The sequence below is a fragment of the Camelus bactrianus genome, chromosome 27 (genome assembly GCF_048773025.1).
Source record: "Camelus bactrianus isolate YW-2024 breed Bactrian camel chromosome 27, ASM4877302v1, whole genome shotgun sequence".
NCBI classification, from domain to species: Eukaryota; Metazoa; Chordata; class Mammalia; order Artiodactyla; family Camelidae; genus Camelus; species Camelus bactrianus.
Window position 1 is genome coordinate 11,869,930 of NC_133565.1, and position 112,755 is coordinate 11,982,684.

The following is a 112,755-nucleotide window of genomic DNA, read 5'->3' on the forward strand; positions in this document are numbered from 1 at the left end:
TAGTAAATGTATACAACTGTGCAAACATCACCACCATATAATGTTAAAACAATTCCATCACTCCATAAGGCTCTCTCATGCCCATTTGCAACCAATCCCTGCTCCCATTCCCAGCCCAAGGCAACTTCTGATCATCTTTCTGTTTCTTCAGCTTTACCTTTTCTAGAAATTTTATATAAATGGAATTCTACCATGTACAGTTTCTTTCTGTATGGCTCCTTCCACTTGAGCACAATGCTTTGACATTCATCCATGTCACATGTACCAGCATTTTGATACTTTTTATTTTTTAGCATTCTGCTGGACAGATATACCAGTTGGCGGAGATTTGCGTTCTTTCCAGTTTTTGCTATCATGAATAACGCTGTATAAACATTCACACATGAGTCTTGGTGGGGATCTATGCTTTTATTTTCTTGTGGGTGGAAACCTAGGAGCAGAATTGCTGGGTTATATGATAAGCACATGTTTAACTTTTCAAGAAAGTTCCAAACTGCTTTCCAAAGTGGTTGCACCAGTTTACACACTCACCAGAAAATTTTCCACATCCTGGACAACACTTTATATGAATCAGCCTTTGTGATTGTAGTCATTCTAGTGGGTGTGAAATAGTACCTCTTTGTGGTTTTCATTTGAATTTCCCTAGTAACCAATGATGTTGACTCTCCTCTGTTAATGATCCATTTGAATATTTGTTGAAAGGGCTATTCAAATATTTGGCCCATTTCAAGTTGGATTGTCTGTCCTCTTATTGACTCATAAGAGTTTTTTGTATGTTCTGAATATGTCCTTTATTAGATATATAATTTGCAAATATTGTCTCCAGTCTGTAGCTTGACATTTCATTTTACTAATGGTAAATTTTGATAAAATTTTGATGATGTTTAATTTATTGTGTTCTTTTATGAATTGTGCTTTTGGTGTAATCATATCAAAGAAATTTTTACCCATACTGGGGGCAGAATTTTTTTCTCCTATGTTTTCTTCTAGAAGTTTTATACTTTTCATTCTTTCATTTAGGTCTATGATTCATTCTGAGTTAATTTTTGAATATGGTACGAGGTGAGAGTGTAAGCTCATATTTTGCCTTTGAATATCCAATTGTCTCAGCATCATTAGTTGAAAAGACTATGCTTTCCCTATTGAATTGCTCTGGCACTTTTGCTGAAAATCAGTTGACCATAAAAATGTGAATTTATTTCTGGACTGTCTGTTCTGATCCATCAATTCATAAATCTGTCCTTATATTAGTACCAAACTGTCTTGATTACTTTAAACTTTATCATAACATTTAAGATCAGGTAGTATACAAAAGAACAAACAGAAGAACCACTTTTGAAAAAATTGTTTTGGCCATCACAGATCCTTTGCATTTCCATATAAATTTTAGAATAATCTTGTTAATTCTACAAAAAAAAAAAAAGCTTCATCAATTCCATAGATTAATTTGGGAGAGAATGGACATCTTAAGAAGATTGAATCTTCTAATCCATGAACATGATCTATGTCTCCATTTATTTAGTTCTTGTTTAATTTCTTTTAGCAATGCTTTGTAGTTTTCAGCATGCAAGTCTTGTACGCTTTTTATTAAATTTATCCTAAATATTTTATTCTGTGTGAATTTTAAAATCAGCTTCCTAATTTCCACAAAATAATGCCAAGATAATTTTAATTATAGTTGCATTGCATCTGTACATGGATTTAAAGATAATTGATGTCTTAAAAATGAGTCAACTAATCTATAAAGATGGAATAAATCTCTATTTAGGTCTTTAATTTCTCCCAGAAATGTTTTGTAATTTCTTATCACACTTATCACCAAGTATCTGTTGCTTTTTTAATGCTATGAAAAATAACATTTAAAATTTTTTCATTTTCTAGCTTCTTCTTGCTAACATATTCAAAGAACATTGATTTTTATACATTAGCTTTGTTTCCAACAGTCTTGCTAAATTACTCACTAATTCTAATAGTTGACTTACAGGTTCATTTGGATTCTCTTTATATAGCAGGGTATATAATTTTCTCACCTGTGATAATAATAGTTTTATTTCTTCCTTTCTCATGTTTGTACTTTCTATTTCTTTGTCTTGCCTTATTTCACTGGCTAGGACCTTCAGGAAAACATTGAATGGAAATAATGAGAGTGAAATTCTTTGTCTTAATCATACTCTTGAAGGAATGCTCCTGGTCTCATGCCGCCTAGAACAGTTTCGTCTATAGCCTATGACCAGTCAGCTAAGTCATTCACCACTGCCCATGTGCCCATTGTGTGTGGATATTTTCTCTCTCCACTTAAAGTGGATGCCGTAACACCTAAGAATCTACCCACGGAGAGATATTCCCCTACCCTACATCACTGCCTTCTGTTTTCTGATCACATACCAACAGCACAAGTCCACCCATTGCAAATCAAGCTCAGGTCGTTTTCCCCTTTGTGCTGGACATAGGGAGCATTCCATCGGGTCACAGGTGTGTGAGCTGAGGGAGAAGCCACAGGGCAGCACTGGAGAAAAACACAGGGGCGAGAGACAGGTGTTCTGTCAGCTTATTTGTGGTGTCTGGATCTGCTTACGCTTGGTCCTGGGTGTACCACTTCCACTGTTGTGTGATTTGATGTAGTTCTACCTACTCTTAGGGCTATGTTTCAGGTCAACATTATGAAAATCAAGGAAGATCTGAATCTCTTTGCTAAAAAGGGCCTCACTGTGAACTTGGAAAACTGGCCCTCCCCAAATAATATCTTAGTAAAACTGTTAGACATTAAAAATTAAGAAAAATCTGGGCTCCATGCTAAAAGGCAAAATTTCTTACAAAGGATGGAAAGTCCAGTTGCCATCAGATTTCTTAAAGGCAACAAAAGTAAAAACAGAGTGGAGCAACATATACGTGAAATCAAAGATAAAAATGTAAACCAAGGAATTTTTTTTTAAGCCAACCAAGCTGTCTTTAGAATATCAAGGCTTTAGGAAAACAGTTTTAAACATGAACAAATGCAGGGAATACTATATGCCTGACCTCTTCCTGAGGAAGTTACTAAGAGTCTTTATTAAACCAAGATATAACTGAGGAAACATCAGTAAATGACTGATTATAAGCTTTAGATGTATTTAATTATAGATCTAACCCTAAAACAAGCTGCTGGCTAGGTGTAAGAATAGCACATAAAAATATGTTATTGCAAAGTAGAACTAACACCATTTAAAACTGTTTCTCTTTTATTTAAAAAAATTTGTTGTTTTTTATATTGAAGTATAGTTAGTTACAGTGTGTCAATCAATTTCTGATGTACAACATAATGTCGCAGTCATACATACATATACATATATTCGTTTTCAGATTCTTTTTCATTAAAGGTTATTACAAGATACTGAAATTTTTAATGGAGGTAGTGGGGATTGAACTCAGGACCTCATGCATGCTAAGCATGTGCTCTACCACTGAGCTATACCCTCCCCCCATTTTTAAAATAAGGAGAGAAGGGAGAGAGAACAGGGAAAGTAGAATATGCCTATTGATTGTGGCACAGACAACAGGGAGAGTTAAAAGGACGTTGCATAACTGTTGAACCAACTAGTAGAAATCTCAATAAAGGATACCAAGAAGAATATATAAGGTATTAGTGTAAAGCTTTCTCTATGGTAATTTCCATTTCTTTAATAACAAAAGAAATAAACTTATAAAGGATATAGAAAAGAGTATAAAGGAAAAGGGGACAACAATAATCATAAATATATATACATGTATATTACACATACACATAAATATATGTGTGTGCACACGTGTTTGTGTGTGTGTTTGTAGGTTTATTTCTGTAAAAAGAAACTTAAGAAAGATTAAAAAAATAAAAGTGGCTACTTGTTGGTAGTGGGTGGAAAAGGGGTTGAAGGGATGGAAATTGGAGTGTACCATCTCTGAATATATCTTTTATGTAGTTTTGATATTTGAAACATAATGTCTTACATATTCAAAACTAAAATTAAACTCACGTAGATGAAAGAATCAAGCCCTAAATATCCTACCAACAGAAGCAACATACCTAACTATGTATCAAACTAATAAGAATTAATTCGAGAAACTTTTGGACCTAATATTCTGAACATCTGTCATGGAATTTAGTCTAAGAACTAAAAGAACTGCAAAGAAATCTTGAACATAGTAGATGTGTTGTTGACAGTTGTATTGGTAATTTATGTGTATTGTAGGGTAGAGTTATGGTCAATATATTGGGTTCTCACTGTGAGAGAAGAGAGAAATAAATATGGAATGAGAGGAGATGCGCAAGAACCCAGCAGGGTTGGACATGAAATATCACTATGAATATACATATATATTCCACAAGTATGGCCATCAAAGCAATGACAAGTTTGATGCAATGACTCGTGCCCAGAGTTACTAAAAGGAATAAGGTTTCTGAGAAATGCCTGAGTCTGAGCCTGGGGCACAATAAGCCTGAACATCACATTGTGCCAAAGAGCAAGGAAATGCTCAGACTGACAGGGACATGTCAAAAGGATATACAGTTGGTTTTAGGGGCCCCAACTGGCCAAATTTGGGACGATTTGAGCACCGCAAATAAACATGATGCATTATGCCATCTTGAATAAAAAGGGAAGCCATGAATCCATATTCATAGGGATGGAAAGTGGTGGGTAGGAGGAACACTTCTTTTTTAGTGAAGAACACAACTAATCAATGTAGGAAGGATGAAAGAAAGATTATCATTCTGCAGCCACCAATGTAAAGTGGATTCAGACAATGGTCACCCATGGATGCTACAACTAATGGGTAAAATATTGACATATTTACTCTTAAATACGTTCTTAAAGTATCACCACTCAGTTTATTAAGTACAACATATATATGGTGAGAAATCACATATATTTCTTATATAATGAGAAATCTAGCAGACACTACACTAACTGGGTAATAAAACTGACCATCACCAATAATACAACAATCTACCCTCTGTGCCTCCTTACATAATGCAATGAGTACACAACATCACCTATATGTTATTTCCAAAAATATATAATGTGAACCTCATCAGGAGAAAGCAATCAGATGAAGCAGATTGTGGGGACTTCTATAAAACTACTTACTGCCCTGGAATCTTTAAAAAAAAAAAAGTCATAAAATAAAGGACATATTTCACAGAACTAGAAAAAATCATAATAAAATTCATATGGAACCATTAAAGACCTAGAATTGCCAAAGCATTACTGAAGAGAAAGAAAGAGGCTGGAGGAATAACTCTCCCAGACTTCAGACAATACTATAGAGCTACAGTCATCAAGACAGCATGGTATTGGTACCAAAACAGACATATAAACCAATGGAACAGAATAGAGAGCCCAGAAATGAACCCACAAACTTTTGGTCAACTCATCTTTGACAAAGGAGGCAAGAATATACATTGGAATAAAGACAGTCTCTTCAGCAAATGGTGTTGGGAAAACTGGACAGCAGCATGTAAAACAATGAAGCTAGAACACTCCCTTACACCATATACAAAAATCAACTCAAAATGGATTAAAGACTTAAACATAAGACAAGATACAATAAACCTCCTAGAGGAAAACAAGGCAAAACATTATCTGACATACATTTCAAAAATTTTCTCCTAGAAGAAATAAAAGCAAGAATAAACAAATGGGACCTAATGAAACTTACAAGCTTCTGCACAGCAAAGGAAACCAGAAATAAAACAAGAAGAAAACCTACGGAATGGGAGAAAATTTTTGCAAGTGAAACCGACAAAGGCTTGATCTCCAGAATATATAAGCAGCTCATACGACTCAATAAGAAAAAAATAAACAACCCAATCCAAAAATGGGCAGAAGACCTAAACAAGCAATTCTCCAAGGAAAACATACAAATGATCAAAAAGCACATGAAAAAATGCTCAATATCACTAATTATCAGAGAAATGCAAATCAAAACTACACTGAGGTATCACCTCACACCAGTCAGAATGGCCGTCATTCAAAAATCCACAAATGACAAATGCTGGAGAGGCTGTGGAGAAAGGGGAACCCTCCTACACTGCTGGTGGGAATGCAGTTTGGTGCAGCCACTATGGAAAACAGTGTGGAGATTCCTCAAAAGACTAGGAATAGACTTACCATATGACCCAGGAATCCCACTCCTGGGCTTGTATCCAGAAGGAACCCTACTTCAGGATGACACCTGCACCCCAATGTTCATAGCAGCACTATTTACAATAGCCAAAACATGGAAACAGCCTAAATGTCCATCAACAGGTGACTGGATAAAGAAGATGTGGTATATTTATACAATGGAATACTACTCAGCCATAAAAACCGACAACATAATGCCATTTGCAGCAACATGGATGCTCCTGGAGAATGTCATTCTAAGTGAAGTAAGCCAGAAAGAGAAAGAAAAATACCATATAAGATCGCTCATATGTGGAATCTAAAAAACAAAAACAAAAACAAACAAACAAAAACAAAGCGTAAATAAAGGACAGAAATAGACTCACAGACAGAGAATACAGACTTGTGGTTACCAGTGGGGTGGAGGGTGGGAAGGGATAGACTGGGATTTCAAAATTGTAGAATAGACTACACTGTATAGCACAGGGAAATATACACAAAATGTTATGATAACTCACAGAGAAAAAAATGTGACAATGATTGTGTATATGTCCATGAATAACTGAAAAATTGTGCTGAACACTGGAATTTGACACAACATTGTAAAATGATTATAAATCAATAAAAAATGTTAAAAAAAAGTCATAAAATAAAGTTCTGGAGACATTTCTAGATAAATGGGGACTAAAGAAACATGACAACTAAAGGTGTGCACTATTTAATTGGATCTTGGATTTTAAAAATCTATTAAGAATATTCTCGGAACAATTAAGGAAACTTGAATATAGACTGTATTTTAGATGATATTATCAAATGAGTGCTAAATATCGTATGGTATTGAGGTAATATACAAGAATGCCCTTGTCTTTCGGAATAACATACAACAGTAGTGTTAGGAAGTCTGTGATTTGTGTCAAATGATTTCATAGAGATGATAAATGATTGGGAAAATAGAGCAAAATATGAACTATTGTGAAATCTAGGTGAAGAAAACACGTGTGTTCATTGCACTAGTCTTTAAACTTCTCTTTCGGGCTAAATAATGATTAGGAAATGGGGAGTAAAACAACTACATCATGTTTCATATGAGAAATATTTGACATGAAAGAGCAATAAGAGGAAAGCTACCGAGAGCTAGTTAGTATGTTTCAGAAGTTTTCCCTCACATAGTAGGAAAAAACTTTGAGATGAGAGATTACAATCACTCAAGTAATAACATATGTGATTGTTCGCACTTGATGCCTACAGTGAGATGTGCCACAAAAACACAGAAATGAAGGAAAATCAGATGGTCCTTTTGAGGTTACATTTTCGGATTAGCCACATGGATGAGAGCAGAGGCTGGTGTAACTCACTTTTGAAAAAAGAGAATTAGCTTCCATAACTGCAAGGTATAACCGAAACCTGACATTTCTGAAGAAGGAGACCAGTCCCCCGTGGTAACACTGGCTGGAGTCAGACTAGGAAATGCTGGGTACAACCTTCCTGGGAGACGTTGGCCAGCGAGCTTCAAGTAGACCCTTTCCGTGGTCAAGATGATTCTTAACGGAAGTTGGATGTATCATATAGTATGTTTAGTTTATTGCCATCAAAATTCATTTCTTCCAACTTCCATTGTCTAGATTTCAAGCTTCCTAAACAGCTTCTGTTAGTGGGGGCCGTGTGTGTCTTCTTATGGGGAAAAACACTGGTCTTAGGCACTTCCGATTTCCCAGTCCTTGTAATAGTTCTCTCTCAATTTAAATCAATAAACAGGCATTCTGATTTTATAATCCCATCTCCAAAGCTGGGTTAATGTGAGTTTTATTGGCGGGCTGCGAATAGGTTTCCCAGCCTGCAACCGTGAAGGCCAGACCTCAACTGTGGTAAATTCATCAAGTTTGGCTTGTTTGTGCCTTCATTCCTGTTGTAGAAGCTGTTGGTGACCTGGCCCTGACCAGTGGAGTGCATGTCAGTCCCAGCCCCCAGTGCCAGCACCTGCCTTTCTTTCCTTTGGGCTTTCTCTGACTAGCTGGAGCTTCTGTGGCCCCGCCACAGGGAACCAACAGTGTGAGGACAGTCACTGGGACAGTGCATCTAAAAGCCTCCTGTCCCTTCTGATGGGATAATTGTGAAGTGGGCGTTCCTCCCTGGCTTCCAGAGTTCCGCAGGAGAATTGAGCACTAGTTAGCCGAGGTGGATGCTTGATTGATAACCCGCCCTTGACTGGTTGTCTCCTTTCTCTAACTTACTTGCCTACCAATGTTTTGGGGGATTAGTTCCCAAACAAACTACTTGTATGCAAATCATTTTCTCAAGATCTGTTTCTGGGGGAATCCTAAATTAAGACAATTTCATCCACTTACCCATTCATTCATAAACATTTATTGAGCATTTATATTGTGCCAGACACTGAGCCAAGGCCCTAGCAACAAACTGTCTCTTTGATCATCACATCACCCTTTATAGATGAAGAAATTGAGGCTCAAAGAAGATAAGCAGCTGGCCCCAACTCACATAATTAGGACTGAGTGCTGCGAGGGAGTGGTGGCAGATCAGGCTGGCCGAGGCTCTCAGAAGCCCAGTTTTGAACTGAACAATATGGAAAAAAAAGCTTTATTTTCAGGTAACAATCTGAGAATATTGTTCTTATAATACTTTCAGGAAGCAATGAATAAAATGTATGACTGAATGATTAAGACAAAAATTCAATGAAACATAATTTTGAAATTTAAAAAATTTATCATTGTTTTCTGGGAAAGCAGTGACACCACCCTCCCCGGATTTAAATCCTAGCTCTATTAGGCTGTAAGTGTGGGACATGAGCAAGTTACTTATTCTAAGATCAATTTCCTAATTCATAAAACGTATAATACCAAAGATTGTTGTCAGAATTAATCAGATTTATTTAAGCAACCAGCACTTAATGCATGCACAAATGCAACTTGTGGAAATTTGCATTAAGTATTGAAATATAGTTGCAATCAGTATCATGCTTAGTATGAACTAAAAAAAGAAGCAATATAAAGTATTTTATGTCATGAATAATATCTACATTACTATTTTAAAAAATACCTTTGTCTTTTTATACTATAATGATAGTTAACTGTCACAAAAGCAAAAATAAAAACAGCAGCAAAAAGAAGGCAAGCTTTGTCTGAAGCAATTTCAAAAAGTACAATAGTAAATTTTATCATTTTGATAATTTTATATTGTTGTTAGTGTCAAGCAAGAGTAAAAAATACTGCTTATCAATTGCAGAGTGTATTCATGATTCTTCCCTTGCCAGGTATTTTCTTTAGCTAAGATATCCTGAAGAAAAACAGTACTATTGTCTGTACCATTAAAAAAAATTTTTTTTTTGCTTTTTAAAATTTTTTGTATATATGTATATTTTTTATTGATGTATATTCAATTTACAGTCAGAATGGCCATTATTAAAACAGTCCACAAATGATAAGTGCTGGAGAGGGTGTGGAGGAAAGGAAGCCCTCCTACATTGTACCACTTTTAATAACTGAGATTTTACTTAACCAGTGCACTTACTTAGATTTAAAAAATTGTTAGAATTCCTGTTAGAATACCATGTATTAAAAATGGTATTAGACATACAAAGGCAGTGTGAATGATTTCAAAGAACTCAAAATTATACACTTGTCAGAAAATGAAATATCTAAGGGTTGCTTCATTGATTTGAGTGTAACGGTTCTATTCAGAACAGCTCAGATTAGCAGCAGCCGGTGTTCGGTAAAACTCCTCTTTTCCATCTACTCTCCAATTGGGTAAGGCAGGCACAAAGAGACTGAAATGACCACAGTCAAAGCAGGATTTGAAGGCTTCCAGGGTTTTGCTTGAATGGCTTCTTATATAGTCTTGGATAAGTGTGTAATTAGTGAAAATTAGTGGTTGAATAAATCATAGATTTAAGAGGATTTTGTAGGTCATCTTGTTCACTGTCTTAATTTTATACTTCATAATACCAAGGGCCTGAAAGATTAAAAGGCTTATACATTGTTGCTTACTTAGTTGCTGCAGTTCACAAGTTGCAGTTTCTTATAGTAAATTAATTTGCCTGATTTTTCCATTCCCACTGAATTGTACAGGCTCCTTGACACAGCTGAAAAGTGAAATATCCAAAGATTCACTAGTTTACCAGACATTAGCTCATTCATTTGAACACTTTTTAAGGAATTATCAGGGTTTAACCACTGAGATACATATGGGGAACACGAAGCAAGCCAAAAGCATTCTCCTCTCTCAAGGAACTTAAGGGGAGAAGGAATTGTAAGGATAGCACATATACCAACAGTATATGAGAAGTCACGCGATAGGAAGGGGTGACACAGAGGCATGAGCAACAGCCCTGCTAAAAGATTAGAGGGGCTTCTCAGAGGAGGTGCTTGAACTTGTCTAAAAGACAGAACAAACTGCAGGCAAAGGGGTTCCAAAGGACTCTCAAGTGTGTCAGTAAGGCCCCAGCAATGGATCCCTGAGGGGAGTGGAAGAAAGGGCTGGGGCGCAGGGCCCACATTCAGTGGGCATTGTTCTTAGAGTTTGAACATTTTCTAGAAAGCTATAAAGAGCCACTGATAGATTCAAGCAAGTGAGCAGTGAGATCGTATTTGTTTCTTTAAAAAAAAAAAAATCCATGATGAGGAGCTTCAGTAGCAAAGTACTATAAGATGGACCAGCATGGTGTTGGGTGTGGGGGATACAATAATGAATAAGACAATATGGCTCTGTCCTTCTGCTTCAAGTAAGAAACACTAAGGGTCTAACTTAAGGTAGAAGCAGGGAGATTACATAGAAGGAAATGTGTATTTTAATAATAATGACAATAATTGCTAATAATAACAGTGCTTATTACCATTTATTGAAGGCTTCCCATACGCCAGGCATGAAACAGTTCCTATGGGCTATCCCTGCTCACTCTTCACAGCAGACCTGTGAGATCAGCACTATTATTTTTCCTACTTCACTGATGAGGAAACAGAGATTAATTGAGAGTTTAATTGATGTTTCTATATCTGGTAAGTGGCAGAACTGGGATTCACATGGGATAAAAAAGCTCATCGTTACTGGACTTGTACTAAGTGCCTGGCATTAGTTTAAGTGCTTTATGTATATTAACATTTAATCCTCACAACAACCCCATCTTATAGATGAGAAAACCAAATCAAAGAGGAGTTTATGATTTTGCCTCACATTTTTGCACTTGCTAATAAATTGGAAGCCTATACTCTTAACCACTTTGCTATGCTACCTAATTCTAAAACCAGTTCTTTAAGGGATGTATGACCTTGCCTCCTAATTGCCAGGAGAGTGAGGAAGAGGAAGAAATCTAGGATTACTAACATTATGACTGGGGACTGCCACAGACAGAAGAGACATCAATCAAGTCAAGGAAAGTAGGATGAGTTGGTTTCATTCTCCCCTAACCTCAGACGCCTACATCCAACTGCCTCCTTGATTTCTTTTGGGCATTAGAATACAAGCTCAGCTGCAACAAAAGGTATCTAAAGTAACCATGACAGATTACAGAAGGTAGGAGCTGTCTCACACCTAAGTTCAAGCTGGTACACGAGCTCTGATCCATGAAGTCCTCAAGGACCCATCTTATTGCTTTGGGATCCCTCCACCATAGCTCACAATGCCAACACATTCCAATCATCATGAAGGGACAAAGAGAAAGGAGCATCTCACTCCTTTTAGTGTATAATCTGGAAGTTGCTCATGTCATTCCTGCTCACATCCCATGAGCTGGGACTTAGAGACCTGGCCACACTTAGAGAGTTAATTACTTGTCACCATGTATCTGGCTGGATATTCCATTATCATGGATGAAGAGGAGAGTGCATATCAGGGGTCAACTACCAGTCAGTCTGTGCTACAGGTACCCACTATAAACACTCAGCCATCTCAAAACATTCAACATTCACAAAACCTAATTTCCTGCTTGTTCCTCCAAAACCTGCTTCTCCCACAATTATCTACCGCTCAGTTAATGATGGAAAATGGGGCAAATTCACAAGTTCCATTTCAGATGTGTTGAGTTTTAGGTGCCTGTAGGACATCCAGCACAAGTTTCCAATAAGGGGTTGAAGATATGTGTCTGAAGTCAAGATTCAGTGTTCAGTGTTCATCATGTGTTCAAGATTCAGACTTGATTCCTGACTTACAAAAGTGATAGAGGAAGGGTATGTATGAACAGTTCTGTCAGAGATTATGTAATATGGCAGGTGTAGAGAACCAACAGTGGAGAGAATGAGCATTCTGCAAAGAAGACTTGAGGAAGAATGGCCCAAGACACAGGAGGAGAGGATGGAGGATGGAAAATTCCGGGCAGAAGGAACCAAGGGAACAGTTTCCAGCAGATAGTGGTTAGCAGTGGAAGGCTGAACAGGGCAGATACCATGAAAATTGAGAAGCAACTTTTAAATTTGGCCGTTATGCCATTACTGACATTAATACAAGAAATGTATACAGTAAAATGGGGGAAAATGCTAAATTTCAGTAGTTGAAGAGGAATTTGGAAGGAAATGGCAATCTGATAGCCATTCTGAACAGAAAGAACAAAGTTAATAGCGAGAGAATTAATGAACAGGAGAGGGGATGCCAGGGATCAGCAGTCTTGAGGAGACCCCCTCCTCCCTCAGAAATATGTTAACTGTAGAAAGAAAGGATGGCTCATACTTTAAGACATGAGATGAGGGAGTGCAAATCTGGCTAATCTGTAGGAATATGGATGAAAGTATGAAGGAGTTAATGCTTAAAGTGTGTAATACTAAACAATATAGACAATGCTAATATTCCTACTACTACACTAAGCACTAACATTCACTGAGTAGTCATCTGTCAGGCAATGTTCATCTTGGAATTAATTTTGCTTCAACAGAATTTCTTAAATACTGAGAGATACTCATATACTGAAAGCGTAAAGTCTCTTTCAACAGTTGACTCTGTATCATTTTGATGCAACCTAAAAATAGCAACAGTAAGTTTCATCCCACCATAATCTGACTGGTTTTTGTTCTATACTTTCAGTTTAGGTAACAAAAAATTGTGTTTTTGCATTTTGATTACTCTGCGGTGACTCACATGAAGAGGAAATCTGGAGCATCAAGAGTCCTGTTGAAAAACCAACTTCATCAGCAATTTAGGGCAAAATGTTCATTAAATAAAAAAGATTCGGAGTATTAGAAGATACATAGTATTAGTAAGTACTCCCATAATCACTAAAGTGTTGGGTTAGTCTGAAAAAAATGTCCTTCTACTGATGTGACTTCCTCTTGGACTGTGAGTTCTTGAGGGCAAGGATAGGGATTGTTGATCTTTTATCCTTTCCCAAAGCCTGGCCAAGTTCTGGGTAAACAGTACAAGTTCAAAGTCTGTCAAGGGAATTAATGCACTATGCTAAAAAAAAAAAAAAATTTAAACTGTTCCTTTCACTTACACTTGAAATGAGAAACTTAGAAACTACCAGGTCTCATTTTGACTAGAATAGTCTAAAATTTTTACTTACTTAATAGATACTAAACCATTTTTTTGGGTTGAAGAGAAATATGGGTCTGGCTTGCAAAAAAAAATTATTCATAAAAACTGGTGTAAATACAGAGATGGAACACTGTTAGAATTGTAAGGATTCCTGACAATATTAATACTGGTAATTTTTACCAGCAAACATTTTGAAATTTGAAAATGAATTAGGCAAAAAACAGTTCTTGAAACAAGTTTGACACTAGTGTCACACGTTAAGAATACCTATTTAATATTATTGGACTAAAAAGTCTGGGTAATTTCTCCAGATTCCAAGGAGGAATCAGGATCCTCCTTGATTTTAATAAGGAACTGGCATCTAACTGACATTTAACTAACAGCAGGTTTATTTCCCTTAAATCTTTAATTTTTTTGGAACTCAAGAGTCTTTTTTTTTTCCCACGTCTGACACACCAGGTTATTGTAAAACGACATTTCATTTATTTAATTTTTACTTAAGAGGAAGTAGAGCAGCTAAAAGTATCTTCATATGCTAGATACTGTAGTAACATTTTAATTACTCTGACAATACCTTTATTTTTATCCACCTATTTTGGTAATATGTAAAGAAAAATCCTTAAAAGACTGATTTTATTAACTAGTCTTTTCCATAAAACATAACTGCAAATAGTCTCCAAATGAAGATATGTAATCGGGGGAAATGAAAAAAGAAACTGAGTTAAAACTGGACATGACTTAACAGTCACTTATCATCATTTGTCCTAGAATAATTTAAATTCCACTACTTTATTTTTTGTAGTTGGGAAACAGAATATGTATCTGACTACATAAAAAAGATGTTCTAAGAATGACATCTAAATTCACTGCCATGTATGATTGCCGACATAAAAAGTTTGAACAGTAGATGAATGGGACCTCATGTAGTATTCTAGGGGCTTATCAGCAAAGTTGCAAACAGTAAGACTGAATTGTTAGTGGTCTCATTATAGTTTTCTTAGTAAGCGTTGCAGAGCCATAAAAAAAAAAACCCTTTAAAATAAGATGGTGACCTTGGTACTAAATATGAAGACGCGCGGCTTTAAATGGGTTCAGTCGTCATATGGCTTCTATTTAGCCCTTATGCAGCTGGGGTCAACCAAAAGGTCGCTTTCTCTTCATCGACAACCTACCAAACGGTCAAAACTGTAGGCTTTTTACCTTTCTGTAAACTAGTGACACATCACGTGTTGACAGAAGTCCTAAGCAGATGACTTTGGCCCCCTAAGAGCTGGTGTGCACGCTCGGGCCACCTCTGCAATGTTTACAGAAGCAGTTCGGGGCGTACACGGGTTGGGGTCCGAGACCCAGTCCGTGGAGGGTTCCGCCCCACAGTCGGGCTGGCCGCTATCAAAGCCCCCTCGGCGGACTTTCCGAGCCGATTCGTCCCCCAACAAAATCGAGAGCGTCCAAGTTCAGGCACGTTCCCCAGCTGGGTAGACTATGGGGCTCTCCAACACTCCAGAGAGCTCCAGGGGGTTTCTGGAGGGTACTGCCTTCTTTCTGTCCGGCCACAGACAGCGGTGGCTCAAAAGAGGGATTGCCCCTCTTCAGAGTCCCAAAATGGCGACCTACCCTGGTGGGACTGCGAGGAGCCGCGAGCCACTTCCCCTTCCCAACAGCCCCTGCTCTGGCGACGACGGCAAGCAGGAGGGGGCAGGAGTCGGCGATGGGGGGGCGGGCACAGCGCTACGCCCTTCCGCGCGCAAGCCGGCCCCGCCCCGCGTCTCTGCGTCCAGGCCTGGAGCGCTCTCCCGTCCCGGCGGCGCGCGCTGCCTGCCGGGATGCTCGGCCCACCCAGCCAGTCCTCCCAGCTTGCGCCGCGGCCGCGAGATCCGCGTTTTTCCCAAGATGGTGGCGCTGGGCTCGGGGTGACTGCAGGAGACGACAGAGCCTGAATCCGCTTCTCCAGAACCTCGACGCACCGCCCTTCTCTCGCTCGCGCACGCCGTCACCGCGTAGCCTTCCGCCTTCTCAGGCGCCCGCCATCCTCCGCCGCTGCCGCCGAATTGCGCTTCACCTCCGCCGACCCGGCGCTCACGGCCGCGGGCGGCGGCGCCTGCCTCGGCTCCTCATCGGGGCCGCGCTCGGAGCAGCTCACACCTCGCTCCGGCCAGGAGGGCCTCTAGCCCCCCGGCGCGGACAGGCAGCGGCGGAGCGGCGGCGGGCGACGAGCGCGGGGTTTCCTGCGGCCCCTGCGCCCCCTTTCCCGGCCTCGGTCTCCGGAGAAGGAAGCGCGGGTCCCGCATGAGCGCCGGCGGTGGCGGCAGCGACAGGGAACGAGGCGGTGGCGGGCGGAGGCGGTGGGCGAGGGCGACGACGACCAGTGAGGCGGCCGCTGCTGCGAGGGCCGCAGCACAGGCGCGGGGGCGACGACAGGTCAGTGTGGCTGAGGACGGGGCCGGGGCCTGGGCCGGGGAGGCCGGGCGGCACCTCTCATTGCCCCTTCTGCCACTGGAGCCCCCCCCTTCCGGGCGGGCTCCGGCGAGGGCCGAGACGCCCCCTCCCCCGCTGGGGCGAGTGTTTAGGGGTGAGTGGTCCGGAGGGGCCGGTGCCAGAAGTAGGCCGCTGGTAGCAGCGGCTGCTGCCGCCGTAACTGTCAGTCCTGGCCCGGCGCCGGAGGGAGGGTTTTGTCGCCCAAGGGGACGCGAGCGGGCCCGGGGCGGGGCGTGCGGGGCGCCGAAGGTGGCCCTCCTTGAAGCGGAGCTCGCCGAGCTGGCCTGGGCCCCAGGCTGGGAAAGGCTGGCCTTTTCCTTCCAAGGGGAACTCTTTCTCGGTGTTTTCGAGGTTTTGGCCGTCTTGGTGAAGACCTATTCAGACGTGTGCTTTGGTGGGGTGGGCTGGTGGGGGGGGGGCTAATGAAGTGGTAAATCAAGCCCAAGGGTTGTGTTCGCATATTACTCATCGCGATTCTGAAATTAACGTGTGCTGCTGGGCTCGCCGGAGACTCTGTTTAATGCAGATCTGCCAACAGTTGGCTTTTTTTTTTTTTTTTCCCAGTTGAGAAAATGAACTCTTTACTCGTCACGGTATAGAGGTTTTTGTTGGTAAAGTCAGAATTGAATGCTGCAAAAGCTTTAGTTCATAAAATTGTTAAAAATTTTAATATACACGGTGTTTGGTTAATCTTGGAATCCGCGAAAGATAATTCCGAAGTTACCCTCCATCAGTCACGAAGTAATACAGATATGACCCATAATTTCGGATCTTTCCACAACCTGCAATATTGAAAGAAGCAGCAAATTATTCCATATTTTTTGCGAGGGAGGGAAGAGGGTTTGAAATGACCTGAAGTTTAGAAGTACAACTGTAAAAAGTTACTTGTGAAAAGACCCTTTGAATACCCAGTAAATCTTGGGCAATGAATTGGACAAGCGGGGTGAGAAGTGTTTATCTCACACTTTTGACTTAGGAAGTTAAAAAGAAGTGGAAATAACTTTGAAATTGGATCCTGCTTGTAAATCTGAGTTACTCACCACATTTTTAATGGAATGAATACAGTATGAATGATGGTGCCGATAAGTCCAAGGAATGACCAGAAGCCCTTTCAAGAAACTAGGCAATCATAAGAAAACAGAAACAAGGAGCTTCAACAAATAATGTCTCTGTACAAAATTAGAACGTAAGCTCTGAAAGTCTTCTTGTGTCAATATTTATTAACTAGTTTTAGTATGCTGAGTAGTATGTACACAGTCCTCTGACATTGCTGGGTTACTGAGGAGTTTAACTTTACACAGAGATACAAATTACAGTAGTTTGATCCCTTTTTACAGGTTTTGTAAGCTGCTTTTATTTTAGCTTTCTGAAATTTACACTTTTTTCATGGCTTAAAAAATAAGAGTACATACTGGTCAGAAGCAAGAGGATGACACATTCTCAACCCACTTGCCCAGCCCATGTAACAAGATTTATTGGGTACCTGCAGTGTCTTTGACATAAAACATTTACTCAAGTTTTGTTTCTTTAACTATAGATCATTTCTAAATGACCCTCCTCTCTCCTCCCAGAACAGTCCTTTATCCCCCTGAAAGATTTTTTTTGGAATCATTTGCTGTTTGTCTCAATATGAAGTCGGTGGAATAATCCAAAACTGGATCACACCTAAGTTTTTCAACCCAAGCACTTGAAATGGTGTTTATAAAGTGTCTATTTTCTTAAATGATTACTGGTTATGTTCTTCAGTCATGTTGCACCCTTTTATTTATACTTGTATAGGTCAAGATGTAGAAACATTAAGTACGTAAAAAATTAGGTTTCTGGTTTTTAAGAGTGAAGACAAATTTTCAAAAGTGATTTTTTCAAGTAAAATACTTGGGTAAAGTCTTAGATGCTCTTTTCATGATGATTCAGGACACCAGTTTTGGGGTGATTTTGACAGTCCCTGCTCTCTCCCCACTGCTAATGTAAAGTATAAAAGTCAGAGACATTGTGTTACGTATAGTGGAAATAGCTTTGGAACTAGATTCTGCTTTTAATTCTGATCTTTCCCGAGTTGTCTGACCCTTGGCGAGTTATTTATTCTTGAGCTGCAAATTTTGTCATCTGTAAAATGGGATGGTGAGGCTAACTCAGAACTGTAGATTCACGTACATAACATGCCTAACACATAGGCACTTAAAAAGTATTAACCTTTAAAGTCATCCTACCCAGTTTTCCTGAATGGGCTCAAAAACACCTTATATACATACAGTGGACTCTAGCATATTATTCTTCACGTTGTTTTCTTGCTCACTAGTTCACTTTTTAAGGGCAAGGACGACTGGCGTTCACCAGAGTGTGTTACCAGAGTATGGATGACTAGGTTGTTAGTAAGTGGCTGACTAACATTTATTAGGTACTTACTGGGGCTACTGTGAACTCTAGGTTACAAAGAGAAGACTCATGTCTCTGTTTTTTGGAAGCGTATAGTTTAGTGACTTTCTCCACATAACACCATTTTTTTTGTGAAACTCTGTTGCATAATGGAGCCCCATTTTCCTAGTGCCCTTCCAATCCTAGGGCAGTTCTGTGGACTCAACACCCTCCACTCCCAGCTCCTGTTCTGAAGAATACTCTTTAACTCTTTGCTTTATATACCGTCTGGCACATGTTAGACGCTTCATATCTTGATCCCAGTCCACCACCCAGTATCTGGCACATAGTATGTTAGTGTTTGTGTGTGTGGATGTATTGTATAAAATAAATAAATTAATTTTGGCAATTGCCTGTGAATATTTGGATATTTTTCTGGGATAATTATCATTCTGTCTTGTTAAAAATTCAGACGTTTTAAGCCTGAGAAGGACTAACCTTGAGGTCAGTTACTCCTTTCATTTTACACATGAGGAAATTAAAGTGCAGAGCTTTAAAATGATTTTCTAAAAGTCACCAGGTGGCAGAGCCAGGGCCACAATTTGAGCCTCTAGACTGGTTCAGAACTGCATGTGTTCCATCCCACCTGTTGGGAGGAGTTGTTACTTTACTTTGGGATTAACCAATCACCTTCTTGGAGTTACGTGTTTTCTAAGATACTAGTAGAAGGCAGCCTTCACAAGATGCCATCAGTGGGCCTTTTCTGATCATAGCAGTGCAGGAAATGGGGCTTTTTCTTCTGATAAAGCAAATAAAGTAAAATTACAGTTAAGTAGAAATAGTGTTAATCTACAAACTTATATCCTATATCCAAAACATGAGATGTTTGAAATACTTAAAAGATGCTATATAGTTTTTTTTAATGAAATGATTTAAATACATAGTAAATTTCTTTGCTGACTTTTTGTTTTCATTTAATCCCAGAAATGCCACTTACAGTGCTTTGATCCAGCTGTCTTTAATGAGTAAATACCATTATGGATAGTAAGTCAAAAAGAAGATTATTAAGTATAAGGTTTACCTGAACATGAAATAGGGCTAGTACTTTTTGAATGCTGCTGGTTGCTCATAAGATTTAGCTGACAGTTATTACTGTTTGATTCTAAGCTATGTAACTTGTGAACTCCCTAAAATTATATTTAAAATTTTACGTGCTTCAAAGTCTCAACAGGTTCTGTGAACAAAAGCCACTGAGAACCATTGATGTGGAGGAAGAAGCACTAACTTTGGTGTCAGAAGATCATCCTTCTTCTGACACCTTCCTAGCTGGGCACGAGCAGGTCATTTAGCTTTCTGAGCCTTGACTCTGTACCTTCCTTCGGTCAAATAAAGGTGCTGCTTGCTTTGTTTCAGAGGATTATGTTTTTCAAATGGAATCATTCTCGAAAAAGGAGATTAATACTACTGTATAAAGTGACTATAACGATTTAGTGAGTTGCTCTGGAAAACAAGTTGGTTAGTGGTAGACAGGTGATTGGAACCTTGGTATATTTTCATGGTTTTCTCTATTGACACTTTTAACCTTTCCATAGAAGTATTATTTTGGGAAATACTTAGTGTGTGAGTTTATTTTACATTTGGTAACTACATTTGAAATAAATAGTAGATCTTAATAATTAGTAATGCATTATTCAGTATTATTAGTCCAAAGTCAAATCACTTGTGTAATTTGATTTACTTCTGATCTCTCCTGTTAATTTGATAAATGGCGAGTGAATCAGAAGGTTGGCCTGAAAGGAAAAGGGGTTTTGGAGGCTTAGAATCTTAATAGACAAGATTATTCCAGAAGTTCAATTCTAGGAAATCTGCAGGAATCTACTATAAGATGTCGTATGTGGATCATAGAAGACTTCATTAACTAAAAGTCAGCATGTGTGCTGCGGATAAAAACAAAGAGGTGGTATATGAGCCCTGAACACTCATACGAGTAGGGTAAAGTCTTCCTTAAATGAAACTCTTGGCTGGCTAGTGTGGAGACTAATGTGGTGACTCTTACTTAACACTCAGTGTGTTCCAGAAGTTGATCTTCTGTACCCTTTGGGATCAATTGAGATTAGTCAAGCACAGATCCCTTTATGTTACAGAAATAAAACATGAAACGTTTTTTGACCTGTCTCTGTGGTATGCAGGCTTTTAGCTCTTTTTTAGTTCTTAATAGGTGCCCGTTGTACTTAAGTGATTCAGGATGTTCCTTTTACATTTGAGACAAGTACACAAATTTCATAGCTGGGGGCTACATGAAGATGCTACCAGTACATAATCTGTCATTTGATAACTCTTGTCTCCTCGTATCAAAAAGGATGACTTACCCATTTCAGGTTTCTAATAGACTTCTACCTCAGCAGCCTTCCTCTTGAGTGTTGAGAAAGTCGTCTTAGAATTGCCCTTGTGAATTCTAGCCAATATCCTAACTCACCTATTTTTATATTCTTTATGATGCAGAATAAATTTTGAATTTTCCTTCCAAACTAAGTATACAGACAGGACAGAGAATAATATAACGACCATGTATGTACCACTCAGTATGGACAAATGTCACATTTTGTCACTTCCTTGCACCCTTTAACACCCTCTCTAAAATTGATGGGTCTTTATTTTCTTCTGAGATGATAACCTCTAGCACTGCAGGTAACCACTACAGGACTTTCTTCATACTGGTGACAAGTGATTTCCTATCTCTCACGATATGTAAAGCATAATCCTGTTCTTTGGAAGGGAAAGGATGAAATACCCAGCAGTGTTTTCTATATAAAACTAATGGGTCATGGGGAGAAATATGAAATATGGGTTGTTTCCAGCTTATTATCTTGGTACTTTTTCCTAGGAATTCTGTTTATTGTACCTCTGTGCATGTATGTGTCAATGTTGATAACCTTACAATGTACCATGAATAAGAATATTAATTATTTGCCTTTATTAAATAGTTAAAGGTTTCATTTTGGGAATTAAAAAATACATCTTCTGAGCACTTATTGTTTGTGATGTGTACTAATTGATGGATCCTATTTCACAGGAAGATTAACTAGGTAACATTTTTCTAGTTTTTTGAAGTGAGCTGATAATGTGTCGTATTCTGTGTTAGTGATAGAAAACTATGCTGTTTAAGATAATCCAAATCTAGAGGTCCTAAGAAGTGGAAAGCTTCCCTAATAACTTAAGCTGCTTCATTCATATTCTATTTCTTACACGTTTTGCGATGTCTATAACATTGCTGTAGACTGAATGTTTACGTCATCCCCACTCCCCACCTCAAAGTTTATATGTTGAAATCCTAACATCCCCCCTCCCCTGCCGTGTAATGATGGGGCCTTTGGAAGGTGATTAGGTCATGAGAATGGAGCCCTTGTGGTGGGATTAATGCCCTTTAAAAGACTCCAGAGGTCTCCCTCCCTTCTTCTGCCATTTGAGGATCCAGCCAGAAGACAGCCATCTAGGAACCACGAAGCTCGTTCCTGCCAGACATCGAATCTGCCAGTGCCTTGATCTTGGACTTCCTAGGCTCCAGAACTGTGAGAAATAAATTTGTTTGTTACACACCACCCAGTCTATGGTATTTTGTTTTTAGCAGCCTAAATGGACTAGGACACATATTAAACATGTTTAAAGAACAGAGAGGGAAAATAGAAAATTAAATGGATAAAGGTTGGTAGCTAATGTAATGTAGGGGTGCACTGTGCTTGACAGAATGGAAGTGCTTCTTAAAAATTGATTATAATGTTGAAATGAGAACACAAATATAGTATATTAGAAAAACTGAGCTAACTTTAGTCTTTTATATACATAAAACTAGATTTACGCATTTAAAATTATGTATTTTTTAAATTTAATTATTGCCCAGTGTAAATATACTTCAAATTATCTTCAAAATGAAAAAGTAAAAATCTTAGGGTTTCATTTAACTCAGTAAAGAGTCACCTTACTTCCTCCTGCCCGAAATTTGTCTTCCATCTTTTGGGTAGAGGAAAGGTAGGGGGTGAACTTAGAAATAAATGGATCTCAGTTGGAAAATAGGTAAGTCATTTATCTGAACTGAAATAAAACAGTTTATTCCTGGATTGAAGATTCTGTAAGTAAGTATTTGCTGTCTGTCTCATTTTTTTTTTCATGTGCCATTTTAGGTGTTTTGTAAGTGCTGGATGAATGAACTACTTTCTGGTTAGGTCAGGAATTCTTTTAGATATCTGCTGTGGGCTAATGAACTCTTAAGTATGATCAGGAGCAACCCTCTAGGCTTCAGAACTTTAGGTAATTTTACGAAAAGATAGATTAGGGTCAGCCGGGACAGTGAGCCAGAGTCCTGCTGTGGCCCTACTTTACTGCCTATGTTTGTGCTGCCTTTGAAAAGGAATTCCTAGGAGGGGAGGGAAGGAGAGTGTGTGTGTGCGTGCTTGCGTGTGTGTGTGTGCTTGTGTGTGTTCATTTTCCATATTTCTAGCTAACACCAGATTTTGAGAAATTGGGGCTCACCGCTATTTAGCCTACCAGGATTTTCTTTAAAGCAATCAAAATCTAATTCCCTTAAGTGCTATTTTAGCTACCTAGTATGTGTTTAAAATAGCCGTGACTGCAGTAGTATTTATTTCATATTCTAATTCTGATATCTTTCCTTAGTTCTTTTATAAAGGGAGTGGCTTGGATTAGATCATCTCCAAGGTAATTTTCTGCTTGGATACTATTTGCTCAGTTTTTTTTTCCTTTTTAAAATGTATGTATATATTTTAATCACAAAACATTTAAAACATGCAGTAAATGATATAGCAAATGCTCATTTGCCCACCACCCAGAACTATAAATTACGCCAATTTGATCCTTTGAGAAACAGATTCTGTCTTAAATGTTCACTTGTAGCCACCTCACCTCTAAGTCCTGTTACTGTCTCTCTTTACTCAAGGTAATAACTATCCTGAGGTTCTTGGGTTTCATATCCTTGTTTATACTTTTACTGTATGTGTGTATTTGTATCTATAAATGATATATATGGTATTGGATTTTATGTTCTAAAATTTTTACAAAATGGTATTGTATTGCACATACCGTTAATCAACTTGCTTTCTTTTTCACTCAGTATTTTTTGAGATATGCATGTTGTTGCATGTAGCTCTAGTTTATGTAGTTTAACTGCTGTATTGGTGCTCCATTGTATCCTATGTGAGCTGTATGTGTCCCATTATAGATAGATTTTGAGTTTTTTTCTTTTTTGGTATTACAATGCTGCAGTGGTCATTTTTACACATTTGTTAATGCATGTATTTCTTTGGGAAGATTGATGGAAGTGAAGTTGCTGAGAAACAGATTGTGGATATCTTTAACTTTGCTAGATAGTACTAAATTCTCTGAAATGGTTGTGTCAGTATGTACTTTACCTTCTTCCAGCCTCCTAGCCTATACTTGAGATAGTCATATTTAAAAACTTTTGCTAATTTGATCGGTGTGAAATATCTCATTTTAATTTGCATTTCCCTGGTTATTTATTCTGGGTGGTGGATATATGGATATGAATTTTACCATTTTCTGTATGTTTTAAATGTTTCATAAATTTAAAAAATGCAGCATTTATGTTATAAAGGACCTTGGAGTTCTTCTTATCAATCTTCTTTATAATGCAGCCAAGAAAATTATCTGAATAAGAATAAAATATAAGAAAATCCTACTTACTGCCCATTGTGGTATTCCTTTTGGGATATAGAATCTTAATTTTTATGTCAAAATTATGAATCTTTTATGATTTGTGTTGTTTATTGAAGAAATCCCCTTTTTATATTGTCTGCTAATAGTCCCCCCCCCCCATTTAGGTCCATCCGATAGGGAATTAGGAATTAATTTTTTTTTCCATATGAAAAACTAGTTGTCCCAACATTAAGTATTGAATCCTTTCCACGTTAGTTTTTTTCTTTAAAAAAAAAAAAAAAAGTCACCTGTATCATCTGCCAAATGCTTGGGTTTGATTCTAGGTTCTTTATTCTTTTTCTTTCCCTTTTTTTAAGCACCAGTACTATATTGTTTTATTTCAAATAGCTTTAAAATAAGCTTTGAAATCTGAGTCAAAGTCTACCCCTTTATTCATTTTCAGAATTGTCTTGATTCTTCATAGACTTTCATTCTTCCATAATAATTTAAAACCAGTTTATCAAGTTCCAGGAGTATTAATTGGAATTGCATTGAATATATAAATTAACTTGAGAATTGACATAGTTTATCTTGCCATTTATTTAATTCTTTTATATTTTACAGTTTTCTTTTCAGATGCTTTTTACACATACTTTATTAAATTTATTCCTAGATATTTGATTGATATATATGTATATTTGCTTTGTAAATAGGATCTTTTTTATTATATTTGATCGTTGCTAATATTGATTTTGTATTCATTAACTTGGGTGAACTCCCTATCATTTCTAATAGTTTATAATTGTTTTAGATTATTGTGAACAAATTATTCTTTTCCAGTGATCTTTTAAAAGTGCAAGTCTAACCTTGGTACTTTCTGTTTAAATTTTTTCTCTATCTTTCTGTTGCTTTTAGGATAAAATACAATGCTTAATTGGTCTACAAGGTCCCACATGATCTGGATTCTGTACTTCCTCAGCTTTATTTTCCTTCACACTCCCCTTCATTTAGAATCATCTAACAGTATTGGCCTTTTTTCAGTTTTTTGAGATATCCAACCTCCTTGTTCCAAGCCTTTTGCCCAGTGCATTTCAGTTTGCTTGGAACACAGTTAGGCAACAAATTTTACCCACCCTTTAGGGTTCAGCCTGTATGTTACTCAGGGAAGCCTTCCTTGAGAATCTCCTTGTACTCACTAGTATTAGGGCTTTCTTTTTATTATGTGGTTACTGAATTCTGCTTTTCCTGAGTTAGCACTTAACCTCAATTGAAATTAAATAATTTCTTTGCTTTTGAATTGAAAATTACTCAGTGAGAAAAGTTAATGTTTGTTGTCTGTCTAATTTTTTTAATGTGTAGTTTCAGACATTTGTGAGTATTGGAGGAGAATGTTCATATACTGATTGATCAGAATTGCATTTTATTTTCTAGTTAGAGAAATATTATTCCAGTTGATAACTGCTCAAAAGAATTTATAATTAGGCTACATTGAAGTATTTTACTAGACATTAAAGATCAACTGTGGTTGGTCTTTAGAAAAACAGTTCTCTATTTGAACAGTGCAGTCTAGTTCACTTAAAATTACATGTTGTAAAATTTTTAAAAGCGTTTTGAAGTTAAATTAGAAGCCAGTAACTCAGATTTTATTTTATGGGTTTAGATTCTGCATTTGATAGACAGGTGCAATAAAATTAAACTGAAAATATGTGTTCATGATTATTTCAAGGAAAACCCAGCTACCTTTAGTTCTTTTAGTATATTGCATTATAAGTATTTTGTGTGTGTATGTGCTGAATGCTAATACAATTCTAGGTTTAATTTTAGGTTAAGCTTTGTATAAGATTGAACTCAAGTTAGCTATTGTGCAAAAAGAACTCAGAGGAAAATTTCAGAATAATTAGTCAGTGGGGACTATGTATGAGGCACAATTGCTTGTTTTCAGATCATAGAATTGTTGACTAGAATAAGTAATATATCATTAAAGCCTGGAAATTGAAATAATTCTCATAATTTGGAATTTCTAAAGGATCTCCATAGATTATGCTTGAGATCTGTACTGAGTCAGCATAGTTTTTATTTACTTTTGGAAATGTTCACAGAACCCCGAGGGAGCTGAAGGCCAAGGGTCATGTTAGAAAGCGAGTTTGATTCTTTTCCAATACACAGTCTCTGTGATCCCAAAGTTCTACTCCTATGTATAAATGTGCCTCAATTTAAAATATTAGGTTATTCCTATAAATCATAAAACCAGAAATTCTAGCACTTTTATATTTCAGAGAGTCTCTTATATTTAGTGGTTGGTTGGTTGCTCCCTCAATGTTGGTATGTAGAATTATTTTTGAGAATAAAGAAATACAGAAAAAAAAAGATGTATTTTTGAAATATAAAAAGAACTGAAAGTTTCCTCTTTCCTTTTTTAGCCAATTCCAAAACTTAACAGTTGCTAAACTTGTGTGTAGAAGGACATAAAAACGCCTGGCAGATACCAAACAAATACATCTGTATAAGTACAGATACTTGTAGCTTTCTTCCTGTCTGGGGTTTTAAAAAAATCACGCCATATATTTTTTTAAAAGTTCCAATTTTATTGAGATACAATTCACATACCATAAAAGTCCACCCTTTTAAAAAGTGGGTTTTAGTATATTCAGTTGTGTAGCCATCACCATTATCTGATTTTAGGACATTTTCATCATCCCCCAATAGAAACCCTGTACCTGTTAGTAGTCATTCACCATTCTTTCCTTTTTTTTTTTTTTTATCCCTTAGCAACTACTAATCTGCTTGCTTTCTCTGTGGGTTGCCTGTTCTGTATGTTTCATATAAATGGCATCATAAAATGTGTCCCTTTTGTGTATGACTTCTTTTACTTAACTAGTATTTTCAAGACTCATTCGTATTACACTGTATGAATATACACATACTGTTTATTCAGTCATCAGTTGACAACTTTGGATTGTTTTCATTATTTTGGTTATTGTGAATTATGTTGTAAACAGTCATATACAGGCTTCTGTGTGGACATACATATTCATTCTCTTGGAGGCATACCTAGGAGTGAAACTGCGGGGTCATAGCTAACTGTTTAACATTTTGAGGAACTGCCAAACTCTTCCAAAGTGGCAGCACCATTTTAAAATTGCATCCACAGTGTATGAGGATAGCTTCTGTTTTCTTTACTTTCTTGCCAGACTTACTGTCTGTCCTTTATTTTAGCTGTCTTGTAAGTGTGAAGGTATCTCTGTGATTTTTTGGTTTGCATTTGCTAAATGACTAATGATGATTGTCTGTCTTTGGAGATCTAGTCAAATCCTTGAGACTTTTAAATTGTCATTTTTCTTTTTATTGTTGACTTTTAAGTGTTTCTATATGTTCTGGATACAAATCCCTTTTCAGATAATATGATTTCTAAATATTTCCTCCCATTCTGTAAGTTTGTTTTTTTTTTTTTTTCCATTTCATGATTGTTTCCTCTGAAGCACACAAGGTATAAATTTTGGTAAGTCCAGTTTATCTGTTTTTCTTTTGTTGCTTTTGATATTGTTATTTAAGAAACCATTGCCTTACCAAGGGCATAAAGATTTATAACTGTTTTCTTTAAGAGTTTTGTAGTTTTAACTCTTACCTATAGGTCTGTCATCTGTTTTGAGTTGATTTTTACGTATGGTGTTATGTGAGGTAAGGGTCTGACTTTATTCTTTTACCTGTAGATATCTAGTTGTCCCGGCACCATTTGTTGAAAAGACTGTTCTTTCTTATGAATTGTCTTGGCACCCTTGTTGAAAATCAGTTGACCATAAATTTAAGAATTTATTTCTGGACTCTGAGTTTTCTTCCATTGATCTGTATGTCTGTTCTTCAGCCAGTAACACAAATTCTTGATGACTGTAGATTTGCAGTAAGTTTTGAAATTGGGAAATGTGAATACTCAAACCTTGTTCCTTTTTGGGCTATCTGGACTCCTTGAATTTCTGCGTGAATTTTAGGGTTAGCTTGTCAATTTCTGAAAAAGGACAGCTGGGATTTTGATAAGATTTCTGTTGAATCTGTAGATCTGTTTAAGGAGTATTGCTACCTTAATATTATATCTTTCAATCCATGAACATGGAAAGTCTTTCCCTTTATTTAGATCTTTAATTTTGTGTGTGTGTTTTGTAGTTTTCATTGTACAGGTCTTGAGGTTCTTTTGTTCAAAAGAAATATACTTTGTTATATATTCTTAAGAATTTAATTTTTTTAATGTTATTACTAATGGCATTCTTTCTTAATTTTATTTTCAGAGTATTCATTGCATGTGTATGGATTTTTGTTCTGAACTTGTATTCTGTACAACTTGATTTTTTCCTCTTAACAATAAGTTACAGAAATCTTTTCCACTATATGAATGGCTATATGTGCGTCTACCTCACTCACTTAGCAAATGTTTATTGAGCACCTGCTGTGCCATAGGTATTTTTCTAGGTGCTAGTGGGGACAGCAGTGTAGAAAATCCACCAAAACTCCTGTTTTCTTGGAACTTATATTTAGTAAGGGAAAAGACTGTAAACAAGATAATGTAAAAGATACTGTGTTACTTAGTGCTTTTCAGGAGAGAAAATAAAGGAAGTGGGATATAAAGTATTTGGAGGTGGAGGAGCTGAGTGTAAATTTGAGTGGCCAACAAAAATCTCACTGAGATGGTAACTTGAGTAAAGAACTGAAGGAGATAAGAGAGTTAGCCATGTGGATGAAGAGGGGTGGGGGCATTTCAGGCAAAGGGTGTAGTGAATATGGAATCCCTGAAGTGGGAGAGTGCCTGATGTGTTTGAGGAAAAGTGAGGTGGCCTGAGTGGCCTTAGGAAAGTAGATGATGGAAGTCGAGTCAGAGAGCAAATGTAGGGTACAGATCATTTGGTCATAATAAAAAGTTTGCCTTTTACCTCTGAGTGAGATGGCAAGCTGTTAAGGGTTTTGAGCAGAGGAGTGAAGGTCACGTTTCATTTTAGCAAGATCACTCTGGCTGCCATGTTGAGCATAGGCTGAAAGAGGTGAAGGGCAGAATCAGGAGACCAGTTGATAGGCTACTACAGTAATACAGATAGGAGGTGATGCTGGTGAGTTGGACAGGGTGAGCCAGGGAGGTTGATGAGAAGTAGTTGAACTATTGGTATGTGTTCAAGTTATAGTCCGTAGGATTTGGTAATGGTCAGATGTAAGTGTAAAGTAAAGGGATGAGTAAAAGATGACTTTGAGATTTTGGCTAGAGAAACTAAGAGAATGGAGTTGAACAATACAAAACAATACTTTTTAATTACTGCATTAAATGTGTGCATGACACCACAGCCCACATAACTACAGATAATTTTACCATATCAGCCTGGGGCTGGGGAAGAGGAAAAAAAAAAACCTCAAGAAAGGAAAAGAATGTTGAATATGTAACATATGTCCTGACAGAAACTTGAGATGGAAGACTATCAATCTTATGAGTTCTGCCAGTCTTTAGAGCTGAACTAGGAACTAACTCAGAGTTCATAATGTATTATGAAATTCTTTACTGTGGAATTTAGGTGGTTTTCAATTTTTGCTATTACAAATAATGGTATATATTATTTCTGTAAGGTAGATTTCTGTAAATATGATTGTTAGATCATGAGCTGTATCAGCTTAAAAATCTGATAGCTATTGCTAATTACTCTTTAAAAAATCTTTCTGAGCAAGTTTCATTCCCAACACAGTGTACGAGACTGCCGATTTACCTCATTGCTTATTTATTTTATGTATAAATAGTCTTTTCCAATATTTGAATGTTTAAATACAGCTTTATAAAACTGCCAGGATTTTTGGGCTCATTTTCTGTTATGTTCTTTGTTTTTTTACTCTTATTTATAGGCACCCTGTATATCATTAATCATTTATTATAATTTGCAAATTGGTCTCATCTTTTAATTTTATAGTATCTAGTCATGAATTTAAAAATTTTTGGTATAGTTGAATCTGTCTTATGGCTTCTGAGTTTTAGCATGCTTATAAAGATACCAAAATAATCTCGTATTTTCTAGCACTTTTATGAGATTACTTTATAGGTTTAGATTTATAGATTTACATCAGTACATTAGGCATTTTTTTGAATATTGTATGATTTAGGTTTTGATCTGGATTGCATTTGGCATATTTTTGGATATGGTGAAAAATACCTACTTTTTATTTTTTTCTACTTGGGCAGCCAATTCTCTAGACCGCCTAAGGGATCCTTTCCCCACTGATGTAAAATGCCATCTTTTTATATACTAAGTTTTCATAAACTAAGAAAAAATCATTTTTATTGAAGGATAATTTATATCCAAGTAAAGCGCACCCATTTTTTAAGTGTACAGTTTGATGTATTTTGACACATGTGTACACTGTAACTACCACCATAATCAAAATACAGAATATTTGAATTACCCTGCAAAATCCCCTCATGTCCCATTCCTCCCTCTTGGCTCCAGGCAACCACTGATTTGTTTATTAGTTTTGCCTCTTCTAGCATTGCATTTTTGTTGTTGTTGAAGCATAGTCAGTTTACAGTGTGTCAATTTGTGGTGTACAGTATAATGTTTCAGTCATACATATACATACATATGTTTGTTTTCATGTTCTTTTTCACTATAGGTTACTACAAGATACTGAACATAGTTCTCTCTGCTATACAGAAGCAACTTATTTATCTAGCATTGCATTTAAATGGAATCATATAGTCTATATTCTTCTTTGTTTGGCTTTGTTCACTTAGTATGTAGTTGAGATTCCTCCTTTTTGTGTTTATCACTAATTTATTTTTTGGTTAAACATTTAGATTTTTTCCAGTTTTCGGTTGTTGTGAATAAAGGTACTCTTTGCATGTGTGTCTTTGTGTGAATGTATTTTCATTTCACTGGGATAAAGGCCTTAAATTGGAATTACTGGATGTGGTCATTTTATGTTTAAATTTATAAGGAACTGACAAACTTCTCCAAATGGTTATACCATTTTGCTTTCTCACCAGCACTGTATGAGAGTTCCATTTCTTCCAAATTCTTTTCAGCATTTGATACTTTCAGATAAATTGCAGACATTCTGATGAGTGTGTAGTAGTTTCCCATTGCAATTTCTTTTTCTTTAACTGTAGTGAAATACACATAACATAGAATTTATTAGTTTAATGATTTTTAATTATACAGTTCAGTGGCATAAAGTACATTCACATTGTGCAGCCATTACTCATCCATTTTTGAAACTTGTTCATTGTCCTAAACTGAAACTATTACCCATAAACAGTAACCTCCCAATTTCATCCCCCTTTCTCTGGCCCCTTTTAACCACTACTTTACTTTCTGACTCTATGAATTGGACTACTCTCGGTACTCATGTAAGTGGAATCATATGATATGTCCTTTTGCTTCTGACTTAATTCACTTAGCATAATGTCCTCAAGATTCACCCATATTACAGCATATATCACAATTTCCTTCCTTTTTAAGTCTGAATAATATTCCATTATGTGTATATAGCACATTTTAACCATTCATTCATTGATGGACACTTGGGTTGCTTCCTTCCTTGGCTGTTGTGAATAGTGCTGCTATAAACATGGGTGTACAAATAGATCTCATCAAGCCCTGCTTTCAATTCTTTGGGGTATATGCCTGAAGATGGAATTGCCAGGTCATATAGGAATTCCATGTTTAGTTTTTTTTGAAGAACCAACATACCATTTTCCACAGCAGCTGTACCATTTTACCTTCCCATAAAGGTTCCAGTTTCTTCACATCCTTACTAATACCTTGCTAATATCTTATTATTTTTAAAAATTAATTGCCATATAATGAGTGTGAATTATTGTGATTTTAATTTACACTTCCCTGATGAATAATGATGTTGAGGTTTTCATGTATTTTTCTTTTCAGGATACAAGTCCTTTTTTAGACAGATACGTGTTTCTTCTGTATCATTACGGACTTTTTTTTTTATTTTGGTACTTATTAACGAGAGAAGAGTGTTGAAATTTTCAACTGTAATTGTGAACTTGTTATCTTTTCTTTCAGTTCTGTTCATTTTTGCTTTATGTATTTTCAAGTTCTGTTAATTGGTACATTCACATTTAGAACTGTTAGATCTCCTTGGTGAACTGATTCTTTATCAACAGAAATATCTGTTCTCTGGTAATGTTCCTTATCCTAAAGTTGTGTTTGTCTGGTATTAGTATAGTCACTCCTCCTTTCTTATTATTTGAGTTTGCATATTATATCTTTTGCTGTCTGTTTACTTTCAACTTCTCAATATGTTTAATATGTCTTTTAGATGGTGTGTAGTTGCATCTTTTTGCAGTCTTCGCTTTTTGAGTGTTCAGTCCATTTATATTTATTGTAGTTGTCAATATGATTGGGTTTAAGACTACGGAGTTACTATTTGTCTTCTAGTTGTTACATCTATACTTCTTTTTTTTCTTTTCCATTTGGATTGAACATTTTTTTTAGAAGTCTGTTTTATTTACGCTCTTAGCTTATATTTTTATTTTTTCCAGTTGTTGCATTCATATGTATAATATGCACCTTAGTTTACCTTAGACTACCTTCAAAAATACTAGACCTCTTCTTCGCATATAATGTAAGAATTCTAGAGCATTGTAAATTCATTTACCTTCCCTCATCCTTTTTGCTATTGTAGTCTTACATTTTACTTCTATGTAAGTTATACATTCCACAACAGAACTTGTAATGATTTCTTTAGACAGTCAATTGTTTTATAAAGGAATTTAAAAACCAGAAGCAACACTCTTTGATGTTTATGCTCATATTTGCCATTTTCATTTCTTTTCCTTTGTAGATTTTCTTTATGTGGACCCAGCATTCTGTCTGGTGTTATTTTCCTTCTACTTGAAGAATTAAAAAATTTCTAAAGCACCAGGTCTATTGGCCAGAAAACACTTTCAGCTTCTATTTGTAAACATGCCGTTATTTCATTCTTCAACATTTTATTAGGAAAATTTTCAAACTTACAGATGTGAAATGATGTAGAGTGTGATTCTACAGTTAACATTTTGCTGTATTTACTTCGTCTCATGTCTATTAATTTGTCTTATTTTTTATGCTTTTCAAAGTAAGTTGCAGATGTTTTTATCTCATCCTTAACTTCATATTGTCAGCTAAAACTTAGAAATTTAATATTTTTCTACTACTCCACCATAAAAAAGAATAAAATAATGCCACTTACAGCAATATGAATGGACCTAGAGATCGTCATTCTAAGTGAAGTAAGCCAGAAAGAGAAAAAAAAATTTACCATGTATCACTCATATGTGCAATCAAAAAAAAAAGAAGAAAAGAGGACACTAATGAACTCATCTACAAAACAGAGACAGACTCACAGACAGTAAACAGTCTTATGGTTACCAGGGGGAAAGGAGGTGGGAAGAGATAAATTTGGGAGTTTTGAGGGTTGCAAATGCTAGCCACTACATATAAAAATAGATTTTAAAAAACCAAATTTCTTCTGTATGGTACAGGGAACTATATTCAATATCTTGTAATAACCTATAATGGAAAAGAATATGAAAGTGAATATATGTATATATATGCTTGACTGGGACAGTGTGCTGTACACCAGAAACTGACACATTATAACTGACTGTGCTTCAATAAAACAAACAAAAAAGAAATTTCGTATTTTCAACTGAATTTAGTATATTGCATTTAACACAATTTAGTATATTGTAGTGATTATCTGTTGCTGCATAACAAATCACCCCAAACTTAGTGCACCCCGAAACAATAGCAGTTAATTTATTGTGCTTATGAATCTGTACTTTGGGCGGAGATTGACAAGGATAGATTGTCTTGGCTTCAAGCCTGTCAGCTGGAAGGCTTGATGACTGGAGTGACTTGATTGGATGAGTAGAGGCTGGAATCAGCTGAAGGCTTGTTCACATGTCTGGATGTTGATGCTGGGTGTCAGGACTTCAGCTGGAGCTCTGGTCTAGAACACTTAACGTGTTGCTTTTATATATGTTTGCTTGACTTCATTGCCACATGGCTGGCTTCCTCACTGTATAGCGGCTAGATTCCAAGAATGAATATCTCTTGGAATATTCATTCCAAGAGCAATATTCAGAGCAAGGCAGAAGTGCATCATGGCATTTTTGTAACCTTGCGTCAGAAGTCACAGAGCACGTCTTACCACCATACTCCTGATTGAAAGTCACAGAAGCTACTCAGGTTCAAGGGGAAGGCATAGACCCCACCAGCTGATGGGAGAATGCCAGTGTTACTTTGTAAGAAGAGCATGTGGGAAGGGATATATTGTGGTTGGCCATCTTTAGAAAATACGATTTGCCACATATGCCATTCCATGAATTTTGACAAATGCATACACCTTTGCAGCACAGAGTACTATCAAGTTATAGGAACCTATACCCCTTCTTAAGTCTTTTACTTCCCCAGCGTTACTTACACTCCCAAATCAATCATTGTTCTCTGATCACGTCCACCCTAGAATAGTTTGCTGTATATAAATTTCATATAAATAGTATTATAGTAATTATTTGTTTGAAGTTTCTTTTACTCAGCATAGTGCTTTTTTGAGGTTCACCCATGGTACTGCATATGTCAGTAGTTTGTAACTTCATTCTTCTACACCTGAGCTATTTTCAGTTCCTAGCCGTTGTAAAAAAGCTGCAGTGAACAATTGTGTGAACATCTGTGTGTGGCTATATGTGGTTTCTTTTCTGTTGGGTAAATACCTAGGAGTGCAACTTAGGTTATAGGATAGTTGCCAGATCTCTTCCTCAAATTGGTGGGTTTGTTTTATATTCATACCAACAATTTGGAGAGTTCCCAGTTGCTCTACATCCTTGTCAGCATTTGGGGCCGTCAGTCTTTTTGACATAGTCATTCTGGTAGGTGTATAGTGGTTTATCTTCATATTTTGAAGGATATTTTCACTTGGTATATAATTCTAGGTTGACATATTTTTCTTTAAGCATTTTTTTCTGATGAGAAGAAGTCTGATTATACTTACCTTTCTTTCTCTGTACTTAGTCTTTTTTTCCCCTCTGGCTTCTTTTTAAGATTTTTCCCTTTGTCACAGGTTTTCTTTGTGATTATCCTGCTTAGGATTTATCGAGTTTTTGGTTTTGTGTTTTTAGCTGTGTGTTTGTTTTCATCAGACTTGGAAAAGTATCAGCCATTCTTTCTTCACGCGTATTTTTTAAGTCATTTCTCTTCCTCCTATACGCCTACCCTCTTTTCCTGGGATTCCCATTACATGTATAATGTTAGATTATTTGATATTATCTTCATGTTGTTAACAAATTTTTAGGGTTTTTTTTTTTTTTTGTCTCTTTGCTTCAGTTTACTCTGTCTTGTATTTCATTGTTCTTTTTTTCCCCTGCAGTGTCAAATACTTTGAGATATTTCAGTTTGTATTTCTACAAGTTTCATTTGATTTGTGTTCATGTATTCCTTTGAATCCTTGAGCATATTTATAGTAGCTATTTGAAAGTTCTTGTCTACTGATTCCGTCAATTCATTAACTTCAGGGTCTATTGATTGGTTTTCCTATTGGTCATGGGTTGTATTTTCCTGTTTGTGTATTTAGTAATTTCTTCTGGGATACTGAACATTGTAATAGTCTGTTGTTGAGTGACTGGATTTCGTGGCCTTGTAGAATGTTGAACTTTGTTTTGGCAGCAACTTAAGTAACTTGCTGGTCAGTTTGATCCCTTCAAGGCTGTATTAGATGTATCAGGAGAAGGCTTTACTTTAAGGCTAGTAGCTAGTACAAAGATATGAACCTTCTTAGTTCTCTACCAAGTACGTGTCCCCAGTGTCAGCGTATTCTCTTCACTCTGGCTGGGAGGAGCTTAGGAATCTCCCAGTCCTATATAAGCACTGGGGATATTTCAGCTCACAGTGCATCTTTCCTCAGCTTCAGGTAGTTTTTCACTTTACTCACGTGCAGTTCAATATATATTGTAGCAAACTTGAAAGGACCCCCAAGTGGCACACTTAAATACTTACAAGTGTGCACATAGCTTGTTGAACTGTCACAGACAGAGCACATGTGTTTAGCGAGCATTCAGATCAGGAAACAAGACCAGCTCCTCTGAAGCCCCTGTGTTCTCTGTCACTGCCTCTCTTACCCCAGGAGTAACCACTGCCCTGACTTCTAATAGTATAGGTTAGATTTTCCTATTTTTATATAATTAGAATCAATCACATTTTGTTGTATCTGGCTTCTGTCACATAATGTATTTGTGAGATTCATCCACATTGTTATACTTGGTTGCTTATAATTTCTGTGTAGTACAGTTGACCGTTGAACAGTGTGGGGGGTTAGGGGTGCCCACCCCCTGCATAGTTGAAAATTTGCACGTAATCTTATAGGTGGCCCTTCGAACTTTATACATCTACGTCTGTGAATTCAACCAACTGCAGATAGTGTGGTACTGTATTAATGTATTTACTGAAAAAGAATCTACATATAAGTGAACTTGTACAGTTCAAACCTTTTGTTCAAGGGTCAGTTGTATTTCGTTTTTCATTCTGCTGTTGATGGACATTTTAGTCATTTTTGGTTTGGGGCTACTAAGAATATTGCTACTCCAGATATTCCACTAAATGTCTTCTAGTGAATATATGTACTCATTTCTGTTTGTGTCCTTAGTGGAGTTTTTCAGCCATAGGGTATGCATACATTAGTTTTAGTAGATAATGTCGAAGTTTTTTGAAGGGATTGTACTGATTTTAATTATACTGTTTAATGATCTATTCTTTAGTGCCTGGTAGAAGAAGTTTCTTGGAAGAGAGACATAGTTCTTTTAGAAAATGAAATATTCTTGTTTAATCTTACATGTTTAACAAAATTAACTTTTGTTAAATTAACATTGGGTTAAATTTGTGTTAATTTGGAAGTAAAGGATTCTTTTGTTTGTTCATCCGTGATTTGGAGGTAGTTCAAAATCCTTTGTCAGGCCATGGATACTGATTCCTTTTTTTTTTTTCTTCTTTTAAAGAGAAAGTTTTTCAAGAAAACATAGTCCCTGTTACTATGAAAATAAAAATATGGATAAAATGAGCTCTACTCTGAACCAGCTGACAATTAAAAGCACTGAGAAATGCATACAGATAGTTACAATGTAAGGTATAAAATAATAAAGGGTGGAAACTAATGAATTATTTTACAGTATTAGGAACATACAGTACGACACAGAGAAGACTGGTTATTTATAGAAGAGGTTAGAGAGCTCTGTGAGATACAGCCTCTAGAATGAGTAGAGTTTTTTAACAGGGCGTGAAATTTTTTAACACAAGATGAAGGTTAGCAAAGGATAGAGAAGTATTTCTGAGTGAAGTGTCTTGAGAAACAAAAGCACTGAAGTCAGAAATACAGATGGCCAGTATATGTTAGCCTATAATCCAGTGATGGGACTAAATCATCAGGTACCTGGTAATAATGTCATATAGTGGGCAGTAGGGCTTGTATGAATGGGTGGGGTCTGTTGCAAGGGCTTCATGTGCTATGAGGACTTTGAAATTTATCCTTTGGGCACTGGGAAAGCATAGAAGATTTTGAGTATGAGAGTGATATGGCCAAATTTGGGATTTTAGGAAGGCAGCAGAGTTAAAGGGAAATTAGGTGAAAATGAGATTACATCTATAATATGACAGTGTTGGTATGCATGGGGGAGGAAGGATGCAAGAAATATTTCAGAGATAGAATTCACAGGATTTGGGTATAAGAAGTGTTTGGGAAGGAGGATGGCCTTTACGATCTAACAAGATGGGTTTGAATCCTAAGCTTGTATTTACTAGTTAAATTGACCTAAAGCAAGTCACCTAAGAGAAAATGTTCCTCTTTTGTAGGATGTTTATCCTGTGAATTTATTCTGTGAACATTTTTAAGCAATGAAAGTGTGAAAATGAATGATAAATATGTTCTCTAAAAGAGTGGTCTAGTCTGAGAGGAGGCTGGACTGGCAGGTTTTGGCCAGATTGTGCAGTTTCATCTGAAATGTTACTCTGAAAGCAATTAAAAGCCAGCAAAGGAATTATTGGGGGAAGTGTTGGAGTGTGGGGGAATTTCTGAGGTAGAATTAATAGCACTGAGTGAACAGTTTGTTGTACTGGAAAGAGAGGGGGCGTTCTCTTTAGAATATGACTCAGAATTTTCAGTTTGGGTGACTGGACCAATAGTGATACCGTTACCTCACAAGGGTTTTCTCAGTGTGCCTGCTAAACCTTGCTCATGCCTTAACGCTCAGTTTATGTTATCTCATGAAGAACGTTTTTCCTTTTTCCTAGGCTAAGTCAGAATACTGTATGCACTTACCTTATCTTGATTCTTCTTCACAGCACTTAACTGTGAATTGCAGTTATCTAATTTATTGTGGTTTTGAGTATTTGTGCCTATTTCTCCCATCATATGGAGATAAGTGATTGTCTAATTTCTTTTCGTTGTTGTTGGTACCTTTTTTTTTTTTTTTTTTTTTTTTACTCTTTTTTAGAGGAGGGAAGTAATTAGTGTCTGGTTTCTTTATCACTGTTTTCATCCACTTAGTAGGCATTCAAAATCTAGTAGACATTTTTAAAAACTTGAGAGATAATTGACATATAACACTGTATTTGTCTTAGTTAGTAGACATTCTTTGAATGAATGACTATTAAGAATTTGAAGGTTAACAGGTATCAACCCATAACAGTGGTTAGGCTAAATAAAAATAAAGAGGGAGAAAATAAAGAATGGCACCATTTTTTTTCAGTCTGTAACTAGGACAACAAGATTTAGGCACATTCAGGGTGGAGTATTTTGGGAAATAATTGTGTTTGATTCTTAGATGTTAATGAAACATCCAAGTGCAGGTGTACCATTGGTAATTGAAAGTAGCAGGCTTATAACTTAAGAGATAGAAGCTTAATGATGTGGAGTTGGGGATCCTAAGTATAGAGAGGTGCTGTAGGAATGAATGATGACATTGCTCAGAAAATTTCTAGGTTAGGAAAAGGGCTAGTAATAGAAACTTGGAGAGTGGCCATGAATGAGGGGTAGGAGGATGAACTAGCAGAAGACCTACTTGCTGTCAAAGGTAGAACACAAGGACGTACAGCATTATGGAAGCAAGGAGAGGTGAGAAGAGGTTGGCGGTGTAAAATGCTGCAGAAATAAAGTAGATTAAGGAGCCATAGGATTTGGAATGTACAGGAATGATGACTTATGCAAGAAAATACCAGTATATGAAAGGTTTTGTATGTTAGTATCTGAGCTAATGGTTTTCAGGTCTTTCTGGTAGTTGGAGGAGAATGAGGAAATGGCACAGTAAAGAGTTAATGGTGTTGAGAGAATTATGCTGAGAATACTGTATGAAAGCAATATTTAAAAATTTTAGTCTGACTGCAAAATGGACTAAAATGAGAGCCTAAAGACAGGAAAATTTAAGCAAGAAAGTTACTGAAATAGTCGTTAGTTGTGAAATTTACAGATATACAAAACAAGTTTTAGCGAGTAGCTTTCAGATAAATTTGACACCGTAAACATGGCATAAAGGAGAACAGGATTGCTGAGTGGACGCAATAAAAAAGTGATAGAAAAGGTAGTCTGTGAAATTGTTTGACTTATGGTTAGAAGGAGGTGAAGGAAGTAGGCTATTGGAGAGGAGATAAAGGACATAACAGATGCAATAATAAATACATGCATGTTTGTGTGTCGAGAGGGAAGAGAAAGTGAGAGTAGGCAGATGGACTACTTCAAGAATAAATGAAAAATGTTAGAGGGACAAGTGGATGTAGATGGTATAGGCATTTCTTGTGATTAGTTTAACACTTCTTAGATTATTAGATTGAGCCTTCTGTTGAAGAGGGACATCGATATGAATAAAACAAAGGCCCTAGGTCTGGTATAAGAGTGCTGATGGCTAAATTTGCAGAGTGCAGCTAACGTTTCTGATGCTTACAGTTTCTGTTACTTACCCTGTATCCTCATGGATTTGGTATATTTCTTCTGTGATGATGTGTTCCTAGTCTGAGGCAAAGTTTCTCAGTTTGGGGTTTGCACATCACCTGAAATGTATGTTAAAAACTACAGATTCATGAACTCCCATTTTATGTACCGATCACAGTCTCTGGAGGTTCATATCAGGTAAGTACCTGGTTTTACAGCATCCTCAGGTAGTCCTGTGTTAGGACAGAGCTTGAGAGTCAGTCCTTTAGGGTCTTAAAACTTTGTTAACTTGTTAAACAAATACTGATGTGCAGTGTATTCATTTTCTACCATCAACCTGTAGGATGCTGGGAGGGTTTCTTGATTTGGGGGACTTGGTTTCTTCCTATGTAGTAAAAAGAAATGTATTAAGACTTTAGTTCCTGTTCAACTGAGAAATGCTCTCATAGTGTACAAATAAGTTAGAATTTACAGTGATTATTTGCATGCTTTAATCTTCAGAATTTGGTTTTTGATCAGTTAAGTTTTCATACATTAAATGTTTGATTTAAGAAATAATAATCCCACCATGTACTGAGGCCCTGTTGTACTCCAGGCAGCATTGTCCTACATACTTTGAAGACATCTTCTTTAATACAGCAACCTGACACCTAAGATTCACAGGTCAAAAGGAGTCCAAGGCTGCTGCACAGGAAGTAGTGGGCAGTTGCCCATGTATGTACCTAACATGGCAGATGCTCAGCAAAGGGAATTTAATTAAAAGCTCAATTATGGTAGGTATCTGAAGGAATTAGAAGCATGTAGTCAGACAGTTTTCAGATATTTTCAGCCCTTTTGGAGGGAGGGAAGAGTAAGAAATAGCGAGCAGTAAGCTCTGTGGATGAGTGGGAAACGTGGTTCTGCCAGCTGACAGTGCTTAGGCCGCAGGGCCTGCCTAACCATCTTCCCATGCATCCTGGCAACAGCAGGAGGGGTGTTTGTTGCTTGTTTTTGGATATTTATAAATATTACAAATGAATTTGCTTTTATAATAAATTTTAGAAAAAAATTTTATCTTTGAAAGTCATTTATCCAGTTGTCTGTGAAAAAAAATTGAGTGAGGTGTTTTGTATTTTAGGTTAAAAATCTGTAAGAGCCTGATTTTAGAATTCACCAGCTCCTCAGAAGTTTGGCGAAATATGGTATGTTTCTGTTTTATTTTTTGGAATTCAAAATTGCATGTGTATCTTAATGTCCTGGTTAGAATAATGACAAAAGTAGTCAGCAGATTTGGGTGTCTGCCATTTTTAAAGCATTGTGCTAGGTGCTAAATCACTGTGCTACCAAGTAGACCAAGGGATCTAAGTGGGATTCTGAAAGAATTTGGAAGAGGATAGTGTGCCGTAAGAAGTGAAAATAACTGTGTAAGAGGATTGAGGGGCACGTTTGGCTGTTAGGCTATGAGTTAATTATAGCTTCCACTTGTTGGGCTCTTACTGTGTGCCAGACACTGTTGTGAGTAATTTATGTTTGTTCATCCTCATGACAGCCCTCTGAAGTAGATACTACTGTTACCTCAGTTCTACCTGTGAGGAAACTGAGGCTCAGAGAGGTTAAGTAACTTGCCCAAGATTTTCCATCTAGTAAGTGACCAAACAGGGGCTTGAATCCAGACCGGCTGTGGAATCCGTTTGCTCTGGAGGTCTTGTCTTGAAGGAGGTCTTAAAGAGAGGACTTGCCTCAGTACTTTTCAGAATACATGTAACTCTTTAATGAATTAATTCCTCTCAATTAATTAATTAAAAGGTATTTTAACTTTCTCATTAACTTTATGTTTCTAGGTTAGAAAGTTAGACTTGTTTGGATTTTTAAAATCTATGTACACTGTTAGTCTTATGAGAACCCCAGAGGGAGCATTGTTCATCTCAGGGGCGCCTTACCTTTTCCCCATATGACCTCAGGAATGTTGTAGCTTTTTATTAGGAAGCGTGTGCCTATGATAGGAAAATCTGGGAAATTGAGTTATTTCTTCCAGGGATTATAAATCCCACTTACAGGTGTACCTCGGAGGTATTTCAGATTTGGTTCTGGGCCCCTGCAATAAAGCAGATATTGCAATAAAGCTAGTCACATGAATTTCTTGGTTTCTCAGTGCATGTAAAAGTTATGTTTCCACTGTCCTGTAGTCCATTAAGTGTGTCCAAAAACAGTGTACATACTTTAAATACTTCATTGCTAAAAAATGGTAACCATCATCTGAGCCTTCACAAGTTACTATAGTAGTAACATCAAAAATCACTGATCACAGATCACCGTAACAAATATGATAATGATGAAAAAGTTTGAAATATTACAAGAATTACCAAAATGTGACACAGAGACATGAAGTGAGCAGATGCTTCTGGAAAGATGCAGTCAGTAGCCTTACTTGAAGCAGGGTTGCCACAAAACTTCAGTTTCTAGAAAACATAGTATCTGCAAAGCACAATAAAATGAAATGTGCCTGTATTGGAGTCCCCTAAAGTTATACTTAGGCCAACTCTCACCCTTAACTTGAATTTGAAGCCCAAGTTCATAGGCTGCAGAGGTATGGCCTCAAGCATTGATGTTTCATCTTTTCACTTGGGGTTCTCGGATATGTTGCTATTTTATATTGGGTTCTGGATCCATGCTGTTAACCGCCTTCTGTGGTTGTCTGTTGCCACCTGGAAGGTGTTAACTATCAAGGGTCCTTTTTTTCTGCCTCCTAACTTTCTTATCTTTCTTTAGTTAGCTTTTCAGATTTGACCTATATATAGTTTGGTAGGGAAATCATCAAGGGAAAAAATAGTTGCAGGAAATGAGCTCTTGATACTGGGATATTTTAGATGTGTATCTTTGCCAGAACTACAGTGTGATTAGGATGCCTGATAAATGTGCACCATGGCAGTCAGGAAAGTTCAGCTAAGGCCAAGTAAGGGGATCAGGAGATACTAGGTTGAGGGAGGAGGAAATGTTTTCATGTTTTACCATTCTCTGTGAAATTGGACATTAGTGATTTTATGACTAAGAAAGAGTAGAACATGTTTTCATCATACCCAAGGGGTTTTGACTCATGTTAGATCACCCTACTTAAATGTGGAATAGATAGGGCTAGACTTGGTGTTTATATGGGTATGTGTGTGTTGGGGGGATGTGTGTGTTTAACTATTCCAGCAAGCATTTGACTACTTGGAAAACCTGTTTGTCCCATTTGAACTATTGCTATAATTGTGGGGTCTCAATCCATGTTTTAAATCTTTGCTCATTTACATGTATTTAAATCATGAAACTGTGTAGCAAAACTAAATAAAATTACAAAATACTCATTCTGGATTAGAAGTTGGTAGATCTGGGTTTTAGTCCTAGTCCCGGCTTCAACACTAATACTAAAATCTTGGGCAAGTCAATTAATCACTCTAAGGCTGCTTAGTTTTTTGTTTTTTAGTTTTTGTTTGGTTTTGTTTTTTTCACTTCTTTTTCTTGTTTAAAAATTTATTTTTGTAGTATCTGCCCTGATTAGGTAGAGCCAAAGTTGTCATAAGACTTAAGATACTGTTGACCAAAGGGCTTTGTAAACTTTAACACTTCTTAAAAGTACAAGAGATCGTTACCATGTTTTCTCAAGTGAAGAAATCATTTAGGAAAAAAAAATGCTGGGAAACAGTCCTTAAAAGCATATCTGTAATTAACTCTCCTGATGAACGTTGCATTGACACTTAATTGGAACCTTTGAAGATTATTTTTTGAACAATGAATTGGGTTAATATATTAAAGTGTTCTAACTAAAGATTTGTTTAATTTATTAGAGTTATTAAACCTACGCTCAGATCAAGTTAGCAGCTAGACTGGTGTGACAACCTGTTTTTAATCAGTGACTCAAAGCTGTGATCACCCTGATGTCACCGAATGGCCACAGCTTGTAAAAGGTAATTTTGAATGTTATTTTACAGCCTTTAAAAGGCTGTCATTGTAAAATATGTGCTGTAAAAAAAAAAAAATTGAAGAAAATGTATAGTTGGCAAGAATACTGACTGCTAAGAATAGTGGACCTAAGAGTTGACCTGTTTCTCCATTTAATCTTTTTCCTAAAGTATTTCGTGCCTTTCCCCCAGACCTATCTGTATGAATAAACATGAAAGGATTTCTAAAAATTTTCAAGTTTTAAAATAAACATTTTATTGCGAACATTTTATAAAAACTATGAAAAAAGTCAGTATGCTTTAAAAGTGTGCCTTTTATGTGGTTAGAGTTTTGACTAAACACTCCTTTAGAAGTTTTTACAACTTTGGTAATAAAACCAGTACACTTTTCTGTCCAGGAGAGTTAGAGTGGAGATGAAAGGAGTGGCTTGCAGGCTAGAGAAGCTGCACCTAGTATTACTGGAAGTGAGCCTCCATTTTCATTTTCTAGCTCTTGCTGCAGTAATCAGATTAGTGGGTATTTTGTGATCACATTTTCTGTGATCTAAATCAAGGCCTACAATTTATTCTTTATTTTCTAATGTTACTTGCCTATTATTTAATTTGTAAAATTTCTTTTCCAGTTTGTTATTCTGACAAACTTTAGGTTACCCTATGTTAACAGTTCTTCAGTTTTTTCCCCTTTGATTGTGTGTCCTGAAGTTGGTAAAATTACCAAGTATGTTGAATCCTTTCTTTCAAGAGCTTGGTAGTAAAGAATAGACTCTTCAGGGGCTAAATAAAGCTTAGAAACTATTGTTAGATGTTAGATGTTTTAAAATTTTGAGAATTTGAATCCTGACCAACCTTTGGTAAATTATTTAGAGTATTCTGGACAAAATACAATAAGCATAGTGACTAGAGATTTATTCTGGCAGGTACTATTACTTATTACTCACTGCAGGGTAAGTGCTCCCACTAGTTCTGTGTATACTCACTTCTCTCTTGATTGAAAAACAATTTCCGTTTTGAGTAGAAAACAACTTAAACTAACCATGTTCTAGAGACATGGTTTAGGATAGATTGTTTTAAGGGAATACCTCTTTAATCCTTTTTTTACTCTTCTGTTCTTGTTGACTGAATTGGTTTAAATTACTTGGTCTGACCATAAGTGGTTTTTGGTAGCTCATTTTAATATTGTTACTATTAAATGATAGTATAGTATATTTACAGTAATTTGAAGACATTTTGATGCTAATGTTTACATAGCCTCTTGTTTAGGGAACAGACACTGGGAAATAGAATGTAGTCACCATTTAATATGTTTAACCTGTCCCATTTCAGAATCTCAAAACTTTACAGTAGTTACATGTTGTGCTTCTGAGACTCAGACTGGTTTCCCTTCTTGCTTGTGTCTTCCCTTTTTGCAGTAGTGTTTTAATTTCCCTGTCATTGTGTCCTCATTTTTTCCCCCCTCTCTCTTTCCCTGTTAATTTTGAAAGTTGCTGCCTACGTGTTTGAAAGCTTCTAATCTGCCTCTCTTCCCTTAGTGCCAGCAGGTTTATTTTTTGTTTTGCCAGCCTGCTCTGCCTCCTTTACAGTATGACATCTGATGCTGGAGGGTCGCACTTTCAAAAATGAGTCAGCTGGTACATGGGGTTATCATCACTTTTTAGCTCTTCTGTCTGAGAGATACAAGTTTGGAAGCAATCTTGGGGTACTTACCCACAAGGCTGGTGGAGACCAGGTGTGTCACAAAGGTGATTTGCTTGCTCCCTGGGGGAGAGGGTGGAGTGAAATTTTTGCATTTGTGTCACTGCCAAGTCACTGCCACCTCCAGCATGCCCCAATTTTTAGTTCTAATATAATTTTGTGCAAAATTGAAAATGTAAATATACTGCAGAGACGATCCAAAATAAATATTTGAGCTGCTGGACTCTTTTTAATTTTTTTTTTTTTTTTTACATTCTTGTCCTTGGACCACTGCAATGAGGGGTAATTTTGAAAGTCTGATAAAGAAGTGAGTTTTTTTAAAAGCTTAGAAATATGGAACACAGATTTTTTTCCCCCTGGTGGCTCTGATTTTGATTCTTTTGTTAAAGTTGTTCAAAATTTGAAGTCTCAAGTCAGTGATAAATTTAGAAATCAAGTGCTTGTAATTTCATTTTGAAAATTAACCATTTGACCTCTAAAAATATTTTGTGAATTGAAAGTGTGAGAAATCAGTATTATATTGATTCATCTTAATGTATATTGACTGATGCTGGTTATAAAAGTGAATAGAGTAACAGGAATTTATTTTTCAACAGCGTAGTAGGGTAGGCAAAATCAGTTCATGTTCCAAAATGAAAATAAAAGGCATATTTAGAATTTTTAATATAGCTTCAGTATATTTAAAAAATAGTAGAAAATAACTGACAACATTTTATAACTAAAGTTAATTCACAGTTATCCACAGTAAAAGTTTAACACCCCAGGATGGTACAGTTTTTGACACATATGTAGTACCTCCTACCAGTGTGTTTACAGGGAAAGCTAATTTCATTATTGAACCAAGATAATCGTGGTCAGAATGGTAAATCTAATTTACGTGTCTCAAAATTCACTAAGGGTATTAGATTTAAATTTGAATTATTCTAGAGCAGAGGTTGGCAAGCTTTTCTTAAAGGGCCATATAGTAAATACTTTAGATGTGGGCTGCAACCCTCTGTTGGAGTTTCTCAGCCCTGCTCTCAGTAGACGGTATGTAAATGAGTGAGCATGGCTCTGTGCCAGTACAACTTTACCAAAACAGGTGCAGACCCAGGCCTTAGTTTGTCATTCCAGGCAGTAGTTTACTGATGCCTCATCTAAAATTTGGGACTGAATACTAGTGAATACCTTTGATATTGTGGATGACCAATACTTGGCTGTAGAAAGTTTCAGTAGTTGTAAGTTTTTATTATGAATATTTGACTTTGTGAACAATTATGATTTATTATACTGGTTTGTATGTTGGTATATAAATAAGAGTGTTTATAGTTTCCTTTCCTTAAAAAAATGAACTGAGTTTTTATTAGTCTAGCCCTTAAAATAAATGTATTGTATAGCAATCTGATCTGACCACTTTTTTCTCATGTCAGTCTTTGATTACTTTTAAAACTGTTAAAGATTAAATCTCGTTTTCAAATTTGTCTTCCAGAAATAACATGTCTGCCCCTTTGGGGACTGTGGAATATGTTGCTTAACTTTTCTCAATTGCATTTTACAGATCATCAGGAGAATCTCAGTCTGACGACATTGAAGCTAGCCGAATGTAAGTGTGACTTGATTGAGGCTGTGGTGTCTTGTAAGTTGCTCTAGATGCTTTAAGTGGTATCACATGATTTGAAAATACTTTCCAGTTAAAAGAGAGTAATACTTTAAAAAGTAAACTGAGAGATAAGGACACACATGTCTAATATTTTCCATACCAAATAAATACCTCTAAATCTTGGTAATATATTACTAGATTTCTGTCTGGAAAGATAACTGCATACCCCTGGATTCTTAGTATTTTTGCTCACGTAGCAGTTTTGGGGAAATAGAGAGAGGAGGAAAGAGTTCAGTGTAACAGTCATTTATTAAGTGCCTGCTGTGTACAAGGTGCTGTATTGTGGATACAAAGATGCGTAAGATTAGTTTCTGAACTACAGAAATTTACAGTCTACTCAGTGTGAAAGACCCAGAAGCAAATCATTTCAGTCGTTATGGTAAAAGGACACTTGGATGGGACGTGAATGTAATGGAGGACCAGGGCACTCAGGTGCCCATTGCAACAGGAACCAGTCTAGATGGCAGGGAAATAGGGCTGATCAAGGAAGGCTAAGTCAAGTCTTGAAGTGTGACTGGGAGTTAGGTAGCACTTCTAGGCAGAAGCATGAGCAAAATTATAAAGCAGCACAGTGCATGCATGCTATATGAAGGGCCTTGGCCTGTCTCTCATAGGCATTTGGGAATCAGTAAAGAATTTGTTAAGTAGAAGATAGTAACCTTGTTAGACGTATATTTTTAATGACTTTGGCAGGAGGGAGATATGATTGAAGAGAAACCATGTGGTGACCAGGGCTTAAGTATTTCAGTCAGTGAGAGCCTTAACAACAAGGGCAGTGGTATATTAGGAATTCAAGGTAAAGTTTTCTGGATTAAAGAAAAATATTCATTAAGTGAAATAGAGAAGACTTCAGTGCTTAGTTGTGAGATATTAAGAAGTTTAAGATAATATGAGAGATGGTAATTATTGAAGCAAGCTGTTTGAGGTAGTAAGGTTGGAATGAAGAATATACGTGTAGGGAGTTGCTTTTGAATAAGAGCAAAGACCCTCATCTGAAACTAGAAGAAGGCGATAAAGATGGATATGCGATGTTCAATGTGTTGGTAGCTAAGAGTGGGGAAGTCAAAGTCGTTAGTGCCTGGATTATCAATTTTCTCAGTCATTTAGTTCTGCCGCACCACTGTTTCTGTGTCCTTTGAGATGATACTAGGTTCTTGAAAATGTGGTTTGATTATTAAGTAAGTTTGGGAAATGTAGGCTTCTTTCCTGAAAATGGTGTAAATCCTTTAAAATGCTGATGTACGTTGTACATCTCCATGAAATGACTGTAAAATCTGTTTCTTAAATTGATGTGTCCCTGTAACCTTTTCAGTTATTTTTTGGGGTAAAATACAGGTGACAAAATTTACCATCTTTACCATTTTTAAGTGTACTATTTAGTGGTATCAAGTACATCCGGATTTTGTGCAGTCATTACCACCATCATCCTCATAACTCTTCATCTTTCAGAACCAAAACTACACTCATTAAACAGTAACTCCACGTTCACCTTTCTCTCCGGCCCCCTGGCAACCACCATTCTGTCTATGATTTTGACTACTCTTACCTCATTTAAATAGAACCATGCAGTATTTGTCTCTGTGATTGGTTTATTTCACTTACTTTGCTACTTATTTCATTCAGTAGCATGATGTCAGGGTTCATCCACATTGTAGCATGTGTCAGAATTTTCTTCCTTTTTAGGGCTGAATAATCTGTATGTATGTATGTAACATTTATTTTTTTTATCCATTCATCTGTTGATGGACTCTTGGGTTGCTTCACTGTTTGAGCTATTGTGAGTAATGCTGCAGTGTACAAATACCTTTGAGACTCTGCTTTCATTTCTTTGGGTATATACCCAGAAGTAGGATTGCTGGATCATATGCTAATTCTGTTTAATTTTTTGAGGACCCTCCATATTATTTTCTACAGTGGCTATGCCATTTAACATTCTAACCAACAGTGCACAACGGTTACAATTTCTCCACATTTTCATCAACACTTGGAATTACCTTTTTTTTTGTAGTAGCCATCCTAATGGGAATGAGGTGATATTTCATTGTAGTTTTGTGACCATGTAACTTTTTAAGAAACATTTTTTAATGTTTTTGTGGAACACAGAATTTGGTTAGGGGATTTGAAAAGACTGAAAACTTGGAAAGTTATTGGAGTCAATGGATGAAGAAGTGGACCAAATATTATTGAGAGTTTTATGCTACTTGAGTAGCTAGCTCAAGTTAGAGACCTTATCATACTTGCAGTTTAATGACTTTTTAATAGTTGAAGATGCATGTTGTTTCAGGGCTGGATATTAGAGCAGATGGGAAGTGGCGTGTCCATAGAGTGTCAACATGGGTGTAGTTGAATTTATGTGTCATTGGTGATGGTCACTGTTGGAAAGGTTGTGATGCCAGATGAAGGTGTTGTGTTGGTTACAGAAAGCCTGATGGGTCAAATAGATAGTTCAGTGAAACTCTTAAAAGGATAGATGATAATGATCAGAGGTGGATTGGGTGTCTGATATGCCTAAGGTAGTGATTGGCTGAAATAGAGAGGAGATAAGGGACTCCTAAGCAAAGAAAGTCGAGTATTTTGAGGCTAGAGTGTTGGGATAGATCATGCACACGGCCATTAAAGTCACCATGCCAACAATATAACTGGGGCATAACAGGGCCTTTATTATATGGGTATAACTTGCCAGTACAGAGAGGAAAGGTAGAAGATAGATAATATGAGTTTTAAAGTATAAGTTGTGTTTCTGTTGTGTTGTGTTTTGTTTTGTTTGGGAGGATGGGCATTGTTTATTTTTAATATAAGGAACTAGAAGGATAATGGTTTGAGTTGTCTGTGAAACCTTCGCATAAAAGGGTTGCAAAATAAGAAATGCTTTAGAGGGTAGGTCAGCTTTAGAGAAGGCTGAGAGGTTGAGGAACCATTATATAAAGCAGTTGAAGACAGCAGTTGAAGACGGGACAGCCTGTATCATAAATGTGTTTGTAGAAATCTCGGTGGAATAGGTGGGTGAATTAGATGGGTGAATCCAGAGTAAAGAATGGAAAAGGATAGATGAGGCTTACCTTCTGTAGTAAAAACCAGGGATGGCAAGAATGTGAGGCACAACAGGATATTTGTCACAAGATTCCAGGTGAGACTGGTGTTACGTCATGGGTTGAATTTGGCAAGCTGTCATATGTTTAACTTGCCCATGTTAAGGTAGAAGGAAACAGAAAATTAGATCCACCATGTTGTCTTGGCAGAGGTGTCTGAAGTGTTATTCATAGTAGTGAGAATATAGTTCTGAATCTTCATGTCTGCCACAATTTCGCAAATTCCTATACCTATGGAAATCGTGACCAGGCTGTGCTTTTAGTAAGATTTGTTCTACCTTGATCTTGTGGGTCTTGATTTATAAAATAGGTAATGAAGGATTCTTGTTTTTAACCTAAGAATTAGCTAGGGTATTTGATTAATGGCAACATCTTTTATTAAAACATAATTTTTTTCCAGCACTTTGAGATACATTTACATTTGACATCCTTTAACTAGGGAACACCTTGAGTACATTTTAAATAGTAATTTATATAAAATTAAAGAATATACCTGTTTGATTTTTGAAGTTTTTAGTGTTACTTATTATGTAGAGTGCAGAAAAACACAAAGTTTTTAACAGCTGCATGGTAATTTACAGATTAGCCTAGAAATAGAACTAACGCAATAGCCCAGATCTTTGTATTCAATTACATGTACTACCTGTATTGGACTTTGTTTAAATTTATATCTACCATTTAGTAGTCTTTTTGCACATACTAATTTAGACTCTTTAATTTTCTTAGTGATTTCAAAGCCGTTTTTAGTAACTTCAGATTTCTTAGCTTTGATGGTTACTCCTCAACCTTATCTCTAACATTTAGACTACGTTTTCAGGTGTGTAACTAAAATAAAGGAATCAAGGGTAAATGTATCAAGTGATTTATGATTCAGTATTTAGCGAGCCTGTTTTTTCTGAATGTTGGAATGACCCAGGATGCAGTCTTCAGGCAACCATTGCCTGTTCTTTCTTGGTGAGAGCTTTACCACATATACTGTGACCACTTGTTCAGTTTCATCTCCAACTCCGGCATGAGTCTGAATTGTACACTCAGGTATCCAGTGTGTCTGAGTCTCAGACGTAAATCCAAAATAAAATGGAGCTCTTGTTTTTCGTCCTCTCAGCTCTACTTCTCTTGTAGTCTTTTTTTTTTTTGCCATCTTAATCAGTAGCAACTCTTTTTTTATCTTGTAGTTTATCCAAAACTTTGGAAGCATCCTTGATTTCTCTTTGTCTCAGTCATGTTAGCAGCTAATCCTATTGACTCTACCTTTAAAATACTGATAATTCAACAACTTAAAAAAAAAAGACGACACCATTTCCACCTCTACTACTCCTTTCTCAATTGCTGATTAAAGCTATCATCTTTTGCCAAAAGAAAGAAATTTTTCCCCAGTAGTCTTGCTGCTTCCATCCTTACCCCTTACAATGTGTTTTCTATGTAACAGCCAGAGTTATCTTTTTAAGATGGAAGTTAAGCTGGGTTATGTATGCTCAAAACCTTTCAAAGGCTTCCCATCTCTTTCAAAGTAAAATCAAAAGGTCTACAAGGCCCTTTATGAGCTTCCTTTTACTTCTGTGACCTTTCCATTTTGTCTTGCCCATCTTTGTCTACGTTGGCTTTATGCTCTTGCCCTTACATTTGGTGTTCTTAAGACTTGTGCCTATTTTCGGTGACCCTCCTCTGTGATATCCACATGGCTTCTTTTCTCAGTTGCTTCAGAGCTCTTAAATGATGCCTTATCAGGGAGGCCTTCCTTGACCAACTTTCATCAAAGGGTGGGTGTATTCTGTCTTCCCCATTCCCCTTACTGTACTTCATGGGATTTAATACCATTTTACTGGTTTCATATTGATTTCTTTGTTTTCTGGCTTATTTAATACTAGCATGGAAGCCTCATGAGAGTGCCTGCCATACAAAAGGTAGTCAGTAAATACCTATTGTATGAAAGAATGAAATTACTACATTTATGTAAAATGTTTATTTTTACCTTTCAGTTCCCTTGCAGAAATGTAGGAGAATTTTCTGGGATCATATTGGATCTGATACACTTAACAGTTTGTTTATATATGAAATATATATACATATCTCTCTCTCTCTCTCTCTCTCTCTCTCTCTCTCTCTCTCTCTCTCTCTATACACACACACACACAACTTGTGTAATGATACCTGACATCTTGAGCACCTACTGTATGACAAGCCATTGTGTTTAGTACTGCACATGCATTGTATCATTTGATAGGAGAGGTAAGCCTTTTATTAGCATAGACTGGCAATATAGCTTATGTCCTCTGAAAGAGATTGTAGAGAATTGGTGTAATTTCATCCTTACATTTTTGGTGAAATTCACCAGTGAACGCATCTGGTGGTGGTGCTTTCTGTTTTGGAAGGTTATTTTTTAGAATTTTTAAAATTGATTTAATATCTTTAATAGATACAGGGCTATTCAGGTTGTCTATTTCTTCTTGTGAATTTTGGCAAATTGTCTTTCAAGGCATTGGTCCATACATTTAGGTGATCAAATTTGTGAGCATAGATTTGTTTATAGTAATTTCTTTATTATTCCTTTAATGCCCATGTGATCTGTAACAATGTGCCCTCTTTCATTTCTGATGTTAGTAATTTGTGTTCCTTCTCATTTCCTTAATCAGCCTGGCTAGAGGATTACCGATTTTATTATTGATCTGTTCGGAGAACCAGCTTTTGACTTGTTGATTTTTCTCTGTTGATTTCCTTTTCTTCAGTTCTATTGATTTCTGCTGTTTTATTATTTCTTCTGCTTACTCTGGATGTAATTTGCTTTTTTTCTAGGTGGGGCTTAGATGATTGATTTTAGATCTTTTCTAATGAATGCATTCAATGTTATAAGTTTCCCTCTAAACATTGCTTTCTCACTGCATCCCACAAATTTTGATAAGTTGTGTTTATTAGTTCAAAATATTTTTTAGTTCCTTTTGCGATTTTTTTTCTTTGATTTATTATTTAGAAATGTTTTTTAATCTCCACATGTTTTGAGATTTCCAGGTATATTTCTGTTACTGTTTAATTCCATTGTAGTCTGAGAGTAGACATTCTTTTGAGTTTGTTAAGGTGTGTTCTATGGCCCAAAATGTGGGTCTGTCTTGGTGAATGTTCCATGTGAGCTTGGGAAAAATGTGTAATCTGCTGTTGTTGGATGAAGTAGTCCAGAGATGTCAGTTACATCCAGTTGAGTGATGGTGCTATTGATTCTGTGTCCTTAATGATTTTCTGCCTGCTAGATCTGCCCATTCCTGATAGAGGGGTTTTGAAGCCTCCAGCTGTAACAGTGGATTCATCTATTTTTCCTTGCAGTTCTGTCACTGTTTGCCTCATGTAATTTGATGCTCTGTTGTTAGTGACATGCACATTAAGGATGGTGGTATCTTGGAGAGTAGACCCATTTATCATTTTCTAATGCCCTTTTTTAACCCTGATAACTGACTTTGCTTTGAAGTTTGCTCCGGCTGAAATTAATATAGCTACTCTTGCTTTCTTTTGATTATTGTTAGCATGGTACATATTTTTTCTATATTTATTTATTTATTTTTAACATTTTTTATTGAGTTATAATCATTTTACAATGTTGTGTCAAATTTCCAGTGTAGAGCAATTTTTCAGTTATACATGAACATATATATATTCATTGTCACATTTTTTTCTCTGTGAGCTACCATAAGATCTTGTATATATTTCCCTGTGCTATACAGTATAATCTTGTTTATCTACATTTTGAGATCCCAGTCTTTCCTTTCCCACCTCTCGCCCCCTTGGCAACCACAAGTTTGTATTTTGTGTCTAAGAGTCTGTTTCTGTTTTGTATTTATGTTTTTTTTTCTACTTATATTTAGAGTGTAGACAACGTATAGTTGGATCTAGATTTTTGATCCACTCTGACAATCTCTGTCTTTTAATAGGTGCATTGAGACCATTGATGTTTGAATTGATTATTGATATAGTTGGGCTAGTATTTAACATGTTTGCTACTGTTTTCTATGTGTTGCTTTTGTTTTTTGTTCCTATTTAGTTCTTCTATTCTTTTTCTGCCTTTTGTGGTTTTACTTGAGTATATTATATGATGCCATTTTTTTCTCCTTTGTTAGCATATCAGTTATCCTACATTTTAACTTTTTTCAGTGGATATAGAATTTGCAATTTGCATTTATATTTAATCCTAGTCCACTTTCAAATAAATCTGTATCACGTCAGAGGGACTATGTCAAGTCACAGGGAGTGTGAGTAGTTTATAACAAGATTACCCTAGTATCTCCCTCCTACCGCTGCAGTCATTCATTTTACTTATATATAAGCATGTGTACACATACATGTAAGTATTCATAACCAAATACATAGTTGCTGTTATTTTGAACAAACTTATCTGCTATTTCAATTAAGAACAGTAAACATTTTTATTTTACTTCTCACTTATTCCTTTTTAGTGCTCTTCCTTTCTTTATGTAAATTTGAGTTTCTGATCTTTGTCATTTCCCTTCTCTAAAAAACCTTCAACATTTCTTACAAGGCAGGCCTACTGACAAGTTTTATTTGTTTGAATGAGTATTTCTCTTTCACTCTTGAATAATTTCACAGGATACAGAATTCTAGGTTGCTGGGTTTTCTTTCTGTTCTTTTTTTCCTCAGTGCTCTTTAAGTATTTCATTTTACTCCTTGTGGTTTCTGAGAAGTTAGATACATTTCTTATTTTTGATCTTCTGTAAACAAGGTGTTTTCCTCCTGAGGTATTTTTTTTTTTTTTTAGAATTTTTTCTTTTATCTTTAATTATCCATAGTTTGAAAATGATATGCCTAAGTATAGGGTTTGAGGGGGTATTTATCCTGCTTGGTGTTTTCTGAGCTTCCTGGATCTGTGGTTTAAGTCTGATATTAATTTGGGGACATTTTCTCAGTCATTGTTTCAAATATTTCTGGTGGTCCTTTCTTTTTCTAGTATTTCCATTATGTGTGTTACACTTTTTATAGTTGTCCCTCAGTCCTTGGATAGCCAGTTCTATGTTTGTTAGTCTTTGTTCTCTTTGCTTTTCAGTTTTTGATGTTTCTGTTGATAACAGCTTCAGATTCAGGGATTCTTTCCTCAGTTGTTTCCAGTTCGTTGTTAAGCCCATCAAAGACATTTTTTTCTTTCTATTATAGTCTTTTTGATCTCTTTCTCTCTCTCTCTTTTTTTTTTTTTTTTTTTTTTTTTGGTTCTTTCTTAGGATACCCATCTCTCTGCTCACATTTTTATCTGTTCTTACATGCTATCTGCTTTATCCATTAAAACTCTTAGTATATTAATCAGTGTGGTTTAAATTGCTGGTTTGATAATTACAATATCCCTGGCATGTCTAGTTCTTAGGCTTGCTCTGTCTTTGATAATAGTGCTTTTTGCCTTTTAGAATGCTTCATAATTTTTTCTTAATTAGCTGGACGTAATAGCTGGAATTGATGTAAATAGGCCTTCAGTGATGTGATGGTGACATGTAAGGGGGAAAGAAAGCATTGGATAATATGCCAGTAGGTTAGGCTCTGATAAACTAGTTTCACCTGAGGACGGCCTTGTCAAGAGGAGCAAAGGACTCTAGTGTGTCTCAGCGTGGTTCCCTTTTCCCCTCGCTGCTGTGGAAACATGAGGGGATTTTTCCCAGTACTTGCTGTGAGAACCTGGTCAACTTTCTTGGGGTAAGTCTCATAAAAATTGTGGGGGCTCCCCTAGGACTGGGTGCCCCTAGAGTTTTTAACTCTATAGTCTTCCCTATGCTGAGCGTCTAAGAATTTGTCAGTGCAGTGTGGGTTTTTCCATCCTGTCACAGGTTCCTGCTTGTGAAACTGCTTCAGTAAGCAGCGACCTTAGAGGCAACAGTTTGCTTATGTTTCTCCCTTAGGGATCCAGGAAGAGTTGTTAATTTTTTAGTCTCCAGCTTTTTACTTGTTTTACTGGATTGGAGTAGTGACTTCCCAGCTCCTTACATGTGGAACCAGCAATTAGAAGTTGAGATATAGTTTGGATACTATTTTCTGTATGGAGAGGGAGAAAATATTTCTATATGACTTACAACTTAAATATATTTACATGTGTTTAAAAGCATTTAAGGATTAAATAACATCTCAAAATACATTCTGAAGTAAGAGGTACAAATATCTTCAGTCAAATAAAGATAGCTCTTCTCTTTTCAAGATCCTCTCCTGCGGGTTCTGATACCATGTTCTTGTTCTCCAGATTGAGCCTTTGCATATTCTTTTGTATGCTTCTGATATAGCTAAGAAACTGAGAGGTATCCTGACATCTGTTTCCTTTCATGGTTAAGTACTAGAAAAAGGTAAGATTAATTGACACTCTTATCTAAATAATATTGGGAGAGAAATTGAAGAATCTTCATTGAGGCTCTGAAATTTGCTGGGTTCTGAGAACATAACTGTAAATAAGTTATAAAATCATGTGACTCAGGGAGCTTACTGTGCAGTTAATAGGCTGTAATAAAAAGGTGTACTGAGAGCAGGTACAGGATACTGTGGGAGCAGCCATCGTGATCTTAGAAATGATACCTAAGCTGAATCTTTGAGGATGATTGGGTATAAAGTACAGAGATCACAGCGTTCTAGGCAGGAGGAGAAACTTCTCAGACCTAGAGTCAAGGAAGACAGAAGAACAAATCCTCTGAACCGTAGGAAGCTCAGTATTACTGGAATACAGAATTGGGAAATAGATGTGCTGAAAAATGTATCTGGAAACAAAAAGCCAGAACCATACAGTGAAAGGCCTTGACACTGCTGAAAAGCCCTTGGTTTTCTTCTGATAGACATAGAAGCTAATGAAAGGTGTTCAGGCATAGAAGTGACATGAGCCTGTCCACTTTTCTATCACAAAGCATCGTATAAACCTATATTCTATTTAAATAGAATAAGAAAAAAATACACATTTTGAGAAAAATCTGTATTCTGCTGTTGTGTGGGGTGTCGTTTATTTGTCTTTTAGGTCCGTTTGGCCTAGTATGATGTTCAAGTCCTCTGTTTCCTAAGTGATTTTTCTGTCTGATTGAGATACTCATTACTGAAAGTGAGGTACTGAAATGTCCTACTGTAATTATGTTACTATTTCTCCCTTTGGTTCTGTCAGTGTTTGCTTAACATATTTTGGTGCTGTGCTGTTACCTGCATGTATATTTATAATTGTAATATCTTTCTGGTGAATTGATGCTTTTGTTATTATATAATGTGTGCTTTTTTCTTACGACAGTTTTTGACTTAAAGGCTATTTTTTCTGATACATACTTGGCTATGCCTGTTCTCGTTTGGTTATCATTTGCACAGGATGTCTTTTTCCATTCTTTCACTTTCAGCTTGTTTTATGTCCTTATATCTAAAGTAATTCTCATAGACAGCGTATAGTTGAGCCTTTTTTTTTTTTAAATCCATTGAGCCACTCTATGCCTTTTGATTGGGGGCTTTTAATCCATTTATATTTAAAGTAAGGACTGATAGGAAAGGGCTTAATATGCCTTGTTCCCCCCCCCCCCCCCCCGTGATGTCTTCCACTGTGTTTTGTTGATTTTTTTTTTTTTTTTGGTCGTGGTATGTTGATTCTTTTGTGCATCTTTCTATAGGTATTTTTTTTGTGGTTACCATAGGAATTATATAAAATCTTATAGTTGTAATGATGTATTTTTAACTGATAACAATTTCGGTTACAGAGATTTTACTTCCTTACATCTCTCCCCTCCTTTATGTTATTGATGAGACAAATCACACCTTTTTATATTTTGTATCCATCAACATGTAGATGAGTTTTTAAAAAATGTTTTTATCTTTTAATCCCTGTGAATTGAAAGTGACTTACTCGCCACCATTACGGTATTACAGGATTCTGTACTTGTCTGTAAGTTTATCTTTACCAGGGAGCTGTACATGTTTGTATGCTTTTGTGGTGGTGTCTGTCGTCTTTCGTCTGAAGTTATAGGACTCCTTTTTGCATTTCTTCTAAGGAAGTTTCAATGATGGTGAACTATCTCAGCTTTTGTTTATGCTAAGTCTTTATTTCTCCTTCATTTTTAAAGTCAGTTTTGCCAGATAATAGTGTTTTCAGTTGGCAGTAATTTTTTTTTCCAGCACTGTGAATATGTCACCTCACTCCTTTCTGGCCTATAAGGTTTCTGGTGAGAAATCTGCTCTTAGTTTAACGGTAGTTTCCTCGACGTGGCCAGTTGTTTCCCTTTTGGTTGCTTTCAGGAATCTCTTCTGTCTTTGACTTTGGACAGTTTGATTATAATGCATCTTAGTGTGGGCCTCTTTGGGTTCATCCTAGGTGGAGTCCTTTGAGCCTCTTAAAATTAGATGTTCAGTTTCTTCCTCAGATCTGGGAAGTAAGTGTTGCCATTAGGTTTTCAAATAAGCTGCATATGCCTCATTCTCTCTTCTGCTCGTATTCCCCTAACGCATACCCTGGTCAGCTTGATGATGTCCCATAAATCTTTTTAGGCTCTCTTCACTTTTCCTTTTTTTTTTTTTTCTTTTTTTCCTCTGACTCAGGAATTTCTAATGACTCGCCTGTTGAGTTCATTCGTTCTTTTTTCTGCTTGATCAAGACTCCTATTGACCCCCTCTTGTAAATTTTTCAATTCACTTATTATATTCTTCAACTCCAGAGTTCTTGCTTCTTTTTTTAATATTTCTCTTTGTGGGTATTCTCATCCTGTTCATGCACCATGATTTCATCTAGTTTTCTCTGTGTTTTCTTGTAGTAAGTCAAGTCTCCTTAAGGCAATTAAGTTGAATCTTTTGTCAGGTAATTCATAGGTCTCAGTTTCCCTAAGGTCATTTTCTAGAACTTCATTTTGTTCTTTGACTGGGTCGTGATTCCTGTTTTTCATGTGCTTTGTTTTGTTGCTGTGGATTTTCCATTTGTAAAACAGCTACTCTCCCAGTCTTTAGGGACTAGCTTCATAGAGGGGAAGATCACCATCATTCAACCTAGCTAGAGATTTCTGGTCCCTCTAAAACCTTTTAAGGGTTTGTCTGGACACTTGTGCTTTTAATTTCCCAGTTGAAGAGATTTATTGGTTTCTTTTTCAAGAGCTTATAGTCTTTTGCCCTCTCTTTTGTCTTTCTGTGGCACTTAAAGTTCTCTGGGGCTACAGCAAACCAGGGAACTGTTTTTTGTTTTCTGTAGCCCTTGGGCATCCAGTGTATGCTGGTTCCTTCAGTTCTCTTGAGTTAGGCAAGACAGAAACTAGTACCTTGGGCAACTCCCTCAAAAAACTGAAATGTTGGACATTATTCTTCTCTCTTGTTCCCAAGGGTGAAGCTGCAAATTGGGCTTCTCATCTCTATTGTGAACTGTGCCAATTTGGGGAGAGGCTGAAGCAATTGACAGGAGACAGCTTTCTTACGCGTGCCTTGCTGGTTTGGGCTTTCAGCTTACCTGGGGTACTGCAGCTTTCTAACTGGTCTTGATACCCTCATAAAGGCTTTTGGGACCACGTGTACGTCAGTGTTTCTGTGGGGGACTGAGTTCTGGTGCTTCTTGTTCTTCCGTCTTGCTGAAGTTACTTCTGGTTAGTGGGTTAGCTTTTTAATCTTTGTTCAGATAAATTTAGTGATTTGACAATCCATATGCTAGAAGAAATATACCTACAGGCTTACTTATCACCTATAAAAAGCTAATTCTGATGTGTATTAAATAATCTTTAAGATAAATTCAAAGATCAGTTTTAAGGATTTTCTTACCCAAACACAGAAAGAACTCAACGTGTTTCTCAACAATATATATTAAAACTTAAGTTTTTTAGCAACCCCAGAGTTTTCTCAGCTTCCTAAACCCTGTAAAAAAGATGATTTTGTAAGAGTGATCCAAATATCTAGAATGTAAAATCTGGTCAGCCAGCTGCCTCTTTATCACAGAATTTACAGTCTGTTGCGTGGTTCATGGTAGACACTCAAGTGTGTAATTAGTCAAGGAATACGTTCTGTCTTGACCATCTTTGAATCAGAATTAAAAATCAAAGACCATATTTCAAGATCATCACAGAGAATTGGTAGTTGCTCTACATTAATGCTAATGTGTACTTTGTATTCCTTTCCCTTTCAGTTCTTAATTGGAGGGAGGTGGGTGTTTATGTTTTGTTTTTTGTTTATTATACTTCACTCTAAAATGTGACATTTCTAAAAAACAAAAAGTTTTTTAAAGGTGAATAATTTTATATAAATGTTTAGATCTGCAATTTTTGTGTGCACTATATAACAAACTCCCTGGGCATTGAGATTATAAAGGTCAGTAAAAGAATACTTGGGTTATTGTTACAGTAAACATATTTCTAACAGTAAAATATATCAATTTAAATAAAGTTTTCACAAAAACTTTCCTGTTTTATAGTTATTGTCTGGTTGATTGGATCATGGTAATGAGTTCGCAATTGAAATAATCTAATAATTCACTCAGTTGCATTGTAACAGACCTAACCTTAAATCTGAACATAGCTGTGTCATAGGGTTTTTTTTTGTTGTTGTTGTTGTTTTTTTGTGAGATCTATTTCTGTAAGGCCTAATACTATCTAGGATATACCATTGATCATTCTTACAATTTTTTTTACATTAAATAAAACTTTGGGGGAGGGGGAATGGAGTGTTTACAAAGGCAACATCCTAGAAGAAACAAAGGCTTTCTGCTTACCCGCAGGATGGGTAGGCAGTGATTATAAGCTTCACAGACTGATCATACAAGTCTTGGGCCCTTTGTTTTATTTGTGGCTCCTTGATTCCTCACATCTTCATTTTCAGTTAAAGTCCTTCTACTTAACATTCACATGTTCTTTTGATCTTTGCCTTTTTATCTCCTTTTATTATTCGGTACTTCATCTACTGTTTTTATGTTGCATGTCACAGTTACTTTTTCTTCTGTGTTCTATTGTTTTTAATTCTAATTCCAGTCATTCCAGTCTTATTTGCTCATTGTTCACTGATGTATCTTCACTTTCTGACAGTTGCTATTTTTATTTCTTTGTCTTCCTTCTTGTGTTCATTGTTGATTTCCCAACTGCCTGTTAAGTTCAGTTTAAGATCTGTTTCAAGTTCCATCTCTTACATTGTTGGCAGCCATTTCAGTGGTTCTAACTCCAGTAGTTTGCCATTGGTTTAGGAACATTAAACAAACTTTCCTAATATTTGTTTCCTTGATGAACAAATTAAGCTGCTGTTTATAGTATGGTCAGCATATAACTCTTGTTTTTATCATTATAGGGTTTTGTTTGTTTGTATTTTAATTAAGTACTAGACTTCCAAAAACAGGTTTAAAGTCAACAGATGTGGTAATAGTGCCATTGATGATACTGAATTGATCTTCCTTTTTCTGCCACTGGTGGCTGAAACCATTTCCTCTGTCATCTGATCTACTCTCTAGGAAGTTACAGTGTGGAAACTGTTTTCCCCACAGTGTTTTATTTTGAAAACTTCCAAACATGTAGGAAAGCTGGAAGACTTCGACAGTTGATGCTGTGGGCCTGTCATCTAGACTTTGCCTTTTGTATTTACACTGCTTGATCACATAGCCCTCCTCTTCATCAGTCCGTCTTTTTGCCTGTACGTTTCCAAGTTGACTGCTGACGTCAGTACACTTTCCCCTAAGGTGAAGCCATTTTTTAAAAGACTTCTGCCAGGTTTTCTAGAGTAACCCTGGCCCTCCATATTTGATTTATCCCATAGAACATTTATTTGTAGGGCTGTCTCAGCGATTCATTCATGGAAATAAAAGAAATCAGTGGAAAGTATTGTCTATTTTAAATGTGTAAGTAATCTGAAGGGCATTGAGAGTTCTCTCACTAGAAGGTCTCGCTTGACATGACCTTGATAAGAGAAAGATCCTCCTTTTAAAAAAATAATACATTATAAAGTATTTGGTTTGTTTTTTGAATAGAAGCAAAGTCAGTGAGATGTGAGGAAATTATAGAAAGTAAGCCACGGCCCCTCTTCTGATAGTTTTGAATGGCAGGTAAGGTGTCACTAAAGGGACCCAGTAGGGAAAAGGCCTCCCTTCATTTCTTTCCATGTTTCTATCTCATTTTCTTTTCTTCTTCTCTCCTCCTCATCCCTTCTTTACCTTTCTTTTTTCCTCTTTCTTTTTAAAAAAAATCGTACTTGGGGAAAGTTATACATTTTACTGCACTGATTTGCTGAGGGAAAAGAAAGAGTGAGAAGGCCATGTGATTGGATGAAAGTGTCACTGGAGGGCAGAAAGCACAGTCTAAATTAAGAGTTGGGAAGTTTTTTCTGTAAAGGCCAGGTGGTATTTATTTTAGGCTCTGCAGGCTGTACCGTCTGTTAAACTACTCAACTCTGCTGTTGTAGTGTGAAAACAGCAGTAGACAGTATGTAAGTGAATGGACTTGGCTATGTTCTAATAAGACTTTGTGGACACTGAAATTTAAGTCTCGTGAAATTTTTATGTGTCACAAATACTGTTCTTTTACAGACTCTTTCAACTATTTAAAATTGCAAAAATCATTCTTAGCTTGCAAGCTATAAAAAACAGCTTCCTTGCTAGATTTGATCCATGAGCTATGATTTGGCAGCTTTTAGTGTATAGGGGTTAATTTTGTACCAGTCATTTACTAGAATGTCATTATTAGTGTACACATTCCCAACTTAGAGGCTTTTTTATATGCTCTAAATTAGATGGGGATACAGAATTGTACGCAGGTAATCCAAGGTGTCATTGGAAAGAAGAAAACTGCTGGTCGTGGGTGATTGCACTGGTAACATGGAGGTTCTGGCAATGGCTTCCTTTCAGTCCTGTCTCAGCAGTCTAGCTACTACATCTAAGTCTTGGTGCAGAGAAGCAGATCAAATAGAGGGCTTACTCTTATATTAAATGTACCCTCAGTGGTATTAAAAGCCCAAGTTTTGGAGTCAAACTTGGGTTCAACTCTCTAACTAGATGTCTGATTTGTTATGTGACTGCTCTGAGCATCAGCAGAGTGAGGATTAATGCAGCTAATTCATAGACTTGTGAGGATGGTAATAACAGTTGTAACAATAATGATACTGGCTAACACATCGTGCTTACTGTGTGTCATCCTATGTCCTAAGCACTGTGTGTGTGTGTGTGTGTGTGTGTGTGTGTGTGTGTGTCTGTGTGTGTGTGTATATACATAAAAACTCATTTAACTCTCTCACAGCCATAATCATTCTTACATATACCATCATTTTTAAGATGAGGAAACAGACACAGGGAGATTTAAGTAAACTCATCCAAGGTCACATAGTTACTACGTGGCAGAACCAGCATGTGAACTTGGGCAGTCTGGCCTCAGAATGTGAGCTTTTAACTTGTAATCGTTAGAAGGGTTTACCACCTTCCAAAGTGAGAATGTCTGTAAAGTGCCTAGCACATAGGTCCTCAACAAATTATAGATGTATTAACTTTGCAGAGTATAGTGCTACCTGTTCCTCAATACACGTTATTTATGGGACTTTTTCCATGAAGTTTTTTCGTACTACCCTTGTTAAGAATTATTTTGAAATGTATCACCTTCTGTAAGACAATGTCATGGAAACGACTTAGACTCTGAAACCAGAGTCCAGAGGTCTTCTCTGGACTCCTACTCTTACCCTAGTTCCTTACTTTCCTTTGTGTGACCTTGGATATGTGATTTGACTCTCAGTTCTGTCTCCTTTTTGGGCTGTGTGAAGAATAATCCTCAAAGTCATCGGACTCAAAGGAGATGACCTGTGTCAAAGTGCCTAGATGTGTCCACTGTGTTACCAGACATTCAGCAAATGCTAGTTCCTTCCTTGTTCACCTCCTTGTTGCAGACTTAGAACTGAACGGAGGCTTCAAGATGGGAAGCTGAGCCCTGGGAAATTGCTGGTTCAGACTGTACAGCTGCTTTGAGGCTTAAAGCGGGTCTTTGATTTCTTGGTCTTGTCCTGTTTTTCCTGTTCACGCTTCTTTATGCATTACATGCCAGAAGCATTATGTATATGACTGCAATTTTTTGGTTTTGTTTGTTTGGTGGTGTTTTTAGGACAAAACCTGACATTAAGAAAAACAGCTAGACTGTTTTAGTATTTCGGTTCTTAAAATTAATTTTTGAAAAATCATAAGGACAGTTTAGTAACCTTGAGGCTATTCAAATCACGTGTATGAAGTTTTAAAACCACTAACATTTTCCTCTTTCATATTCCTTAATTTTAATATATAAGTCATGTATTATAGAAAAATAAATCAGAAGCAAAGTGATAGAATAATTTTAAAAACCTATTTAATCACATTATTCAGAGAAAATGACTACTAACACTTTGAAATAAAAACGGCTTCTAACTACACTTACTACATTGTAACTGACTTACAATTAAAAGATCAATTAATGATGTCTGCTACATTCAGAGCTTGATAATTTTTAGTTATTCCATTGTGTGAATGGTTATCAGTTCATTTAATCTCCTGTTGTTGGGCATGTCAGTTTTTTCCAGATTTTATAGAAACAGAACATTTTTACAAAATTGTCATATTATCTCCCCAAAACGGCATCTTTGATTTGTATGGTTCATCCTCTGTTTCATTTTTAAGACTTTTGATACGTGTTCATAATTTTCCTCCATAAAGGAAATTCATACCTATTTACATTCTCACTAGGGAAAGTTACTGCATTTTGGAAGAGGAATAGCAACATATGGTATAAATCTTCTAGATTTTATATTTCTCTTTCTTTACATGTTGTCACTTTAGTACTTTGCACAGTGACATATCTGAAATAATACGTTTTAATTTTCAGGCATTGAATTGTTTATAAGATATATCAAGTCATGTTCATGCAATTTTTAAGTGCGTTTTGTGGGATTTTCTTTTTTCTCTATTTGCATGCAGTGAGTGGTAAATTTGCATGGAACATTTGAAAAACAGCACCACAGTGAATTGAATGTGTTTGAGTTATTACTCTTTATCACTTACTTTGATAGTTTAGAAACAAAGTCCTACTTTTGAGACAAAATTAGACTGATTAGTGTGTCCCTTATTTGTTGTCTTGTTTAGTTTCTCATGATTAACAAGATGTATCTCACAGTTGACAAGATGTAAACTAATGCCAGTTGCCATTTAGTCCTACATGTTTGTGAGATACTTGTAGGAATATATGGAGAATTAAATTAGGTAAATTATTTTTTAAATAGTTCTGATTATTTGTAGTTTTTATTCCTGTATGTGTATTTGGAACCAAAAGGAATAGCTATGAATTATGTTTCTTTGGGTCCAGTAGACTACTTACAGTGATCTCATATCTTCAGTAGTAGAAGTACAGATACTAAGAGCCGAATAAACATAGAGATAGATCATGTAGTCCAGCTTCTTGCTTCGTGAAATGATCCCTTCTTCAGTGTCCTTGCTGGCTAGCTCTGCTGGACCAGCCATAATGGAGCATTAATCCACATACTTTAAATTCACAAAGTAAGAATATAAAATTTTGCTCTAAAGGGAGTTTAGAGTATTCTGTGTTCCTGTGACTTGATATTAATGAGGAAGTTTAATGACGCTTTTGGGTTCAAGATTGTCTTTTCGGAGCCAGTTTCTTGTGGTATAACACAAACTTTGGATATTTTATTAATACGTTTCTTTTTAGATCTCCCATATAGTAGACAGTTGGGGGATGAAGACTTTTTGTTCCCCATACAAGTTCTGTATTAACTGTAGATCAAGTATTTACAGACTGTTGAAACAAAATGGTAATTGTGTAAAGGAAAGCTGAATTGATATTTAAATAGACTTTCATTTTCTTAATGTTAATTTTTAAAGTGGTAAGATACTAATACTCAGCCATAAAACTTGGGATTTGTAGCTGTTGTGCTAAACAGTTTAAGCACATCAACAACCTCCCCCCCTTTAAAACTAAAGGAAAGCATGTTCTATTAAAACAAACTATTTTGACGGGCATCAGTATTCTTTATCATGGCATCTTAGGAAATAACAATCAAATATCTCCCTAGTTAAAACTTCTGTGTAAATGGTGTATCTCTGTTTTCTACACCTCATATTAATATGCAAGTTTATTACTTCAGTGCTTGGCTAACTTTGGCTTTGCTGATGATCTGTTGAGCTTTGTACCTGAGAGCTGCACTAATCACTGTGCTTACTGTTTGATGATGTTTGGTACAGGAAGCGAGCAGCTGCAAAGCATCTAATAGAACGCTACTACCACCAGTTAACTGAGGGCTGTGGAAATGAGGCCTGCACGAATGAGTTTTGTGCTTCCTGTCCAACTTTTCTTCGTATGGATAACAATGCAGCAGCTATTAAAGCCCTCGAGCTTTATAAGATTAATGCAAAACTCTGTGATCCTCATCCCTCCAAGAAAGGAGCAAGCTCAGCTTACCTTGAAAACTCTAAAGGTGCCCCTAACAACTGCTCTGACATAAAAATGAACAAGAAAGAAGGACAAGGAGCAAGAGATGATTTTAAAGGTAAGATGTTCTATTTTTAATTGAGAATTTCTGATTGAAAAAAATTGGAGCTTTAAAAAAAAATGTGTGAGGTTTGTTTTTGTTTGTTTGCTTGTTTTGCCTTTTTGACCTTAGGACAAGATAGTGTAGTGGAGATGATTTTTTATTATGGTAAAAGACAACTAATAATTGAGTTAATGATTTAACTATATTTTACTGTTTGAATGGTCCCTAATTAGAAGCAGGTTATAGGCACTCCAGTGGCGCAATCGGTTAGCACGCAGTACTTATATAGAAGCAGGTTATATTCCCAAAAGTTCCTTTGTTAATGGATGGATTGGAACTCTTAAATATTTTCCACTAAGAAAAAATGTATTAAGTGGTAGTTAATCACCTAAACTAGGCTACAAAGTCTATTTAAGTTATTGAAGAGCTGAACTAAATATCTGGCATGCACTTTGGAACCTAAGCACTCAGCGGTGAAAGAACCTGAAAGAGGAATCGGTGATCTTTTTCTATTTCTGAAGGCAAGGCAACATTTTGTAATAGTTATCTGAGAAGTAATTCAGTTCTTCATTCTAATATATTCTTCGCGTGTCCCGCTTACCTGAGTCTCCCAGGCGTTCGGCACACTCATATTGCCAAGAATCATCACCTAACCGTGGTAGTTTCACCCAAGCCTTATTTTGTTTTCTAAATGATCCTGTATTCTAAAATTGTTAAAACTTTTTAAAAATCAACTCCAGGCTTGCTTGCTTTCTCTCAGTGATGGTAAGTCAGTATTAGAAACAAAGGTAATTGAATTTCTGAATGACTGACCAGCCCTACGAGAGGTAATTGTATTTTAAAAGAGGAAGCTTTTTGTTTAGGACATACATGTTAGAGAATACCTCTAAAATTTTCAGTAATATCATTTGAATCAAGTTTAAATTAATTAATGAAATGGAATTGTGTTAATAGCTTCTACTCTGTTTCCACAATAAAGATGTTTTCATAACTTTATACAACCTTATTACATCAATGCGGGTATTTCTATTTCACGAATTAGCTCACATACTGTGGATAAAAGGTGAACATTGTCCATATGTATAATGTGGAAGTTGCATAGACTCCATTATACACATTTCCCCAACAAGTGTGCACCACAGAGCACCAGTTACTGTGAATGTAGGATGTGCTGGCACAGTTGAATGCAGCAAGCTGTTGGGGATGGTTGTAGCACAGGATGGATGTACCCATCTTTTGGCTATGTGCTTCATCTTAGAGATGCTTACTGAATGGTTGTATCCTTAGTCTCTGCGTACTAGCTCAAGTCTGTGTAATTTAACAGTTCCTCATGCTTTCTTCCAATATGCTACCTCCCACCCACAACACACCTTTTTTCCTGCAACATTATGTATTTATTATAGTATATTTCTGTTGGGAATTAAGAATGTATTAAGTGCACTAGTACTTTTTTATTTTGAGGGTTATATATTTGTTAGCTCTAGTACAAAGTTTCGTAGGTATTGAATAGTCTGCCCCAAGCTCTATTTAAGTGTAAACTTTTATAGATTGAGTATTTTTCAGGTACACATATATCACAGAATATACAGGTGTATCATACAAAAATGTCTCATTTCTTGTTTTTCTCAGTAGAACACCTCTTATTGATACTCAAATGTTATGAATATTTATATTTCTAAATTTTTTTAACAAGTTGTATTTATGTCTGAAAAATTCAGTTTAACATTTTAAACAAAACACTGTGAGGATTAAGTATTGGTACATTTTATACAGAATTAGTAGAAGGTCACAATCACTTGAAGATGTTCTGAAGAGGATGACATGTCAACAGAAGGTCTAGAATCTTACCCACTAAGATGATAATTCTTTGTTAACAACTTCATGATTTGATGATTAGGAAGCAGGGTGCTCTGTTTCCTAACTGGATAATTATTTATAATAGATATTTACTATGTATTGGATACACTTTAAGAAATTAGATAGGGCTTGATAGGGCTTGTTTTTTGTTTTTTTTTTTTTAATATTGTCATGTAAAAAGGTATAATTTTTTTCCATCTAAAATAATGGGGAAAATGCTTCCAATTAACAGTTTCACACTTTCAGGAAGAGATTACTGATGTTTAGCAGAAGATGCTTATATATCCTTAATAGAAAAAACCTGAGGGTGTGTTCTTAAAAGAGTTATGGCCCATAAAAGAGGATGTTGATAGTCTGGTAGCAAGGACCAAAGATCAGATTTGTGGTATGGTAAAATTTATTATTTTTGTGGTTCAACTGTTAGAAGCTGTTCATTCATTGATCGCTTGTATTTTATGATGTGTTTTACTCTTAAGGAAATATATTAAAGTAGAAGTAGGAGTTGTGTTAAGAAATTTTGTATGTTGTACAGTACAAGGGTCCATTTGTCACAATGAAGATAGGATTTATCTACATGACTCTAAAATTAGCCTCTGCTTAAGTATTTGATGACAAGGTTGTTACTCTTTTGATTAAAGAGATAGATTAAAACTTCTGTCAGTAATATTGTTTGACCAATATAATTTTATTAGACAAAATGTATCATTTGTTCTCTTTCCTGTAAACTGACATATCTGAATAGTTTATTCAAAATGACAGAAACTTTTTATATGGGATGCCACATTTTTTTCTTCTAATAGTTTGATAGTTTTTACTGGCCTGTAAAATAAAGTGGGCTTGAAATATTAGTAAATTTTTTTTTAATTGAAGTACAGTTTTATGATTTGCAGAGACCTATATGGTCTTTGCTTGGGTAATTTGAAAATGATGAAATTAGTTAACTTCTTGAATATCTACTAATAAAAATTAAGTGTTTTTTTTTTCCTACTCAGAATACGAGCTAGTCATGTTTGCCTTTATTTATGAGGAATACAAACCCTCAGAATTCCACCAGTAGGCTTCCTCTTAGGTCACTGTCAGACCTGTGTCACATGCCATCCCCCAAGTGCAAGTGAGGATTGGAATCCTAGTATTTAGTTCTTGCAGTTTCTATCATAGTGACATGTCAGGGTAAAGGTGGTGAATAGATGTGGAGTTAGCCAGCCTCAAGTGTCTGCCCAGATATATTAGAGGGCTGCTGGAGGGAAGAGAGCCATTTCAGAAGATCACATTTTAGATACAGAATGATTATAGCACTTCTTTTGGAGTTAGAAGATTTAAGTTACCATATCTATGTAAACTAAACTGGTATGTAGTATCGCAGGACACAGAACTCTCTGGGCTATTACCCAGCATTGAACATAGCCCTCTCCCTTTTAGCTGAGAATGAGATCCTGTTGTTGGTCATTAGAGGTTTCATACCCTTTGCGTCATTGGTTAGTCTCACCTGTCAAACATTTGAGTGCTTTGAGTAATGCCAGACATGCTTGATAGTCGTTAGGGATCACAAAAAATACACAATGCACAAATACATGGAGCTTTCAGATTTTTGAATTTTCTCTGCCCAGAGCATTTATCCTTCCCTTAGCTATTAGGGTTGAGTTGTAAAGTGAAATTTGAATATCTACTGTTTAAAGGGTATCTTCACTTACTCCTTTTAAGTTATTTGACTATAGGATTGAAATATTTTTATTTCTGTATTTTCATTTAAAATACAGTCATGTATGCTGTTTATTGTATGCAATAAATTGTTAACTGTTGAAACATTTTATTTTATCCCAGTCATCTGATATTCGTGGAGGTCATAACAGAAAAAATAGTGTCATTGAGGTATATTTCTTAGCTTTGGTAGGTGAAATTATATAAGCTTATTTCAGATAATAAGTGAGAGAATGGGGTGAGAATTTTTGTTTTTGTTTTTGTTTTAATAATAGATCATGAGAAGGGAGTGCATTGTAGCTAACCTAGTTTTAATTTTAAAATTGTTAGGTTTTTTTTCTTTTTTTTCATTGAAACACATGGTAAGTGCCAGAGAGTTTTATGTGTGAGCTGTTAAGTCTACGAATTGTCTGTTGTATGATGTCCCCAAGCACTGAAATTTACTACTCTTTGAATATTTTACATTGTTTTCCACTTCAGTGGCTATACTCACTGCCTTCTTTGAAAGAAATCAAAGATCATGAAAGCTCAGATTAACCTGCGCGAAATAAAATAAAATTTGAGTAAAATGAAAACTTGGGGTTTAAGAAAGCAGCATGTTAAAATTCATTTTTGTGTGTGTTCTTATATTTTCTATATTTCGGCAAGAAAGTTGTAAGAGAAAGATGCAGTTTTTCTTTCTTTTTCTAACGTATTTCATTCCATGTCATTCCATAACCTCTTGACCTTACTGTGTATTCGTCTCAAGGTAGTATATGTATAGATTTAAATTTTGTTGTTAAAGAGAATGAGAGCCATGGGTTTGCCTGGTTTTGTCTGAAAGAGAATAATGGCAAAGGGAGGGCTCAACTGCGATATTTAAAGACACATGGGAGGGAAGTAAGATGGATCCCAGCAAACTGCAACAGACTTTCACCCCTGCAATAATCCACGGTTCCAGAGATTTTTAACCTCAAAAAATCCTTGAAGTATTCTCTTTTTCTTTGTTTCTTCTGTGATTTCATTAGAATTTCAGCAACATTATTATAACTCTGAAAATATGTAATAAATTGGTATTCAGTCTGGCCTTTCGTTGCCTCCTGTCATTTTTCCCTTTTATGGTGTTATTTCTTTATGGGGAAGAATGGATATGATAGAAAATCATAATAAAACTCCCATGGATTTAAATACTGCAAGCTGAAAAAAAACGGTAATATTTCAGCTTGTGGGGAGATGGTCATTACTTGTGTTTAAGAGACTCTGAGGCGAGATGGGAAAGTGAAAGGCTTCTGTACTAGTAAGGATCAGGTAGACTGCAGTGTTGAGTAGGCACCAGAAAGAACACTAGCTTATTAAAAACAGTGGGAATTTATTTCTAGCTCATCTAACAGCATAATATTGTGGACTGGCAGAAAGTTCCGGTTCATGCAGTCATTCAGAGAGGTACTGTCATCTTCAACGTACGGTTTTCAGAATCATCCTGGGAACATCATCCCATTAGCCAGAAGGAGAAAAGCCTTGGCCTGGAAGTACCACATGTCTCAAAAAGCTAGGAAAGATGGGGGGAATGTATCTAATTCCGTGCCCTGGAAGGAGAGGAGATGGGCTTTGGTGCCTGCGTAGTGTGGTGTTTTTCACTTGTCTGCTTGTAAGTTTCCTCCTTCCCACTCTTATTTTTTATTGCTCTGTAACTATTTCCTGTCACTATGTAAAGTTTATTCCAACCTGATACTTGGCTGCAGATGGCAGTGTCTGTCAACTTCAGAGCTTATGGGAAATGGTACATTAATTCCTCTCAGCCAGAGTGGCCACCCTAGAAAAAGCTAAAAAGGAAAACTCAAAAAGAACTAGTCTGATTTTAGGACAAGAACTGTTTCCAAAAGAGGACTCTCAAGAAACCTTTCTTAAAACTTTGCCTTCCTAGTCATTTGAAAACAGAGTAGTGAAATGAGGAAGAAACCTCTCAGAGGAATAGTAATGTTTTTGCTTAAAGCGAGATTATAAGAGGTATTTATTGTGATAAGTCAGCACATGATAGCTTGGTTTCATATTTACAATTAAAGCTGCATGTTAATATATACCATGATTATAAAAAGAGTTTGAGCTCATTAAAAGCTGTGTATTAATGAAAGGATATAAAAGGATGAGTAAAGCTGTTACTATGGAGTAGTTCATAAAAAAATGGGTAAGCATATTTTGTTGGCTGAACCTAAGATTAGATAGTTTTACAGGGTTGTAAATCATAAACGGTATTGAGTGCAAAATGTTTGACTATCTTATTTTTCACTAGAACTTACTAAAAGAAAGCAAACATACATATATTATGAAAATAAATGTTCTCTTTTTCCCCCATTTTCTAGATGTGACTTACCTAACAGAAGAGACGGTATATGAAATTCTTGAATTATGTAGAGAGAGAGAGGATTATTCCCCTTTAATTCGTGTTATTGGAAGAGTGTTTTCTAGTGCTGAAGCATTGGTACAGAGCTTTCGGAAAGTCAAACAACACACCAAGGAAGAACTGAAATCTCTTCAAGCAAAGGATGAAGATAAAGATGAAGATGAGAAGGAAAAGGCTGCATGTTCCGCTGCGGCTATGGAAGAAGATTCAGAAGCATCTTCCTCGAGGATAAGTGACAGCTCGCAAGGAGACAATAACTTACAAAAATTAGGCCCTGAAGATGTGTCTGTGGATATTGAGGCCATTAGGAGGGTCTACACCAGATTGCTCTCTAATGAAAAAATAGAAACTGCCTTTCTCAATGCACTTGTATATTTGTCACCTAATGTGGAATGTGACTTGACATATCACAATGTATACTCCCGAGATCCTAATTATCTGAATTTATTCATCATTGTAATGGAGAATAGAAATCTCCACAGTCCTGAGTATCTGGAAATGGCTTTGCCATTGTTTTGCAAAGCAATGAGTAAGCTGCCCCTTGCAGCCCAAGGAAAACTGGTTAGACTGTGGTCTAAGTACAATGCAGACCAGATTCGGAGAATGATGGAGACGTTTCAGCAGCTTATCACATACAAAGTCATAAGCACTGACTTTAACAATCGAAATCTCGTGAATGATGATGATGCAATTGTTGCTGCTTCCAAGTGCTTGAAAATGGTTTACTATGCAAATGTAGTGGGAGGGGAAGTGGACACAAATCACAACGAAGAAGATGACGAAGAGCCCATTCCTGAGTCCAGTGAATTGACACTTCAGGAGCTTTTGGGAGAAGAAAGAAGGAACAAGAAAGGTCCTCGAGTGGACCCACTGGAAACTGAACTTGGTGTTAAAACTCTGGATTGTCGAAAACCACTTATCCCTTTTGAAGAGTTTATTAATGAACCACTGAATGATGTTCTAGAAATGGATAAAGATTATACTTTTTTCAAAGTAGAAACAGAGAACAAATTCTCCTTTATGACATGTCCCTTTATATTGAATGCTGTCACAAAGAATTTGGGATTATATTATGACAATAGAATTCGCATGTACAGTGAACGAAGAATCACTGTCCTCTACAGCTTAGTTCAAGGACAGCAGTTGAATCCATATTTGAGACTCAAAGTCAGACGTGACCATATCATAGATGATGCGCTCGTCCGGGTAAGTTGGGCTGCTGTTTAAACAGATATCTGAGTGATGGGAGATAGCGATACATTTCAGGGAATTCATTTTTTAAGTGACTCTTTGGAGGGTGGGGAATATAGCATAGAGACACATGGACTTTTTTTTTATTGTGAATGTATTATACTTTTGTTGCTCCTGCACAGGTTTATGAATGTGTTCCACAAAAATATTGGTTGTCTTGTGTAATGATCACTCTCTTTGAAAAAGAATAGATTTTCTAAATCTTGACAACTAACCAACCCCCAAAATGTCTTATTTCAGAAGAGGCATGGATGTTCCAGAGCACAGGAACAAGGGGACTGTGGAGACACCCAGTTATGAGTATGAATGTCAAGTCTTAATGGGGAGTGGTAGAATAAAACCACGCCATAAAATAATAAGTGGTGTCCAAAAATTCCATCGTGTGACATTGAGAGTTGTGAGGTTGATGACGTGACCAGGCAGGTTGGTGCATGCTGCTAGTAAGAGTTCCTGCCATGTCACTCAGAACGTCCCTGAATGGCACTGACTGATTGGGACAGTTTCTTTTCATTTAAATATATGGATTACTCCAGGTCTTGGAGTTGGTTGTAACATCTGGGAAAACAGAAACTTTTACACGAATCTTGTAATTAATGGTGCTTGTATCATCAACGTAGTCCAGGGAGATCAAGCTAAGAGAATACTGGGACCACAAGGACTCACCTTCTAACTCCCTCTTCCTCCAGATGGGTTGCCTTTTGTTCATTTCTTCCCTCCACAGAAAATAAGAATTTTAGTGTCCCCTACTTAAGAATGTAAGCTTGACCAGAAGACAGAAACCAGTTACCAATCACATCATGCCAACAGTTACATTTGCATAGTATTCTTTATCACAGGGTTTTATTGTCTTTATAATATTAGATATACCCAGCATTGCTAGTTCTTTTTTCATCAACTCAAGTAAAATTTAATGCCATCTACAATTAAGATATAGTCAGTCTTCTGTACTAATAAAGCAACACAGATAACTAGGAAGTAGTGATACTTGTTTCAAAATATTTTAGTTTTTAGAGTGAATTTGTCTAAATCTGAGAATTTATAAAACTGTAAACTAGCTTGACATCTCAGAAATGTAAAAGCTGCCGAGGTTCTGTGCTTAATTTTTTTGTTACTGTTTTTTTGGGTGGAGGGGGGTGTTTGTTTGTTTTTGAGATACCAAATATGTTTATAGTGTTAAAAAAAGATTCTACATTATTTAAGCAACACAGGCAGTTTTCACCAGAGACGGAAGGAGGTTATTATCATTGCTTTCTTTCTGGTGCCCTTTTTATTTTACTTTTGTAGTTTTGAGCTTCCTGAATAATTAATGTACTTAATATAACTGATCATCAGGCAGCCAGCAACTTACTTTCCATAGTTCAGCAGAATGATGAGGAATTATGTGGACGTGGTGATGCTTTATGGAAAGCATGTTGAGGTCTGTCTATGAATTCCATTGTTAGAGCAGAACTGCAAATCTCAAAACTACACATTTTATATTTGGCTTCTTAGGTTGGGATCCTTTCATCTGTTTCCAGCAAAAGCTATACCTGACCTTTAAAAGCAGTGAAATTACTCTGTAAGATTCAGTACAGAGTTTTTAAAAATTGTCTACCTACTTACCTGTTTTATCGGAAATCTACTGAGCCTTGTTCCTTCCCCTGCCACCCATCCCATCCTATTTTTCCCCCCTAATGAAAGTAAGGCCAAGAAGCAACAAAAGTTTAGATGCCTATTATATGCCTACTTTACTCTGTTTTAAAAATTATCATCTAAAATTTTGAGGAAACAACCATTTTGTTTTATGAGGACTTCCTTTAAGCAAGTGTTAGAGTAAAATTAATAAGCGAGCTTTTAAATTGTGCTAACAAATTATTTTTTAGGGAGTTCAGCTTAGGAACTCTAAGCTAAATATTATCATTTGACCTATCATAAATGAGGATTCACTATATACTGTCTGTACTTGAATATTACCACTTCAGAAATCCTTTGTGTGAGGCATTTTGCCAAGCACTAGGGCTGTAAAGATGAATCATGACCACTGTGGAGCTTCTTAGGGGCACACACTAAACAGACTTCACTTTTAACTTTCTTCCTCCTCCCTCCCTTTCCTCCTCCCTCCTTTCTTCTTTCATAATAGCAATGTGAGGTGGTTAAAAAAAAAAAACATCAGAATAGGTCTTAGAAGTCATAGTGATAATCTGCCTATTTCGGGGGAAGTATTCATAGCAGATGATGATTATGAAAAGGTCATAGTATTTGAGTAACAAAAAGTAGTTTAAGGTCATCCTGTAAGGTGTACTCTCTAAAGTACTGATGGATTTTCAACATCTTATTCCCCAAGGATCTACTTTGCTGTTTTAAAGCTTCATTCTTCCTTTTATATCACAGTTTGACAAACAAAATAAACCTGTTGACCACTTCTTACGACCTGCTAATTTTCAGCTACAGAGTAGGGGCAGGAAGAGAAGAGGAAATGAGAAACTTTGCACCAAGCTCAATATTAATAATTAAATAATTAAGGTTTTAGGGTCTTAGACTTCAAGAGCTGAAAGTTGCCTTGGTGCTCATCTACTCGTTGGTTTATAAATGAGGCCCAGAAAATGCTGACTACGTACAGGTCACTCTGAGTATGTTTTCCATTGGGTCTTGGTTTTCGGTTATTCATGTAAGACTGACTAGCTTGGAGGGAGAGGGAAAGAGGTGGTAACTTCAATTAATAATTATGGATTTATTTTTAAAGAAAAATAAAATATAAAATAAATAAATAAATAAATAAAGTAAAAATATATTCATTCCTTTCATGTACCATGTGAATCAAACTAGAGTAGCAAATTGTTTCCTGCCTGGAGTTTTTAGAGGACCTGCCTTTGATGACAATAGAAGAATCAGTGTTTCCAGGATTTTATCAAACCTGAGATACCAGTCTCTGGTTGTAGGAACACAGTTGTTTTATTTCCACTAAAAAGGAAGAATATTGCGTTTCATTTTAAGGTGCTATCAATTTTATGGCATATTCTGACTTCAGAGATGTTAAAAAAAACAGACAAGTAAATTTTAAGAATCAGTGAAATATAATAAAATGTAAGTTGTCTTTCCACAGATATCCCAGAACTACCCACACACCTTTAAATAACTGAACTGTTTCTCCCTAGGACTTCTTTTCACTATTTTTTGTTGTTCCTTGGGAAATAGTGCAGTGATTAAATGAGCTCAGAACTCAGCTTCCATTTAAGTGAAAACAGCCCTAATGTGATGAGTTTTTTTTTTTTTAACAGTATTTTGCTAATAACATTTATCTATGTGTGTGTTCTTCTAAAAGAAGATAATTTTTCATTTTTTCTTAGACAAGTCATCTCCGAGGGAAGAGGATATAAAATTTGTTTTAAAATTACTTTTTATGTTAGGGGATTGAGTGAGGGTATAAGTATCCTAGAAGACAGTGTTGCCATCTGTGAGGTCCCCCAAACTGCCTTCACATCTGAATGGGAGGTTTATTTAAAAAAAAAAAAAAAATCCAAGGTTCTACTTCTAGAGGTCTGGTGTGTAGCCTAGGAATCTGTATTTCTGGTAGTACCACCCCTCCCCACACCCCCAGATAGACTGCACATCACCATTTGGGAGATGGCTGTTGGTACAGTTTATGTATACATATTTATTGAGGCCATTTTTATATACAAGTACATGCTCAGGAACTGGCAGGCTTTAAAAGGATGATGAGGATAGCAGGCTTAGGGTAGGGGTTGATGGTAGTGTGAGACTTGATTCAGATTGATCAGGGAGTCCTAGAATTTTGAGTAGAGATCTAAAGACCAAAAGAAAGGACTGAGACGTAGAATTGGATAGGAAAGTCCAAAAATACGAACTAGAAAGATTAAAGGTGATAGGTACAAATGACAAGCCCTACTACCAAGAGGTTGTGCTCAGTCTCTTCTAAAAGTCACCCATTTTTTCTGGGCTCTACTAGTACTGTCTGACCCAACCCCCAGCATTTTCCTTGGAGGACACCTTAGTTATTATTGAAACAAAACTTGATTCTTTTGTTTAACAATTTAGTGCTTTATGAATAAGATTATTCTGTGCTGCTTTAGGTGTATTTAATTGTAATTTATACATTCACTGTAGTGCTTAATGCAATGATCATTATAGTTTCTTAAGATTTATCCTAATTTAAATGAAATCATGCCTGATTTATGTCCTTCAGAGTGGAACAAGTGAATTAAGTAGATCTACATAGATGCGCAGAGAAATAAAAAGATTAAATACATCTGGATAATCTAAAAGTCCTGTTCCAGTCAGTGGTTTTAATGTACTTGATGGCAAAGTGTTTAACCATAGAGTCTAAGTTGACTGAGTAGTTCAAGCCAGTCATTCTTAGGGATCCTAGGCATTCTTAAGTATCTGTTTTGTCTGAATACTGCTTCTACTTAAATACCCATACCATTGAATAATTTTTTTCAGCTATGAATAAGGTAGGTTTGACATAAATAATACCCAGCATACTGTAAGATTTTTTTAAGGATGGGGTTTTCCTTTTGACTCTTGTAAATATGGCATTGTGATACTTTCATATTGCAATGTCATCCTGTCTAGATATTCTGGGAATGCTTTGATATCAGTTCAAAAAATGATCTTTTTGTAGTATTTACTCATCATGGCCAATTAAAAGTTCAGAAATTGAAAGTCGTTTTATCCAACAACCGATGAAATCAAGAGTCTTAGTAAGAAGAGGAAGTCATGTAAAGAAGAGGTAGATGACAGTACATCCAGCCTGTTTTTGTTTTTTTTTTTTTTTTACCCCAATAATCTGTCTTTTGCCAATCTCCATATTAAATTAATAACCTGTCTATAAACCCTATGTAGAAAAATCTAGGTCTGTTTACTAAATGAATTCAATTCAAGGAAGCGTACAAATTCTCGTTTTTAGAATGTTCATTGACATAGCCTTCCAATTTCCAAAATATCCTCCTGTATTCAAGATAGCTTTTGATTTTAAAAATACAGTTTTATGTGGTGTCTATTACATAAAGTGATGCACCTTTACTGTTAGTTCCTAACTCATTCTGTAATTGAACAGTGGATGGAAGTGGTTGTTTTTAAGAAAAACAAAAATAAATATAGCCCCTTAATAATGGCCTTAGTCAGAATAATTATTGTTAAATTTTATGAAACAGTGTTTGTCACCACAATCAAAAGTACTTTTTTTTAAAGATAGGCTACCGATGTCATACATAACAGTATTTTACAGAACCACTTAGTGTATCTGAGAATGATAATCTAAAATAAATAATATTGGGAAATTATCATCCACAGTATTCAGTTGCCAGTAATTTTGCTAATCATTCTTTTTACAAATACTTATATTGAAATACATCCTGATTCTAAAAATAATATATATTATAAAAAAAGATTGAAAAATACAAAATAGCATAAAGAAGAAAATGGAAATCACTCAATGGTTTTAAAAAGGTTATTGCTAGTCATTGAGGAGAGGTCGTAATGCTTAGTAGTTAAGAGCTTGCTGCTTGAATTAGAATCTGTTCTGCTGCTCACTGGCTGACTTGAGCATGTTTATGAATCTCATTACTTCATTACTCTCATTACGCTAGGTATTGTGTCTGTAAAAGGCGGTTAATAATATTACCAACCTCATGAAGTTATGAGAATTAATGAGTTGATACATGTAAAGTGCCCTGGCATATTAAGTGCTATTGTTTTGTTAATACCAGAATATTTTTGTTCTATGTCTGGGTTGTTATCAGCCAAGCCCGATAAAAATTTTAGAACCAATAAAATAAAAGTAACAATAAGAAGAACTAGTACTTAATAAAGAATTGTTGTGCAGGGAATTCATATAAGTCCTTCATATACATAAACTTATTAATATGTTTTTATACTCATTTTACAGATGAAACTAAAGCAAAGAGAAATAAAGTTACTTGTTTACAATTATCATCATAATAGAGCATATTGGATTAAATTCTTTTGGTATTCAAAATGGGGAATGGAGAGTGAAGATTGGTGGGAATGGGCAGACATGTAATAATTTATTTATTAAGAATAAAGGTAAATTTACTTCACTTGTCATATGAAGTGTCTTAGGTGGAGCTAAGACTCAAATACAAGGCCTCTGAATCCTGCAGAAATTGTACCAGATCCTTTAAAAGGTTATCAGTCACATTGATACGGAGTCAATGCTCAGTTATGAATGTTAATGAAGAAGAGCTTTAGGACACATAATTAAGTAATGGATAATCGTCTTTTTCCCACCTTGCAATACCTTGTACTTGATACAAGCAGGGTGTGGTAAGGACATATGTAGACATTGACGTACCGTCTGTAGCACCTAGGCAGGGGGAGAACTGAGAAAAGGAAACTAGCAGGTTTCATGGCAATATGGGATGTTGGCTTGATGGGTAAACCACATTTGAGCAAAAATGGTAATTCTAATTTAGTTCTCAGAATTCTTTACATCCTGAGGCTTGAAACAGGTTTCTAACTGGAACTACTTTTTTTTTCAAGGTTATTTTCAGAATTTGGGATTAGGCTATTGAGAATCCTTTGTTCACAGAGCAAAGTTGTTTTAAAAGGTAACAACATGATGTGTTACCTTAATATCTGTCACCCACCCTAGGACTCTTTCTCATAAATTCTTATTAAGCCTTCACAACTTTGCAGTAGGAAGAGTACTATCCTTTATCATCTTTTTTTTTTTTTTTTTTTTTTTGTCTTTGCAGATAAGGAAACTAAGGCTTAAGTGAGTTGCTTGCTGAAGTTTAAAGGTTAAAAATTATGTTAAGTGACAGCTGGGGACTAGTACAAAGTATTTGACTCAGTCCTACCACAGCACTGTCTCAAAAATAAATGATCTTAATACAACTTGGCATAAAGATGATTTTGTAAATGTTAGAGACCACTGTTGTATAGGATAGACATTCTTTAAAGCTAACTATTCTAAGTTCATAGAATCCAAAAGTTGAAGATAGCCAGGAGATCATTTTGGCCTTTATTCAGACTTTTTTTGATTGCAACCCCTAGTAAGAGAGATTTTACGTAGTGTTCCAGTATTCATGTGCATATCCGCCTGCACATATAACTGAAGAAGAAATTTCACAGTTGATGCCATTACTATATGGAATACATTCTGATTTTTTCCCTGCAACAATGGTTTGCACTAAGTGGATTGCACTACCTGCTAATAAATTGCAGTTGGCAGCTTGAAAAACATTGCTCCAGGGCAGCTGGCCTGAATCATGAATTTATGAGATTTTATTTTGCTTCTTAAAGACACACTAGAATTCCAAACTAGTCCTGTTACCTAAGTAATTAGGTCTGACTGCAGTACTCTTACTCTGATGATATTTGCATCGCTTCAAAACCATTTAAAAAATTCTAGTTGGAACAGTTGCAGTAACCTCAGTATCCTTAAATACTCTGTTTTGGCAAATTTAGAATCGATTTAGCAAATAACATGGGTGATCATTTAGGCATGCTGTTAGTAAATTTCAGGTATGTAAGATAACAAATTGTGGTATAAATATTTTACTTTAGAATATAGTGTTAATTTTATGATTAATCTCACAGTAACTGAGATCAATCACTATGCCTTTTCTACAGATACAAAGAAGTATTTGGTAAAGATTTATAGTTGAAGAAATGTTGATACTAGGGTTTGATAACTTAGTAAGAAGTTAAGAGTAAGGATATGAGCAAGTTTATGTCTCATCTCCTTTCAAAAAAAATGAATATAAAATGTATTCTAGTCCGTTAAAAAGTGGTAATTTATACTAAGCACTGTTATGAGAACATAAACTGTTTCCCTGTTTATCCAGTATATTTTTCTTAATTGAGATTATTTTATTGATTAATAGATTTAGGAATGTATTCTTGAGTTTCTAATCTAATAAACATAAAGAACTAGTGAACCGTTTTGAAGTCAGACTTTACTACTATATGCCATTGTTTTTCCTGAAGTAATTTGAGTAGTCACTTAGGCACTTTTGCCCTCTTGACTTCTCTGCATGTCCTAATCTTATCGCTCATGTCCTAATCTTACCGCTCAGGTTCGTTATATATGTAAGTAACAGAAACTCTAAGTCTCATTTTCTGCTATATGTTAATTTCACAAACAAATCAGTAGTTAGAAAGTAATCCTTTTAGAATTCTATGTCACTTTCTTTTCTGTCCTGTTTTTCCATTATCTGTGAGGCTGAATCTTTGCCCTCACTGATTTTTTAGCAGTTTGCTTCCTGTTTCCATTTAAAACAAATCAAAAGCAAAATCTCTTACTTGCTCCCTACTCGTCCTCCTCGTTTTTGTTTTGCTTCTCCTTATTTTTATTTTGCTTTCATCCTAATACTGACATTCATCTTTTCACTTTATCTTTTCACTCACTAGCTAGAGATGATCGCTATGGAAAATCCTGCAGACTTGAAGAAACAATTGTATGTGGAATTTGAAGGAGAACAAGGAGTTGATGAGGGAGGTGTTTCCAAAGAATTTTTTCAGCTGGTTGTGGAGGAAATCTTCAATCCAGATATTGGTAAATATTTTAGTGATGTGGTCATGGTGTCATTATCTTTTTGAATTAAGAATTTGTTTACCTAGGTTCATAAATATTTTCAGTTATAAAGAGCAACACAAGGAGGTTATGATAAGGATTACCTAGAACCAGAGATAATGACTAATTTGTGGGCTTTTGGGGATCTTCATCACTCATTTATTCAAGTTCTTATTTAGATTACTTAGCCAAATATTTTTATATAGGAAATTATCTCAGGTAAATGAACTTGAAATCATTTTAGAACAGTACATTAAAACAATTGAAGATTTTTTTTTTGCTCTTTTTGTCTAAAATATTCAAACTCATAGCATTTCTGAAATAAGAGTTTCATAGAATAATGATCTGAAGAATGTTGAGAGTGTCTCACAATTGTATTATGCTCAAGGTTTGGCTGTTAATAAATTAATTTGGTTTATTTGCTGCAGGATTTCTTGGGCTGAATATTGTTAATGTTTTCCCAAGCTTTTTGAACTCCAGAACCCCTTTTCTATCCCACATCTAACCGTATTTGCTTCCCAGAAGAGTTTTCATTGAACACAGTTTGGGAAAAACTGATTCTACAATGTCAGTCTAAAGTGGAGAATTTGCATTTCACTGATAGACAATATCAGCAAAGTAGAAAAAAGGAAAAAGACAATGGAAGTAGAAATTATGAGTTCATGACATATAGTTAAGACTATATATTCTAGCTAATGTGTATTAATAATCAGAAGGCTATGTAATTTGTATGTAGTTTGTTCAAAGTAAACCTAGATACATAAAAGTCCTTTTTGAGATAGAAAAGAAAACTAATTTAGAAGCTTTGTAAGTTTGCTAAACTTTAGCTCTAGGTTCTGATGTATCTAAAAATGCAGAACATTAGATATAAATTATAATTACATTATATGCAGAAATAGTTTTAAGAAAAAATATACATTAAACAGTTCACTTGATAGTAAGGCAGTTGAAATGATGGCAGTAGAAATATCAAAAAGAATTACATTGGAAGAACCATCTTTTGTGGTGCTTTTCTTCCAGGGACCTAAAAAAAAAATGCTCAAAATGGAATCTCCTTGAACTTGAAGATTATTACCATTTTCATACACAGATAAAAGCAGTGACCTGTTAATTTACATTCTGATTAATTTAGTTTATTGCTCTTGAGACCAAGGACATACATTTATTATATTTCTTCAAATGTATTAATTATTTTTAATTGTTCTTGATGCTGTTAATACCATACTTATAATTAAATGAAGTTTTTAGCACTTCAGTGGATGTTGTAACTTAGGTCTGTAAAAACAGTTGGATATAAACTGAGAAATTGAAGTATATGTTGGATAATTTATAAAATGTTATTTCATGAACATTGAATAGGAAAAATTCCTAGCTCGGTTCATGTTCTTATGCTCAAAGGGACATTTTAAAGTTCCTTAAACTTAAACTAAATGTGAAAATGAAGAAACATTTTTAAAGCTTTTAAAAATCTTGTAAGTTGATTTATGTGCTGTATTGATTTCTAAAGTTTGTTCTATTGGTAATCCCCCATCTTTTCCAGACCTAACTCTTAAAATATTTCTATTCAGTTTCACAGTAGCAACTGGAAAACATTTTAGTAAAAAACATTAAAAAGTTGTAAATTCAATTAAAATATCATTTAACCTTTATCTTAGATACTCCCTTAAAGGGAAGAAGATAAATCTGCCTTAGTAACGGTTATTCAGATTCATATTTGTGATATAAAAAAGGTTTCCAAGCTTGGGTTTTACATAGTGAAGACCATGTGAAACTTAAAGAAACTACAGTACAAAGCTACTTGTTTTACTTACTGGCTCACAGTTAATGTGTGTATTAAATAGCTTTGGGTTTTGGACATAATCTAAGTTTATGAAGTTTATCTGAGTTTAAGTACTTGGTGTCATCTTATTTTGTTAGGAAGGTGCTAGAAAAACTTCATGGCACCATTGTGCACTTTTGGAAAAACACAAACTTTTTCTTAATGAAATTGTTTTTTTAAAAACAACCCATGTGGATTAAATATGTTTTTATAAGTGAAACGTTTTCATAGTATGATAGCTTTTTTCTTTTTGTTTTGCATTTAGTTTTCAACCATTCATTGAATAAAACATGAATCCAAATTAACTTTTCATTTGTGTTAGTAGAAGATTAGAAAACTTGATTTTAATGAATATTTTCCCTAATTTCTTGAGAAATGCCACCAAAATGTCTCATTACTTTATTTCTTTGGCTCCTTAAAAATATATGCTAACATTTGCCACAATTTGTAACAATCATGTATATTCAAGTGCTAATGTAATAGAGAAAAAAAGTTTGTATATCTAGTCCATATAGGTTTATGTGTGTAATTACTTTATATTTATTTTTATATTTTATGTGTATATTTTATTGTTCATCGGTCTAATAAAATATAAAATTAATGTATTTTAAAAAATCATTTCTTATAGGTATGTTCACATATGATGAATCTACAAAATTGTTTTGGTTTAATCCATCCTCTTTTGAAACTGAGGGTCAGTTCACTCTGATTGGCATAGTGCTGGGCCTGGCTATTTACAATAACTGTATACTGGATGTACATTTTCCCATGGTTGTCTACAGGAAGCTAATGGGGAAAAAAGGAACTTTTCGTGACTTGGGAGACTCTCACCCTGTAAGTCTTTTGTCATTTTTTATTCTTTCTTTTAGATTTTATTTAAAAGCAAATGACAGAGTTTAATTTGTATAAAAAAAATTAAAGCTTTTATTTGGAATCTTTGTTAATATTTACCTGGTAAGATAAAGTTGTTTAATCTGTCTGAAATACCATGAACACTTCAAAACTCAAAATTTTTTATATTACTGTCAGCAAGCTGGTTTTGAAAGATTGATTGTACTGGAAAGAATACTTAAAATATGTTTTGTTTGCTTTTTAATGAAACCACATGAGATTGCCAGGTTAAATCAGAGCTGCACTGAGTAAAGGGTTTGGTGGCTACAGGTACTGTGTGTGTGTCTCTACTCAGTCCCCGCTAACCTTGAGACACCTCTGAGGTTCTCATAGAGCACAGTGTGAAATGTGCTGCTGAGTAGGTGGTGTGGGGCTTCTCAGCAGAGAACAGGGCATCGCCGCTGACGGACAGTCTGTCTTTGGTTTCTGTGTTGTGAACTATTGGGGGACAGGGGGGATACTGTCTGTGCTTTAATTCTTTTTTTGTCAAAAGGTTGGTTTGTTTGTTTTTTAATCTTTTCCCAAGAAGAGTGATACAAACATATTTTGTGGTTCTGTGGTAGCTTTAATTTTTTCTTTTCTGGTTGTTAGGTTCTATATCAGAGTTTAAAGGATTTATTGGAGTATGAAGGGAATGTGGAAGACGATATGATGATCACTTTCCAGATATCTCAGACAGATCTTTTTGGTAATCCAATGATGTATGATCTAAAGGAAAATGGTGATAAAATTCCAATTACAAATGAAAACAGGAAGGTAATAAATGTTTTCATGTCATCCTTGTCTCTGTCTCTTTATTAATTAATTTTTAAAGAAGTATCTAATATAATCCATACAAAGACCCCAAGAAATCAAGTAACCAAGTTCTTATAAATGAAATAGCCACAGTTTTCAAAATCCTGGATATTAGCTGGTATGAGAACACATGGTTGGGCACTAAACACCTTCTAGAGGAAGAGGCCATAGTGCACGGCCCAGGGTGGTGTACGTAAAGCAAGAAGCAGTGAGTTTCTCATGTTAGGCTGTGGAGGGGAAGGGAACAGGGACCTCATAACTAAGGTTCTTATCACCAAATGTTAATTGCATTTAATGTATACACTAATATGTGTGCCTTAAATACCCTTGTGAAAAGTACGCTTTAAATCAATTTTGTGTTTTCTATTGACTGGAGAAGTGTGCATTCGGAAACCGGACTAACGCAGAACATAAGGAAAACTAGGATAAATATCTATAGTAAACTTTTTGGAAGTGTGTGTTTATATTAATAAGATTGTTGATAAAATATTGTATTCACTAAGTTAGGATACAGGGGTATTTTCCATTTACAGTTTGGCGTAGCAGCTATGCGTCAAGTGAAACACCAACATTTCTGCTGAGCCGGTTGCAGTAGGCAGCTTCCCAGATACTCTAGAAAAAGGAGGCTTCCTGGTTTGCTCAAGTCCAGTATATTGCACTCTATTAAAAATGTTAGCTTTTATAAAGTGATGGTGTAATACCTGCATACCTAATTGAGGGAACTTCAAGATTTTATCAAGGCCCAGCTTCTATATTCAGTCTTGTTCATTAATACAGTATCAAAATGGAAACTTAGGGTATATTATTAGTTACGTACATGGCCTTTTTACAGTTTAGTGTCGTCTTTCATTGAGAGCTGTGAGATTGTAATAGGTGTTTTCCTTTGTGTGTGTAAAGTTTGAATTTTTAAACATATTCTTGAATGTTTTCTCTTCGGGAAATAGAAGGCAGGGCAGCGCAAGCCCGGGACGCGTGGTGGTTTGTTTGAGCGGCGTACTGTAAGATGTTCTTCTGGTTACTGTTTTCTGCAGGAATTTGTCAATCTTTATTCTGACTACATTCTCAACAAATCAGTAGAAAAACAGTTCAAGGCTTTTCGGAGAGGTTTTCACATGGTGACCAATGAATCTCCCTTGAAGTACTTATTCAGACCAGAGGAAATTGAATTGCTCATATGTGGAAGCCGGGTAAGCAAGCATGAGTCTGCAAAACTGTCATGTGCTGACTTACTGTTTGTAATGGTGTGGTGTAGAAGATGTTAAGACATATTTTCTTGAATTTGCAGAATCTAGATTTTCAAGCACTAGAAGAAACTACAGAATATGACGGTGGCTATACCAGGGACTCTGTTCTGATTAGGTGAGGTGCTTAAATTCCTGAAAGGAAGATTTAATTCACTGAAGGGTTGTGTGCTGTATGTTTTAGACCTTTGTCTTTAGGTTTTAATTCCCAAATAAGTAAACTCACAAATTCTCAGTTTGTAAAACTAGAAGCTTATTTGTAATATAATCACCCGTTTTGTATTAATCTTGTGATTTATTTCCTAAATGATGTGTTTTATCTAAGTTGCATGTTTTCTGCATTGGGAGTATAAATTATCTAGTATTTCTAGTGATTCTGATTAGAATGTGTGTACTGCTGGCTAGAAGATGATGAAAATAGAACTACCACTTCTGAATGTTTTTCCTTTCTTTGGAACTCTGTGAAATGTTACTTACCTACCCTGTTTGAAGCACCTTTTGTGAAATGGTACGTTCTTTGACTTAATCGTTATAACATGGCAGGGTACATCTAGAATTTATATCTTACATCTGAGGAGACAGCCCCAAATGTTCTTACAGAAAGAAGCAGAGGTTCCAGTCTTACCTGCTTCCAAGCAAATGTTCTTGCTCCTGTACTGTCTGTACTGCACTGTTCGGTCCTGAAAGACATAGGCTTCTTCCTCCCCTGCTAAGATGGTACAGAAAGATGCCCTTTGGCAGTCACTGGTGGAGTGAGGTGAGAAGGCGTTTCTGGAGGTTGTCCCTGAAGTTGCTCTAAGACTCAAGCATGTGAAAACCAGAATGAGTATCAGTTGTACCTAGAAGTAAATAATACGTTGTTGTTTTATTTTGTTAAATTCTTTTATTTTGTTCTTCATTCTGGTTTGTAGGAGGTTACTGGGTATTTCTTCTTTTTAGCACACCATTGGTCATTTCTAGTAGCAGTTGTGAAATTATTTATATTTAGCAACCACTGTTCTGCTACTTACTTGAAGTTTCAAAGGTGATCCATAACAGCGTTGAGATGATGTGAATCACAGTGTTACCACATCAGCGTCTCTGTCAGTGATACGGTTGACTGCAGACACTTATGACCTTGCTGCATCTTAGTATTTCTGTGAGAATAGTTGAAGATACCTTGTGCTGTTTTTTATGGAGAAATTATTTTTTTGAATTAAGGTCTTAATTTTACTTCTTTTATAATCATAATCCTACTTGACACATAATCATCTTAAGAGCATATGTGAATGTGGTTTGAAGGGTAGACTAGTGAAATGACAGGCATATAGTGGCTTCTAACTTACTCTCACAGTTAATGACATTCTAAAAAATCTTTTAAAATAAAATTCAACTTCTTAGTTTTGTCAAGTTATAGGAAAATATTAATTCATTAAATAGAGTCTACAATTAGAAGTTATTCTATGCTGGTGTGTATTTCTTCAATATTTTTCATACTTTTTTTTTTCCTGACCTCTATCTCCATAGTAGAAATTTAAGTCATATTGCCTCTCCTTTGGTCACCATATAAATTAGCCTTGCTTCCAAGTTTATTTTGCATATTTCTTGAATATTTTGGGTATTCTCGTTTGTATTTCAGATTTGTCCATCTCTCACTGAGTCTCATGTATGTTTGTGTGGCCCAGCACCTCCTGTCTAAATAGGGCCAGTTTCATCAGCTGCTTTCATCCCTTTACAACCAGAAGCTACTTTCAAGGGACACCTCTGCTTCCCAGGGTGTCCCCTGTCCCCTCTTGGGGCATGGTGTCTTTGTGAGACTGCCAGTTTTGGTCCAGGGTACTTTCCAGCCGCCAGTGCTCTTCCTACCTGCCCCTGGAGTGGGGCTGTGCCCGTTTGGAGTGACCCCTGGCCCGTGTTACTCTGCACACCCTGCTCTTCCACACGGCTCCTGCTGGACTCTGCCCGTGTGGGCTCAGCTGTATATAAAAACTCCACTTCACCTGTCAGTTGGAGTTTGCTGCTCTGTGTTTCTGGTTTTAACTTAGGCATAGATTATGGGTGTATTTACTGGATTTTTCTCTCCTTTTTGTACTGGGTAGGTTTTAAGAGATGTGAATGCGATGTGATCTATGCAGCTATCACTTTAGTGGAAAAATGCAGAAGCTTCTTTTTTTCATTTTCAGTTTTCTAGTTGCATCCTTAATTCAGAATTTTAATGTAGAACATAACACTTACAGGAAGAGAAGAATTTTGTTTAGTGTTTTCATTGTATAAACTGATAGTAATCCCAGTATTTTAAGTTCTAATTTTTTAGAAAGAACCAAGAAAACAGTACCTTAATAACATGGTATACTGGTCTGGTCACAGCTGGACTGGTCACAGTGAGCACTGACGGTCTGCTGCTTGCTTCAGGGTCTGTCTGCCGTGGCACCCGCTGGTCCACCCCTTCAGGTGTGGCTGACTCATTTAGGCTTCAGAACACTCCTGCAGGGTGAGGAGGTTTTCTGCCCTGACAAAGGGCTCTGGGCTACAGCAGACTTGCTTTTTCTTGCCAGATACCCAAAAGCAATGACATAAACTGTGGTACGATTTCTCTCCTTACTGAGAGATGTGCCTGTACGTTCCATGTCCCATTTCCTTTTTTGTTTGTTTTTGTTTTTTTTATTATTTTCTCTGAGTATGGGGGATTTGCAGAACTGAAGGATGGGGAGGGTATTAGAGTGTCAGGGAAGGGAAGTAGCAAGACATTGCAGAGAGCCAAGAATTCTAATAAAGCTAATAAACCTATGTCAGAAATAATGGCATTGCCCTGACAAAAATACCAGCATTTTGGTAATAGAAATTATATACTGGAATACTAGAATATCAAAAATTAGAATTGTAATTAGGGATGTAGGAAGTGGACATTCTCTGTAGGAAGTGACATTCTCTGCCAGGATTCTGGAAAGAATTTTTCAAATAATAAGCCTAAAATGCATTCTTTCATCAATTAAAAGTGTCTTTAATTGTTTTCTAAAATCTTGGAAAATTTTAGGTGAGAATTAGTGTATATATGAAATTTAGTATTTTATTATTCAAATAAGCATGCCAAGATTGCTTTTAATGTGTTTGTATTTTGTTTTTAGAGTAAATGTAACCAGCATCATTATAACAAGACTTTTATCACACAGATTTTAGGAATGCTAGGGATTAAATGATTCTCTTAAAATAACTGCATATGGCAAAAATACAATAATCCTTAACAGCACCCCCTCCCCCCCCAGCACACAACTGGATAAAAATGTTCTAGTTTATACAAAAGTTGTATACTTCTTTATTACTACTTCTAGGTGTGTGGGTTGTCTTTGCTTTTTTTCTTTTTCCCCCCATTTCTTTTGTCCTTAATCTGTATCACCTTTTCCCCCAAAGATGAGTAAGGTATGAATAGACAGAGACAATAAAAGAGGAGGGGTAAATAAAATATGCATACCTGAAGACATTTAGAGTTAATTTTTCAGAGTACATATTTCCTTTCAGTCATCTTCAATTCATAGGATTTGGTTTTGGATTTTGTTTTTTGTATATGATTATGTATTGTGAATATGCCATAGTTTACATAATTATTTCCTTTTGTTGGACACTAAGATTTACCAATTTTACTGTTGTAGATAATGTAATGATGAACATAAGCCTTTATACTTTTAAAAACTGTTTCCTTATGATAAATTTGCATTAGTGAATTCCTAGGTCCTAGATCACCAGGAGTGAATCTTCAGAGTACCTGGTCTTAACTTCCAAGTTGTTTTCCTGCTATGATTTTAATGTAAATTATCAACTTATATTAGTGCTGGTTATTTAATGAATGCCAAACTAAAATCAGTATTACATCTTTTTTTCCCCATTAGGGAGTTCTGGGAAATCGTTCATTCATTTACAGATGAGCAGAAAAGACTCTTCTTGCAGTTTACAACGGGCACGGACAGGGCACCTGTGGGTGGACTAGGAAAATTAAAGATGATTATAGCCAAAAATGGCCCAGACACAGAAAGGTAATTGTTAAATTGTGACTGAAAACCCTGCATTCCATATCACACATGTGCACTGTGCAGAAGCTTCTGAACACTTTTGCAGTTTTTTATAGAAATTTCCAATCACACAAAATGTTAGTTCAGAGAATATTTTGCTGCTAATGTTTGAGGAAAATTTTTAAACACTGGCCTAGTTAAAAATTACCATGGAGTTCACTTGATTTGGAATTTTGCAAATTGGTATGATTCATTCAGTTTTTGGTTGAGAATTTTTTATATGAAAGCCACAGTATGTAATCTACTTAGAAAGTCAGATTGAGGCGCAGAAGGTTGTTCACCCCTAGACTATGCTAGAATCTCCAGTTTCATGACCCTTGTATCTGCGTTTTCTCTCCATTGTACGGTTAGCACATGGGGTGCGTGGGGACCGTCCATGAGCAGCAGTGTATCTGATGGTTTGCATGTATAGCAGCATTTCTGCTAGTTTTCTGTACACATTATTTGATATTACTTGGTATTAATGTGAATTTAATTGTTGTCAGATCATTTACATAGTCATACAGGAATATTTCTAATAAACATTAAAAAATATAGACCAGACCTTGAAATTTTGAAAACAAGGTTTAAACATTATCTCCACTTTAGAGTGAGTTACTTGACTTCTCGGTAACTTCAACTCTGTAGTGGGGAAGCTGATACTCACTCTGTAGGTTTATTGTGAAAAAATTTAGTTAAATGAGCACCTAAAACATTCCCTGGGGTATAGTAATAACTCTGTGGGTGCAGGATGTTGCCATCATCAGTCACCATCCTCATCACTAGCACTAAGTGACTTACAGATAAAGACAGACTGGTGTTTGGCGGTTGCATGCCTTGCATAATGTAGTCTGCATCGCAAACCATCTTGACATTCGCCGACTAAAGCAGGGTCACTTAATACTGAGCCTAATGCCCGTGACTTATTTTCCTGTTTTCCCCCTTTCTCTCTGTATAGGTTACCTACATCTCATACTTGCTTTAATGTCCTTTTACTTCCGGAATACTCAAGCAAAGAAAAACTTAAAGAGAGATTGTTGAAGGCCATCACTTATGCCAAAGGATTTGGCATGCTGTAAAAAAAAGAAAGAAAGAAAGAAAAGAAAAGAAGAAAAAGAAAAAAAAGGGAAAAAAAGAAAAAAGGAAAAAAAGAAACTCAAAATTTTAGTAAATATAACAAGAGGGATAAAATTGGTGGTGATGTTGTCCCAGTACAAAAAGGCTGTAACATAGTGAACCGCAGTAGTCACCCACGTCTGTGCCTCCCTTCTTTATTGGGGATATGTGGGCTGGAACAGCAGATTTCAGCTACTTATATGAACAAATCCTTTATTATTATTATTATTTTTTGCGTGAAAGTGTTACTTATTCTTTCACTTGTATGTACAGAGAGGTTTTCTGAATATTTATTTTAAGGGTTAAATCACTTTTGCTTGTGTTTATTACTGCTTGAGGTTGAGCCTTTTTGCATATTTAAAAAAATATATACCAACAAACTACTCTCCCAAGGAAAATATTGCCACCATTTGTAGACCATGTAACTTTCAAGTATGTGCTATTTTTGTCCCTGTATCTAACTCAAATCAGGAGCTGTATTTTTTTTTAAACAATTTGCTTTTGAAACTTGAAGTCTTGAAAACAGTGTGATGCAATTGCTGCTGTTCTAGTCCCCAAAGAGTTTTCTGTGCAAAAATCTTAAAATCAATAAAGACGGAAGGGAGAACTTGGAATGTTTAACTGCAGCCCTCAGAACTTTCCTTTAGTAACAGCACAACAGGTTGAAACAACTCATGCCGCAGTGTGTCGTCTTCATGTGTCTTGCAGTGAGCTGTCTGAGTAGCCGATCCCCTTTCTTAGTGTCTGAAAGGACAGGGATTTGTTGTTGTTGTTGTTCTTGTTCTTGTTGTTTTAAGTTTACTGGGGAAAAGTGCATTTGGCCAAAAGAAATGATAGTCAAGCCTTTTGCAAGAAAGTTAGGAAGTTTTTTGTGTATTATAAACATAAAGCATGTGAAAGTGCACTTAAAATAAATTTTCTATAATTGCTTCTTACCCTCATTTTAAATAGACAATCCAAAGTCTTCCCTTCACGTTGCCATCAGCTCGTCTAATCAGCCGTTTTATCAAGGCACTCGATCAGTGTTGGAACATAAAGGAAAGGGTGGCTTCTGTGCCTTGTTTTACCTAATCAGACAGTAAGCAGACCTGGAAACGAACGGAACTATTACTCTTAAGTCTTATTACATTGTCTATCCCCAAAGATTAAATTTTATTTCAAAAAGTACGTGTTAAATATTACTTTCATGTACTGTGGAAAAGTACAAGTAGGTTTAAATTAGTGGACATTCAGAAGAAAGTAGTTTCCCCTTTCTAGTCGTCTGTGTCTGTGATGTTAATTTCTTTTATTGCAATATAAAATAAAAGGATTATGTATTTTTAACTAAGGAGAGACATATTGCTATATCCTTTTACTACAAGCTGCAGCCAGTGTGCTGAGCTTGTGCCTCGATGATTGTTTTAACTGACTGCAACAGATCAATCGGATTTGTTTGAAATTGGCAGGCAAAATACAGCTTTCAAATCACTGGAGGAGGAAAGAGGATGTCTTTCACAATTATTTTAATTCTTTTAGTAATTGAGACAGAACTGTTATGTACCATAATGCTAAATAAAACAGTGACATTTTTCACCGTAATTAGTAGAAAAAGAAGACAATGCTTTCCATATTGTGGTGAGGTAACATGGGGTTTTTCTGGGCCAGCCTTTAGGACACTGTTGAGATACGTACACTACCTTGATGCAAGGGACCCTCATGCTACTGCGTCATCTTAAAGGGCCTCTCATCCCTGTGCTGCTTGTGTGTAATGAAAGTGAGAAGAAGAGAAATCAGATGCTCTGGGGGCGTTTTATATAATAAATTCGTGAAGAAATTTGTGTCCTTTGGTTCTCAAGTTTTATTATCACTACAGTATTGAAGTCCTGCAATTGTAATAACATCTGTGAAGTTTTTGAATGAATTGAGTATAGGTTATCAGATAATAGAATTCATATCAAATAAACAGTTGAAAATAAACCTACCCTTCAAAATATTTTAAGACGAAAATTCATTGGTTGTCTAGACTAACTGTCCTCACTTGCTCAGTAACCATCATCCTGCATATGTTACCACTTCTCATTGCCTCCTTTTCACTGCTGCTTACTAGACTGTCACTGAACAGTGTCTTCAGGAGGAGGGAAAAACTAGGAATTTTGGGTATAGTACTCACTCCCCTCCACCCCAAACGTCACGGGATAAAGTATTTTTTTGCCTGGATACTCTTACATATTTTGGTTTTCTGTGACTCAGCCCACAATCTCTAGGAAGCCCTGGGGGAAGAAAAATGACCATAAACTAAAATAATTGGTTTCCCAAATAAAATACAAACTTTCTCTTACATAGCATTATTATAGCAAATTCCAAACTTGAACAATGTAAAAACGGCCCGGAGCCAAGCTTTTCTGGGCCTGGCAGCTTCAGCAAGTGAGTTGGATTTTCTGCCCTACGTACTTGCCTGCGCTGTGCTTAATTATGCTGACAAATCCAACTAGCTTCCCTAGCTTTATTTTGCGATAACATACCTGTGTAGGGAGATAAATGAAATCAGGCTTCAAACAGCTTGCTGATGGTGTTGATTCCCCCATTGGCACAGATACCTTATTAGCAATGGCAGATGGTTGCTACTGGCAGCATCACCCCCTGTTCCCATCAAGAATACGACTGCTGGGATTTCAGACCCCTTCAGAGGGTTTCCTCTAGAATTTCATGCAAACTGTCAGGGGAAGGAGTGTCTTCCCAAGGCTCCTCTATCTGTAGTGATGCCTCCCTTACCTGTTTATCGTAAATACATTATTTGACCTGTTACCAGCCTCTGAGGACCATCTCTACCTTCCCTGAGCCACCTGAGAACTCAAAACCATAACGTCTACCTCTCTTGTCGTCTTTTACCTGCGGTGTTAGTCTATGAAGAATCTCCTGGGGAGGCTGAAGAGTGTTACAAGTGGAGTTCCGAGACTTCCTCCTTCCCTGTTCAAGTCCAGTAGGTTGGCATTTGTTAAACCACTGCAGGAAGACTGGTGCAGGTGCCTCCCCGTGACATGCTGCTAACCCACTGCTGCACCGCTGAAAACACTCTCCTCAAAGACACAGCCAGCAAGAGCTCTAACCTTGGCAGCTCCGTGAACCTGGTTCAGCTGCTACCCTGACTGCCCTTTTTTTCAGCTGGATGGATACTGCTATAATTCTACTTAAAAGTTCTGGTCTGAACTTGCCCAATTCTGTCAGGTCAGCCATAACCACTCCTAAAGCTTATTCCCCAAATCCATGCTTCTGCTCAGTCTCTGTCCCTAGGATATCTTTCTGATCCCTCCAAGTCAGTACACTTAAAAGGAAATTCTTGTATTTCTACCTACTATTTATCGTTTCTTCCTTAAAAGCATCACTTTCAACTGTCACGGGAATCCTCCATCCCTCAGTTGTCAACAGCTTGTATCAATTATTTCCCCTTCAGATCTCACCAGTCATTCCCCCTTCATCATACTTCCTTTCAGGTCCTGACCCCATGCCCCTCACCCATAAAGACTTCATCGACCCACACAGTCTCTGTAACCAAATGACAACCTGCACTTCTGTGGTGGTACAGCATGGTGGGGCACATTGTTTGAAAAGTGAGGAGGCACTAGGGTTTTTTCCCCCCATAACCACTGCCTGGCATGTGAGAAGATTCGTGGTGAAGATTGTTTATCTTTGTGCCTCTCCCATATAATAGTTGCATGATGACTTTTGTTAAAGGATTCTTTTTCCACTAGTTTGTCAGAGTCACCACCTGATGAATGATTGAAAATGACTCAGCGTGCAATAGAATGTAAAATGAAGCTTTTCTTTTTTTCACTAAAGATGGCCCCTGTCTTCTGTCTCTTCTCCCTCCTCCCCCTAAAAGATTTTTATTTTTAAATATTTGAATATTCCATGGCTAAAGGACTTGCTTTTGGAGGAGGTGGCTCCCCAGGATAACTGGCTCTGTCATTTCAGCCCGTGAAAAGATAGATTACTCCCAGGGAAGAATGGAAAGGACAAAGTCCTTGAAAGCAGGATTTTTGGCTTCCCCAGTCCTGCTGTTTGGATGTGCTCTGGCAACCAGGGGTCTGCAGCTAGCCTCTCTGTGGCTACACTCCTCTCCCAGTGGGATAGAAGCAGGTGTCACACACTATCCTGCTGTTGCCAACCCCTGGTGTCAAGGAGCAGTGCTCTGCCAAATACTGTGCTTTTCATATTAAATGAAGTACTCGCCATGAGGAATGTCTGTTTTGCCAGAACCTTATAACCATTGCTACAAATTGACCCTTCAATCAGGATTCTTAGGTTCAGCTGAACAGGACCTGGAATAATTATCCTAGCTATCTTCCAGTCTCCAGGAAACCACAGAAAATGGGATGGGCATGTGTCTGGTCAGCAGTGCCCTGATGACTGGGTCTCTGTCCTGGGCCTGCCCTTCCCCAGCGTGCATTATCATATCCAGGCCTACCTCACTGCTAGTCACCAGGACTCCGTCAAGTTGAGATACAGACGCTAGACAGCCTATTGCAAGACAGAAGAGGGAATCCATTGGGAGGTTTGAGATGTTTGTAATGATTTCTTTTACAGGAGTTGACCCTTGTCCACCTTAAAATGGGGGAGGGGTGCTTTCTCATCTTTGTTTTTTAAATTAGCATAATCATAACAAAATTCACCCCTTTAAAGTATACAGTTAATGACTTTTAAGAGTATTCACAAAATTGTGCAGCCATCACCATTATATAATTCCAAGGCTTTTAAATCACTGCCAAGAAACAAAACAAAAAAAATCTTGTACCCATTAGAAGTGACTCTCTCTCCCCACCCTCCAAGCCCTCACCACTAATCTATTTAGGTACTTTTTGTCTATAGATTTGCACATTGGGACATTTCATATCAGTAGAATCATACAGTATGTGGCCTTTTGTGTCTGGCTTTTTTCACTTAGAGCACTGTTTTCAAGGTGTATTTACATTGTGTCAGTGCTGCCTTTATGGCTGAGTAGTACTTCACTGTGTTTGGTGTACCATAGTTCTGTTCATTCATTTGGCAGTGACTTGTGATGTTTTCACTTCTGGCTACTGTGCCTACTGCTGCGATGAATGTTGTGTACAAGTTTGTACGTGGACATGAGTTTTTATTTCTCTTGCTTGTATATATAGGGGTGGAATTGTGCTGGGTCATATGCCTACTCCTTCTGAGGAACAGGCAAACTGTTTTCCAAAGGGGCTGCACTATTTCATATCCCTGCCAGCAGAGTGGATGAGTTCTAACTTCTCTACATCCTGGCCCACATTATTATCTGACTTTGATTCTGGCCATCCTAGAGGGAGTGAAGTGGTATCCCACGGTTTTTATTTGCATTTTCCTAATAACTAATGGTGTTGAGCATCTTTTCATGTGCTTTTGCCCATTGGGTCATCTTTAGAGAAATGTCTATTCAGAACCTTACCCCATTTTTTGGATTGGATTGTCTTTTTGTTATTGAGTTCTTTATTCTAGATGTAAGTCCCTTACCAGATAAGTTATTTGCAAATCTTCTCTCCCGTTCTTTGAATAGTATTTTCACTTTATTAATGGTCTTCTTTGAAGTACAAAAGACTTTAATTTTGGTGATGTCCAAAATACCTTTTTTTTTTTTGGTTATTTGTGCTTTTGGTGTCATATCTTAAAAAAAAAAAAATCATTGCCTAATTCAAGTCACAAAGATTTATATCTGTTTTTTTTTTAAGTGTCTTGTAATTTTGGCTCTTATGTTTAGGTCTTTATTATCATTTTTGCATATAGTGCATTGTAGGAGTCCAACTTCATTCTTTGACATGTGGGTGTTCAGTTGTCCAAGCACCAGTTGTTCAAAGACTCTTATTTCCCCATGAATGGTGTTGGCAGAAATAATTGGCCATAAATACAAGACTTTTCTTCTGGACTCTCAGTTTCATTCCATTGATCTCTATGTCAGTCTTTATGCCAATAGTGCATTGTCTTGATTACTATAGCTTCGTAGTAAGTTTTGAATTTGGGATGTGTGCGTCTTCCAACTTTGTTCTTTTTCAAGGTCATTTTGGCTATTCTGGGTCCCTTGCAGTTCCATATGAATTTTAGGATCAGCTTATCAGTTTCTACAAAACGGACAGCTCAGGATTTTGATAGGGATTGTGTTGAATCTATAGACCAATTTGGAGAATATTGCTAGTTTGATTATATATAAGTTTCCAATTAATCAACATGCTGTCTTTGCATTTACGTAGGTCTTTAATTCTTTTTTATTGATGTTTTATAGATTTCAGTGTACAAGCCTTGATTTCTTTGGTTAAATATTTTCCTAAGTGTTTTATTCTTTTTGATGCTATTATAAACAATTGTTTTCTCAGTTTCATTTTTGGATTGTTCACTGCTGGTGTACATAAAATACAATCAATTTTTATGTATTGATCTTTTATCTTGCAGGTTTTCTGAATTAACTTATTAGTTTAAAATATTTTTTTTTATTCCTTCAGATTTTCTGTATACAAGATCATGCATCTACAGATAGAAATAGTTTTACTTCTTCCTTTTCACTCTGGATTCTTTTTCTTTTCTAAGTACTCTGGCCAGTACTTCTAGTACAGTATTGAACAGAAGTGGCAAGAAAAGGTATCTCTGTCTTACTCCTGATTTTTGGAGGAAAGTATTCAGTCTTTCACCACTAAGTGTGATACTAGCAGTGGGTTTTTCATAGATGCTTCAGGCTGAGGAAATTTCCTTCTATTCCTAATTTGTTGAGTGTTTTTCTCAAGAAAGGATATTGGATTTTTCACGTGCTTCTTCTACGTCTATTAAGATAGTCATGTGGCTTTTGTCCTTTATCCTCTTAACAAGGTGTACACATTGAGGGATTTTGTTTGTATTGTATTGTATCAGCCTTGCATTCCTGGCATAACCCTGCATGCCCATGGTACAGAAGCCTTTTTATATGCTGTTGGGTTTGGTTTGCTAGTATTTTGTTTAGAATATTGTATCTGTGTTCATAAGAAACAGTAGTCTGCAGTCGTCTTGTTATATCTGTGTCTGTTTTTGATGCAGGATAATTATGGCCTCATAGAATGAGTTTGGGCGGGGGGGGGGCTTCCCTTCATCCTAATGTGGCAAGTTTCAAATGAACCTGTGACCTTGATCCTGTGATCTTCTTAAGACACTTTGACCCCATGATCTTAGATCTCGGGGACTCTTCTGGAAAGCATCCTTGGGTAAGATATGGCTGAAGGGGCCTGTGACAACTGCGTGAAGGGCACATCTAGCAACAATAAGGCTGAGGTGCATGTTTCCCACAGGCCACGTGTGGTCGTCGGAAGAGACAGGTCATAAGCCATCTTGAAAATGGCTCTGTACAAGTGGGCTTCCTACACTGGAGCCAGTCACCCAACAGCTGAGTACCACCAAATGTCGAAGCTGTGAGGGAGGAGAAATTGGAAGCTACCAGCCAAGCCAGAGATTCTCAGTTGGAGTTCCCAGTAGAGTCTACTTCATGAAAGAAAGCCATTAACCTCCATCTCTCCCTGAAGGCTAAGTATCCCATTATATACACAACCTCACTGACTAAATAAGACAGGATCCTCTTCTCTAATTTCCTCCCCTCCAGAAAGGACAGAAGCAGCTTTTGAGTGAGAAAGAAGGGAAAGGGAGGAAGAGGGAAAAAAACAAAACAAAACTGGGTGCCCCACCTCTGTCTTCAGGCTTCTATCTGAAGGAGAAGGCCTGAGCAGGTGTCATGTTTTCAATCAGGAGAGAGAGTGGCATTTTGATGTTTCACTATGTATGGACTTAATACCCAGAAAAATAGATGCTTTGTTTACTGTCCGAAAGTGACCAGAAAAACTGCCTGACCTGAGATTTCACCCCTGGGAAAACAACGCCAAGAGCCAGAGAGCAGACTTGTGAAGAGAAAACGTTTGTTCTGCACCACCCCCCACCCTCTGCCTTCCTGACACACACGTTCACTAAAGCAAGTCTGTGGAAAGGACTTAGGTGCACTTAGGATAGTGATAAGGAAAGTCTAAGGGAGGTTTCCGACCTGCCTCTAGCCCTATTCCAACTGAAGTATGAAGTTTTTTCTGTCCATTAACATCTACCGTTTACCAACTGAATGCCAATTGCTAATTCTGAGTGGCTTTGTTCAATCAAGAAGTCGTTTATGGGGACACAGGTTTAACAGTCCAGAACATGGGTGCAAACCATGAAGGATAATAATAGAAGTATGTAAAGAGACAATTTGGACAGAGAATTCAGATCCAAAAAAAATTCAAATAGAAGGCGGAGGATTAGCTGAATCTTAACAGATGGGTAGGTGTGTACCAGGCAGATATGGGGAGGGTGTTCAGTGTTCCTAGGGAGCAGGGCTCCGAGGGTTCAAGGTAGGATTGAAAAGGAAGACAGATCAGATCATGAGAGGCCCTGGAGACTGTACCAAGGACTTTGGACTTTATTTTGTGCATATTGAAATGTGAAGAAGTCAGTTTTGCATTTTATATCTTTTGTTTTATAGCGTGAACTGGAGGAGCATACGTACCATGTGGTCTCTGTAGTTAGGAGACTGTTGCCATAATCCCAGAAAGGCATGTTAGAGCCCGAGGACAGAAGGGAGGGGATAACCCAGGACACGTTAGGGCCCGGGGCTGGGTGACTGATTAGGTATTCTTGGGGGAGAGAGGCGTCAAAGGCCACTCCCACGTCTCTGGTTTGGGTGACTCACTGGGTAGGAAGTGGTGGTGTGTGCTCTACAGGGAAGAGGAGCAGGTTTTGGAGGGAATGTAAATACAGTTGGGTCATGTTCTAGTTGAAGTGTCTGAGAGATAGACAAGTGGAACTACTCAGAGGCAGTTTTAAAAAAAGGACGGGTTTACGCTCACAACAGGCGCCTCTCGTCTGTGTGGCCCGATGTTGCCTACAGCAGTGCACTCCTAGTAAACTCCTTTTCTATTCTCATACTGTATGTGGTAAATTCTTTTACCAAGCCCCTGCGCATCACCATGTCCCCGTACAGGTCACCCCGTAGTGTCCCACAACATCTGGTGGCTGGTACGTGGCTAGGACTCCCGGCGAGCCCCTTGGGCTCCTCCTTCTTTCTCCCCCTCCCTACGGGAGTCTTCCTCTGGCTTGACAGGAAGCTCCAACTGGAGGCTAGAGTCATCAGGGCAGTCTTCCCTCTTCTGCTGTCCTTTCCTCTCTCAGACCTTCGCCCCTCCCTGTTCCAAAGATTTGTCACTGCCAATCGGTCGGGGGGGGGGATCTTGGGCCAACTGGTGTCCTTCAAAGTCCAACAACCCCTATTCCTGGGCTCTCAGATGTCTGCCCGTGATCCCTCAACAGATAAAGTACATTCTTTACTGGGAACAAACTAATAGTCCCAGGTAATGCCTACTCTCACAATAGCTCAGCCTGGCTTGCTTCAGCCCTGTTTATCAGAGTCATAAGCCCCATCACCCTTCAAGGACCCTAAACCTCTTACCTCACCTACAACAAATCAGAGCCTTGTGCACAAGCCGATCACCTTGTGACCGGACCTTATAGAGACCCCAACAACTGGCCCTCGGTGCTCACACAGGCACCTCCTGTCTGGATGGCCCACTTTTGTCTATGGCAGCGTACCCTACTAAACTCCTATTCCCATAAAAAAATACAGGTTTAAAGAAAAGCCTACACAGATTAAAATGTATGGTTCTGCAGCATAGAGGAACCCCTAGGGAATCACCAGGGGAAGGTAATAACGGAGGGAGAAGAGAACGTGCACAGAGTCCCTGGGTAGTGCTAGCCTTTGAGGTAACACAAGGAGCTTGCGGTAAAGGAAGATGAAAAGCAATTCACACATCTGCTCTTTTTTATCTGTGCTCCTCTACAAACAAGCCTCTTGAGGGCAGAGACCTTGTCTTGCTCATGGCTGTGCCTCCAGCACTTAGGGCAGAATGTAAACTTTTAAGCTTTATGGGGCTGCACAGCAACCAGTGTCTCTTTCCCATCCTCTTCCCTGCGTCCTTTGTCACCACTGGCTGACACCCTCCTCCCACCCATCTCATTCCTACTGCAGCTTTTAAGAGGGACGTGCATAGACAGAGATATAGATACAGATATATATTCATTGCATGACGATAAGTCAGCTGAGTGAAAATATTTTAAAACTCTTGAAATGTTATGCATATTAACTCAAAAAATCATCAGTTACAGCAGACGTGTCCACCTTTCAAGACTCATCACTGCCTTACTTACACTGCTGGGTTTGGCGCATTTATCAGTTGGTCAAAAAGCTCACAGTAGTGAGATCAAATCTGTTTCTGGAAGCAGCCTTGCTCTGGGGATCATAATCAAGGGCAGGAAAATGACCTCCAAGTGCTTCCAGCTGAGACTGGGCAGGAGCATCGCAGCTCACCACGACTGCAGCGCACAACTGGGCCTGTCACATGGGAGTCAGCCCAGCTCCTAAAAATGCATTTCAGAACTGCCCCATGTGCTTTTGCTTCCTGCACCCAAACCCAGGGAAAATACCATTTGCCTTCAATGTGTTTGGCTAATAGGACTGAAATATTTTTCAAATTTAAATTGTAGTCTCCAAAATGCTTATCATTATTCCAAAGCACCTTTCACAATGTATTTTTTTCTCACTTCATGATTGCCTCTCTCCTTAAATTATATACTCCATGAGAGTAGGAGTGTGTCTGTTTTCTTCACCCCAATGGTCAGCACATATTAGTTGAATAAACATATGAATAAAATTATGATTTTAAAACCAAAACAGGTCTGATTTGCAAACTGGACTTCCAGATCCCCACAGAAACTACCAGTGAAAACACTGTAAGAGTTGTTCCTGGAAGGTCTTGGATGTGAGACAGGAAGGGGGCAGGGCACAGCCATTTGGGGAATAACACAGCAATTAACACCATAATGGCAAAAGATTCAACCCCCAGTAGGCCTTGAGGCTCAAGATGGTGGGAGATTTGACTTCCAGTGGACCTTGAGCTTCATTATACGCCCATTGTAATCTATTCACATGGTGAATAACACGCCCACAGGTGCCATGACAGTCCCAAGACTAGCCACAAAAGGTCAAAGAGTGGGAAATGGCCAACTCCCTGGGAATCCCAGCCCCCTTCCCCAAGCTAGTTAGACAGGTCCTTTCACTTATTAGCATATGAAGCTACTGGACCCATAAAAACTGGCAGCACAGTGCCTGCCTCATAGCTGCCTCCCCGTCTCTCTCCCTCTTCGGAGACGGCCCGCCCTCTGTCTATGGAGTGTGTACCTACTTTTACTCTAATCTGAGCACCCAACCCCACACCTCGTGGCCTTTCTCTTGCCTTTTGATGTATCTGAATAAATCTACCTTTACTCAACTGTGGCTCGCTCTTGAATTCTTTCCTGCGTGAAGCCAAGGACCCACACTTGGTGGGGCACGTCCCAGGGGCTCCACCGAAGCCTGGGACATGGCCCTCCTCACGCCCACATCCGTTTTCCTGCATCCGATGGAGCTTTCCTGCCCCTCACACCCTTCCCACTACTCATGGACAGCACAGCCTTACACTTTAAGAATGTAGCTGGTTTTTGGAAAGCAGCAGAAGGGGAATCAGTTTTCTGCACATTCCTAAGACGGTGGTGAGTAAATCGCGCATGTCCTAAGTAACTTTAGCCTTAGTAGTGCTTCTTTATTTCTCTCTACCCCAGCCCCTCCCCTCCCCGCCCCACTCTAAGATCACACCAGTGATCCTGTTGTTTATTTCAGGCTAGCTTCTTGTAGATCATCACAAACCCCTGTGTGCTTTCAATATGTCTTTGCAAGTAACCCAGAGAGGAAATTAACAACACTGTCACTGACTCCACACGAAGTGGACACAGACCAGTGCAGACCACGGCAGTGGACAGGAGTGGCCTCCGTCTGCAGCCATATGCTTTATAACATGGATTCCACTTTCTTAGGTTATTTTGCTGTCATCATGGGACTTACATATTTGGGAAATACAGAAATAATAATTAAAGAGAGCCGTGCCATTATTCATTTAAAGGTAAAAGGGCCACTTCTCTGTGTACTTATGACCATCTAACTGATAACAAGGATTTTTAACTGCCTTATACTATCTCAGAAAAGAGTCAGAAATGCTAACTGACCACTGGGCTGACCAATGGAAGGACACAAGACTGAAGATGTTTTATTTTACTCAAGGGCAGCCATCCAATATCTGCTTTTGTGACAAGTTAAAGTAATTGCACTGGGGAGCTTGAGGGGTGACCTAAAAGGCCATCTTCCTCAACCCTCATTTGATAGATAAGGAAACTTTGGTCTCCAGCTGTGAAGCGCTTTGCCCAAGACAACGCTGGCTGTTACATTTATATAAATGTATGTAAAACTGGAGAGCAGAGCCTCTGCCTCGCATGGGGTGCTCAGACCACTTAATTCAACTTGCTTCCGTCAGCATTTCTTTGCTTAAGGAAATGTAAGGGGGCTCTCCATTGGGCTTGCCTGTGGGATGGGAGGGGGACGGGAGGGAGGGAGAGTGAGCTCTCCTAGTTTTCAAGTCAACTGGTTTTCGTTTGTTTGACTTCATTGTAAAAGGTCAGAAATAAGAGCCACGTTCCTATTCCCGTTCCCTCCCCAAGCCACCGAAGAAACCAATTTGCTAACATTCCCCACATTATTGTCTTTCACTCTCTTTTTACAGTAAGAGCATTACAGGCAAAGCATCTCCCAGGACCATGTTCCTCTTAGATATTCCTCCTTGATGTGGAGATGGACCCACGGCCACGTGGGAAGCCCCAGGCGCCCTGGCCCCAGCCAGCCCGCACCCCCGTTGCTGCGCATGCCCACTGCTGGGCTCCGTGTCTCTATTTGAGGGGCAGCAGGGCGAGTCATGACCCAGGTCCACTTTCTTACTGTTAAATCCTGCCTTGTCATGGTCTAGTAGAAGAGGAAAAGCATTTTCTCCCTGAGATCAGGAGCAGTCTTGGGGTCGGGGTAAGATTTCTCTCGGTAAATATCAAGAAGGAGTTGCTGAATGATACACAGGTGGAAAGGGGAAGGGCGCCTTAGGGGAAAAAAAGAAAAAGGTGTTTGCTCTTCTTAGTGATGGAATTGCTTCCAATCTGTTTTCCCACCTCTTCAGGAACGGCTTTCTGCCCTCTTCCTACTCCAAGTGTTCTGATTCCTGGAGCGTGCAGTACCCCCTCCATGCCTTTCTGCCAGGGGCTGTAGGAAGGAGTAGTCTTGAAAGGAAAAATGTGTGGGCTGTGACAGACTTTGGTTTCTGTCGTCCAGATACTTAGCCCTTTCGCTGGCGAGGAACTCTTGCTTTAGGCTGGCTGGGACCTGGGTCGGCAGTGCCGGGTCCGTTTTCACGCTCCCGGGGCCGCGCGAGTTTTTCCTGGGTCTTGGCCTTTTCTTCTTGGGATGTTCCTCACTTCTGTCTCCATAGACTATGTATTTAAGAAGCTTGCCTTCCGATTTCCCGCCGATGTCTGGACTTTGGAGTTGACTCTGTGCAGGCCCTCGGGGCCGGCTGGGGGACTCTCTGGGGACCCCTTCTCCCCACAGTGGCACCCTGCTGGCCACAGGAAGCCGTCTCTGCTTTCCTTCTTGCTCTGGATTATCTGGAGACTCTAAAGATAAAACCAGAACTGATCTGCCCTCCCCTCTGGAGGGAGACCCCCTTCTTCCCACCGTTGCTCTCCAGCCCTCATCCCTGGAGTCTGCCTTTAAGGTTGACCTGGAAGCTGTGGGCGGGTGCGGTCTGTGTTTGTCCAGACTGAGGCTGAAGAGCATCTTGTTCTCCCACTCTCTCCTGTTCTGCACGATCGCCTTCACGGCTGCCTCGCTGTCATCCGCCAAGGTAGCGGTGTAGCTAGACAGCGCGTTCCTGGAGGTGAGCCCGCGGACCAGGTCCTTGTTGCCTAGCAACCGAGCGTGCGCCAGCTCTGCCCTGCGCAGCTTGGAGTGGCATCGTTTGTAAAAGATTTTCTGCTCCATTAGCCGGGCGTTAGCTTCATGTTTCTTCATGGAGTCCAGAAAACTGAGTTTCTTTTTCAGCAAATTCTCCTCTTTCCAGTTGAAGGACAGAACTGAGTAGGACTTCTCTGTTTCCATAAACTTTATGTTCTCTCTTGATACCAAATAGTGCCTCTTTCCCTGATTCTTGGTGCTGTCCAACGAGCTCTGACGGTCGCTCTGCTGGTGGTTTTTCCATGAGATGCCCACTTGGGTCAGGGGATCTGACATTCCTCTGCCCACCTGAGGAGCTGTTGGCCAGCGTTCTGTCAGCAGACCTGTGAGGCTGCCTAGTGACCTGTGGGCACTATGACCACAGGGTTCTATTCCAGGCCCCAGTGTTTGTTGTTAAGAACTGTGGATCATCAAGGCATGCAGTCTGGTGGCCAGTGCTTCTCCCAAGGACAGAGGTCCTGGGAGCCTTCTTCAGTGGCCTGTTTACCACTGGCCCAGCTTCCACTGGAGAACTGTCCCCAGTCTAAGGGGAAGGCGATGTAAAGGGATGATAAGAGCTGAATGGGCAGAGGTGGGGTTCAAAGCTCCCTGCATTTGCTTTTCAGTCATTTATGGATGTTGGCAGTTTCTTAAATGTGGCCCCTTCTATCTCCCTGGCAAGTTGTAATGGACAAGTTTCTAGTAAGGTTATTAACAAAGACATGAGATTTAGAAGTATAATCTGAGAACTTATATGTAGGTGGTTGAAGAAGACACTTTCTAGAGTTTTATTGTATGAAACTCAAAGATGGAGTTGGTCAGTTGGTTGACTTCCTTTTAATTGTGTTATATAAGAATTTTATTCAAAGAAGAGACCTTCCAAAAGTTAAAAAGGGAGTGGGGGTGGGCAGGGGAGAGGTAGAAGAGGAGGAGGAAGAGAAGGTAATAACTTGATGATAGCTTTGCTGAGGGTTCATCAGCTGTTGACAGTCTGTCCCTGGATCCTGAGCTCAAAAAACGTGGCCCTAACTGGATATTAGACCCTTTCTAAACAGCCTCAGACATGATGACAGCAGGGTGGGTCACAGAGCCTGCTGGACGGTGCTGGTGCCAGCCTGCAGAAGACCCAGAGTCCTAATCCTGGCTCTGTTATTCCTCAAACCGTAGCCCCATTTACATAAACACCTTCAAATACACTGCCATTTGTTTTGCCTGGAATTTAGTGTGTTTGTGATCTAGCCACTTTGCAACTCAGAATGTTACTCGTTAGGGTTTCTTTTTTTTAATGACTGAACTTTGACAACTATAATCTTCTCTAGGGTTGCCCATGCAGTATGTAAATTATCGGTCCCTTTCCTCTTCCTTCTGTCCCTCTTCCTCCTGTTTCCCAGTCCATCCTCAATGCTCTTCAAGACCAGCAGACCCCAACCTCTTTTATCTAAATACTGTATTCCTGAAATAGTGCTCAGCCTTCCATCAGTCCACCAAACCTCAAAATGCTAGCCCTCCCCTGTGTTTGTTCCCTTATTAACAGTTACTGCTTCGCCAGACCCTGCAGTGTAAAAACACAAAGTTTTGATAGCTCCTTCATCGAACTAGATCCTTGTCCTTTACTTACATTTAGGGTAAGAGTGGTATTTTTATTAGTGAAATTAAATTTCTATAAAAATTATTTCTAAATTAGAAAGTATTATATAAATCTAAAGGAGTGTCCATGAATACAGGCGGTCCCCCAAGAGTGGTAGTCCAGGCCACCGTTCCCCGCTCAGTGGCTATCACGCAGCTTGGAGGGCTGACTCCAGAACTATGCTTGGCCACAGGGGTAGACAGATCCATCTAAGCCAATCAGGATACTGCCACCTGCCTTGCCACAGTGATTGGCTTGGATTGGGGCTGGACACCAGCACTAAGGGCCTTTAAGATATGACAGGATGTTTACTGTGGCTTGGGGAAGGGAGCTTGCTTCCTCTTACATGGGTTTGGGGACTCAACATGCTGCCTGAACAAGAAATCATGTTGACTCCAGTTGCTGTCATCAGCCTTCCTGCTACCAAGGGCACCCAGCCTTGAGATGCTGCTGACCCGTGGATGGTTGTATGGGGGGAGAGAACCCAGGTTTTAAATCACATGGTTGAGCCATTTGATCAAATCATCCCACAAGTCTTCAACTAACAGTATGTTAACTGACATAAGAAAAGTTTACTTCTTAGCAAAGTATCAGAATTCCTTAGTAGGGGGAAGGGGCTTTGTTGGAATGATGCTGACCCATTGCACACTGTGCAGGAAGGTCCCTCTCTCACCTCACTGGCCTTAAATGGCAGAATAGTGAGCAGAGCAGTTTGGGTGGTTGGGCTGTTTTATTGCACCTGGTGAAAGGGCTGAATTTACCCAGTTATTCCTTTGTTGACCATCTTTACCTTCGCCTTCTCCCCTAGCCGGTGCCCCCACAGGTCAGATGCGCTAGTCTGTTTTACAGTCAGCAGAGCCCATCCAGGGATAATCTTCAAATATTTAACAACATGGCACCAACCAATGGAACAGGTGCCAGCTGACAGCCCACCCACGCCTGGAACACGACTGCCTTTAACTATAAATGTGCTCACACAATTGAACAGCTTTAGAGCAATAAGGGATCTTAGAGAGCAACCAGTGTAAAACACTGTTATATGAGGATTCACTTTGCATAGATTTGCTAACGTTGGAAAAGGGAGGAAAGGTCCAGAAAGCCCTCTGCTGGCGGCCAACACCGGCAAAATACGGAACTACACCAAGTTCCAGAAGAGCACTCAGTCGCCCTGTCTCACCGTAATTACGGTGGTGACACTTCCTCTTCCCACTGTGGACAGGACTGGCCTTTTCCCCTGCTATCCTCTCTCTTGCTGGACAAGTGGGACGGAACCTCCTTGCTCTCAAGCCACTTTTAGAGCAAAAGCCAAGTCAAAGATGATTTTTAAACCATTTTAAAGACACAGGAAATCCCCGTGTCTGAGGCCCCAAGTGGGAACCATGGCTGTGCGCAGGCCGAGAGCGACAGGTCACTGCTGACCAGGCTTTCCTCTTACAAGGTCCACTGCGGGCTCCACACTCGTGACCTGAGTTAGGAAACCCACATCCATTCTGTTCAGTGTACCTGTACAGCTCTTTCTAGCTGCAGGTATTTATCTCAGCAATGTTCTCCTAGGGCAGTCTCCCAGGCAATAGAAATAAAAGCAAAAATTAACAAATGGGACCTAATTAAACTTACAAGCTTTTGTACAGCAAAGGAAACCATAAGCAAAACAAAATGACAGCTTACAGAATGGGTGAAAACATTTTCAAGTGATGCGACTGACAAAGGTTTAATTTCCAGAATATATAAACAGCTCATACAACCTAATAACAAAAAATTGAACAACCCCATCTAAAAATGGGCAGAAGGCCTAAAATAAGCAATTATGCAGTGAAGGCATACAAAATAGCCAATAGGCACATGAAAAAGTGCTCAATATCACTAATTATCAGAGAAATGCAAATCAAAACTTCAATGAGGTCAGAATGACCATCATTCAAAAGTCCATAAACGATAAATGCTGGAGAGGCTGTGGAGAAAAGGGAATCCTCCTACACTGCCAATGGGAATGTAGTTTGGTGCAGTCACTGTGGAAAACAGTATGGAGATTCCTCCAAAACTAAAAATAGACTTATCATATGATCCAACAATCCCACTCCTGGTCATACACCTAGAGGGAACTCTAATTCGAAAAGATACAAGCACCTCAATGTTCATAGCAGCACTGTATGCAATAGCCAAGACATGGAAACAAACCTAAATGTCCATCAACAGATGACTGGATAAAAAAGCTGTGGTGTATTTATACAATGGAATATTACTCAGCCATTTGCAGCAACATGGATGGACATGGAGATCATCACTCTAAGTGAAGTAAGCCAGAAAGAGAAAGAAAAATACCACGTGATATCATTCATATGTGGAATCTAAAAAACGAAAAAAGAAGACTAAAGAACTCATCTATGAAACAGAAACAGACTAGCAGACATAGTAAACAATCTTATGGTTACTGGGGGGTGGGGGTGGGAAGGGATAGATCTGGGAGTAAGAAATTTGCAAATATTAGCTATTATATAGAAAAATAGATGAAAAACAAATTTCTTCTGTATAGCACAGGAAACTATATAAACATGGTTTATATTAATTTAACTGTTCTAAATTTATTAAGACAAATGTATGGCCCTCTCATCATACTAAGAATTCCAGAAGACACAGGGAACTTCTTATTTCTGTTCTTGCTGTGCTGTTCCTAGTGATAGCTATTTTATGTGTAAAAAAAAAAAAAAAATCTGTCCCAAAAAAGTAAATATCAATTGAGAAAACACATAAATGGTAATCATAATGAAACCACAATTTGGTCCAATTGACATTATGTAACATCTAAATGTCCTATGTTCCCTTATAATTTCCCAATGTTACTGACACTAATAATCCACTTTATAGCTATTTGACCACTTTTTAAAGTTATTTCTATATGTGTTTCTGTATATAAGTTTTTACTTAAATACTTGTTCATGGTTAACAACAAATAATTTAGAAGAAATGAAACACCAGACCCCTCTTTAATGTGAAGTCTGTCTAATAAAGCTATTATGAAAGTGCAATTTAATGAGAGAATGGAAAGCCATGTGCATAGAGGCATTGTGAAATTACTGAGGAGGTGACTGCATTGACCCAATTTTGAAAGTCTTTGCCTCCTAAAAAAAGACATTCAGCTTGAATCTATGATTAGTATGTGGAAATAATCTCCCGGAATCCTCAGATAAGTATATTTACCATTGATTTTGGTAAGGCAACTCTAGACAAATTAGCATTTCTATAACTGGGTTACATTCCTACAGATGTGTTATTGTATTGACAAAACAGTAAATGCATCAGCTCATTTATTGAAGCCGGCAATATGGCAACGGCATAAACTTCTGCACAACCACGTCTCTCTATGGGGACGGCACAGTTTGGACGATGGCAATGTCAACACATGTAAAAATTAGGACCAAATAATGTGGCAGAAATCAATTTTCAAGATTTACCACTTAGATTTTTTGGAGCAAAAGCACTCAACACCAAAATAACATCCTATAGAAAGCTGCTTTTAGCAACTTTGTCTTTCCTTACTCTCCTCAGCAGTATTTCCCACATTGTAACAGTATTCACTGCCAATTGCCGATCTACTGAGTACATCACTAGATCTACAGTTTTACTCAATCTGCACTTATTTTTTCTTTAATTTTCTGTCTCCATTATTATTTTCTATTCAGGGGCAACAACCCATATTTCTATTCCACAAAAAGTTAGCAAAACTCTCTAGGTAAAGGAGTCACATCAGTGCTTTCCTGCTATATGTGTTTTCCCAATTTTCTCTTGGATATGCGTAGCCAAACCAAGTGCATCATTAATTTATACTCCGGCCTCTACTCCATCATGTCCACTTGGCCACAGTCTCTCACTCTGCTTATCACTTTTTCTAAGTATGTAAGTAAATAATGAGTTTACTGCATACTAAGTCTGGCCTGGAGAAATGACTTTGGATTTATCTTCACACAGACAGTATACTTAAAAAATACTGACATAAGTTAATTGTGAATATTAATTGCAAGGGGACTTTAATTTGCTATGTTTATTGGAAATGCTTGACCTGGGGACATATCCCAGAGTTAGGTGAGCCATGTTTGATATGTAAGTCTGAGTCAACATGACCCTAACCTTATATATATGCAAAGAACACTGGCAACCAGATGTTCTGGTTTCTCTGTGTCAAGTTCACAAACACAGTTACACTTACATAAACACACGCCTAGGCTCTCATTTAAATAAGCCATACAATGTTCGTAAGGTGTTTGGAGCAAAATGAAAGTGTGGGTATCAGTAGTTATTTGACCTTTCAATGACATGACAATAATTTTCAAGATCTGCCTCTAGATTAAAATTGTCATTAATCTGCTACTTAAACCTGACACCATAACTTATGGCTTTATTTTCTTATTTGTTCACTCTCAAGCATGCATTGTCAGCACTAAAGACAAAGAAATGCAAAGAAAAAAAATCCATATACCAAATATGGATTTGCTCAAATTATCTGGAAAGAAACACAGCACCGGAATCTTAAAAATTCCTACTAGGGAAGCTACTTTGATTAATTTCATGTTAACAATCTTTTAAAATCATTGTAATCAATTTTACCCTCTCATTGTCATTCTTACACTAATTATCAGAATATAAACTATTATTATAAATAAAACCTTGTATAATTTATCTAAACTCTGGGTCTTTTTGAACATCTGAACCTTTGTCTACAAATTTTGCTTTGAAAATAATAGTATTTAAGAGATTGAAAACAAAAGCTATCTTGGTATGGCTGTCAGTGTTAAATGCTACTGCAGTGTTTGATTTACTGAAATGTCTGTGTT

At 37.2% G+C, this 112,755-nt stretch overlaps 1 protein-coding gene across 4 annotated transcripts; it reads left to right on the forward strand.

Annotated features, from left to right (window-relative positions):
• Positions 1-15,872: 15,872 nt before the first annotated feature.
• Positions 15,873-93,014, forward strand: UBE3A (ubiquitin protein ligase E3A). 4 transcript variants are annotated; one of them, XM_074354171.1, is made up of 14 exons: positions 15,873-16,010; positions 41,137-41,200; positions 43,826-43,945; positions 45,499-45,665; positions 47,169-47,213; positions 66,495-66,799; positions 72,679-73,925; positions 82,347-82,491; positions 84,957-85,162; positions 85,811-85,975; positions 87,046-87,201; positions 87,300-87,373; positions 91,119-91,262; positions 92,236-93,014. In XM_074354171.1, coding segments are annotated over exons 5-14 (2,565 nt in total). In that variant the 5' UTR covers positions 15,873-16,010; positions 41,137-41,200; positions 43,826-43,945; positions 45,499-45,665; positions 47,169-47,211; the 3' UTR covers positions 92,357-93,014. The 4 variants fall into 4 exon arrangements, 3 of the variants coding, with proteins under 3 accessions (XP_074210272.1, XP_074210271.1, XP_074210273.1); XM_074354170.1 differs by lacking the exon at positions 45,499-45,665; XR_012502738.1 differs by lacking the exons at positions 45,499-45,665; positions 87,300-87,373.
• Positions 93,015-112,755: the final 19,741 nt, after the last annotated feature.

Excerpts from the sequence above, each read along its gene's own strand:
- UBE3A (XM_074354170.1), top strand. The coding sequence starts at position 43,926 with ATGGCCACAGCTTGTAAAAG. Across the intron at positions 43,946-47,168 it reads ATGGCCACAGCTTGTAAAAG|ATCATCAGGAGAATCTCAGT; the intron begins GTAATTTTGAAT and ends TGCATTTTACAG. Across the intron at positions 85,976-87,045 it reads TTACAAATGAAAACAGGAAG|GAATTTGTCAATCTTTATTC; the intron begins GTAATAAATGTT and ends TGTTTTCTGCAG.